This window comes from Solea senegalensis, linkage group LG2 (assembly GCF_019176455.1).
Source record: "Solea senegalensis isolate Sse05_10M linkage group LG2, IFAPA_SoseM_1, whole genome shotgun sequence".
In the NCBI taxonomy this organism is placed as follows: Eukaryota; Metazoa; Chordata; class Actinopteri; order Pleuronectiformes; family Soleidae; genus Solea; species Solea senegalensis.
The window spans coordinates 30,347,694-30,491,872 of record NC_058022.1 but is presented as its reverse complement, the minus strand read 5'-3'; the positions used below and the strand labels follow the sequence as shown (position 1 = coordinate 30,491,872).

Below are 144,179 nucleotides of genomic sequence, written 5' to 3'. Positions count from 1 at the left end.
GCCTTTCAGTTTTGTAAATATTGACATAGTGTGTGAAGTCCTATTTTAGGTTAAAATTTGAGAATTAGGCCATCCAGTTAAGATAAATGTTATGTTGTTGGTTGATAAAATCTGGATGAAGGATGTTTTATTTTATTTTATTTTATTTTATTAATTTATTTTATTTTTATTTTTCAGTTTCCTCCCCTGAGAGATTGCCACCTTATTGTGGTCAGGGGGTTTGCGTGCCTCAGTGACCTTAAGAGCTATACCAGGACAGGAGCTTAGTCTTCAGGTGGGACACCCAAGTTGGACAGGTCTGAAAGTAGAGACTTGACAAAGTGCAATCCACTTCTCCAGGTTGGGGTTGGACACATAGACCCCTTTCAATGAAGAAAGCATCGTTACTATAAGCTTAGAAAAAAAAGTGCTGGAGCATGATGTGTACACATGATGCCCCCTTCACATTTCTGACTGCCCCCTCATACATGCCTGCCTAGAACCGGCCCTGTTGATGGTGCCACAGTATTTAACCCTTAAGAGTTCCTCGGGACATTTTGTGCCATTACGAATTTTATTGCCAAGCCATTACGTCTGTGTTGAATGAATATAGCTAAAATTTGCCAGAGGATATTCATTTTTGGAAAAATTTAGAACTAATATTTAATATTTTCACAGCAGTTTTTAGGAAGGTGACATTTTCTGCCGCGAGGAAAAAAATAAAAATACATTCTCCTTGAAAAGTATTCTCTGGAAATCAATAGAAGGTTTTTTGTTGTTAACCCCAGTGGAGTTGTATAAACATACTGGCCTTTAATGGGTTAAAAACTCAAAAATATAAAGTTAATATTTGATATGAATATTTCAGGCTGGCAGAGTTTTAAAAGATTGACTCTATATTATATTAATATATAATATTTTTACAGCAGTTTTTAGGAAGGTGACATTTTTTTACACACAATCATTTCTGGCGTTTAAAGAGAAATGATCCTTCTCTGGTGAGTGATGCCAGAGGTCAGATGGGCTACAGCAGCAGAAGAACACACCTGAATTTATTCAGTGTTCTTTGTACCTAATAAAGTGGCACTTAAGTGTAGTTAGGTCTGCATGTGCTGTACACGACCCCTGGCATGTGAAGAACATGTAAAATCCACACACAATGGCCAAAACACTCATCACAAAGCTATACAAAATAAATACACTGCAAATGCCTGCAACAAAAACTGCCTCGGTGAAGTTTTGTAAAGCCGCAGAGTGCGGAGCGCTCGGGGCCACAGTGAGAAACCGGAGTAAATATGTGGACGGTGTCTGGGACAGTGCCAAAGCAAAGACCCGACGGCTGCATGTCCTCGTAAATGTGAGACATCTGCATCACGCGCACACACACACACGTCTTGGCTGAAATGAGGTGAGCACTTTTTCGGCTCCCGGTGGCCACGAGCCAGCACAAACTGCTGCAGCACCTGTTCGGTTCACTTTTTAATACAGTAACCGACCGCGCTACATAACAACAGGTATAACACGGCACTAATGAGCTCAGGATACAATAAGACAGTTGCTCTGACAGCATGTCGTGGCTCGGCTGAGTAATAAGCAGACCTGGCGCTCTATGGCTTTGAATAAAGGGATGGTTCTGGGGGTTTCTTGAGGTGTGGTTGCATGAGATATGACGCTGAGAACTAGCTACAAAAACACCGGTGCCAGCGGGGGAATAAAATCAACCGCAGCATAAGGGCGTGCACATAAAAGAACGAGTTTAGGAGAAGCCACAGAGGTTTTATATCGTATCAGCTTTTTATCCACACAGAACGGGTGTTTTGGGAATCCTAAAACACTATTTTTGGAAAGAAAAAATGTCAATATGCCACCCTTGCGTTTTCGTGTACACAACCACGACATCATTTTGGGAAAATGATAATATCATAGCCCGACCTCGCTAACCCTTATCCCCACTAGATGCCATTCTTCTTATATTTGGAGTTTGTACTCGGCATGCAAGCTTTATGCACATGCTCCAAGTGTTCTTCTCCAATATTTGTGTATTTCTGTGGCTGCTATACAGCACCACATACAGGCCTGGCATATACTGTATACTACAGAATTTTAAGTCGTTTTGGGGGGTTTGGTGTGTATGTGTAAGTTTTTCTTGAAACAAACCTGTGGTAAGAACTTTAAGAATGGGTTTGTCACTCACTGCAAGAGTATCCCAAATAAAAAATGGCTACATAAATAAACCCAGCCGCCACCAACTCTTTCTCGTGAGAATAATGACTCAACTGTGAACGACACTCTATGTCACGACAAAAACCATTGGACAAAATGTCACAAACATTTTTATCCCGCATGGAGCAAATGTAACTTTGTTTTCAGCTACCATGAGCACACAAAAAAAAGAAAGAGAGACATCCATCTTCACAGTAATACTTTGCCTTCACTCAACCCATCAGCCCCCGACAGACAACCAATCTAAATAAATCTATCCCCTGCCCTTCTGTCCTCACTAACACAAGCAGTATCCCTCTTAAAGATCATCTCCATAATGAAGAACTTTTATGGTTGTAGTGGGAGAATGACAGCAGGCACTGTGCCCTTGGTCCTTGCACCAGGAGAGGCGTCTCCCCATCTGTGAATTCTCCAGCTTGGTTTTAATATGAAGGCAATAAAAAAAAAACAAGATTACCATTTCAAATTGAAGCAGGTTAAAGACCTAACTGTACTGAAGGACATGCGTCGGCCTGTACGGAGGTGGGAAGTTAGACTTTTTGTGAGAGCGTTGCTGTTTTCTTGACCACATGATTGATTGTTTAAGCCATATTCAATTTGATTGATTAGAGAGATCGATGATTGCCTTCCTCCCATTCCTTGAAAACTCCATTTCACCACGAGGCTCACTGTGTCGGACAGTTAGCTTTCCACTGTGCTGTTCCCAAACTGTCTTATCAAAATCCAGAATGGTGGTATTTGCAAATGGGCAACATTAATGATGTATGCAGGACTGCAATTACTGGACATAATAGGAGTAGGATCCATTTCATGGTCATTTTCCTCTGCTCATGTGGCCCCAGTGAGTCATTAGAAAAGATTTCTGCCGAGTCACAATTGAGTTATCCTCAGGAGAGCACTTACAACACCCACAAAGACTCATTACCAAAGGACTCAACAAAAGAGTCAGGAAGGAGAAGCCAAACCGTTTCCTTTCGTTTTAAACTGAATGAGAATTAACTTTAATCAAGATTTATAAAAACGGAGAGAGAGAGCAAAGTCCCTGTGCTGTCTTTAGTTGTTTCTCTGTCAGGTCAGACAGAAAACATGTGAGGGAAGGAGACCGAGAAACAGAGGAATCTACATTTAACGTCACTGGGATTGATATTAAAGTTATTGATCTACCACATAATGAATTTCCTTTTGCGTATAAGGAGATTTACCCCACAGGAAGATGAATAACGACTAACTGTGAAACAATTTATCACAGTTATTTGATATTATACATTAGGGATAATATCTCTACAAAATAAAACTACACATACACATATATATATGTATGTATATATATATATATATATACACACACACACATACACATACATATATATATATACACACACATACACATATATACACACCCACACTATATATATATATATATATGATAGAAATATAATATCTCTACAAAATATAATATACACATATATATACACACATACATATACATATATATACATACATACATACATACATACACACATACACATACAGTATATATATAAAAAAACAGATGTTAAAACATCTGGTTTATAAATGTCTAGATTCTTACACAGAGTCTAAACAATCTGTTAATTTCAGCTAAATGAGTCATAGTATACTGTGAAAATAAACATTAATTCAAAATGCAGAGTATATTCAATGACTTATTTGATCCAAACATTCGGGAAAAAAAGAAGAAATCCAGTCCAGAAGGACATTTTGAGGCTTAGGTGCCAATTTAAATTGTATAAGTATACTCTTACAATGCCTAATATTGTATATTCTAATATTTTAAAGTGATTCTGTGCATAATATAAAGAAATTAATTGCGGACAATATTTATAGTTTACACTGCTGTAGAAACCAGTGCAGAAATATTATTGCATGTTCATATATCGAATCAATCTTAGCGTAAAGTATTCAAATATTGATAAATCTGCTGGCTGAAAACAATTAGCAGTTAAATGTCACGGCCTATAGTCACGGTTTCGATTCCTCGACTTTGGCTTTTACGATATGGAGAGACGTAATGCGACCATGAAGACGATTTCTCTCTGATCTGGAAATTGAAACAAGCACAATTTCAAGCAACTAGTTGCACTTGGCAAATAAATAAATCTTTTTGGCACACACACAGTTTTCAAAATACTGAGTGCTTAGTGTTTGTCTGGACTGGACCACTTCTCATAGCTCAGGCATTTTATTTGTTTTTTAATCATCAGTTCATTTGCCTTAGGATGGAAGAAGGGGATGAAAAGAGGGATGGGGGACTGGAGGAAAGACCCTGTATCTATAGGAAACAAACAGTCAGCACATTTTGCAAGATAGATGAGGAGCAGAGGGACTAAGTATTGCCCGTTAACTGGATTTCAGCTTGTATTTATCCTGTGCATAGCTCCACGGTGCTGAGGGAAATACAACTAGTTCAAAAACCTCACTGCTTCATTTACTGTGCTTGTGTGGCATAAAATTAGCATGACGATTCCACTGTACTTTTTTCAGCTGTCAATGAGGAGCAATAAAATCGCCGCCAAACGTCAAATAGGATCAAAATAAATATTTCGGAATATGATTGTTATTCATTGTTGTATCACAAAGAAATTACACTTTTGTCAGTAAGGCATAATAATCTATGCCGACTGATGACAGAAGAAACCCTAAAATAGAGAAAGGCAGCAAAGATAAAGCTGTAGGTACTTACTTCCTGTAGGTGCCACAGAGGGAAAACATCCCAAGGCTCTTTCAGATTGAGAGTAGCTTACACTAGATAAAAGGAGAGTCCAAACAAAATGAAGACGGTAAACATGTTTGTTAACCATAAATTAAAATTGTACTCGCGTCCTGATCAAAATCTGGGCCGCACGTTGTGCGTTAATGACGCAATTTGCACTGTGTGCCGAAGTATACCAGGGACTTAACTCTCTACGATCTTATAAGTTTCATCTCACTTGTGCAGCTTTTCCCAACTGGAAAGTGAAGTTCTGCTCTTTTGCACCAAAATCTCCGTAAGTAAGGTTGGTTATTTGGTAATCGGTGTTTGAAATCCACCTCAGTGACACCAACGGGGCAGGAGAAGACCTGCAGTTCCAGTGCTGTGTACCCACACACTCAAAACGACGATTATCTTGATGGACATTGGTGCAAAAGAGGCTGTGTATTTGTGAGATATAGTGATAAATATTAGACGAGAAAGAAAACAGGCAAGAAATACAAATACAAGACCAGGTTTTGTTTTGGTCTGACATGTATGCTCAACTCCAATGACTACTGCTGCTCAAGTATTGCATTCTGGACCTTTAATTCCATTCTGTGATATTGAAGGTGATGCGGTAACAAGGACCCTCCTCCTCCTCCTCCCTCTGCACACCCATCTACCACCCAAATTATAGCCATTCAGTCACCCTTGTGTCTCATGAAGCTCAAAGTGAATGACAGTGTCCTGCTTTAGTCTTTGATGGCATTTCTCGCTCTTGTGCCGGCTGCCCCTTTGGTGGGCTCAATTCATCAAGCTCTCCTGGCAAACAACAAAGCTCACACACAGGCTGCAGCCACAATGATGTGGCCTTTCAAGTGATTGCATCGATAGACGGGAGAGCACAATTTTCACTCCTCACTCCTGCGGCACAAAATGAAACTATTATTGCCATTGTTAGCCCTTTGCCCAGAGCCGCTATCTGGAGGACATAATGTGCTGATATAGTGATGTGTCTACAGCATTCTTCACCTGACCCAAACTCATTTAAGACTCAATGGCTTAAAATTAAGATGAAAGTGGGAGCTATTACAGATTGTCATAGCCCGTCATGTGCTCTCGGAGTGGAAAAGGAGTCAGATGTGTCTGTGAAATGGAAAAGTATAGACATATAGTGTGTGTGCAGCCGCTGGTTACTTGAGATAGTGACTCCTGTCTACTGAAAGCAGAATGAGACAAATGAGGACACAGAAACAGATTTTAGCCACAAAACACAAGGCTCAACTAAAAATAGTTATATACACACCCGCCTAAGTCAATCGATTTATCTCTATGTCTGAAACTTTATATCTTATAATCAGTATACTACCCTCAGCAAAGACATTTTTAGTATGTCGGGGCACAGCAGCTGCTGGTCAATTGCTTGCATCAAAGTAAAACACCTGGACATGGTATACTTAACTAGATACAGTCCTAAAAAAAATATGTTTTTAGCTTGCAGTGACACAGCCGCTGGTCTCCTGCTGCCTCTTTTGAAAAATGTGTCACTGAGGTAAATCCAAGCAAATAACTTCAAACACTGATATCATGAAACACACAAAACACCTCTTATATGGTGTGTATGAAAACATTTTGGAAATGGTCATCCTTCTCCTTATTTCCTTCAAAAGCAAGTGATAAACACACTATCATGTTGTACTGTAAATAAGTTGCCTGTGTTTTTTTCAGAAATGTAAAAAGGCATCCGTGTTGAGAGCAACAACAACATAGGCAGCGGAGTGTGTGAGGAGGTGAGTTACAGTGAAATGGTGCCAGCTGAGGGTCAGGGCAGACCACTGCTGAACGAGTGACCACATGTCTGGTATGTTCCACCTCATGATAGTCATGTCTGCGAGGAGGATCCCTGTGTGTACTGAGCCGAGCCCACGTCAAAACAACACAGCACCCAGGACCCCATTACTGCCGCCGGCTCTGACCAATGATCCGCATCATTCCTTTGCCATGTCTTCTGAGTGAATCCAAGTAAATGTGCTGTGAACAATGTCCAGCAACTTAACTACTCCACTGCAACCCCCACAAACACACACACACACACAAACCTGCAGACCTTTATGTCTCATTTGATTCCTTTTATAATTTAGAGTCACTGTGGTATGAACAAAATAATAAAAGCACCCTATTTAGATCACATTTCTACCACCATTTTATCATTTGTTTTGCAGGAGATCTAAGGACTTATGGGAGTTTTAAGGCAATTATGAAACCTTGAATGAACACACTTGAGTTATTAAGAGTTCCATTACTGTTGCTACGTTACAAAAGGCGCGATATCATCTGCATTTAAAAAGCTCACGTTAAATAAATAAAAATCTGGCTTACAGTATCATCTTCAGCAAATTAGCTTCTCTATTTTATATGAATTAATTATGTATTATTTGAGTGTGCAGCAGAGTAAATTTAAAAAAAGGACAAGACAACCAAGACCAGTTATTCATTATGTTTTGTTGTGCAAATGACACAAAAATCCATAGAGAAAATCTGAGATTTTACATCAAGGAACAAAATGAGCTGATGATCAACTGCTGCCTCCATCAGTAAATTCAAACGGGTTTATTCTGGCGTTTCCACTGGCAGCCTAACCTGACTCCAACATGAATACAGTAAAGAACATTGCATACTATGACATAGTTTAATTAATATTATGTATGTACTCTTCATGATTCTAGGTTGTTCTGTGACTTTCTTTCCCCCCATTTTGGTAATATTAAGAAAAGATAGAAAGAATGGTTTATACATGTATATTAATGAGAATATATCAGTTGTTCACATCTGTACGGTCTGATTAGCGCAGGAATTTTCAGAATGTCGCGATATCCTGAAGCGCAAAAACAAAAAGCAGAGATTTCATATAGCACACGACGATACTGATACTGAGTTTGTTTCCCTGTGTGGGAAAAGTGAAAGTAAAGAAAAGAAAAATCGATGGGCAAAATCACTCTTCTAGACTTTTCAGCCACATGTCCAATAGTGTTTCTGTAAAGAAAGTAAGTAGCCTCCAGAGTAAAAAAACAAAAACAACCCTGTGTTATTCAGTATGTAAATGCAGAATAATACCTTCGCCCTAACATCATCTAGCCTTTCAGTGCAATGATCAAAACAGCCCATGTGTCACCTGCAGGGTAGGAGGTTCACACAGCACTCAGTCAAACGTGACTTTAATGTTTCTATACAACTAAATGGCAACAGCACACTCAATAACTGGCCATATTATGTTCACAGGCAACATTACTTATGAATGAAAGTGCACATTGATTAAAAGCAGCGACCAAGGACGGCTTTACCTGTAGTTACAACAAACGCCCTATATGCACACAATAGCCTCTAATTTACAATTTATGGTTTTACAATTTATAGGTTTGGCTAATTGATTTTCTTGACCAGGAGAGCCCCATCAGATTATGGTTGTTTTCACATATAGTCATTGTTAAATTATCATAATCTTGCTGTTAATGTATACCAATGTAACTTATATTTAATGCCAATACGTGTAGCTCAATGTACAATATACAAGTACAATAAGTGATTTTAAATGTGTTATCACGTGAGCAGCACACACAAGTTGCTCTAGTGTGGCTAACCAAACTGTTGCAGTAATTTTATATATATATATATATATATATATATATATATATATATATATATATATATATATATATATATATATACATACACATACACATATATGTGTATATGTGTATATATATATATGTGTATATATATATATATATATATATATATATATATATATATATATACATACACATACATATATATGTATATGTGTATATATATATATATACATATATATATATATATATATATATATATATATGGTATTCACATGAAACGCCACATTAGAGAAGTTAACACAGATCTTCAAAACCTGTCTTGTGGAATGGAACTTGAAGAGAACTTTCATTAGACATATGTATATATACACAGTACATACATGTTGTTGGCGTTATCATCCATAGACGGCCGTGATCAATTGCATTAATGTATTAAGTGTCCTATTAACCCGGAAAAGACGGCGCGTAGCCTTCCATAATAATATAATATAATAATAATGATGATGATATCCATCCACTTTATCCTCCACATGAGGATTTCTAAAGCGCCTTTCACGAAACCCAAGGTCGCTGTACAAGGAACAGTAAGTAGCAAAAAAGCCAAACAAAAACAATCAGGTGTCAAAACAACCTGCAGGAACAAGTGTCGCTTCAACAACGATTTAAAATACTCCAGAGTTGGTGTCTGGCGAAAATAGCCAGCAGGACTGAGTTCCAGAAGGGTTGGAGCAGCGACACTGAAGGCCCTGAAGTTTTGCCTGCAGGCGCTGGGGGTGGAGAGGAGACCGAGGTCAGCAGACCAGACGGAGGAGGTCTAAAAGATAATGACGAGTAAGTGAATGCAGAGACTTGTAGCAGAGGAGGAGAAGCTTGAAGATGATCCGGAGTGAGAACCCTGGCGACAGAGTTCTGAACATGTTGGAGCCAATTTCTTGGGCACCCCATACAGGACAGCCGTAGTCCAGGCGTGATGTTATGATGAAAAAAAAGAGGTTTCCATGGAAACAAGTGGGCAGAGTTTTGCGTGGCAGCCATTTTAACAGGTCACAGTCCAACAATCACGGGTGTAAATAATTGAATTTATGACGGGCAAGGTCCCATTTAGCTTCCTCAGCTTCAGTGTGCATGGCTCACTGTCACGCTCTCCTGACTAACATGAATTAAACACGGTCATCGCTAATGTGATCACAAACACCTGCGTTTCTCCTCCGAAAACACGTCAAAAGTGTTAAAAAAAGGCCCGACAGGTGAACAGAGTCATCCTCCACCATACGAACACCTGACAGAGGAAAAAGCAGGTCCAGTGTCTGACAGCAGGTCGCACGCTGCAGTGCGCTGGCTGAACCTGTTGTGTTTTATTGTTCCGTAGCGTCACAAATAACTGACTGTGAAGATTAACGGTGGAGCGGTAAAAGCGGACCACATCCATCATAAATAAAAGATGAAAAAAAGGTAGGACAAAGAAGGTCATGTGTAGATTGGTTTCCTAACACTTCATGATCAGTCGACGCATGTGATGGCAGTTTTGCCGTAAATGATCCGAAAACACGGTTGAAGACATTGATAAAGCCCCTTTTTGGAGCCCAGAGTGGTTTAACCCACACAATATTAGGTGTAACTTGTATTAACTATCTCTTCTTGACTATTCTATTCTCTGTATGATTTGTCTTTGTGCTTTGGCTTTCAGAAATGCTTCCAAAATAAAATTGAAAATACTGAAACCTGCAGTGTCATTGAGCCTCAACCTCTTTTCTCTCCGCTGACAATTCATTCTCATTTTTAAACTAACACGGTTATAAAACACTCAAAAGAGTGTTTCGGTTTCATTTCGTGATTACAACTTTGTGTAGCGGTTAGACGAGGAATATGGATGAGGCTGTGATGCCCACAAACCCTGCACCAGAGCCCAGAGGAGCGGTGACCTTGAATGACCTTGACGCCGGACGCTGCCTCTATTCTGAGGAAGGTAAACAAGGCGACGCTTATAGAATCCAAACGTCCCACTGTAGCGACTGATAACGCTGTTTACATAATTAATCACATTGCAAAATTAATCTCCCACCATGTGAATGCCTGATACATCATCTCCTACATTATTTGCCAGATATCTGGGCACTCCAGCATTTTGAAAATAACAATAAAAATAATAATAAAATCTCTAGAGCTCTTGTTCTTTTTTGCCTTTAAGACATTTCTGTGCTTCGATCCTGATTTCAGGCTCCGCTGGGTCAGACGATCATTAATCTTCATTTCAGCACTTTGGGATTTGTTGTGACAGTCGCCTCTGATTTTGCTCCCCCAGCCTCTGTCACAAATGCAGCCAGCAAAACATCCCGCTGTAAACTTAAAGGGATAGTTCATGTGGTTTTAAGTATGGTTGTACACTCTGACACTAAACACATTGACTGCCTAAATCAAAATTGTTGCCACTTAATTAAACGCTCACCTACTAAAATCTATGCTTGCATGAATAATGGTTGTTGCTCTACCTCAATGTCAGACAGCATTTTCAAACTGGAAATTGAAGCTGGTTTTCTGCACCTTTCATAGAGAAAATTAGTGTTTTTAGCTCACAAGGACACAAGAGCTGCTGGTCTACTGCTGCCTCATTTGGTAATTGAGTCACTTTCAGAACAAATGATTTTGGACTCCTAAGATGATAAAATAACACATTTGAACTTACATTTGAAGGCTGGAGCAGGTCAACAACTCCTGTATACTATGTAGTAAAATTGCAGATTTTCTCTATGGGCTTTGGTGTGGCCACGTGAGTAGTTTATAAAGCGACACAAACTGTAGTTTCCTGTGAGAAAATGCTGTGTAACATGAGCTAACATCTCTTTCACAGACATGTTTTCAGTGAGAGTGAGTGTCCATTGGTTGCTTCCACTGACTCAGCACAGCACGGTTAAGGTTCCACTAGCATAGTACCTGGGACCAGGTAGCTGAGGTGATGCTATGCCTGAAGTCGTCAGACTGCCGGCCACTGATTGGTCAGAGTGTGTCAAGTCGATTCTCAGCACAGTCAGCGCCAACTATCCCTTTAATGGCAAAAAGAGAGAGGGAAACAACCCTATAGGCAAAAAGCGTGTAAAGGTATAGGGGGGAAATGAGATGTGGGAGTTCCAAAGGGGCCTTCGACTCTTTGAATTAGAAAATGGATGAGCCAAATATTCACAACACTTAAGATGCTCATATTGCTCCGAGCCTATTTCCTCTGTGGATTCATGGATAATTACATGCCCACTGGAGATGTAAAAGGGCTTATATGAGAGGGAATGTAATGAAGGGAGATATAAAAGAAGTCATCAAAAGGAATACCTCAAATGAGACCTATAGGAATCAAAAAGACTTGCTGGGTAAAAGACTGCAGCTACTGAAACGTCCCTCAGGTTGTACTGTTCTCACTTAAAGTCTTTCTCTTACCTCGGTGCATGTGTCGGTTTTACGAGCTCACCAGGTGGGTGAGCACATTTGCAATATGACTTCAGGGGGCGCAATCATTTCATATAATCCATTAAATTGGCTCTGCAACAAATATATCCTTTGTGAAGCTTTTAATGTGCTTTTTTTTCTTCTTCTTTGACAATGTGCCACAGAGGTAGCGATTCAGCTCTGCTTTAGGTTCTGAGGCCGAGTTTGTGACGGGCTCTTTGGATTCTAAACACATACTTTACTTTTAATAACAGAATCATTTACTGTATATTTTATTTATATTAAAGCTGATGTCAGCAATGTCTTCTTTTGGTTTAACTTCCCATATATGACGCAGACCATCTTGGAATCCTGCGTTTGGGTTGATGAACCTCCCGAGCAAAGTCAACGCCCCCCTTTGACGAGTTCTGGCTCCTGATTGGATAAAGTCTTATTTCATTACTTTAATTAATTTACCAACGCTGCAATTTATTCATACTAGTTTCCCCCATTTCCCTTTTTCAGTGACAAATACAGACAACTGTCACCTGCTGGTGAGGAAAGTAACTTCCTCTCATGCAGGCACAGAATCATGACAACAAATCTTCAGTGGATCTTTAAATTTTAATGTAACCCATCTGTAAAATAAACAAAGCCATGTGTGCCACAAATCAGCAATAAACTTTGTTTACATTGTAACTTTTTTTTAAGTGGCAGTTGGTAAAATGTCAAGCTTTGTTTGTAATGTAAACGTGCAAAAGAGGGAACTGCGACATAACATTTGGTCACAGCGCCGCAGTCAGTCGTCGTTCTCATGCTCGTTTTTTTAACACAGATTTGATCTAAAGTGTTTCACTGACAGCGGATTTAAATCTCAAAGAAAAATATCTGCCTCTGCCACCGCTGTCAGAGTTTGATATGAGACGAACAGCTGCTAAATGATTTGTGAGAGCAGGTCACTTATTCCACGCATTTTAAAGCATGATAAAAAAGAAAAAAGAAAAAAGAAACCTCTTTAACTTGTGCTTTTAAATCCGACATTTAAAAAACAGCTCCGAAAATAAAAACTTAATGCTCCCATCATTATAATGACTTCATGCATACATTAGAACAATGAGTCACTCACTCACACAATAGCTGCAGACGTTCTCTAATGCTTCATAATAGGAACCAGTAGAATTCCTTCATTTTGTTTTATACAGTATTTAATGGATTTAATGTCCCTTTTGTCCATATACTAGAAATGCAGAGAGGTGCGTGTTGGATGCTGCGCCCTGTGTTTGTGTTTTCTATGCATGCGGCGTCCAGGACTGTCTGTGGTATTGATGTATCGAGCTGTGTGTCCTGACCTGGGCTGGGCCACCAAATTGAGCCATCATCAGTTTAAAGTATCTCCGAGGCCTCTCCAATGAGGCCCATCCTGCCCAGTCATCAATAACTTATGTGGATGGCACAATGATTTTACAGAACAAGTGGTGTACGGATAAACATGTCTCAGGGTTTGTGTGGGGGGGATGTCAAACACTCATCTCTGCTGCTGTTTCAAGGAGAAAAGCTTATACAGAATACCGCCGGACACACCGAGCGTCAATGAGATCCACCAAAATGGTTTACGAATAAAGCTGCCCTCATAAGTGTAACGTATGTATTAATAATAGATCCGCCGACTGTGTGCAATGTGAAAAGCATCACTTGGAATTACAAAATGTCCACTTACTCATTTGGCAGCCGGAAAAGCCAAAGATTTCCCCGAGGACTTGGCGGAAACCAAAAACAGAGCTGAAAGAAATTAGAGAGAGAGAATAGCTAGACGCGTTTGCTTACATGTTCACTTGCATGTAACTGTAACTCAAAGGCAGACTGTTCCAGCAGTGCAAGGACTAAGATATTATTATCATTATTATTATTATTATGAGTGGTAGAGAGTGGGATTTGAAAAGCGTTATGTAATAACATCCATTATATTTCATGGAGGTCATGTTTGTTTCTTTGAGTGTGAGCAGCATAACTCCAAAATATTTACTCAGTAAGTGCATTTCGACACGACACTCTGACAACGAAGTTTACGGCCCAAGGACGAAACAGTTAGATTTTGATGAAAACCTGGATTCAAAGAGATTAGAGAGTCTATTGACACTGTTTAAAACAGAGCAGAGAAATTCGGCATTCTGAGAGCTTTCTACTATTTTCATTCAAAGGCTTCCATGTTGAGTTTTCTTGCAAAATATTATATCATTACTGTAACGACAAACCATATTTCATATGTACTTGCGATACAATGAATAGGATGAACACAGTAGTAGTGAACTCTTAACCTATGTGTAATTTTACAATATTTTCAAGCATGTTTGGAAGCTCATCATCTTCTCTGCTCTGGGGAACGTTGATCAGTGTTCGTCAAACCTGGACATGACGATGCGCTCAAATGTGATTCAGTTTAAATGATTTCTTTGCTTAAAGGAGCAAAGAAACCAGAAAAATATTCACATTTAAGAAGCTGAAACAATCGCAAATCTTGCTTTAATAATGAGAAAACCCTCAAACTAGTTGACAATTTAGTAATCGATTAATTTGTTTCAGCTCTACATTACAGAGGAGTTGAATGGTTGAAACACTCATGGTGTTTGAAATATCCAGTGTTGATAAAAAACTGACTTTTTTCTTCCTAAAATTGCTGCTATGGGTTTTCTTGGTGCTTGTGAATTTATACAAATAAGCATATTAATATATGAGTCGAAAATTTTTCTTCCATTCACGTTACGAATGACCAAACTCACAGATTATGACGACCGTGTAGATCAGCCTCGTCTACCTTAAAATAACATTCCCACTGATCTTAACTAAATTACGAGCGCCAACATCCACGTCTCAGGCTGGATTCCGGCACAGAGGTGGAGTCAGTGCTGACTGCTCATCAAAATCCACACATCAAAAAACAGACTCCCACTTTTAGAATTGGGAGGAAAATTGATGGGAATGTGTCTACAGAAGAACCCCAGTGCCTTCAAAGACAAAATGTCTATAAGTGAATCTTCCCCCCCCCCGAGACCTCACCACAAAGTGCTCCAGAGTCTATAGACAATCGCAGTGGCGTTTTAATTTGTCCCCTCGATATCTTATTTGCCAAGGAGGGACCCTGGAGGGGGCCTCTGCCCAAAAGAGTGCACAGCCTTATTGAACCAGACAAGGATCACATAAAGGGCCGAGTATTGATGCAGACAGGGAAGAGGGGTGACAGAGAAGAAACCGGAGGGGAGGGGTGAGAGAAGGATCTCAAGTACGAGGTGTGCTGTTAGGAAGGATGAGAGGCGCTCTACAAAAAAAAGAAGCAGGTGAAGAAAGAGCGGTGGCGGCTTGTTAAGCAGCAGGAAACAGTTCAGTGAAAACATGGCCACCAAGTAAAGTGATTTTGGCCACTTAACAAGTCTCACCAGATAAAATCCATACCCTAGAAACTGTTCACTACACTAATTCCATTGAGAAATCAACAATTTTACCACCTGACACACAGCAGGTGTTATGCCATTGCTGCCTTTTTTCATTATGTTATTTTTCTTTGTTCAAATGTACCTTATGGACACACATTTACCACATGAGGCAGCAGATGACCAGCAGCTCCTGGGTCCCCACAAGCTAAAAAAAGACTGTTTTTCTTCATGGAGTTTGGTTGAGGAGTGCTTTACAAACTGCTTATACTGAGGGATTAGGGCCTGACTTTTCATAAACTTGGGTTTCCGGTCAGAAAAAGGATGTGTAACAGTGGGATAAAGCATACAAATGTTCTTAAGATACTAAAGACTTAAATCTGCATAGTTTGGATTTGGCAAGCCTTTTCTTTTATTCACTTTCCTCACCGTTGGACAGCCTTTTTCTGACCGGAAACCCAAGTTTGTGGAAAGTCAGGCCCTTATCCCTCAGTATAAGCCATACACTACAGCTGAAAGTCATTAGGGTGGACAGGTTGCTGACTCAATGCCCGCTTAAATCACCCAGGTAAAGCTCGGGCTGCCTGTTTCATTTGATAGGACAGATACATCAGTTTAAGGAGGTAGAGCCGATCCAAGTCCTGACAGATGAACCAAAGGAGCCAAAGTGCTGGCTGCAGCTTGACAGGAGAAGATACCTGATCATGAGCTGAGATTTAACACCAAATCCCTACTTGTCCCCCTCTGATTATCCATCCCCAAACTTTATCTGCAAACTTGTTCACACGGATCAGCGGGCAGAGCAGACAAAGCAGATAATTGTGCAATTTAAGATGATTAATCTTTTTCAGAAATGCTATTTTTCTTTTCACGTTAATTATCTCTCATTCATAGCGCTCGCAGTATCAAACTACTGTGTGGGAAAGAAACACAATTTCAGATGTAATTTTAAATTATTGAGTATGGCACTCTAACCCCTCCAAAGAAATTCAATGAAAGCTTATTCAAACAGCCCAGTGAAATTACTATTATACAAGAGCATCTATTTCAGAGGGCATCAACAAAAACTCAAATGGAACAATGTAGAATTGTCTAACATTCAGTGTTTTTCCCCTGGCAGTGTTTGCTCGGCCTGAACACCACCAACATGTGAATTTATGTCAATTTATCTGTTGGACGAACCATCACTGGACCATGCAGGTGGTTATATCGGCAGGTGGTTATATCGCTTACATTATCCGGTGTTTGCTGCGATGGTGGTTATATCGCTTGTTGTTATCCGGCGTTTGCTGCTGCGATGGCGAGTGGTTATATCACGCTTGTTATCCGGCGTTGCTCGCGATGCGAGTGGTGCTCTCGCTTATTATCGGTGTTTGCTGCGGTGGTGGTTATATGCGGCTATCCAGCGTTTGCTGCATGATGGCGGGTGGTTAAATATACACTAGTTATCCGATGTGCTGCATGATGGCAGGTGGTTATATAAACTTATTATCGGAGTTTGCTACCGCGATAGCAAATTAGTTGCCTTATTATCGGAGTTTACTACCTGACTGGCGGGTGGTTATATAAACGCCGGCGTTTGCTGCTTACGATTTAGTTATATAAACATTATCAGCGTTGCTGCATGATGGCGGGTGAAGTTCAAATATGCGCTGGTTAGTGTTAGCTGCATGATAGCGAGTGGTTATATAAACATTATCCGGTGTTTGCTTTCTTAGCGATAAGCGGGTAGTTATATCACGCTTATCCGGCGTTTGCTGCACATGGCATGAGGTGGTTATATACGCTTTTGCCATCCGCTATGCGCTTATTATCCGGCGTTTTGCCTATAGCGATGGCGGTTATCGGTGATAGCGGGTATATACGCTTGTTATCCAGCGTTTGCTGCACATGATGGCGGGTGGTTAAATATACGCTAGTTATCCGATGTTAGCTGCATGATAGCAGGTGGTTATATACGCTTGTTATCCGGAGTTTGCTGCACGATGGCAGGTGGTTGTATCGCTTGTTATCCGGACGTTTGCTGCCAGCCGCTTGCTGCATGGCAAGTGGTCATCGGCGGTATCCGGCGTTTGCTGGTTATATACTACGATGGTAGGTTGGTTATATCGCGCTTGTTATCCGTGTGGTGCTTGGCGGGTGTATCCGATGGCTCAGATGGTGGTGTGGTTGCATATATAAGAATCCGCATGGCAGTATCGCTTGTTATCCGGGCGCTTGCTGCGATGGCCGCGATGGCGGGTGGTTATATAAAGCTTGTTATCTGGTGGTAGCTGTATGATGGCAGGTGGTTATATCGCTTACGGTAACTCTGTTATGTATGATGGCAGGTATATACGGCGTTATCCGGTTTGCTGCGCTGCGATGGCGGGTGGTTATATGAAGCTTGTTATCTGGTGTTCGCTGTATGATGGCAGGTGGTTATATACGTTATCTGGTGTTAGCTGTATGATGGCAGGTGGTTATATGCGGCTTGTTATCCGGCGTTTGCTGCCGCGATGGCGGTGGTTATATACGCTGTTATCTGGTGTTAGCTGTATGATGGTAGGTGCACGCTTTGTCTGGGGTGGCTGTATGATGGCAGGTCCCTTGTTATCCGGGCGCTTGCCTGGCGGTGGTTATATACGCTTTTGTTGGCTGTACAATCTAGCTGTATGATGGCAGGTGGTTATATACGCTTGTTATCTGGTGTTAGCTGTATGATGGCAGGTGGTTATATACGCTTGTTATCCGGCGTTTGCTGCACGATGGCGGGTGGTTATATACGCTTGTTGGCTGCACGATCGTGGGGGTTCCCTCACCTCTCTCCATCTTCAGCTACTATCTCTGTCTCTCCATCTGACTGCAAGCAAGTTTTGCACGGATAATTTACGGCTTTGATGTCGGAGGTCAGCGCACACCAGAAGTAAACAAACTTGCGTTAACTGCGTGAAAATGATTTTACCGCATTAATCTTGGCTGCATTAATCGCAACGATTAACATGTTAACTTTGACAATAGGAGCAAACTGATAATGAGCAACAAATGAGCACATTATGTTATCTTACAGAATTTGATTTGTTTTAATCACTTGATAAGAAAAATTAAAAAAAAAAAACCTCATAGCCCATATTTTCAGGCAGGCTTGAGCCCACCCAATGATATTGTCATAAGGAATGCTCCCATGACGTGAGATGATTAATCCAGTTTAAGATTGGCAGCCGGCACTCCGGTGTAAACTCAATTCTCACCAACATCACACAAATCTAATTGAAAAGTTGACTCATTCATTTTTGGCTGACACTTCTGTATTACACGAGGAAATTAAAGTTACTCAAATGACTTTGATTCCACACCCAGTCATCGAGGCCGCTGTAATCTCTGCAGTCAGATCAAATCTCCATACATATTTTCCCATTTGTCTATGATCATAAACATAATTAAAAACTTATTGGCATCCAGTGTGGTTATTTAAAACATCCTACAAAAGCATGCAGAGAGCTTAGTGCAATGAAATGTAAAGGTTTGTCTCAAGGACAACAAAAACTATGACTCCATTGTAACCCAATTACCAGTTTTCCTTTCTTTCCATTAGAGATAAGTAATCGTTCCCTGTGTGTTGTAGCAATCTCACACCTGTATGAAGATATTACACTTTAGTCCTAACAAGATGCATTCAGACTTTTATGCATTACCTTCTCTCTGGGAGGACGGCACTAGTTTGAAATACTCATCGACAAAGCAAATCAATATCTAATTACAAGCCACACATTACGTTTCTTGGGCCGGGGAATGGGGAGAGGCCTTCCCTTCCTCCTTAAACCAAGGGCTCAATAACACCTTGTAGATTATTTCTTTGCCCGTCATTTGCATGCTGCCCCAGTAATGGCCCCCTCACTTTGAGAATCTATTACTTTTTTTTTTTTGCTTTAAAGTCAGCACTTTTCAGAGGACAGAGATTTGTCTTGCTGCGGTCCATCACTCAGCCTAAGCTGCATTCGATTTACACCACGAAAAGGTAATAACGTGGCCACTGAAGACGTGTTTGTCTTGCAGAAATTTAAGTGCCATTCTCTGGCTCCTGTTGTTTAAGAGGGAGGAAGGATTTTTTTTTGTAAGAATGAAGTGGATCACAATGGCCTGCCTGCACTTACACTCAACGTGAAGAATCCATATGTAATAGTCCGCGGAGGAGTGCCAGAGGCGTGAAAATGATTCACTTCTGCATTTGCAATGTCATTAAGAGATAAAACTCAGGGAGGAGTGGAGGACATTGTAATTAACGCAATATAAAGAATTTGTGATTTATCCCATAATTTACACTTCTCTATCAAATCTTAATGTGAGTGGAAATGACTGCAGCTGTAAGCATTTCCCTTAAACCCAGCTTGAGGTGATGAGGTCAAGAGAAATAACAGTGCCTCCAGAGGAGCCGGAGCAGATGGCGATCAGTATACTCCCACTGGGTGATCGCTGTCGGTCCATAGGGATCACTGCCGCATCTGCTGTTCTAATTAAACGCTTGGGGAGGCAGTGACACCTGATCTAATGGAGTTCGCTAAGTACTTCTTAGCACATTGGTCCAGCTGTGCGGAGCATGACTCTTTAAAACCACATCACTCTGATTGATTCAGTGCTGCTCAGCTAAAGGGCAAATGGGCCGGTCGCCACCAAATGACACCAAAAGAAAAGTAAAAAAAAATGTATCACTTTCATATCATATTGTTTCTAAAGTGGGGGAGTGTAAGTCATGAGAATGTGTCACCAAATAATTGTCACAGTCAGCTCTCTGCAATAATTCCATTCAAACAATTCTGTCCCACTGCACTTTCTCCTGTTTCGTTTACCCCACACGTGTATACTATATATATATATATATATATATATATATATATATATATATATATATATATATATATATATATATATATATATATATATATATATATCAATATTTTTACTTTATTGAATACATTTATAATTATGTTCCATTTTCTTTTTCTACTGCTAACATTTCTATTTAGTATTTTTGTACCTTATCTTTTTCTGTATTGCTTATGTCATATCCTATTCACGTAGTATTTGCTCATGTTTCCTGTGCATGAGGAAATATGAGGCAGCGTCTGACAGATAAAACACCCTACGATTGACCATTCATCACACCCAATCAATATTACATGACTAACCGATCTACTACAAGTTATCACTTTAAATACAACGTAATTACACGCAGAATTGAAAGAAACAAACGAAGAGTAATTGTGACATATGTGTATCTGCCGCGAATGTGAGTCTCATAAATCCTCGGCACACGATCGAGCAGCAGCCAAAGGTCATTGTAAGCGTCTGCTGAGCAGCACCAGGAGAAGCAGAGGGGACAGAGATGTTTTCGACGTTTCCAATAAGTCACAACTGTCAACAGCGAAGGTATATAAAGTTCACACAGTCTGTGCTGAGGATTAAGCTGGGTACAGTCATGTTTGGACGGCTCCATCTATCAAGCACTAAAAGTGAGGCAGATATGCATTGGGTCATCCCTCTCCTTGTCACACCATAAGAGTAGGCGAGTATGTACATAAATCTTCCCCCTGTTTGCCGCTGAGAATTAGCTTAACGATTTGCAACGATCCCACAGCAACAGACGCTTCTTTTGATATTTATAAATCGATGATTATCCATGCATCATCTGATTATGCATGCCAACTGTTGCTCTCCCAAACGTTGGCAGAACTCAAGCAGGGAAAAAATGTTTATCTGGGTAAATGTCAAACCCTGACTGTATAGAAATGATACAGTCTGTGCATGTAGACTTCATATGAGTAAATCGAGACTTAGATTTCAGGTTATAACCTATACATTAGGCAACTGATCGTGTGGAAGTGGAACCAAATAATATACAATGATGAGATAGTCGCGCACCACAGCCTTGAGCAGGAGCAGGGAATACTGTAACTCAACATGGACATCCAAGATTGCACCAGTTCAATTTAACATGGAGACAACTCATAAATACAAAACATTTTATCCCTATAACCTAAAGACATTTACATTTGCTTATGTCGACAATGTCGTGTGGATATTTCTGCCAATTTGTGTCCGTCTGACAGCATTTTGTGACTGGAAATTGAGGTCTGTAAACTGCGCGCCCTCCTGCACCAAACTCCATGGTGATTTTTTGTCTCTTGGGTAGAACTGAATAAAGAATTTCAAACACAGAATAACAAATTTGAACTTAGTGATGGAAGCAGCAGGGGATCAACAACTCCTGTGTGCCATGATGTAAAATTGCTGATTTTCTCTATGGACTTATGCATAATGTTGCTGCAAACATATTCTTAAGATATTGTTGACCTAAGCACACTGCTAATTAATAACGGAGTCTTTTCTTAAGCGGCGAACATAGCTTTCTCTTTGTGTCCTTGTGTATAGCCTTCATGTCCGCACAGCACGTATAAGCACACTTTAGAAAAGAAAAAAAAAAAAACCTCAGCTATCCCTTTAGTATTTTATCTGTTATATACACAGACAGAGGCTCTGTGTGTGTGTGTGCGCGCAACTCCTGTTACAGAGATCTAGGTTACCTTCTGCCCTTCGGCCATGCTGGGTTTCAGCCCGCTGCTTAATGCTACACCTAATAAAACCAGTGAACAGTGACATCACTGGGTAAAAAGTGGCACTGGCAGCTGCTGCCGTGTTGCTCTAACATGATTTAGCATTAGCAAGTGCAGCAAACACAATATTAGAGCCCATAAAAGCCCGCTGCCCCTGGCATGATGATGACCGACCTTGTCTTCAACAGCTGTTTGTGGTTTTCCCCCAGCAAGCCCACAGATTTCTCCATGTCAGCACTTCTCACTACAAACACAGTCCATTCACTGTTTCCTTGGTGACCAAAAGAGCCCGGGTCTTGTTTGGTAATTCAATAGTCACCCATGGATATGAGCACAGTCAGACTTTTTTGTGCCCAGAGTGAATTTGGCCATTTGTATCCACCTATGAGATACCTCCACAAATTAAAGGAACAGTTCAGGTTGTGCCCAATATGTTGCATAGCAAATCACAGCAGGTTTATAAATAAAATCCATTTCAGGTTGAGGCTACTATACCTTATTATTCAGAAACTGAAATTTGTGTTTGTTTGTGAGCTGCTCACTCCCCACACCGAAGTCCATTGACAAAATCATTGATTTTACACCATAGCACAGGTGGGGTTGATTGCTGCCTCAGTCTGTAAGCTAAAATGTGTTTTTTTTTTTTACTTGGTGTTTAAAATGCTTTGTTTAGATTTACCTCAGTGACACAAATTCACCGAATAACAAGCAGTGAACCAGTAGCTACCGTATGTCCCTACAAGCTAAAAAATGCTGATCTTCTCTATGGAATTTTGTTCAGCTTTCAGTTTACAAAGTAACACAAACAGTCAGAGAAAAGGCTGTCTAAATAAAAGTGGACCTCTGTCTCAGGCTGGTTCTCTGCTCAGGCACTGACTGGCTCGATAACCACTAGCGGTAAATTGCTTTTAGAAAAAAAACGTAACTAAAAGAATTTCAAAATTAATTCATTCAAAACTACACGTGATCTAATTTATAAAGGACAACAATCCTTCTGCCTTCTCTCTCAACATATGAAGTACCAAAAAAGAATTGTGATTCACATTTTTCCTTAGAGTCGTGCAACTTTTAAAACCTGAACTATCCCTTTAAACATCCCAAAAACTTGATTAAGACCATTAGAATGAAAATCTTAGCATTACCATGCTAATTGTCCACTGATAAACACCGCATAGGATGCTTTTCTCTTGACAGTTTTTACAGTGTAAAAATGTACCTGACTTATAAATAAGGTATTCAAAATACCTGACAACTGAATTATTCATGTTACAGAATGTAATTTAGGCATCACAGGCACTGAAGAATTCAGTTGCATCTTTGCAACGCAGGACTCACAGGATATATTTCGAATGCGGCGGCGGCGGTCAGAGCGACTGATGCAGAAATGATTAATGTGCAACAGTGGAAGGTGCCACACGCCGTGGCACCATGGAAGTTGATTACAGCGAGGCAGAGGATTATAAACATGATAGAGTCGAAAGAAAATGTGTCACTAACCTAAATTAGATGGCTTCGGGGACAGAAAGTGACTGAAGTCACGTTTAAAGCAGACCAACACTTAAGTCACTACAAAATCTGTTGCTGTTTCCATGGGAATACAACTCAGCCGGTGTTATCTGGCATGAGGTACGAGCAGGTAAATAGTCGTCGGAGCTTTATTTTTCATATTGCTAGAATTCACATTCTTTTCAATCGGGGATGAAGTGGGATTCTGCTGCTGCTGCTGGAGGCATCCAAACTCCATATGCAGAGGGGTCACTAACCAAAGAGGGGGGAAAAAAAAGAAAAGCTCTGTTCAATCTTTCCAAATAAATTACCTTGGCAGATATCAAACAGAGTCCTTCACTCCTGCTGAATGATAATTGTAGCTGGCCGCCATGGCCAATACTCAGGGGGTCATCTGTGGCAGAGAGGCTGGATGCTGTGAAGAAATTACAGCTGCCACCCCACCCCCCCAAACCTCCCCACCACCCTCTTTTTTTTTCCCTTTTTCCTTTCGTCCAACTTTCCTCCTTTGCTTTTAAAACAAGCAGCCGGGGAGGCAGCTCAATAACAATCACACACCCGCCAGTTAAGGAGATAATGGCTCACAGGTGTGAAATGAAAATGATCAATGGGTTCATGTTTATCAAGCATGTCAGAGATGGAAATGAGCCATAATGTATTCTCAATTCTCATCATGCCACGTACAGTTCTGTAGCGCTGTTAACCATTGAGGTTAACTGTATTCATGTGCCAACATTTGCCTATTGGCAAAAAAACGAAACGTTCAGCTGAGGCTGATGGGAAAAGAGGTGGGACAATGTTATCGCACATTACGATAAAAAAAAATCAAAAAAAAATCTGATCATTGTGAATTTCCATTATAAGGATAATCATAAATGTGGGTCAGAGCTTTTTCTGTTGCTGCACCGAGATTGTGGAACAATCTTCCACAGCAAATTAGACACGCCCCTTCACTGTCCAGTTTTAAAATGCATTTTTTTCTCTTTAGCTTTCAACTTAGTATGAGAAGTTGTTTATAGTTTATTGTATGACTCGTTCATTTGTGTTGTTTTTTTACTTTCTGTTGTTCTTAGGTCTATTATTTTTGTTTGTTTTTTTATTAAAGTGCTTTATAAATAAAGTTGGATTGAATTGGATATGAATGTACTGAAAATGTCTCAGGCAGTTTGCTTTCCCACACCAAAGTCCATAGAGAAAATCAGCATTTTTAGGTTGCAAGGACACAGCAACTGCTGTTCAACTGCTGCATCGACTGGTAAGTTTGAAGCAGTTCGGTAAAGCAAATTTCAAGCACTGTATTCACAAGATAACACATTTGAAATTACTGACGGAGGCAGCAGTGGATCAGCAACTCCTGTGTGCTGTGATTTAAAATAGCCGATTTTCTCAATGGAATTTAGTGCAGGTTTTAAAAGGCTGGCTAACAGCATGATTTTGGAAGAATTGAGCACTTTTTTTTCATTTCATTACGTGACCCTTCTTTTACTGGAGCTGGGCCGTGAGCATCTATTCAGCAGAGACATCAACTTTCAACTGTAATATGATTATAGAGGATAATAACGTGGACATTTGGTATAAACAGTATATTTGGCCTTTTGCTCATAAAAGCTCCAGAGTCAATCTGAGGAAAGTTACTGCCTCACTGGGAGAAACCTACAGGGGTCAAGAGTGACAATGACTTGCAAGCTATATTAAACCCATTAATAGACTGCCAGCTTAATGAACTCCGTGCCAGCTTCCACAATGACTCATATGGCCTGATGAAATGAGCAAACCAAAGCTGCTCCTGTGGGGAGCAACACAGGCGAGGGGCTGGAGACATCACGCTTTCAGTTAGGCGACCGTTTATCCATCCCATTCTTGTTAACGTCTTGACTGGTTCCTTTCAAATTTGGCACAAACAGTCACTTGGATTTAAATATGGAGTGATTTGATTTCCGTGCCTGGTGGACATGATAGCTCACCAACGCCATGAGGGAATGAGTTTTAAATTTGGTTTTTAATGTGGAGAAGAATCATGTTGACGCGATGACCAATCAGCGTTGAGCTTCTGTAACAATTAATCGATTACTAAATGAATCGACAACTATTTTGATAATCGATTAATCGTTTTGAAGCTTTTCTCATGATTAAAACAAGATTTCAGATTGTGAGTATTTTCTTTATCTCTTTGCTATGGATAACAAAGAAATCATTAAAAGTTAATCATTTTGCTTTGTGGACAAAACAAGACATTTGAGAACACCGATCAACATTTTTAAAGGTTTTCTGATATTTTATGGACCAAATGATTAATCGATTAATAGAGAAAATAATCGACAACTTGGCGAGTTTTACAGTTTACTTCGGGAGCTCTTCTCGGCAGACATATCCACAACAAAGAGTGCAACAATGCTTAGCCATGGTTGATGATGAAAATAAATGCTTGTTAGTTCGGTCTTTAGGCAAAAATATGCCGATCTCCGAAACATCTACGCACTACAGTGATCCCGCGGCACAATAGATATCGCACATCATAAGCGCTTTAACAAAAATACATACTTTTGATTGAAGTCTTTCATTTTTGTGTGTTAAATGTCTCCTTAGTTCACATAGGAAGTTTCATAAATACCCAAATTTAATTTTCATCCCTGTTCCTTAGATGGTTCCCAACTGGACGCAAGTGAATATGAGCATAAAAGAGCTAAAGAAAGAGTCACATTGTTAGAACAAAAGTGACCAGTGGTGAGAAGTCATCAAGACAGTCGCTGATGGTTTTTTTTAAAGTACCTCTGAGACTTAAATGATCGCACAAAGCTTCTCAGAGCATCACAGGAACAGCATTTTTGTCCTTGAAATCCATCTTGATTTGCTCCCCACTACCTTTTAGATTTCACTTTGGCCCACATTTAGCCAACTGAAAGTTGAGCTGACAGAATGAAAAGGGACTCTCATTTCAAATGTATAATAGGAAGAGACCCTTTTCTAAATGGTGAAATGAATCAGCGATAGGCCAGCCGCATATTAGCGAGCACATATCCAGTCCCTTAATCGGGCCTGAGACCAAATGTCCATACCTGTTATAGAAGCAATTTATACACATCAGTTCACTTCAGCTGACTGTTCAATAGAGAGCTCAGGATCACCTTGTGACTTGTAAATGAGGGTCCTTTCATGTCCCGAGACATGCGGGATTAAATGAGCCTCACGATTTTCCTCCCTGCTTGTTTCTTACATTTCATACAGAAACTAAACTACTGATCTAACATTATACACAGCAGTTCTGCCTGAATGTTAGTAATATACTCTTCCTCTGTTTTCCTGTGCAAGCATAAATCTATTCAAGTGGCCAATTTAACCAATAAGTCTAAGATAATAAGCCAATCAAATGGCAGCAACTCTATGCATGAATGAAGAAGACGGGTTAATGATAAAAGTGACCTTGAACGTGGTTGTTGGTCCGGGTATTTCAGAAACTGCTGATTTACTGGCATTTTTATGTGCAACCATCAAAACCCGAAATGACTGGTTTGAAATGATAGAAAGGCAACAGTAAATCAAATGACTACTCTGTTACAATCAGCATGCAAGAGGACTCATCTCTGAACCCAGAGCATGTTGAACTTTAGGCCCAAAAGTCCCCCAATTGGGCAACCCAGAGAGGTTCCGGGGAAAAATATTGTGGAATACTACACTCAACACGAAAGAATATAGTGATGTTGCACAATTAAACAGCAGATTTGGGGCCACGAGACTGTACAAACTTATTTTACATGTGACACTAAAAGCACCACAGAGATAAAAGACAAAGAATAAAGACAACCGAAATCGCTTCGCCAAAAGACTGCTGGAAAAAGTGCTTTTCTGATTGGTTGACAGCACTGTCAATCTCATGTTGACGATGATAGCTTCATCCTGTTGGCTAATGATTCAATAATGAGGCGTCAAATACTCAAATCGGCCAATCCCTTGTGGAGAGGCAGGGCTGCGTACTTGGATCACAGCTCAGTCCTGCCACCTTGTGTTCATTTTTGGAATGGAAACTTGGATGTTTGCGTGAACTTTGAAAAAAAGCCATAAACTGTTTTATTGAACACTAATATGGATGTAAACATTAAATAAGTACATTTATACATCAGAAAAAAACGATGGCGCCAAAAATGTGCCAAATGAGACCTTGTCTGTACTTTCTGTAACTAAAACCTCTCTAATTTTGTTTTGCTCCACTTGATCAAAGTCAACCTTTGCAGAGATGTTCACAAATTGTACTTCGATTTGAGTGAAGTTTAGAGCTGCAGCTGCATCATTCCAATGAGATACTCATCCTGAAAGTGCTTACTTTTTTTTTTAGACGAGCCTGATATTTTTCATTTACTCTTCACCAGTAACACATGCGCTGACATTTACACATCTCACAAGTGTTCCCTTTACTATGACACCCAAACTATTCAAATAGAGTATGCAGATATATTAAATATTCATTGGTAATGGATTGGTCCTCAACATCAGCAGAAATAAACAGGTTTCAGTGTCAGTATTAAGACTGAAAGAGTTGATAAAACTGGTACCTCCCAACTACTGATGGGACCATAACTTCAGTGTCAACACAGCATCCACACTGTGACATTTCCCATATTGCCAGAGTCTTCATATATCATAATCATCTCCAGTTGGAGCAGATGGGAACAGTATCATGTGACTGGATGTCATTTAATTCCGTGCTTCACAGAATAGACGACATTTCAAGTGCTTCAGCGCAAGCTGTCCGAACCCATCTGCTGAAACAGCAGCACGGTGACTGATCGCTCCCTCCGACTCTGCCACACTAAATAGTAAAAGAGTCTGTGTCTGTTTGAGCGTAGGTGTTTAACAGCAGCTCAAAAGTACCCCGAACAAACCTCACCCACCTCGTGTCCATCGAAATAATCCCCAAAAACAAACACAAACAGTCGTGCACAGAAAGTGTGTGCAATTAAAAGGAGGAAGTGGATTAGTGGGAACCTGTGACGGAGAGTGAAAAACCCAACAAATAAGCAGTCAAATACTGTGTCCGTTCAGATTACCTGCAGCCGGAGCAACACATCTGCTCCAGATCCAATCAGTTTGATATCTAATTAAATTTGGAGGTGAGGATCTGCAGGACTACATGCTGATAAATCTCTCAACACCTGGCCAATATCAAGTGACACGACCGGAGACGGAGCCAAACAAGGTGAAAGGAAACACTTTATTCCTTCAGACTGGAAACACGTTGGCTTTTCACACTCGGGGGACACAACAGCTGGTGCTGAGCATTCATTCACTATACCTTTGATTATGATTTTCTTTTATTTAAACACCATCATGTGACATTCGACCGGATAATGATTATTATTGTGGTTTTTACACACGTTTTGTGACTTAATGTGCTCTCTAATGTTCTTTTCGTTCATTTTATCCATTTAGTAAGATTAGTACTGGTTGTTTTTACAAACTTCACAAAGAAACCTACTCAATTCTACTATTTACAACGATGATATCATTCATCCACTGCTTTTTTTTTGAGAATGAATGGGGGGGAAAACTTGGCCGCAGCTGAAATCATAATTGACACTTCTGACTCAGAGACATTTGAGGATCTTGAATTCAAACACAGAACACATCTCAGTTCTCTGCCTTGTAGTGAAACTAAGAAGCGTCTGATTTGCTTCTAAGTCGCTATTTGCCTTTCATCCACACTTTCCAACTATTTCCCTCTGGCCTCCCTCTCTCTTTCACATCCATAAAATATTGATTTTCAAATATTTATCCAGCAAACATCCACCGGACCTGACCTGTATTCCCAGTATGTCTGAAATATTCACCTTTTTTTGCTAAATAATTGATAGCAGCATCCGCGTCCCGGCACCTTTGCAAACCTTTTAGTCTGGGCCTCGGCGAGGCTGTTTGAGCATGTTTTATTGGAAGGATCAAGCCTCGGAGCATTGAGAGTTTCTCAACAGCGACAGAGCATGGCGAGCATTTTAATTGGGGCCCTGGGTTGTGAGGCTGTGATGGGAGTTGAAGAGTCACAGATAAAGGTGCAAAGAGGTTAGCGCAGCGGTGACCCGCAGGATGCTGATTGAGTTGTTTTTTTTGATGGGTAAGACAGTGCGGTAATAGGATGGGGATGTGGCCAGAGGTGGGAGTGGGTAAGGACGGTGGTGTGCTAATTTGTGACCCTTGTCCTTCCCTCCTCAGTGGATGTCACAGTGATCCACTTGCTGCTAGTCATGACAGGATAATCCCACCCCCCCCCGAGCTTCAGGGTCACAGTAAAGGTCACAGTCCCAGCAAATCCTGGTCAAGTCGGGGAACCCACAGGATTCCTGCTATCTGTTCTGCTTCCTCCTGAGTGGAACACCATTGTGTTGTGTGAATTATTGACGTGAGCCACGGGAAGTAGTTCTGAGGTCCAACTCAAGAACAAGAGTCTCTTAAACTTCTAAACACTGCTTCAGTGCAATGGTATTGGCTGGGGTTTTCAATTGAAAATGGAAAAAAAAGATTATTCTGTGACAACAACAATTTCTCCAGAATAACTTTAAATATCTGGCAGTTATTTAGAATTTACTGCATGTTAAAAATTAAGAAAAATAAAAAGTTTTATGTAGTAGTAGTTGTACACGAACACCAGTGTTTTATATGTTAAATTTGAACAGTATAAAACATATTTAAAATAACATTTTGAGTCTTTGTCTCAATGTCCAAAAACAGGCCAAAAAATTGAAACTACTGTATGTGCAGGCGTTTTTCTAACTCTCTTCTCTCTGGTGACAAAGATGCTGATCCGCCGGCTTCCTACAACAGTGCGAGTGAAATTACAGTAATAACCACTTATTGGCTTTGATGTGCAACTTCTCAGCTTTCACAAACCGTTGGGATTTATCCGATAGCACAAATCGGCGCATAATTGCACTAATGCAAAATGTGCTCGCGCACACGCTCGTTGTTAAAGGGTTTAATTACTTTACTTTAATTATTTTCTAATAACGAATAAATAAATTAAAATAAAATAAAAAATAATGAATTATTTGATTTCTTCTATCAAATTTGTTAGTATGCATGTATTAAGATGAGCCAATATGATATTTAGTTTCAGTTTCAGTCTGATACTGGTCAAAATCACTGCAATACAATCAAAAACCCTTAGTATATACAATAAATGCAAGCGTTGTCTGCCTGTTGGTCACACAACTGTTCAACACGTCGCTTCAAACTTGGCAGGTGACTTACTATAAGGGCACTTCCACCCCGTCTCATATTGCACAATCTGTCATTATTTGTCATGGTTATCATTACGTCATTTGCACAAAACGGTTCATTAAGCACAGGCTTTGAGGAGAGCTGTACGTGGCGCCATAATAACACTGTTCCGAATGAAGTGTGCAGTAACAATTCTATCAACATTTTCCAGTTAAGTCTTCTAGTATGCATTCTCTGCTGCGACAACAAATATTTTACCCAGAAAGTGGCCTCTCTTTGTTTAAATTACTGTTATATTTCATAATCAACAGCGTTATAGTTAGAAATGGGCTGATCATGTAGTGGCATAAATCAAGTGGTGAATTATGAAAGGTTTAATCAGAATTTATTGTGCCGACGATATAACGAAGCCAGAAAAAAAAGTGTACAATATGAATATGTTAATAGCTTTAATGAAACCAAAATATAAGCACTTTAATTCCCTTGAATCATTTTGACTTTGAGCTGCTACTTTTAAGGTCAAGAGGTGTGAAAGTGAAGTCTTATCTTTGCACAGACTCCCAAGCAGACTTACCCCACATGCATATTACTGCTTATTTATAGCCCCTCTCAGAGCCACTGGAGTGTGGACAACGGATCTATTCCATTATAGGTGCCTGTGCTGAGCGGCATGCCTCCTCTCCATTATGTGCCCTCATGTGTGCCTGTACACCTTACTTTATGAATGTAAAAGGCAGTTTATGGATGTGCGGGGACTACCGAGGCCGGCATGGTACATGTTGTCACCCTCAGGCTCCTGAAGGGCAAAAGCACACCAGTTCAGTTACATACGGTGGCTGCTAAGAGACGAAGCCCCTCCCCCCCGTGGCCGGGATCCACAGTCATCCCAGTCTCTTTATCATATGGGCTGATGTTGAACAGTGTAGATCTGTTATATTTTAAGAATAAATAGAGTCAATTTAACCTTTTAGCTCACAGGGACACATGAGCTGCTGGTTTACTGCTTTACATTACATCACATTACATACTGCTGCCTTCTTTGATAAGTTTGTGTCACTTAGGTAAATCCGAACAAAGGATTTCAAACACAGAATTCCCAAAATAACACAGACCTTGATTTTGAGGGAGGCAGCAGTGGATAAACAACTCCTGTGTGCTGTGATGTAAAATTGCTGATTTTCTCAATGGACTTTGGTGCAGAGAGGAAAGCTTCCGTTATAAAAAGGATGTCTAATGGTGTAGAATGTAGATTTTGGTGTGTGATGGAAGAAGGGGACCGAGCTTGGGTAGATCATGTTGGCTCCCGAATGTCCTGAAAAAGCTAACTACATGGAATGAAATCTTTGGTAAATATGAAACACAGAAACATTACAAATTTATTTTCAAATAAGGACAGAGAAAAGGGGCGCAGAGGACACTCATACCGCCTCATGCAAGTCCAAGCTTGACGAACAGGTGATGGCGCACCTATACACCTGTCAGCTCTCGTCACGTCAAACTCAAACCGTGGGACTGAATGACAAGCGAGCGCAGCTGTGTCACAATTTCTGACAGCGGAATTATTTTTGTCCGATTAGTCCTGATCAGTCACCTGAGCGGCACATCATCCGCAACCTCTGCGGTAACGGTGATGCAGATGTCACATTTGGCAAAGTCAAGGGCAGGACGGCATGCCACCGTGCGTCATTTAAAATAATGAGCGGGTGACACCGCTCATTATTGCCGCACTCTGACAGTCACCACATCTGACACTTCTGTGAGTGCAGTCGGATGAAGTGGGTGTAGGGCCGAGTGTGGGGGGGGCAGAGGTGGTGCTGAGGAACAGCATCCAACAGAAAGGTCAAGGGATGATGAATAAGATCAAACGAGCGAGGAGAAATAAAGACAAGGTGGTGGAGGATATCATCTTTCCATCCTTCATCCTTCCATCACCACATACACACAGTCTCTTACTCCCCCCTTTTGACAATTGCCAATTATCAGATATGCTGACCTGGTTCTGTTCACTTAAAGCTGTCAGTCACTGCAAATTTGTGGTTAACTGGTCCATTTATCCCAGTGCTGTCAGTCCTGTAGGTGATGGAGGAGTTTCTGTCATGACCAGTGGAAGATAATAGCACACTGTACAACTACACCACTACAGAATTGACATGTAAACAAAAAAAAGAAGACAAAACATGGTGATTGTGGAGACAGCTCGCATAATATGGCTGTTACAAAAACTTCACAGCAGAAAAACCATAGATATTTTAAATCACTCACTCTCCTGCACCAAGGTCCACAGAGACTGGGGAGACATGTTTCTATACTCAAAATTTCTATTTCATTCTTGAAAAATCATGTCAATTTTATTCTTAATGTTTTCACTATATTCTCAGAATTCACCTTTATCCTCAATATTTTGATTTAATTAGTATCATTTCAACTTCACAGTAGACATTTTCCCTTCATTCTCAATTTAATGTTAACTTCATTCTTGACAGTTTTACTTTGTTCAGAACATTTCAACTTTATTTTAGACAAAATGACATTAAATAAACCCAATCTCATATTTAAAAGAGATGGGAATTGGTACTGGCCAGTATCGGTATCGTTCCGATATTGGTCAAAATCACTGGATCTGGTATTGGACAGATGAAACATGTAAAATACGATACAATCCAAAAACAATTTAAAAAAACAGCTTCATACGTTCATAAATGGTCTAAAATGACAGTATCAAACTGATAGCGGTATCAGATCGGACACAAAAAAGTGGTATCGTCCCATCCCTGATATTGAATTTCGATATCTGGCCTCAACACGTGTCTGTACTTCTTTAATCATAGGATTTCCATCTGTAAACACAGTTTAACTACAGTTACATTGACTGACTTTGAAACAACCACTGTTTTCCAGAGCCGGCTGGAAACTCAGAGTTACTTTACAATGATTCAGAGGCTAATGTTAACAAATGAGCTGCCAACAATCACTAAGACGTTGGACCTGACACACAGCAGGAAAACACATAAGTCATTATCAATAACTGCAGCGATCAATCATCGATGCAGACGGCGCATACACTCGCCCCATCATAAGATCATCAGTGTAGGCTTTTACACTGTCTGGGGCTGGCTGGGTGGGTGGGGAGGGCTTGTTAATGACGCAGGGGTAAATTAGTCCCACTGGGACGCCGGTGGAGTGGGCTGTGTATTTGCCCAGAGAGATTACTAGGCCTGAAGTCATTATGCAGCTATTCCGCGGCACTGACAGGTGGAGCTGAGTGAAACACAGTCGCCACAATTACTCCACCTGTCATCCTGCCTCAAAGCCCTGTGTGTCTAATAGCCTTTGCCATGTATGCAGAATATTAATATTAAATATGAGGAGGTGTAATTATAGTGTGTGGGGGCCAGAGCGCAGGAATAATTGTGATCGGGGTGGTGTCGTCATGTACTGTATACGTTGTCCGTGTCACTTAGTTAAATCGTGATTATCACAGCGTGGCGCCACAGTCAGTGACTCAAGCACAATTAACAGTGTGTGGCATCTGTTGTTTGATCAATTACTTTTGGTTCACCATATGCCAAAAAATATTAAAGAGAGTTCAGAAAGACAGGAAGCAGTTCTTTTGAAGCTGAGAACTGTGTTAAAGGGGAGTGATTGTTTTGAATTATCTTTTTAAAGTGACGGTTCTGCAAGGAAACACAACTTTACACCTGCTAAAGTCTGTGATATTGTCAGCATGCGCTCGCCAACATTGCTCACTCTTCCACACCAAGGTCTACAGAGAAAACCACAGAGCCACTAGTGTACTGCTGCCTCGCCTATGTCATTTAGGGAAATCTATGCTATGATGTAAAAATACACATTTTCTCTATGGACTTTGGTACAGAACATAAATAAATTAAATGTGATACAAAACTTAAAGGTCTTAAAGATGCCTTAAGCCCCTTTTCCAATAGCTATACTCGACTTGCCTCGGCACGGCAAGTTGCTTTTCCATTAGCGATAGTACCTGGTACTTTTTAAGCGAGCTGAGGCGATACTATTCATGGCCGTCACAGGAAGAGTCATGAGCAAGAAGTCCGTTAAAAAGACTCAACAATCCTGAAAACGTGGGTTCATCACCAACATTTAGCAAGGCAATGTCTAAAATCTCAGTATTTAACAGTGTATTTAGCGACAGCACTGCTGAAAGCAGTCTATGCTCTGTTCATGCAGGAAGTACTGAACTAATCTTTTTAATGAACTCCGTCTCATGATTCAGTTACACTGAAAACAACTGCTTTACGAGTCACTAGTTTGTTTGTGTCGTGTATAAAACGTAGTCACGGCCGTTTCATGCAGCCGTGCTGTGGCCATGTTTTCAGCAAGAGCAAGTGTCTCAACCTGGCTCTCCGCACCGGATTCACTACTTCATATACAACCATATGCATGTTTTATAACCTGCAGTAGAGGGCATTTCTGCAGGAGGCCTGTGTCAACATGCACCTGCAGCAGCAGGCGGCCAACATCATCATCTCTCCAGCGAACAATATTTAAAGAAGAGCAAGTGTTTGTATGTGTCGGTGGCTGCAAGCGTCTCAGTTGACATGCACAAGTATGTGCAGTGGTTTGTATGCAAATTGTTGTTTTGTTTGTTGCCCTGACAACACCGCAGGCGTCGAGTAGAAAAGTGGCAGATAATCAGATCTGTCATGTTGTTGTCAAGCAGCCACAAACGGGAACACTGCACATTTGAGTGGTACATACAAACGCGTGTGAGAGAGGATTAAAACACAGTAAACGCACGGTGGTAAAAAAAAAAAAAAAACACAAAATCCAAACCAATGCCACTTATAATGAACAACTCTCCACTCGCTCAAGAGATACTGTGGTGAACTTATGATACAACACACATTTCTTATTATGTGCAGCAAGGATCAGTCTCTAAAAGGAGGCTTTATAAAAAGATTCTAATCATGTGATACAAGGTCATGTTTATTAGGATTTACAGTTACTGAATAACATGAGCCTTCCAGTTGCAGGCCAATTACAATTCAAAAATACAGTGTGGTTTGAAGTGTGGTTGTATGAGAATAAAGCGAAGACATTTCTAAAATGTAAAGCCAAAAATCAAGAAATCATTTGGCATTCAGTTTCAAAATACATTTGAAATGCCACGGAAAAGAAGGTTGAAGCGTCTGTATTAAAGTTGATGTTGAAAGGAACAGTCCTGCTGAGCTTTTCATTCACTCCTGATTTCAAATTTAAATGACAAAAGACAACTACTTTGCAATTTTGCTGCAGAATAATAATTAAAGAAAAAAGTTTTTGATTGCCAAGCCATTAGCACTGTGAATACACTTGACTCTGTTTGATGGCGTCAGTCATGGGCGGGTCTTTTTGGGTCCATGTAGTTAGTGCACATTAAGTTAAACAGACACAGGACCAGTGGTAATGGAATAGGACCTTGCTGACTAAATAATACATGGGCAGGGAGGTAACACAAAATGTATGCATGTCTTGTTTTCTCTTCGTTTAATGCCTCTGCTTTTTTATAATGGTAAATGGTCTGTATTTATATAGTACTTTTCTTTGTGCAATTCACTCTCACTTTTACACTCTCATCTCATCCTCTGTCACTCATCAACGTGGGGTTAAGTGTCTTGTCCAAGGACACATCGACATGTAAGACTAGCGGGGCGGGGTTTTGTTTTATCTTACGTTGCTTTTAAATTGTGGAGGTTAAAGGGGTAGAATATGGATGGATGGATAAATTAGTTAGAAAAAAATGAAGAAAATACAACATACACAAATGTCCCCCACGCAAGTCTGGGAGTGCAGCAGTTCCCTGACCACACTCCCTCACTTCAGTTTTACCAAATTGGCGTGTTTTTTTATGTTGGTACTACAAACACGCTCAGACGAGTTTGCTCATTTGCGTAGGGTGCAAATCGCCAAAATGGACAGCACAATTCAAAATGGGTAGAGGCCATGGTTATGGTCGACTTTTTTTGTTCGTTTTGGTCTATAACATCTTTCCACCAAGTTTTGGAAAATTCGGTGGAACTCAATGTATGCCGAAGTTATGGGGCACTTCATGTTTCGTGGCGAATGCTTGAGATTCACCAAAACGCGGAGGGTTGCCGTGGCCACACCATTTTGAATCCGCAAAAAAAAATGCACCTTTGAAGTGTCGGGCACGTTTTTTTTATGTCAACAAACACGTTCAGACGTTTGCAAATCGCCAAAATTCAAAATGGCCAACTTCCTGTTGAGTTGAGGCCATGGTTAATGTCGACTTTTTTGTTTGTCTTGGTCTATAACATCTTCCCATGAAATTTTGGGAAATTGTTTCACTTTCAAAATGAATTTTGCCTCCTTTTTCACCTTCGGCGGCGCTATAGAGCCCTTGAGCAACACACAAGTTTTTATGCACGTTAACCTCCTCAAAAATGACCGGAAAGCCACAGATATAATAATAATCTGAAGGATAACAATAGGTTCCTCGTAGAAGTTTGTGCCAGGAGCCGCTTCTACCTCTGCCATTCGTGGCTTGGCCTAATAAATAATTAAAGTACAAGTAGGTACCTCCACTCAATTTGTTTCTGGAAAATAAGGGTTAGGTTTAGGTTACGGGTGAATGGGTATGAAAGATGATTGAATGGGTGAATGGCAAAACTGTAGTGTGAAGCAGCATTGAGTGGTCATCAAGACTTGAAAAGTGCTATATAAATACAGACCATATTTATCACATTTTCATGGTCGCAAACACATTGACGCTGATCTCATGGTTTTTTCTTGGTTCTTAAAATTTCCTCCCACAAAAGACCAAGACGAGGCCTTCTGAAATACTGCTCCCAGCTATGGAAACAGTGCCAAATTCACCATAATTTGAGGATTACACAAACAGCAGATTCATTGAAATAGAGCAGGCCAGGGGATGTGAGCTGCCGGACTTGGATTAGAAACCTGTGATCGTTGCAGACGGCGATAATGTCTCACTGGGCCGTTGACGCCGACATCTAGCACCCTGATATCTGACCTTTCAAGCCCTCTGCATCACCATCACTTTAATTGTTGGAGTGAACTTTGAGCACATCCATTATTCCACCGCCCTCACCCACGTGGAGCAATGCAGCCTCTCCAACACCTTTGTCACTTTTAACCATGCTTATTATCCCTCAGAACTTACACAAAATACAAAAACGCCCACTTATTGAGAGTCACCTTTAGTACAATCTTTTAAGAATATGTTTGCCGCCTTATCTCACTGTAAGACAGCCCCTTCTGATTGGAAACTGAAGCTTGCAAACCACTCACACACCAAAGTCCATAGAGATAATCTGCATTTTAAGCTGTCAGGGACACAGCATGGTAAAGCACATGTAAAGCAATATAAGAATACACATGCCTCTTTATCTTACTATGAGATAGCCTACATGCCCAGATCATTTCAATATCCTTTTCTTTTTGAGTTATCCTGCACACAAAGAAACAGACAGACACATGTGGCCAAAAACATGACCTCCTCAGTGGAGTTAATAAAATTAGCTGCAGCTAATAACAATTACAGCGTCTGCATCAGATAAACAGACCAAACATGCCCAAATAAATGTCCATCTCAATGAATGGAAGGAAACAAAAGCCTTGTCCGTATTATCAGACGAGTTATATCCTGCTTCGGGGCCAAATATTGTTTGGATTTCTCATGTAAAGCCTCGTTAGAGGCTGATAAACAGAGAACGCATGTTTGTCCACGCGGTGATCGGACTGTGAGCCGCAGAGAAACATCGTTTTTGTATTTATGGCTTGGTTGGGTAAATGTTGTCTCGTGAGATCAATAAACAATCAGCAGTATCTAACGTTAGATGTGAGCTCCGTTTGACGAAATGCTCTGCATTAACTCAATAACATATTTATGAATGATATATTTTCAAAACTTAATTATTTACAATTCATAATTTACTTGCTTTGAACAAATCAATGAAATTAAGGTTCATATGAACCCATTACTCTTGTGGTTGAAGTATAGGCTGAGGGTAAATCATGCACTCATATTCATGTGGTCCATTGCTCATTTATTATTGTCAATAGTTTTCTTATCGCGCGATAAGAGTCTCGCGTTAACGCAGCACGTTAACGCCGTTAACGGCCCAGCACTAATATATATATATATATACACACACATATATACACCCATACATATATACACACACACACATATATATATATATACACACACACATATATATATACACACACACATATATACACATATACACACATATATATATATATACATATATATATATGCGCTCTAGTCACAATAGGTGACCCACAACCAATGAAAAACCAGAACAAATCACAAAAGCAAAAACACTGTAGTCGACTACGCAAGCGAACACCAACCTGCAGGAGTGAAAAAAGCAGGCACTAATGTGCATTAATGGAATATGGATGTGTGTAACTCCACAATGACAAAGTAATCATATTCACTTTTCAGGAGGAGGACAGAGTCATTTTTCACCTGCTAGTTTGCATGAACCACTATGAAGTGGACGACATCACCATGCAGGTGCTGATGCCACGGGAAGCCTCCAAGCTTCTAATCAGCACTGCAACAAGAGCAGAGGAGCGCCGCGCTCATCTGTCAGGCGAGACGAGGACGCTCCGCAGTGACAACGGCGAGAGATTGCATTGATTCCCACCTCGCCACCTCCACAGCACAGTTAATGTATACAGAGCAGTATGTATTATGCATCAGGCATAAAAAAAAGCAGCAGGGAGGACACGTATGACCTCTTAAGTCTGTATACCAGTACTCCAGAAAATTATTTGTATAATATTTTACCATAGACAGTCTGAAATACCTCAATATATGAAAAAGATTTAGAATTTCTAAAGCGTGGTGGGAAGAGCATGTGCCTAGAACCAGCATTAAACAGGCATTGTTGTTCTCAGTGAAAATATTGCTGCTTACAGGGACACAAAATAGATTTCAGGCACAAAAGTCTCACGCAATAAAGTATTCACCTATTTAAACCTTTAGGAGACAACACATTTGCACAAGCGCATTTTGCATACCCATAATTACGCGATGGTTTGCGCAAGCCAACATGTGGTTATTGCGGTAATTTCACTCACGCTGTTGCAGGAAGCCGGAGAATGAACGTCTTTGTCGCCAGAGGAGAGAGCTGGAAAAACACCTGGACATAGTTTCCATTTTTTGGTCCGTTTTTGCACATCGAGACAAAAACTCAAACAAATGTTATTTTAAATACATTTTATACAGTTCAAATTTCATATTTAACACGCAAAATCTGGTGTTCACGTACGACAGCATTTTTTCTCTTGTTCTGCTTGTTCATACACTACTTTAACGTGCAGTAAATTGTAAATAATTGCCAGATTCTGGAAAAATGGGCAAATGCACTTACTCTTTGTCGCTCCTACATTTTCTGTCTCGTCATGGTTAAAATAAGCATAAAAAAAGTCCAGGCGGACATTTTAAGGCTTAGGTGTTAAGACATTAATATCTCAAAAATATGTTGTGTAATCACGCCATTAGGCAGCATCATGTGACTAGAAATGGAAATGTACAAATCCCACTCTCTGGCACCAAAGTCCATTGAGAAAATGAAAGTTTTTAGCTCATACAGGACAGACACCGGAGCTGCTGGTCTACTGCTGCCTGATTTGCTCGGTTTATGTTACTTGGCTCAGTCTGGCCAGAGGATTTCAAACACCCAAGTCACAAAACAGGACATTTGAACTTAGTGATAGAGGCAGCAGTGGCTCAACAACTCAATGATGTAAAATCAATGTCGTTTTTTTTGGTGTGGGAGAGTGAAAGCCAAGTCAGTGCTTACAAAACACGTACTATTCCTTTAAAGTGAACAGTACATGGGGTATTGAACTCTTAATTCCCCATCCCATGTCTCCGTCAATGTGAAATGTATTGGATTCGCTGTACAAATAAAGTTTGGCTGTTTGATTTCCCCCCCACACTTTTCAGATGTTAACTGGAAACTCTTAATCGTGGTGCAAATGTGGAGCAGTTAACCAAGACAGGATGCAGCTCAGACGGGGTCAGAAGCCGAAGTCATTACCAGTTCTACTCGTACTAATTGCTACACTGCAGCACAACATGTGTCCTAATCAACGCCAGAGCAACACCACCAACACAAGCATGGCAAATATAGAAATAATCAAACGCCTCTTTGCTTCCATCTGCCTTTAGTTCGGTTTTATTTTCCTGAGGTTTCCATTTTGTCACACTTCACTGCCTCTAATGTTTTATTTTGTTATTGTATCATGTTCTAAACAATATATATATATATATATATATATATATATATATATATATATATATATATATATATATATATATATATATATATATATCACAATATATACTGTAGTATATAGTACTGTGTTCTCTGCATCTGAACTCACTCAGTGAGTGTGTCTTTTCCTATTTGAATTGCCGTGGGAATAATACACAACTCCTTATATGGACATCCTGGGGGAGTGTGTTTATATGTCACATATTAAGGCTTTAATACACATTTTTCTTGTGATAAAAAGTAGCAGTAATTGTGCAGAAGTCAAGTCTGAACTCAAGTCTTACGTATGTCCAAATTTTCACAAATTCATTACGATTTTATACTTTTTTAGTACTTTTTGCTCAGGTGTGATTATATAGTAGGTGAAAATTAATTTTGTATGCTGAAAAAAAGGATACTCTATATTGTACATTCTTAAAAGCCTTGTATATACTGTACGTTTTGACATAGTAATGGGAAAAGCAGCCAAAATGCTGTAAAGAATTAAATATCTGTAATTGTTATACAAACCTAACCATTTTTAAAATAAGAGCAGGACTGAACAGAAGCAGGACATGAACAGTAAACAGAACAATAACATGACACTATTGTGTCTAGTATTTACTGCAGCTTTTTTTTTTTTTTAAATCCAGACACTAAATATAATAGCTTAATGTTTCTTACAGAAACACACTGAAACAGGTGTTTGGTTGATGTGCTACCGAAGATGCCGTTTGTATTGATTTTGCCTTCCATGTCTTGAAGTCCCCTCCGTGTTTCTCTGCCGCTTAATGTTGCCCCCGTGGGCATTGGAGAGCGCAGCACCGCGCGGGAATCGCCCTGTAAATCGGAGCGTCAAGGTCATCGGAAGCGGTGAGAAATGTGTACTAATAAAGCTCCTGCAGCTGGAGCAGTGGATCTCGCCTTGTAAAGCCGCGCAGCCGAGAGGATCTGCTGTTTTATTGCTCTCTTCTGTAAATAATGACGGCGTGAATTAAGCCTTTCGTATGTAGGGGAAAAATTAAATATAACGTCTCAACAATTACGTGACTGAAATCAATATGCTATTAAAAGAACCAGTGGCATTTTCAGGGGGAGATGAAACTGCTAATCCATGACTGAAAAAAGCCCAAAAGAAAGTTAACTGTATCACACAAATATGCAAGACTTGCAGGCCTGTTCTCTAACCAACACTGAACACACTTCTTTCTCACACATTAACACTTACATGTGTAATTTATGTAACCTCATCCTTAAATGCAAGAGTGCTTTTTACAGCAATTCTGGACACATGATGTATATGTAAAGATTAGATAAATCAAGACTACAGTTGGTTCAAAATGCCACTGCGAGAGCACATTACGCCAGTTTTAGCAGCACTTTACTGGCTCCTAGTTCGTTTATATGAATTGATTTTGAAATTTTTTATTTGTTTTTAAACATCTTCATGGTCTCGCCCCACAGTATCTGTTCGACCTGCTTCAGTCGTACCCTCCCTCACGCTCTTATTCAGGTCGGCAGATCAGTCACTGTTAGTCGTCTGTGGAATGAGTTGCCTTTGCACATCAGGCAGGACATCTCACTTCCTGTTTTTAAGTACTCTCTTAAAACACTTAAAACTCAGTTTGAAAAGCTGGCTTTTAGTACTTTATATTCTGTTTTTTTACATTTTATTTGTCACTTTGGCCATCGGTGTTGTCTTTAAAGTGCTTTATAAATAAAGTTGTATTGGAAAAGATTTGAATACCACACTGTGTGCTTGACGTGCACCCACTAGCCAACATCATGCACCAGTCGGCATCAAAAAACAGTTAACATATTCCAGAAGAAACAGTAATCACCTCCTTCACGTGTGATATTACTTAAACCATCAGATTAATTTGCTAACAAAAGCTCATCATGTCCATGATACATACTGTATATGTCCTGAGCACAAACAATGTTTAACTCCAGGCAAGGGTTTGAGTTAAGCAGTAATTTCAAAGTGGAACCTAATAGCTTCAGTTTTAAGTTTTAGACCAAATATATTAAGAATTTCTCAATTCTGATCTTGAGCTTTTACTCCACGTAGTCTTTATCCAACCACTGAAATTACAGTTCCACAGTGGAAAGTGATAAGATACATCAGAATCCATATTTGAGAAGTCTCACTTACCACCTGACCAGCACCGTCCAGCTTATTCTGGTCTTCCGCATCGGTGCATGCCTTAACTCGACCGTGCAGGGACAGAGGGCGACAGAGGTCCTACTCCGCACAATTTCATCCGTTTATTGACATCGCTGAATACAGTACGTAAAGGCTGAAAACCTAGAAAGAAACACAATTAAGTGAGTTAATCAAATAAATTACTGCATTCAGGATATCATTTAATTATACAGTGTATTGTCTATTGGCAAAATATATCCATCAATGGGGTTAAAGATGTATTAGTTGCTCTAATTTTAGCCATCAATTTCATGTTATGTCAACTATATAGGAAGATTAGATATATTAATATAAATTCCCCATTATGATAAACTATTGTTAAGCAGACTATTTATTAAATGATCTAAACAAGTAATGAAATTACACCTTTTAATATTTAGCACATTTACTGCATTAAATGAATTTACCTCCCTCACGTTTACTTCCATATTTACAAACAAAGAAAATGAATATAATCAGATTCAAATCAAATCTATGATTAATTATTAATACACACCAGCCACTCCAACTCAAGCAAACACGAGATCCCAGAATATTTTCCCAACTGAAATGAACAACAATCTCATCACATTGCCAATCCAGTTTCAATACCATCATTTCAATAGTTAGTAATCCCCGCAAATCACTACGGAAGAGTATTAGGGCCACATATGAAAAAAAAAGAAGAAAACCCAGCATGAATTCTGAGATTAAAGTCAGAATTCTGAGATTAATCCTGGATTTTGAGATTAAAGTCTGAATTCTGAGATTAAACCTGAATTTTGAGATTAAAGAAAGTCCAAATTCTGAGAAAAATATTCTGTCTTTTACTATACTACACTATACTTTAATAATTAATTTAATATATTTAAACTTTAATATATATATATATATATATATATATATATATATATATATATATATATATATATATATATATATATACACATATACACATATACACATATACATACATACCGATGGCGCATCAGTTGCCATCCAAGCATTGACACATGTACACATCTCTCCAGTTTGACTCTCTGGTAGACAAAAGGGACTCACCTGCCCAAGAGCTCCTCTTAATCAAAGCTCCCTCAGGTGATCTGAATCTCCTGATTAGCCTGTCTCCCTCGCTCTCTACCTGCATGCCAGGAACCTGAGTTGCCACACCCGCCCCGTGATACTGCCCTTCTGTGCTAATAAACTAGTCTAAATGTACCCCCAAAAATAAAGAAAATAAACTGTCTGTCAACTCATGACTTAACAAGCACACAGTCTTGCTTCTCACCACAGATGATGGAGCCTGAAGAGACTCATTTAACAGCTCCAGAGTCATAGTGATGGTTAAAGTCTTGTTTAGTTCAGTTTAAAGCATTTTTACAAAACGCTGTAGAGCTTCTATTTATTTTTTTGGAAATGTATGTACTGGATAGAATTCACCTAATTAGCGTCAAAGTTATTAAATCCACAGTTACTATACAATGAATATAGCTGGGCTTGGCAAAACGGAGCAATGTTTTCACTCAACAACTTTATGCTATTGATGGGCTAACAGTTAATTTAGCAGGGCTGCAAGCTAACGTTGATATTTTGGCTAATGTTAGCTCAAGTGCTGCTACATGTACATGTACATGACTCGCCAAAAATGTATATCTAATTCTACACAAATTCAACTTAACTCACGAAGTACTTACGCTGTGGTTGTCCATCGTTCGTTGACACAAAGCGAAACAGCTGCAGCTACATCCTTCTCAAGCTAGGGGCAACACACCAGTAAACATTAAACAACAGCTTTTTTTTTCAAAATGGCAGAAGTTGATAAAAAAAAAGAGCCTGTAAAATGACCTTCACAGTTTCCTCTTGTGAAGTTTTATTCTACATGTTACCAAAATAAACCAAATAGTCAAGAGAAGCTAATGAGCTAATTAAACCCACAGCATTGAGAGAGAGTGAGAGAGAGAGAGAGCGAGAGAGAGAGAGAAATGTCAAGAAACCGTACTGTTTGTATTTTTCACAATTCTTCACTTGGTCGCTTATTTTAGACACAGAACATGTCAGCATTTATCATACATGGAATTAGCACAACCACCTGCGCGTTTAATTTCGGCTCCTTAAATGAGATGCAAACAGGACACTGGTGCACGTTTGGTGATTTGGTTGCAGGAACATGCAGCTGAGGAGACAGAATTTTTATGTTAAGGAATTTAAATTCTGCAGTTGTTCATGTTGGAGATTTAATCAGACATGTATTAAGACCAACTGCTGATACACATGCAGAAAAATGTCATTTGACAGCCTGAAATGTGTTGACAATATGAATTATGAATCGATGTTTGTTTGCTGGTGTTAACTTTTCGCTCGGATCATTGCACATGTGTACATTCTGCTATACTCACAGTAAATAATTGATGAATTGGTGTTATAATAAAAGAAAAAAGAGTGAGAATACCAATGTGTCCTTAATTGCTGTCTTTAAACGTGTGATTTATGTTCTAAGATGGTCAAATAGCGGCTCCAGCCTCCTCGGAGAATCCTGTGTGTTTGTGCATCTGCGTGTGTGAGGCAAAGGAAGACTAACTAGAGACATCGTGCAGTATTAAAACAACCTGCAGGGGGAAGTATGCCATGATTTCATTTATTAGTCTCACACAGACCTTTAACATTTTGTGAGTAACCCAATGTTGGCTGTGTCAGCCGGGCCGCTGGTGCAAACACTGCTCCCTGCACTGCTGCCTGCCATACAGCCACCATAAATCATCTGTACTGCTTCATCTGGTAACCGAGCAGCAGGGCAAAATAGCATCCAGCGCTGACCTCCGCGTCCTACATGTCATGGTTTCCATCAGAGGACTCCCTCCCCTGTCATTATCCTACACACACATTATATACTTTATGTTCCGGGGAGTGTTTCCAGCACGCCCGATTCTAATGGTCGGCTCGTCATCGGGCTCTCCAGAAGCCTGATAATGAACCATTCATTGGGAACAATGAAACGTCGAAAACACACGGGGCAGTGAGTGCTGGGGACCAGGATTGAGAAACCCTGCTGTAGATGACTGCAATAAAAAACGTTTTTGTCCCTGCACGACAATTATGCATTATAATTTGCATTCATTTAAATCATAGTTAATAATTTGGTCCAGTTGGAAATTATTAGAGTATTTAGTTTTTATAGTTTATATTGTTGATTTAGAACAGCTTAAAATGCAGAAACCCACCCTGTAAATCGAGCTTGAGACGACACATTTGCACAAGCGCACTTTGCATTACCGTAGTTATGTAGTGGTTTCTGAAAGTTGAGAAGCTAACGTGGTTATTACGGTAATTTCATTGCAACTGCAGTGCTTTTCTAAACAAACCGTTTTGTTTTTCTTCATTTTAAATTGTTAAAACAATATTTTAACATGCAGTCAATTGTAAATAATTGCCAGATATTGGAAGTTATTCTGGAAAAATGGGCAAAAGCACTCTTATGGTTAAAAGAACCTGAACCTGGTGAAAAGGTTTAATATATAATCTCACCTGCCACTTTACTAGGAACACAGGATGCCCAATAAAGCCGCTGTGTGTGAAAATCCCAGTAGATCAGCAGTTTCTGACACTTAAATCCCATTTGTTTCCCCATTCTGAGGCTCGGATTGAGCTTCAGCAGCTCATCTTCACCATGTCTACGTGTCTAAATGCATTATCCATTTGGCAGGCTGTTCAACACACACCAAACTAAGTGGCCGGTGAGCGTATATTATATTAGATTTTTTGTTAACATGGTTACAAAAACGCACATGGCACTCTCAGCCTTGTGTGCATCCTCTGCACACCAGATTGTGCATTAATACAACAAACCGATTTTAAACATGATTTTACTGACTTTTTTATTTAATATGCGAGTCTGTGGCAGACATGTCTGCTTCCCTAACATTAAATTTAATTCAGATGTCTGAAGCTGATTCTAAGATTTGGTATCTGATCTATCCAGGCATGTGTTAACCCTTAGAACACAGAGCGTTTAGGCTGCTTTTTTTATCAATTTCCCAATTCATGATAAAACGTACATACAGAGGCTATAAGAATATAGAATAGAATATAGAATGTATTATATCCCCCCTTTTTCAGCACAACCTATAGGCAAATCTGATGACATGATTTATGTTTCCATTTTCACCAACTATATAAACAGTACTCAAATCTTTAAAATTCGGATTGAATTTGTCAAATGTGGAAATGTGTCACATTTAAAAGTTTGCTTGGCTCCTTTTTTATGAACAAAAAGAGAAGAAAAAGTGTCTATTTTGTGACTTCCGCACAATTATCACGACTAAAAATATGCAATATACAATTAATCATAATTATTTTTTCAGTTTTTTAAAATTCGTATAGAATTTGTGAAGTTTGCGTGTCTATTTTGTCACTTCTGCAAGTATTTAAGAAAAATGTGTCATAAAATGAATCGTAACTTTGACTCAAGAACACAGAAAAATGCAATTTGTAAAGTCTGAGTGTGTGACCTATAAACACACACACACCCAGGATGTCCATATAAGGAGTTGTGCATTATTCCCACTGCAATTGACCAAGGGTGCACCTGTGGCACAGATCTGCACCACGAGAGCACTAAGGGTTAATGGATTGGAACACGCTAAGATGGAACCAATCAAAATGTGCTCAGCACTCTGCAGCGTGTCGTCCACCTCAGCCTGCCGAGCTCCTCAATGACAGCTGGGCTCTCCAGAATAAGCACTTCACCGCATCGATGAATGCACGATTGATTGATTCTGTTCTGACACGTGGGCTGGTGGGACAATTTGCAAAGAGCCAACAGTAATTATACCATTATCCCTCATCTGCCCGACTCATCAAAGAACCACGTGTTTAATAACAATCAAGAAATAGCTTCTCATGACGACAGAAGTTGCCCGGCGGCAGTTCACGTCCACCCTCGACAATTCCATTAATTCCATTGTAATCTATGGATGATAGGTCAAAATGAAACTGTTTGTGCAAAGTATGAAAAATAAAGACAATTAGCTTCTACTAATCACTTGATTTATAGCATCAGTTAACAATTTCAGAGGACTTTATGGTCTGAATAAAAAATGTTTTAAGTCATTTTCAATGCAACAAGACGCCCATTATGTATACTATGGTCCCTTTTAGAGAAAGATAGATAATTAAGGCATCACAACCGTGCACTCAGGACCCAGTGTGCAAGAATAAGGGACATTTGACTCACCGTAGGATTATAGGCACGTAACTCGCACTTAGTAGATACTTGGAGCAAAAAATGAGCATGAGCACAACTCTGGCAGCTATTTGTGTCCAATGTCCTTCAGATGTAAGCACAAGCGTCCTCTAAATTAAAAGTGCACGTACTGTAAAGTTTATAGTAAAAGCACTGAAACAAACCAAATGGACCAGACTGTATTATTTAAATGTCCTCTAAGGACAAGTGCTTCTTGAAAATTCTTGAAAAACGAAGAGAGATACAATGGAATGCTAATCCTTATACTTATTTATTTGCAATAACAACTTTATTATGAAAACCAGATGTAGTCCTACTGCAAGTCCCACGTATTTTCAAGGCATATAATATGTCTCTGTTAAGATTTCCTCTCCTCTGGTAAGAACTTCATAAGGGAACACTTGTCCTTAGAGGATATTAAATAATTACAGTCTGGTCAATTTAGTTCGTTTCAGTGCTTTTACCATGAATTTTACAGCATGAGTGCACTCTAAATTTAGCGGCTGGTTTGACCATGAACGTGCGAGTATTGACTGCAATAATATCGTGGACAATTACGAGATACTTTGTGGTGATAATACTATCTCATAATTATTAGAAACTTTCTTATTATTATGAGTTACTAATACATATTTGTAGTCACAAAATTATACAGCCTTCCTCCGTCTGACCACAGGGATCCTCTGCCATTTCGGCCATATCTTTGCTCTCCTGGTTCACATTGCAACAGTTAAGAGTTTTAATTGAATTGCATCTGTTTGATGTTGCATGATGAGACAATAGGAAAAGTGAAGAGAGATGAGAACATTAGTGAAGGCCAGCTGCTTCCCCCCGGCTTACAGCATTAGTCTGTCCCAGATCACCGGGATCCTGTTGGCCATTTCATTACACACAAATGAAGCCCATTCAGCAGAGCAGACCTGAGTCCAGCTTTCGTACAGCAAATTGCAAACAACATATTTTGCTTAAAGTTTTTTTTTCCTCCTCTGACTGGATGGATCATATTATTACCTTGTACCAGTTATTTGAGCATCATCACACAACACAACAGAACACCACAACCACTCCACCGTTACTTTGCACCACTTCTTCCATCCGTGCAATTATACATCTACAGTATAAAATTATACATCTGTATAATTGCAGCTGTGCATTAAACCCGTGATACTACAATTTGCATGTGCATTCTCAACCAGCCTGTAGTCAAATTTTAGATGTGCTGTGTTAAACTGAAATAGTTTTGGACCTGTTCCATTCCTGTTTTGTATTTGTTCTATTTCTCCATGTACCTCTTTGAATTTTTGCTGCTAAAATAGATGCATTTCTCCATCTGGGAGAAATAAATTGTATCCTGGTATGGGTATATGAGCGCTACCCCAATACAACCACACAAAAACTATCCCTTTACAGCAGAGGTGTCAAACCCAAATGACCTGGGGGCCAATGAGTGTCTAATCTGGTCAAGGGAAGGCCGGTCTGGAGGGAAAAATGTGGGAAAAAGCATAACTGTTCAATAGCAAGTGGACAAAATTAGCTTAAAACTACAACACAATATTCCATGCGACATCGCAATAAACATATTGATGATATTTCAAGGTAAAAGTGCACGTTTTGTTGTATACTTCACAATAAATGGTGCAAATAGAGAAATAAATCTAAAATTAAGCAAATAACAACTGTAATTAAAACACCATGCATTGATATTTAGTAAAAGATTCTGTCTATATTCTTAGTCACCTCAGTCACACGCTCTAAAGGAAGGGTTTCATGGTTACGTGATATATAAATGGTGGGCCGCATGTGGCCCACGGACCGCCAGTTTGACACCCCTGTTTTACAGCCTATAGGATAAACAGTCAATGGCCAAGAGCTCGGTTTCAGTCCGAGAGTCTTACAATGTTGGACAAATGATAAAGAGCATTTCAAAGTGTCCATGCAGCTTTATGGCAGACAATGCCACACACACACAAATGAACTTAATGTGCGATTCATCATGAATAGACACACGTGTCGTGGTGTGGGATTTAGGAGAAAACCAGTGGACGTCTGTCCCCATGATCCTTTGCTGCCATGGCCTCCGAGTCACTCTGATGCAGAACATTTTCCTCGCGCCGCGTCGTTCTGGCCTCGTGCAAATCGCGAGGGGAGAAAACACTGTTGGTGGAGGCTGAGTGTGAGTTTTTGCAAGTTTTCCTCCAATGACAGATGTTGGGCGGCCTTCGCGGAGGTCATTACTGCTTTTCTCGACACTCGACTGCATATGTATTGAATGTGGAGATTTAACATTTTGTCCACCGAGGCTCCAGCTTCAGGGAGGGGAGTGCAATCAACTGGCTTAGCTGCCGAGGTATTTACCTGCATTTTAATTCAACGTCGGGCCTGGAAAGCTGATGATTTTTCTTTTTCTGCTTTTTTTTCCCGCTGCAGCTGGTCACAGAGCGGTTTAGTATGCCGTTCACTTCCCACTCACAAACACCTCACCCTTCTTTCCCACAACCACACAAACATACGCAGTGCCCGCTCCCATTCGGTACACTACCTTGTCACCACGGCGATCGATGCGCCTCTGTAATGGCTGCCTGGAGAGCAGTGCACTTGAATGACAGTTCAGGGATGGCGGTTGAGTGATGGAACACTTGTTGCCAGCTTAATTAAATTCCATTCCAGTCTCTAGTATTCACATTTAGCAAACCCCAGCACCTCCTTTTTTCCCCCCTAATCAATCCCCCAAACCCACACCCTGCTCCAACATTACCCACAGCAAAAACAACATGCCAATTAAAAGGCGCCGCTGCTTTATTTGCACGCAAGAAATTAATATTTATCTCATTTACTGGATCGTATATTATGGATCAAACTATTTTCCGCTGATAAAGGAAAGTAGAGAATTTTTAATCATCAGCGGCTGCTTATGAAGGGGAGCTTTCCAAATGTCACTGAAGATTGTATGGAGACATCCACTGTGCCTCAGTAAGCACAGATTACCATTAAAGATTCCAATTTTCCCCCCTGTCACTTTAGTTTTCAGTCAAAAGCTAATTTGCTTGGTTTGTTGCAAAGGGGATCGATGGATTGGATTGAACGGTGAAAAGGGGAGGCGGCGTGAGGTGATTTCCAGACAGGTTTACTGAATACAACATGCTTAGAGGGTGGACGTGACTGTCAGGGGAGGCACACAGCAGCAGCAGCAGCAGCAGCAGCAGCAGCAGCAGCAGCACTATTTGCTATTCACGTCTTGTTTTCCCTAACCAAGCACAACAACAATTCACAAAGGCTGAAAGAGTCGGAGAATTGAGCTTTAGCTGACGCGGAGCAAAATGTTTTGCAGATGCAATACAGTGTCTCCCAAAGTTTTCAAGTGCGAGATTGCCGGAATTGATTGAGTCGATCTCTGCGACGAGAGTCGCCCCAGCTTCTGTTAAAAAACGCGGGCTTTCATTGATTGGAATTTAATCTCAAACGTACTTCTTTTTTCTTGCTTATTTTAACCATAAAAGAGTTAGAAAACATGCTTTTGGCAAATTTTTCCAGAATTACTTTCAATATCTGACAGTTATTTCCAATTGACTGCATGTCAAAATAGTGTCTTACCAATTTAAAATGAAGAAAAACACTGTAAGTTGTACACGACCACCAGCTTTGGTGTGCTAAATTTGAAATTATAAAACATTTGAACAGTATAAAACATATTTAAAATAACTAGGTAACAGCGTTTTTTCCCACTTTTGCTGATGCACTGTTATTTTCACTGGGAGAACTGGTTTGAAAAGATAGAAAGGCAACAGGAACTACAAGATGCACAGCATATCGAGCAGATGAGACCCACTCCCTCCCAACACGTCACCTGGTGTCCTGTGTACCTAATAAAGTGGCCAATTACAGTGCAGCACCACATATACTTCACACAAAAGGGTGGATTTACCTTTTCTACGCCGCCTCTCCTTAACAAAAGCCATTTTCTCCGCATAACTTTTAATGAATCGCTCCATGTTCCACATAACTCAACGCTCGGAGAGAAAAATGCAGCTGTTGCACTTTTTCTGCAAAACAGAAAAGCAGTATTTTACAGAATACATAAATAAATATGTGTTTTAAATTCAAGTATTGCCCCTCACTGCAGTCACCTTCATTAAGTATTCAATTTAGAGTAATGGCAAACTGACAAGCACATACATCACTCACCCACACACACACACACACTCTGGTCAAACATCCACGCGTATCCAATTAAACATTCTATATGCGTTCCTTTTTTTTTTTTTAGAAAATACTGTGATATTTTTATTAAAAATGTTGCAGAAAAAGTTCATACAGGTGTCCAGCCAGAAATATCTCTATTATCACTTAAGGCAAAAACTGCAAAGAAATATAAGACAAACTGAGGAATTTAAAACTCTACATTAAAACCTGTGATATCTTGACAGGTTTAGGGACCAAATGGCAAGAATATATCTTTTTATAGAATTTACAAATGTAGCTTAAAATCTCCTGGATGTATTTCCATCTTTTTTTTTTTGTATAGTAGGATGCAAAACAGAAAAAAAAAAGAGTTAATGGTAATTTTTGTTATAATTTTATGATAATTAATATCATTACTATTTACACATTCACTTGCTTTTTGCCCAAAATATCACAAGCGTGGCACAATACTTTACATATTGCTAGCATATGACAATTTGAAATATCTAACATATATTCCTTTACAAACATATCCAACTAATATTGATACAAAAAGAAATCTACTATTTTTATCTCTAAATAATACATTGCTGGTCACATTGTAAATGCTCAGACGGCGCTGAGATTGCAAGACAGATATATATTTCAAAAAGAAAGAAGGAAAAAGAAAGAGAAGCCCACAAAGAAAACTACGGCAAGCAGAACAGGATGATGACGGCATGAGGGCGAGGAGATCCAGTCACTTGACCCGTGTGTGAGGTTCTTTGAGTAAAGCTCTTCCTGGACATGCAATGTCTACAGAGTGGACACGAGAAGCAATGCACAAGACGGCAGACCGCATGTGATGGCCTGCAGGGGGCGCCACGGTGACTGTGAGCGACTCCTCCAGGATGGGATTGTGTTCGCATTTTGGTCGTCGTGTGAAAAAAGAACGAAACGCAGGTCGTGGCAAGAAAAAGGGCGAATGGAGAATATCGAGACCTATTTACACGCACCTTGAAAAAGAAATGCAAGCGAGGAAGTGGAAACAAATTTAAAAAAAAAGCAAGAAGATCTCAGCCAAAATGAAACCAACAGAAGAAGCGGTTTTTAATATCTCTCTTTTTTTTCTTTTAAAATCCTGGAAATTTCCAACACACAACTATATATCTTTTTTTTTTCATTTTCATTTATTTTTTTATCTTATTTGTACAAAGTTTTCATAAATACATTTCAGGCTGGGGTGTAGAATTGTGTGCCCACGTCGGGTGTCCGATGATGCATGACGGGATTCATGAGAGGACGATGTTCCGGATGATCGACTTTGTTGCTTTTTCAACAAATGTTGCCACTGTTTGTGCGTTTTTGGCACAGAAAAAAACAAAAAAAAGTCATTTATTTTGTCACACAGTCAAGACACTGTTCATGGTTGTATTGTAAGAATATTCAACTGTTATCCCCCGGTGGCCTTTTTGTTTTGGTAAAACTCCTCGAAAACTTTCCATGAAAATTAGCTCCAAATAGAGTTATTACTATATTAACATTCACTTTGAGTATTTTCATGAGTTCATGAGCGATTTCGACTTGTTGTTTTTTTTTCTTAAGAAGGCATGGTAGCAAAATAGCATCTGCTGTGCTTTACACAGTCAGTCACTCATGTTTTCCTTGTGTGGTCAGTTGCTGCTTCCGCTCCTGTCCCGTCCCAGCAAAGCTATACCCGTGTGGTGGAGTGGCCGTGGGGTAAGTTGGTACTGTTCTGGCTGCCACCAAATGTATTGAAGTTGTGCAGAGGCTGCATGCCAGCCAGTGAGTTGGGGATCATGGTGATGGTGCTGGGCGTCATCAGCGGTATGTCATCGGGCGACCGGCGCAGGGTGAGGGTGTAGTCGGGCGGGCAAGCGAGGCGCAGCGCGTCGTGCGTCTGCAGCGGCTCGCACTCGTGGTGGTGCTCGTGCTCCAGCTGCTGCTGCTTCATCTGCAGAGACATGAGCTCCTCGCTCTGCAGGTGGGCCACGTCGTTGGCCGCGGACGGGGTGTTGGCCGGCGCCGAGTTGCGCTGCGGAGTGGGCACTCGCCGGTTGGTCTCGTGCCGCCGCTTGTCTTTTTTGTAGTACAGCGCGGCAAAGGCAAGGATGTTCAGGAAGAGGAGCGAGGCCCCAACTGCGATGGTGACACTCAGCTCAGTGGAGTAGTCCCGCTTGGTCTCGATGACCACGGTGGACTCTTCAGTCAGGTCGCCGCTCTTGCGCTGGTCCGTGCTTTGCTTGGTGTTGGCGGGCGGCACTCCTGGGTGGCGGGTGGTGGACGGCCAGTTGTTTTTGCCGGGAAATCGTTTGGTGTAAGGGTACGGGGTGGTGTCCTGAGGGGGGATCTTGGTGGTAGTGGATACATACTGGAAAAATTCATTTATGTTATGTAGATGCGGCACTAGTTCCAGCCAGAACGCGACCTTGGTGGCCCGGTAGTGGTCTCTGACTCGAGGTTTGAGGCCAATATGGAGGTAGAGCTGATCTTTGGGGTTATACTTGGTCCAGGCTACCTCCTCAAACCTGTTGGGCTTTGTATGAATGAACTTTGTGTCCTGTGGAACTGGCTGATTTGGATCCCTGGGGACACAAAGAGAGGAAAGAAGAGATTTTATGACATATCTCTCCACATCAAACACACTTTAATGAACGACACTGAATATTACTTTTGCCATTCTTGACATAAGGACCATGTTAACAACGGGGTTTTATGTGACTTATGTAAATTAGCTTATCCTTCAAATTGTGTTGAAGAAGCATGATGATACAAAAGCTTGGGATGTTCACTCTCCCTGAAATCATGGCGGCCAATGGGGACAAGGAAAAACTCGTTTTAGCCATTTATCTTGATGCAGTAAAATCTAAAATCTTCACTTGCTTAAAGGAATACTTCCCTGAGTCGAGAAATATCTTTATTCTTTCTTTTTTTTTTGGTTACATGCCCACTCGTGACCTCATACCCAGAATGTAAACAGTGTCCGCCATCTTTGCTAACAGTTATGCTAACAGGACCAAGTGTCACTGGTGGGCACGTAACAAAGACAAGAATGAAGATATTTCTCAACTCAGGGGAAACTGAGGTTGGGAAGCACAATAATAGGTATCTTTAAAATGTGGTGCTGCTTTATGTCACTGCTAACAGCCTTTTCTGAAGGGAAATTGAAGTCTGAAACTCAGTTCACAGAGAAAATCTGCGATTTTTTTTAGGGGTTGTTGATCTGCTGCTGTCCCCATCTGTAAGTTAAAATATGTTATTTTGTGAGTTTAGTGTTTGAATTCCTTCATTTGAATTCACAGCAGTAGACCGGCGGCTTGCTGTCTACAAAATGCTGATTTTTCCTCTATGGAATTTGGCGAGGAAACGCCAAACATTTAAAAGGCAGAGCCTGACAAAAAAAAAAAAAAAGAATCTCATGTCCTTTAGATACCATTGACACGTTTCTGGTCTTCTGTGACATTTTTTAATATTCAGCGTTCCTCTGTGTTTTCCCCACTGTAGTCTGGAATACAGCTGCCTCTCTGCTGCCTTTGTGAAAATGATTTCATTAACTTTGTAAAGGTGAGTGGGAGTGAAGGCGAGAAAACAACCTTGGAGCTGACACTTTGTCTGTGTGTGTGTGTGTGTGTGTGTGTGTACAGGACCGATCCTGAGTCACACATGAGAGAAACAGTCAGTGAGGATATGCTGGCATCCTCGCATGTGCTTCACTGAAACGGCACAGTGTGCATTTAATCGATAATATTAATAATATTTGTGTGAAAAGATACTTACGAGTGAAAACAGGGCTGCTTGTTTTGACTAGAAGCTAAAGTCTATAGAGTAAATCAGCATACATCTGCAGACTTGTTGATCCACTGCTGCCTCTGTTATTTTGTGACAAAAGGTGATTAAAAGGGACTTTGTTTGGCTTTAACAAAGTGACACAAACTAACCAAAAGGAGGCAGCAGGAGACCAGCAGGGCCCATTTCCCACTGAGCTAAAAACACTGACTCATAATGTACATCAGAGAAGCAAGAGAAGAACATGTGAGCAGGGGTAATAAAGTGAATCTATTTTTCATAATGTCTCATAATGTAGAGTACGTTAAAACGCTTCAAATGTACGGAACTATACATAGAATAAGGTAGCTTGTTTGCTTTTTCAGCTCCTCTTAGGTTATGTTCCTATTCCAGATGAGATACACCACATTCCCAGTCTCTCTACTGCGTTGCAGGGGCCACTTATTATTTCTACATGGCCACATTAGGGAATCGTCTACACCTAACTGCCTGTCATAGTTCAAGCGTACGCTGGCACAATATGCCAGTATTCTGCCAGTGAATTTGCAGAAATAATAAAAATATGCCGTAAAGCAAAAAAGAAAATGATGCTCATCATGGCCTCCCGTGCTCATTGATCTGCAAAATACATGCTTGGCTTGCATATGTCCCTATCACACCTCCAATCTGTTGAAAATAGAACTGACAGGTGTAGGAAACTGGAAATTCACAGATGCAAAATATGTCACCAGAGTGGTGGGAACAGATGCTTCCATGTGCGTGGATTAGCTGCGACGTGTTCAGGGTTAGCGTGTACTGTCTGACACCAGCCGAGTCGTAAACGTGCATTTAAATCTAACATCTTAAAGGGCCAGTCGAGGCGTTTGGAAAGTGGTGATGACACAAAGACGTTCACATAACTGGTCAAAAGAAACAACCTGACAACAGAGTGACCATGGCTGTTGCTAGTGCATAACGAGGAATACTAAGAGAAATGCACACATACTCAGCCACAGCCAAACACTATCACATTCCGTGTGCGTCCAAAGCCCCGCATCTCTCGTCTGCGCGGCATCAGGAAAAGTTTCCAGACATCAACATGTCAAGATTCACAACGGGAGGCTTAGCGAAACTCGCCATTATGAAAGCCACTGAAAAACAGCAGCGAGGGAAAGGAGCTTTCCTGCAAATGTATATTCTATAAGGCCGCTCACTTCCCCGTTGATGAGAAATCCACTGGATGGGAGTCAAACTGCCGAACTGCCTGCAGCTTATGAAGCTGATCAAGCTGGTTTATTTTCCTACTCTAAAGTGAATTTCCAGTGTGACTGGGCTGCAAACACCGATGCCTAATCTCAAGGTGCGTGAAACAAAAACATGATCCAAATTTGCACAGCAAACAAATCCTCTCATCAAATCACTGCACAGCACTGACACAGCAGCAGCAGCAGCGGCGAGATATGATTTATTATTATTAACCTCACTTGATCCCCTCCACTCATATGTTCATCATTAAAAAAAAAAACTATCTTTTTGTTGCACTGGCTTCAAAATATGTGTTTGGACTATGAAGTATTCAAACTGGACAGAGAGTCGTTTATTTTCTTTGATAGAGAGAGAGAGAGAGAGAGAGAGATTAAAACAAGATGATAAGAGCAATTTTCCGAGAGCTCTCATTTATTTATTTTTAGAAAACCTCCGAGAATGAACCTGCGTGACTGTTTTATGGACTTGATTAGGGATTGCATGGCAGGAAAGAGCTGTTGAGCAATGAATGTGGTCTTGAGAGGAGTCACCTCCAGGAACAATGTTGCCACACAAGAAAATATGACCAAATATAGAGCTTTGTAAACAGAACTCAGTGTTTGTCGGACCTACTCCATCCCAGAACCTTAAGTCCAAAGATGTAGGTCTGCTGACTATTCGTCATACGGTGATCTATTATGTTCCATGACTGACCATCTTTAACTCTGTAAACCAACTTTAAAAGGTACAATATGACGCCACATTTTTTGAGTACTGTATTTCATGTTTTGTTTTTTTTCATTTTATGTTCCCAGAGCAACATTATCCCAGTATTATTTCATTTAAACTCATTTAAACTTTATGAGCAGATGAGGTGAACCACTGATTCATGCAAAGACAGCAAGTACTCAAATACATCATCATTATGATAACGGTCTGATATTAAGATGAGAATTTTGAATTTTTTAATTGTTTCCAAGGAGATTATGGATGATTGCGTGTGTTTGGGTCTCTGTGGTGAAAGTTTGGATTCAGATTCTCAGACAAACGAAATCAAAAAAACACACGACTGGACGGTGAGTAAGGGAAAAAAAAGGAGCACTCACCCTGTTTTTGCAAAGTTAGTCCAGTAGGTCATGACGACGGCGCTCAGCATCACGTCATTCTTGGAGAAGTTGCAGTTGAAGAGGTCCGTGGGGCCGATCATTGGGATTCCAAACACATACGGCACTTCGTCGCCGTGCGCTGAGTCGGCCCAACTGGGCTTCATGTCGCTCTGACAGTGGTGGTAGAAGGCGTAGAAGTAGGTGGGTGACCCGTACTGGGCGTGGAGGTCGGCTGTGGCCACTGCCGGCGCCACCCACTGGTGGTCTGTGAACAGAGCCACCAGCGTCTTGCGTCGGGTCTCCGGGTTCTCCTTGTCTGCCCAGTCTGTGTACATGAATTTGATGGTCTCGCGCAGAGTGTCCTTCCCCTCTGGGTATCCGTACAGATGATCCACAAAGTCTGACACCGCAAAGTCAAAATCATTGGCGGACACGCCGTCCTCGCTGTCCACGATGCCGTCGACGAACTTAAAACCCTCGCCCTGGTTGACCCCCAGCATGATGTCATAGTTGAGGAACTCCCCTTGCTCCATGAGGATCTGCGGGTCATCTGGGATCACGTCGCCGTCGATGACGGGCCCGAAGGCGATGTGGTACTTGGCGGGTGTGATGTACTGCTCGATCAGCTCCTTGTAGTTTTTGTTCTGCAAACACTCCACCAGGTCGATGGTGTCCAGCATGTTGCAGCCCACCTTCTCAGCCAGAGCTCGAGTGTACTTGGCAGGCTGGTAGTTCACCGCCCAGCTGGACAGCGCTGTGCCGCTCTGGATGATGGCTTTCTGGAACAGATCTGAGATGGGAGCTGGTGTTAGAGCTCGCACACACGGAATACTGACAGCAGAAACTCAAGTGTTTAATGTGCAGTGGAAAACGGCAAAAGAGATTTTGGTTAAATGCAAAAAAAGTGAACAATGAGAACCTTTATTTCTTTCTGCCTGAACAGACTGAGCTCCGACACGGTAGACGGCACGCAAACCTGAGGATGTACTGACAGCAGTATTATAAAGTATAAAGACAAAGAAAAGGAGTTGAGTTGTTTAACGAAAGAAAGCGGATGGAGGTTTACGCCAAGCAGAAATCACATTTTAGCCACTAAAGAAAAGGTTCATCTGATGAAATCTCTGATAAAGCTGGAGAAAATCAGTGTTTTTAGATCATGGGGACACGGAAGCTTGTCCACTGCTGCCTCGTTTGGTAAGTTTGTGTCACAAAAAAAAGCTTTTCTCAAAAATAACACATTTGAAGGAAAAGGCCGTCGAGATTCTTAGGATATTGAAGACTTAAGCTGGCGTGAATTTTTAAGTGGCTAACAACCTGAATGGTATTTCCGGGTTGAAATATCATTCGTTTTTAATCATTCTTCACTGTCCTCACCTTTCATAAGTGCATAAGAAGTGCACCAAGCTAAGAGTTTAAGGACTTGTGCGTTAGTTTCTTTCTAATCTTTCTAATGATGTCTGCCCATCTGAGCATTATCTAATTGTATAGTGAGCCATTTCTTCCCCCCTTGTACAAGATGAAGAAAAACAACACAGACCTAATAACTGCGACACAAGACCAAAGGGGGAATAAGTGCAGACAAGATAATAAAGTAGATTTTAGTGGGAAGGTGCATTTTGTATTTGTCCCACACAAAGAGAAAAATAGCCCAACAACTGCAGGAGGCCTTTTTATTTTAGAATTCAGTCCACCACATCCAACACTTTTTTTTTTCTTTTCTCTCAGACAAATGGGTCAGGCAGTTTCCCTTTACCTGTTGTATGCCTTTTGATTTGCAAAGAGCTATTTGTCTGTGAAAAGCAGGAGCCCAGCGAGAGGCAGAAAATACCACAAGAATCGTTTTTTTGGCTGGTCTTTTTTAAAAAAAAAAGATCCTCCGTTAATAATGTACGTCAATAAATGCGGCATGATAACCCACAGTCTGTTCACATCTGCTTTTTCTACTCCTTTAAAGCAGACGGGGAAAGAAATGTGTAGAGAGTGAAACACGCAGACTTGAATAAATACATAAATTGGTTTACGATTCCGCGTGTGTTGATCAAAATGATGTAATAATTGATCTGATAAGTAGCAGCAATAAATGTGGTGAAATTAAACTTTTGATTTATCGCTTGCCAAATAGTGTGCCCACACGCATCTGCACTGTGAAGTATGAAGTACTTTGTCTGACATTTTTACTCTTTGGCTTTCGACCCAGTATGAGACATCGTTTTTTTATCTTTTTATCGTTTTATTGTATGACTTGTTTATTTGTGTTGTTTTAATACTTTCTCCAGTATTTTATTGTTTTATTGTTAGTTCTTAGGTCTATTAGGTCCCACGTTTTTATATTTTACTTGTTGTACAGCACTTTGTTTCAGCTGTTGTTGTTTTTAAAGTGCTTTATAAATAAAGTTGGATTGGATTGGATCTGTGTATGTTATTTATCTAGTTTTTCTTTCCCCCCGGCTAGAAACTGAAGTTAGTGTCACTTTGTAAACTACTCACTCCCTGCACCAAAGTCCATTAAGAAAACAGGCGATTTCACGTCTCGGATATTGTTAATCCAACGTTGCCTCCATTTACAAACGTGTTATTTGTGACTTTGTTGTTTGAAATCCTGAGTTTGGGTTTACCACAGTGACACGAACTTTGCACTTTGGTGTGGGAGAGCGAGCGACACAGAAAGTTTACATGGAGATGAAGGGAGAGAAACAACAACAACAACAACACATTACCAACATGTTCTTTTATGTGAAGCATGTATCAAGCACGGCCGTAAACACAGCAGACACACTGAAGTGATTAAAAGGCTCTCTTGCGTGTGAGCACATCTGGGTTTCTGAACACGTACCTTCCGAGTAATGCGAGAGTGTGAGCAGGCTGACGCACGACGCTCCAGCGCCAGAGCCAAAAATGGTCACTCTCTTCGGGTCTCCTTTGAAGGCCTGGATGTTTTCTTTGATCCACCTGAGAGCGTGAATTTGATCCAGCAGGCCGTAGTTGCCCTTGGCTGCCTGGTCGCCTGTGCTTAGAAACCCTGCGTTAACGAAAACAAACAAGACAAGAAATGATGTCAGTTTTGCTTCAGAGGGAATTTTCAACATTTATTGAATGAAGGCTTGAGGGTTAAGCTCAGTGCAGAGACTATTCTCCTGTTGTCTCAGTGTCTGGAATCCCCCTAATCTGCATTCATCAGTGTTCAAGTGGCATAAATTGGTGAAATAAAGAGGAGATCATGGCTCTCATCTGAATTAATCTGGCTGGTCTGCTGTCTTTTTTTTTTTTTTTAGGAAAACAGCAGGCAGTATAGTATATTACCATTATTACATCAGAGATGTGCTTGCATATTCAGAAATGGCATATTACTGAGCTTTATTGAGCTGATCCCAACAAATAACGTTGAGGTAATCACAGAAAATGACTGAAACACTAAGGGAGTGCATATCAAAGCCACACCACAGGAACATTATATTTGAACCTGGATTCAAAAGATGAAAGTTTAAACACGTGTAAAGATGCAAACTGAACTTTAAGCTGGGGTACACATTGTATTTTTCTCCCGACAGCAATATTTGTAAAATAACCTTTTAGCATGATGTAAATGGATTGATTTGACACGGAACTAGATTTCTAAAGCTCCCATCGACTCTGTTTCCAGCCTAAGGGGAGTTTGGCTGCTCGCTAAAGACTTTGACCAATCTCCTGTTGGCTGTCATGCACGAAAGTCCCTCTGGTGGAAAGACTACAAAGTGCAGCATCAGCAATGGCTGCCTTCACAGACAAGTGTGTCAACGGCAGGAGAGAGTCTCAGAGATGAACGGATGGCCTCAGGTCAAATGTTGTTTATGAAATGAGTGTCTCTGATGTTCTGCACCAACAGAACACACAGCATATCATATCAGAACATAAAGTGTCAGCCTTTACTTTTCCTCATCTGTTCACGTGTGCGGGCGCCAAGCATGTGCAGAAAACTCGAGCCTCTGTTTAGAAAGCAGAGCGCTTACAGAGGCCTTTATCATCTGAGCAGATCAGACTCAGCAACCAACCATGTTTCTATAATCCCGCACACAGCAGCAACGATAAGATTTTGAAATATGAACAAGCATTCAAAAAGACAGGAAATGTGGAAAAAATAAATAAATAAAAAATGAGACAGTAGATCTGATTTAACAAAACAAATGTATCTGCCAGAAACTGTATTCCCTGCCGCACTGAAAACCGCCTGAATGCATCTCCATGAGAACTCAGGACAATACCAATAATCTTGGTCCTTGCAGAGCACAAGCTCTGCAGCCTTAAGCTCCAGCACCACACAAAAAGCCAAGTGAGAGGGTCTTTTAATTTGATTTCACCCATGGCTCCGGAAATCGTCGGCCAGCAGAGACCCTTCCACTCAAGTGCCAGACCCGTCGTCAGCTCCACATCCAGAACTTGTTGACAAATTAGCAAATGCGCCTAAACCCATTAAGTGGCTTTCTGAATGATGCCACTGGGGGGTGTGGGGGGTGTATGGTGGCTCCTCCATGCCAGACTCAAGAGCTGAGCGGCCAAACCTGGAAGCAACAGCCCGTCTCTGTGAGCAGAGGAAGGCTGAGGCAGTGTAAATGACAAATAGGATGAGGGCAGCTGGGTAAGAAAGGAGGAAAAATGGGAGAAGTAGCCTGTGGCTGTTTGATAGAGAGCAGATCCAGTCTGTCATGGGGACGTGGAGGGGATGATAGAGGGCAGGGGTGGGGACTACAAGGCCCCTGGCAGCATCAGACACCCTGTAAAAATGACCAACAGGCCCTGGCACTGCTCTCTTCTTTTCACTCCACCTATCCCTCCCCTCTCCGTCTCTCTCATTCTTCATCTGCTCCCCCTCCTCCTCCTCCACGTCCCCCCCGTCTCCTCTCAAACCTGACCACAAAGCAGGCGAGGAGAGATGCGGGCCCTCCAGGTGCTCCCCGGGATGTGTGAGGATTAGTCAAAGCTTCATTTCAAAGCCCAGCATTCCAAAAATAGAGTGCATACTAAATTCTATCGCCCAGAGATGCATTGAGGACAAACACCCCGAGAACAGACGTATCTGAAACCAAAGAGACTTCAGACTAGAAATGAGTAGTGACAGTTAGTTAGTGATGGAAAAGCCACTTCTTTTTGGTGAACTGAATCATCAGAATTTGCTCCTTTTGTTGACGTGTTCACCGTAACGTTCAGTGCTTCCTGTGTGACCGCCGAATATCACTCAGGGCACACGTTCAGTGTACAAGTAGGCTACGTTCACTGAGTCATATCGGTGAATGAATCACCTAATGCACCAGTTGTGTTTTCGGGGCTGTTTTAACGGCATTGTTCTTGGACTTGCTGAGGCTGATACTGGCCGTTTACGTTCATGTGTACTCGTATGGGCCGATTCGTTCACGGTACATTCGGCGAACGAATGGCTTCATGTAGTCGCCGGGCTTTCAGAAGTGCTGAAGTTAAATACACCAGATCCCTCTGTTAAATATTGAGATTTTAGAAATGTCCTCGCTAAATGCTGGAGATTAGCGCACGTCTTCCGGATTTTTAACTGCTCTACACTTATTTCGCTGTCGTTTCCGTATTTTCTGAGGCCGATTCTGACAGTTTAAGCTGCTGAATGTCACTCAGTGTGGGACGAGTAGGCTCCGTTCACTGATTCACTCACAGTATATCCAGTGATTGCACCAGTGCACACGTCGTTCCCTCGCAGCGAGAGGACCTGAGGGGTCTCGGTCCGCTGTATTTGTCACATTGTAGGTTTCACCATGCAGTGGAAACTATGCTACTTTACTCCATTTATTTCTTAGTTCCCGAGTTATCCGGATTATTTAAAAGTGTCCATTCTCGTCCTCCTCATCACACTCTCGACACTGTCCTCTTATTACGGGCCAGCCTAACATTTTAAGCCTGTGCTTACAGGGAAATGCTTGACTACGTTAGCCGTTAGCTCGGGGAGTCACAACAGAGCCACTAGTTTTAGTTGCCTGTCGCTGTTAGCATAACTGTGTAAAGATGTACTACTACTACTAGTTCCATTCGTGACAAACAGAGAGGTACGTCTGATGGAATCTCCTTCAGTCTTTGAATCGACTTTGGATCATTCGTGTTTACTCAAGCCCACGCTAACTCCATAACTCGGAGTGTTCGATATTTAAGGTTAGCATTACGAGTTAAAACAGCTGCACGACTGAAATCCAGTGGACCTTTGTTTGCCGATGCGGTTTAATATGATTTAGGAGTGAATAAATAATGACAGCCATTTATTTTATCCATTTTAATTTCATTTCAGGGACCGTTTGGTTTCTCTACGTAAAAGATTGCTGGACAGTATCAAATTAGTAAATAAATGACGGGTTACCGTCTTAACACTGCGTTTTCTTGAGATAAGCAGTTTGCAGTTCATTGGTGGAGCGTAAAAAAAAATGATTGATACCAAATAAAGTGAATAAAGAAAGATTACAGATGAAATACAGGCAGTTCATGTACATCCACACCTCGTGAAAAAACATCCCTATCAAATGAGCAACAAGCCTCTGAAATTAGACTCACTCTTCTTGAAGACGAAGATGTAAAATCATGACATATAAATGTGCTAAATGTTAAATTGCTTTGATTTCTTATTGATATTCAGAGAGGCGGTCTGTGACGCAGTGTGGCTCGAGCTGGTGCTCTGACGACAATTCATTCTACTGACAAGGTCATTATTTCAAAAGACTGACAAAGCCAGAAAAACACTCTTAATGGTTCACATTTAAAACTCATTTGATGAAAATGATGTCTGCCCTTCAAAGTAACGTTTTAATGAAATGGTTTTCACAGGTTCACTTTACATCGACATACTACCGCTTGCATAATGTACTGCAGTAATAACACTTGGACTTGCTTTGCTTTCAAAGAGATCTTGAAATGAAACTCTTTGTGCTGTCCCAGAGAAAGGACTTTGTCATTTGTATTTTGGTGAAAGGATGCAAATCGAGCCTCGTATACAAAAAACAAGTTCACTTAAGGACGCGCCCGCTTTCTATTCTTTTTCAGAGAGGACATCAGTTACCTCTAACGTTCAATGTCTTCCTCTTTCAGCTTGGATTCATAAGTAAATATGAATTCTGCATCCAATTCGCTTACATTTCAAAGTCGTCTCCAATCTAAACACTGACAAATACCGTTTACGATCCGTATCTGTATATTATAGTATAGAGGTATTGCAATATTTTTTAATATAATTCTATACAAGCAAACCTCACACGGAATAGTTGAAACGGCAAAAACAAATCAATCCAAATACGTTGCTCATGACAACTGTGTTTTTTCTTGACTGACCTACATTAAGCTCTCAGTCCCTGTCAAGGCAGCATTAATACACAGGTAGGTGTACGGGTGCAGAGCGGGGATTATTATTGCTTTCCTCCCAGAGCAGTGGGAGCACTGCTGATGATGGAGCGCTTCCTCTGGGCTCAGTGAGAGATCACAATGTCACCAACAACACGGCAAAAACCCTTATCTGTGAACAACAATGAGATCCTCTCTCAGATAGTGAACCGAATTATTATGGCTGTGTCACATCTTCTGTGTCCCCCCCCACCCGTCGGACACTTTATCCGTCACGCAGACAAAACACAGCAAACTGATCGGTCGACTTTCTCTGACAAATTAGAATACGGGACACAAATGTGTATACGGGGTATTAAAATTCATCGGGGTATTGTAATAATACAAGATACAGACGTTTACCACAGTCCTGAGATATATGCCCGAAGCTTGGCGGGAATATATGCAACGTTTATAAACGAGGTTGACATGTATATGTTCGGTATATAGAGGAGATCTTCTCTATAATGCACTGCTATATCCACCACCATACAGTAGCACAACAATGTACAACAGCACAACAATGTACCACTAACTGTAGCTGTTGTTTTGCTGCAGCACAGCCTGGCAAATTAATGAAACATGTTGAAATCATTCCAGTTTTGAAATTGGCAGTGACCCTTTAATGTGATTAATTCCCAGCATCCGAACCCACACACCTCGCTGACTGTCGCTCCAGAGACACACAGCGGATTTCCACCCGACAACACCAGAGTCAAATGAACTGACGTAATCGGCGGCGAGGATCTGAGTTGAAATTTAAAGTCCTACAAAATAACACCGGTGTTATCTACAGCAAATGTCAGGGTTTTATTGTACACGGTTTCATGCTCAAAGAGACGCGGCATCGGGTGACAGCGGAGCAGTGGATGTGACACGCATGACACGGGGAAAATGGCAAAGTTTGCTCTGTAGATAGACAACGATCCAGCAGGATTACAAGCACCTCAATGCATGTGTTTAGGGAAATAAAATCTAAGATCATATCATATTCTTTGAAAAGAAACAGACAAAAATGTGAGTTTCTATTATGGCACTCATGTTTACAACACTCACGCCACTTAATCATCACAACTGCCTTCATTTTTCATTGACTCTGCTGGAACTGTCAATATGTCACATAGAGCACAATTTGATCTCAAGTGGGCCAGACCAGCAATTTCAACAATATTATGCCTACATTTACCATTAACACTGTGTCGTAAACTGGATCTATAAAAGGCACAAACATTTATTTACAGGTATCTGGAAGTGAAAAATATTGTATTTGACATTACTATTAGATTGTAATCGTAATGTGGAATTTAAACAAATTCATCCTGTGGGCCGGATTGGACCCTCTGGCGGGCTAGTTCTGGCCCCTGGCCTGTACATTTGACGCCCCTGCTTTGGAGATTTTGGTACATATTGTGATAATAGTGTCACACAAAGTGTTTTCACCCCAAAAACTGCAGCTCCCTGGAGATGTTTTCTATTTCAAACCATTCTCTGTAAAACCCTAGAGATTGTGGTGCGTAAAATAAAAATCCAAGTTGATCAGCAGTTTCTGAAATACTCCGACCAGATGCTCAGTTTGAACTCCAGCAAGTCGTTTTCACCACCAATGAGTTGCTGTCATATGATTGGCTGATTAGATATTTGCATTAACGGGCAGGAAGTAAATGGCTATAGTCTTACAAATTGAGTGACACAAGGAAATAATCTGTACGTTACTTCATAGAAAAAAACATACAGGTCCTTTATCTTCCTAGTCTATGGAGAGAGAGAGAGGCAGAGCAGACTCACAACGTGATGGTAATAGTAGTTAATTGTGTTCCCTGTCCAGGAGATTATCTCTCCTGCAGCTACCACATGAAATGTTAATTATCTTCGGGAAGGGAAACGGTTTGGGATAAGCAGAGCAAGGTCAACTCAGCTCACGTGGGAAAGTGTCACACGCCAAGTTGCTCACGGGGTTTAGACCGACTTCAGCGGCGAGGGAAGGTGAAAAAGAAGAAAGTCAAAGTCGAGCATGTTCTCGTGACTGTGATCGGGGACGAGGCGAGACGCAGACGCGCGGGCACATCTGGAGTTTAACATAACCTCCCCTGACTGACAGCGAGGCAGCCAGACAAACACACCACAGCTGTCGGAGCCAAACCGTGGTCACGTCATGTGGCAGAGCGAGGGTGACAGCGGAGCAGCCAGTCACACTCGGCGACACGTTATGATAAAGAGTGAAAAAGACAAACGTGGACGTTCCTTGACTTGAGCTGCAGATTAGCCGCGGTTGGCTACGTTGCGTTGCATAATTTTGGGGGGATTTCAGAGAATAGCACCAGTGTCATTTCCTCCCTCCATCAGCAGCAACACATTTAATTTACCATAAAAATACTACAGCAGGTTCCTCTTAGAGATCCTTTATGAAGAGCTGGCAAAGACGGAGCACTGCCTCGAGTAACGCCATCCATCATGTTTAACAACAAACTGCACTTTTGTCTCGCTGTGACTTTTTTACACAGCTAATTACCACGTTAATGGGACGGCTTCAACTTTTTTCCCCTCCATTACTGTGCGCTGTTAGTTACTTCTGGTGGCGGAAACGCTGGAAAAGCTGGAGGATGAGGAGGGGAGGCGAAAAATGGAGTCCTCTCCTGCAGAAATGCCAAGTCTGTGGCCTCGTCACGTAAACTTCGGAGAAGAGAAACAACACGCGGACGAAAAAACAAACAAGTATTGAGCTTTTCTTTACACCTTGATTCATCATGTCTTTGTGGAACTCTTTTCCTGGGGTTTAATATTGTTGTAAGATTTGTTTCTCTCTTCTCTTCCTGGATCAATGACTTCACAGCAAATTTTCAAGATAATGTTCATCAGACAAAACTTCACCCAAAAAATATACAGTTTGTTACTCATTTCCAGGGATAAATGTGTTAATTGATCATTGGGATTGAATAAAAATTCAAAGAAAACAAAAGCCCTGCACTGCTCTTTGCTGTCAAGATACTGTCGACTTTTACGAGAAAAAATAAAATAAATAAATAGTAAATATAACATGACGATTTATATAACATAAATAATAAAGAACCCTGGTCCAAAGTGTATCCTTCATTTGCCCAAGTGGAGAAAAACAGTTTCTTCCTGACTTTTCAAAAGAAAGAAGTGTACAGCGCCATCACACGTCACTCACGCGCTGTCGTCACCGCCGCCAGGAACAATTTGTGCTGAGTTGTCTCGTCCGGGGACATATAGACTAGAGCAGGGAGCCAGAGAGCGCGACCCACAGCTTCTCAAATGTGTAAAGCACTGTATCTCACGGTGACAATATGGATATAAACAGTGACTTGATACGTGGTAGGAATAAAGCAGTCACATGCTTTGCCTTGCAGCTATTTCATTGGCTCCCGCCGTTTCTTGTTGGACACGTTCAGAACAAATGTGGAAAATGAAATGTTTTCAGGCGGAAAAACAATAAATAAGGTGACATTTTTAGTGAAGCCGTTCTGGAAGAAACACATTAAAGCTAAATCTATATTACAGTGATTGATTATGTCTCACGCAGCAGATTCATGGTCGGATTAAGGTTTTCCATAAAGCAAAAATGATCCGTAAGGTCATCCCGAGTCACTTTTTTTTACGAGCGTAATAAACAAGCAACTAACAATAGATGCGAGGAATAAATAAGTCACAATCAAGGCTGCTTCACCGCTCATATAAATTCTCCCCTTAATGTGTCACACAACACCAGCCGAACATGGACGCCGATCTGATCTATTTATTTGGGGCATGTTTTTGGATTCGCGCGGAAACAGTGGTTTTTTTTTCTTCGGCTCTCTCTCCCCGTCACACTGGTTGTTTACTCTGACGAGGAGAGATGTCATTTTCTCAGCGTCAAAGGGAATGAAGAGTGAGTTCTTCTTGTGATCTCTGTGAGGCTTGAGCTTTGAGCACAAACACACACACACACACATCTACAGTACGTGCGCAGTGTGCCCTTCTGTGTCTGGTATGATCAAAACGAAAGGGTGCAGTATTAGCCCTTTTTGTTAATGTCAGTTTGTTCATATCACGTTCCATGCCTTTATTTAAGCAGGTAAGTCGGTCGAGAACCGATTCCCATTTACAATGACGACGTGGGAAAGAGGCAGGACAAAGGAAGCCGGAGAATCAGCGTCAAATTTAACACACAACACTCAATAAATATGTTGGTTTTCCTTCATTTTAAATTGTCACTACACTATTTTAACATGCAGGTAATTCTAAATAACTGCCAGATATTGAAAGTTATTCTACAGGACATTTTCTGGCCCTTTTATGGTTAAAATAAGCAGATGGTCATTTTGAAAGTGGAATGAATGAACTGAGTTTTAGTGTCTGTTGCAGATGATTCTGGTCATATGCAGCAGAGAACTGTAATGATGAACAACGAGCATGCACGACTGGTGTTATATACATATATATGTTGGATATTGAGTAATGAGCGTAGAGAAGACGGAGGCTAATTAAACAAATACTAAAAACACGTGAGTCCATGGTATCTTTAGAATATCTTTGCCGCTTTTAGGCGACTCTTTTCAACTGTCATTTTGTAAGCTGCTTACTCACAGTCCATAGAAGAAAAGAGGACACAGTTGTTGATCCATTTTTAACCCCACCCAGGTTCAAATCCATATTTGGTGACTTCTCCTCCATCCATCGTCTACCTGGTGCAGGAGTTTGAGCAATAAACAAACAAGAAAAGGTCTGTTGTCGTCAGTGAGGACAAGTCTCCATCAAGCTGGTTCTCGGTGCTGATTATTTTGTCAGCCACAATAAAAAAAAACCCTGAACTATCCCTTTAAAACACACCTTGGATCTGGATCAATGTGCAGGACTCGCGTATATTACATTGATATCGATCTCCTGCTCTGACACTGGATACAACAAGTGTATCTGGACAAATGTCAGACTGTTCTATTAAAAGTGAAATCTGATTTCTTAGTGTGTACCACGGCTGCATGTTAACAGCAGCTATAATATAATCACGCTCCACTGAGCCCTTTTTGTTTGGAAAATCTGGAAGATCTTCACGGTGATTTTGGGAGCACAAAGACATGGATTTGATGCTTTTCTACGTGATTAAAAATCGAATCACCAGGGACACGAGGTGACTGCAGGTGTCGGAGGTGTGGGTTAGCGTGTCCACTGGTCTGTGACATTTGGCTGCGGGAGCTGAAAATGGCTTTGACGGCGGTAAATGAATGTGGAAATCAAGGATATGAAAAAGGAACAGAAGAGGAAAAAAGAAAATTCACTCTCTTCCAAAACTCTACCTTTGAATGTTTGGAGCTGGAGTCAGTTGAATGAGACACTATAATAATAACAATAATAATTGTGTACTTGTGTGGTAAAATTAAACATTTAAGAAGGTAATCAACTGAGAAATGAGCTGTTTTAAGCATTTAATTTAAAATGGGGTTGAAACTAAATCTTTTTACACGGACTAAAGCCAATTTCTGACACAAACTCTGGCAAATATTCACTGAAAATTAGACAGAGAGGTTCAGGGAAGTCAGTAGGTGGGAGAAAGGGAGGAAACCAATGGATTTTTGTTTTTAACCCTTAACACCAAAGCCTCAAAATGTTATTTTAACCAGAAAATGTCCTGCCCATTTTTGCAGAATAACTTTCAATATCTGACAGTTATTTATTATTATTTATTTATGTGCTGCATGTTGAAATAGTGTATTAACAAAAACAAAGATTGCATTTAAATAAAACATTGTAGTTAAACATGAAGACCAGATTTTTTTCGTGATAATTTTGACATTTGAACAGTATAAAACAAATTTACAACAAACAATTTGGTGTCCAAGGGTTAAAATCCTTCAGGCTCCATGTTTAAGGTTGTAAATGAACATATTTATTGTCAAAATTCTTACATTAAAATGTATTTTCAATTTAATTTAATAATTTCCTTCACTTTAACTACCAGCAAGGCCACTTTCTGGTGAGGTACTTCTGTCACTTCATTAAGTTTTTTCAGTATTCCATAAACCAGTGGAGAAAACGTGAAAACCCCAAAGAGGCAAGCCGTGGTGAAACCAGTATTCAAACCAGCAACCTTCCTCCCTCTGATCCACCAGCGCGCTACCAACTGCACACAATAGATACAGAATAGCCAATGTTGAAGTGAGTTAAAGCCCGTTTCTGCCCTCAGCAAAACGCTTCATGGTCTGCATGAGCACAGTGAAAGTCGTCGACATACAGGGAGAGGGGAAAAAAAGGGAGGTGGGAACGTGCCAGAGAGATTCTGCTGCAGCGAGCTCCTCTCAACTGTGGAAAAGTGGGATTGGTTACACATCTATTCAGCCGGGGCGCTACCCCAGTGATCCACCGGCGTATGTTCATTAAATTCTGCAGAGCTAATTAGAATCTATTTGACATCCGTGGGGAGACATTTGCACAGCTTGCAGAAGTGCACAAACAATTCACGGGCACAAGCAGCCGTGCACACTGTAAGGCGTTTTAAGGAGGGGGAAAGATGCCGTCACAGCACGCGAGGTATTGTGCGGTAAGTAAATAAAGAGAGTGACTTTGCTCTCCACTTGAAATGTCTCATTAGCCGCTGCTCCGGATGTGATGGAAGCGCTCGCGGCTCAAAGTCCACCTCACACAGCGCTCGCATGCACCGCTGTTCATTTGTATTCTCTGGATACACCTGGACGTTGAAGGACAATCAAAATGTCAAACCCACAACTTAATATGTTACAAAGCCGGTTAGCTTGTTAATATATAAACTTTAAAGGCTCAATAGGTGAACGTTAAGGAACTGAGGAATTTCGCAATACACCTAATTATTACAAACGAGCACATCGATTGTTCACTTAGAATCACCGTGACCTTGGCGACTGAGAACATTGAGTGCAAAAAAAAAACGCTCATAGTCCAAACCAAAGTCCGTGGAGAAAATCAGCAGTTTCACAACCTGGCAACACAAGAGTGGTTGATTCTCTGCTGACTCCGTCAGTAAGTTCAAGTGTGTTACTTTGCGACTTCAGTGTTGTACCAACCGAGATAGTCGATTAAAATCGATTAGTTAGGTCTACGTTATTACACGCACAGTTGCTACCCCCTAATGTGGGCCAGTGAACGCCGGCCGCCGTAAAAGAAGAAGAAGAAGACGAAGAAGAAGAGAACCCATGCCACGCCTCGTGTCGCTCACGCGCCGTGGATTCTGGAAGAAACGTTTGAAAAATGGCGAACAACATTACAACATCAAGAAAAATGCGCAACCCAAGTCGTCAAAAGGTAGCTCAACATCGCTGCATGAGCCATGTGTGAAGGAGTTAATTTCATCTGATTCATAATCAATCATCAAAAATAAATCGTTAGTTGCAGCCCTAAAAGTGGCTAAACTCTGTTTTCCTTTGGCAGCCATATGTTGTCAGTGACATACGTGCTTTCTAATATACTCATTCCTGTCTCTTCTCATTAGAAGCTTAATTTACTTATATATTTTCTTTAGAGACAATGGGAGACGCCGGCGGCTACGGACTAAAAACAGCACTGCTTGTGCAGACACAAGCTGATTTACACACACCAGTGTGACACAACGTGTTTGATAGTTGCATGTCAGCGAGCACTGCTCCTGCAGCGGGGACCGTGGATAAAGGCAAACACTTTCAGTATCAGAACAAGGTGCACAAATCACCTTCAAATCATAAACCGCAAACGTTGTTTAGTGAGTGAGGGGCGCGCGCGTCCGTCCGTCCGTCCGTGACTGTCTGTCACTTCATAAATGTCAGCACTGAGTTGTCGGACTCTGATCGTGTGTCGCTCTGAGTCACACGGCTACTTCCTTTTTTTCGTTCCTCTTCGACTCAACTACCGCTGCCTGACAGCGTGCCCGGGGCAGGGTCTGTGCTGCTCCTACACCCACATCATTAAAGCATCATCAGCATCATCATCATCATCACGAGAGAATGCAAGAGACTGACAGGTCTGATGTTTGATGTGGAGTCTTTGAATACAACAACCATCAGAGTGGCCACCGTGTGTCTGCCTGGTGCAGCTAGAAGTGCAGACCTGCAGGGTTCTTTTTCTCTGCCTTTGCCCCCTCCAACACTCACCCACTCTCACCACCTCCCATGAGTTGAGTGGAGATGTCAGCCCCACCCCCACTTTCTTTTTTAAAATTGCTCCCAAAACCTAGCCAGCCATGGTGGAGCTGCGTTCCACAGAGGACGGAATGAGGGCACACAGAGAGGAATAAATTTCTCAAATGAAACATGTAGATGTTTCTGTGCTTGATGGCTCCGGGGAAACAGGCTTTTTAAAAAAAAAAAAAAAAAAAGGGTGAAGGAGTCATTCAGTCATACTGGCGGATAAAAGCTAACCTTCAGGATACTTCTGGAGGGATGAGGAGGCCGTTTCCAGTTATTTCATTTCTACTGTGCCAGTGCATGTGGGCATTTTAATGTGACAGAGTGTCTCTGATGAGGTTGCAAATAACCAAACAACAAAAACCAGACATCCAATTAAATCTAAGTGCACAGGAAGGTGGGGAGTAAGCAGTACTAGCCTTTGCTGTAGTCACTGAACACTGGGCGACAACAATGTTGGATAGTACTGCACTGACTAGTACCTGAAGGTGCATCCAAGTGAAGAGAGTAAAGTGAACTCCGGGTTAGGTTTTAGCAGCTGTTATAATGTACTGTATATTTAAGACAATTTAAAAACACAATTGTGTCGTAAACAATAGCCATAGTCGTATTTTTGGCGCACCGCAGTGGAACAGCTTGTTGTGGCCGACCAATTATTGTTTGCAGGGACCTTTAAGTTCAACCTTAAAGTTTTTTTTTTTATTTTAAAATGCTTTTTAATGTAATAAAATAGCAATGCCCAACTCCATAAAATACATATCCTACGTGTTTTTCCTTGTTGTTTGTCTCCCATCCAAAGAGCTTTCCCATGCCATGCTTTACGGTGTATTTGACTCTAAATGGGAAGATAATTAACTAAGTGGACGCCACGTTACGTTGTAGAAGATGTGACGCGAGTGAAGGAGACGTTAACTCCTCGAGGGAAATGTCGACTGACGTTACAGATCAAGTATAAGAAACACACTCATGTTCTCACAAACTTGCATACAAACAATCGATCTGACACTCAAATACATGCTAATATGATTTGATGATGACAATAAAGAATGTTTATAAGGATATAACACAGGAACAGACCAGGAAGAGAATCCCAGTTTCTCTTTCTTCATTTTAATGATTCACCATCTCCCTTCAATATCATCCTTTTTTTTCTACATGACTGCAGAAGAAAGGAATGGAAAAGAAACTAGGATGGGATTTCCTCACTTCCCTCTCTCTATAATATCTTCTCAATCCCCGTGTCTTTAAAAATTTAACCCCCCATTGAAGCAAACTCCGGCGCTCCACTTTATATTGACCACTTTGACTTTCCATCCCGCAGTAAAGATTTGATGCAGGGTTTTTACTTGTCATACACTTATCTCTCACAGTGTTATTGATTCTTTATCTTGAATAAAGCATGAGAATTTCCCTTTCCACAACAGCACTCCAGAGATGTGAGTGAGGTGCAGACCCGCTGTCATCTCCACACTTTATACTTGTCATTTTGGGGAAACCGCTGGGAGACGGCAAAGAGGAAAATTGGCGGAAAGTTTAGGCTGCGGCGGCGACGGGCGGACCTTGCGGAGAGGCTTAACAAGCGCTCCGTTCTGACCCCAGCTGTGCCTCGGCTCCTCCTCGGACTCCTCTGCCCGGCGATTGGCATACACATCGCAGGGGGTGTATGATGTGTGACAGAGCTGTCACAGGTATCAAGCGCGCGTGCCGCAAATCCACCGACTGTGGCGAGGAGAGCCGCGGTGGACAGGCGAGATGGAGGGAGGTAATGGCGGGCTGGAGGAGGTAGAGGAGAGACGACAAGGACCTCCGTCAGAGTGACAGCTCTTCCAGGTAGAGGACGGCTGCGTGACAGTGATGGAGGGGGAGTAGCTCCAATACACACCGACATCCCGTCCCTACAGTTACAAATATTATTTGCTGTCTTGCAGACCTTTTTATAGCATTAAAACCCCAGGAGGGTTTAAGCAATAAAAGCACATATAATACAGTGTGTATGCACAAGGGATGGGAGTATACTGTGTACATATATATGATTTTTATCATGCATCAAGATGAAAACCTCTCACAATAAGTTGTTATTGGTAAATTTTCATTTTGTAGATAACGTTGAATGGGGATAATTAATAATTCATGAGTGACTTCAAAATTCTGTTGAGCACAGCAACATACAGTCCTGATGATTTATTTCAGTCAGCATCTTTCCAGGACCCCGTAATCGTATAATTTAAACGTAGAGATTTGATTGTTTTCTACTGTTTTTTTGTTCCTTACCACATTGCGAGATCACTTTCAATCCGTCGGTGGTTTTAATTCTCACGATGACATCATGAATCACAATTATGTTGTGGGTGGGATCATTCTAATATGAAATGTTCGTAAAAACCCATTATTAGCATTAGCAACTACAAAAACCCCAAGATATATAGCTTACCCCCTCTGGTGCTGTGGTTTTTATATCATTTTTGGTAACATAACATCAGTTTCTTCCGTATATGAAGATTTACACACGTGAGTACAGGCAATAGGCTCCACCCACTTCCATCTATGAAGCTAAAATCAACATTATTTTCCTACAAAAATGTAAGGTAGAGTGATTACCGTGTGTTTTAGCGATAGTTTAAATGTGTAATATCATCATCATATCATGAATCATAGAATTCATGTGTAACCCTGTATTATATGCGAGTGCTACACATGTAAACACCTCCGCAGTGAAAGCCAACAACAACAGCAGTAAACACTGAACACACACACACACACACACACACACACACACACACACACACACACACACACACACACACACACACACACACACACACACACACACACACACACACACACACACACACACACACACACACACACACACACACACACACACCACTGCTCAGGCTGGATCTGGGTCACAAGGCTTTAAATCCCCTTGTTCGTCTGCTGCCCTCGCACACAGACGCACGGCGGTCCACTAACTGTCACCTCACCGCATACCATCTGTCCTCCAAGCGCTTGCCCATCAAATCCATCAGGGTCTGACAGGTCAACCTCCGCTGAGCCAGACTCGCATCAGCTGTCCAGCTGACAAAGCACACGTCCGTGCACAACACAACACAACACAACACAACAAGCAGGAGACTATTCATCCATTTATATGTATAGCTGTGTGTACAGTGTTTAGACTTGATTCTGCTTTATTCTGACATTGTTCTGCTGTTAACGGTTTTAAAACACTGTTGTAACGTCGCAGCAAGAATAGACAGCTTCTTACAGTGCATTCACAAATAACACAATAAAATCAGCTTTTTATTGTGTGCCGTGATGTCATTTGTTTTGAATGCAATTTGGCGCAGAGAGTGAAAGCAACATAAACTTGGGAGAGGCTGCGTAATGGCGAGACAAAATTAGGATCATATTCTCCATTGGATTCTCCGTGGATTTTAATAGGCAAGTCTAAATTCTGTATTCATCACAAGCCTCTAAACTGTTTCAACTCTTCGTGATTAGCCCCGGGTCATCCAAGCCACTGCTTACAAATATATGTTCACTCAAACATTTCATCATTCTTCTGATAACAAATGCACCGTGAGCCTTTGAAACTATTTTGTATTGCGTTCTCTTTCCTCCCAGAAATGTTGCTTGAAGGTAGCGGGGACAGAAAAACTCTCCAGTTTCATCATTCCCACGGTGCATCTTTTGAATCTAAATGCTAAAATAGCATCAGCATTCATGTTATTTTTTGGTGATATGAATGATATTCCTCAGTGGATTGCGGCCTTACCATACTTGGTCAGACTGCTTGTCAGGCAGACAGTCGAGCCAGCCCGATGGAAGTGACCATAAAAAGAGCAAACAGTCTGAGAGACAGAGATGGGGGAGAGACAGGAAAAAGAAAATAAAGACTGTCTGGTGGAGCAGAGGAAGATCAGCAGAGATCAGGAGGGGAGAAGAAGAAAACAGCCACATTAGCTGATTTCTCAAAGAAAACTTCAGCCAGTCAGACTCCACCATAAAATGCCTCAGTTATCCCGCTGTTCCATCTAACGTCAGGAAAATCAATCAAGGGAGATGAGAAAACTGACTTCCACTGCAAAACACAGAGGTTAAGACGAGTGCCAATAGACATTGTGTTCTGCCAAGCATGAGCTTGCATTTTATTGGTTATGTCGAGCCACAGAGCAGCTGGAACGCCACCTGAACCAGGGATGGAGTGCACAAATCAAACTGTGGCGTCCAAGCACAGAGTCTGACAGGTTTAAGGATGGATGGACAGACAGACTTATAGATTTACTTTGGTAATCACCAAACTGGGGAAATGTGTTACAGCTGCACAGTTTCAGGCACTGCACAACCAACGAAAATGTAAAATATTAAAAGACATTCAAGGTGAAATGCCATAGAAATGAATGCAGATGAATGTCAATTACATAAAATCTTCACATATAAACAAAGACCATTTGTTTTTGTGTTTCAATCTATGTTTGACGTGTTAAATGTGTTCAAGATGGAGCTGCCAGGCAGGAGGAAAAGAAGCAGACCACAGAGAAGGTTCATGGATGTTGTGAAGGAGGACATGAGGACAGTTGGTGAAGCAGAAGAGGACACAAGAGAGAGGACAACATAAGGGTATAATCTTGTATCTCAATGGGACCTTCCTGGCTAAATAAAGGATAAATAAATACAATAAAATAATGTAATAATGACTCTCCATAAAAGTCAATCACTATAAACAGTGTTGGGTCACAAAGCAGGAAAAGATTACATCATGTAATCAATACCAAGCAAATGCTGCAAAGATGTCAACTCAAGAAGCTAAACTGCAGTTCCATGCAGCAGCAGCAGCAGCAGCAGCAGCAGCAGCAGCAGCAGCAGCAGCAGCAGCCAGAGATCTAAACCTACTCAGGAAAACAAAGTGTGAAATCAATGCAATGAGTAAAACATGGTGAATGACTTGCTATAGTGCACAGACTGTAGTTACACAGACCTCGCTTTGCCTCGGGAAGGCTGTAAAAGGTGATTGAGTGAACTCTTAAATAATGATTGTAATTATCAGAGTGGTGAGCACCCGCCTCCTTTTAAACCGAGGACATTTAACAACAGACAAATTCACTTCATGAGTGGTTTTTTTTTTCCACATGAACAACTGTCTTCAGCACACAGACCTGCGTTTTTGTTAAGAACTCGTTTCATCAGAGTCCAAGTGACACGGAGAGAACTAAACATGAAGTAAAGTAGATGACTTCATATGACAAGTGTTGTGACAATGAGCGTGAGCGGGAAAAAGTCAAAACATCAGCTCTGTCAGGAATTCTGCCACGAAACTGATTAATACCGCTCTATAATATTTGATTTATCCTATATTTAGTTTGGGTGATAAACTGTTAAAGCTGGGGGTTTATTTTTAAAAGAGAGTGGGCACGTTGAAAGTCCAGAACAGTAAAAACATTCATTTTTTTTATTACTCACTTTACCATAAAACCAATGGTCTGTGTCAGAATGATCGTCTGCTGCCGCTCAGTTCACGTAAAGACAACGCTGGACTCACTGTACATTTGTTTGCCAACTACAGTATTAACAATTGCTTTTGTATTACCTGAGCGCACAGTTTCTTCACCGGCCTCCATTTAAGCCCCAATCGCACTCTGCTGTCAGCTTTAGGGTTCAAGCATGTTTGCTTCTGATTAATTTTCAAAAACACTGTTGTGTAACCTGACGTAAGCGAGCCTCTTCAGGAGACCTGAGCTGATTTGTAGTCAGAGGATGAAATGAAAGGCTCTATAAAAGTTATATATATATATATATATACTTGTGTGAAAGGAAATGAGCCTAATTAGACGCATTAGCATAGCTATAATTACCATTATACAACACAACATATAGTTTTTCGGTAGCATCTTTTGTCCTTGTTCCAGCCGTTTGTAGCTTAGACGGCTAAAACACATTATCACTGACCTCTGAGGCCACTTTTATATAATTATCACACATGGACAACAAAGTGTATCATCCTGGTCGTCCCAGAACATTAAACATCTCATGCAGACGATGATATTGACAAACTGGGCGATTTGCATGTTTTGTATTCTGCCATAAAAGCGCTATTATTAAAAGGACATGTGACACACGCACACATACATACTGTGTGTATATATATATATATACACACACACACAATAAGTATATATATGATTTTGTGATGAATTAAAAGTCTTTCCATTATTTTAACTTATTTAAGCTTCTTGTTTTTCCTAGCTACTTCCTGTCAAAACAATTTACAGCTGTTTCAGGCAATTTAAAAATAAAGTATTTCATTTTTGTAGTTATTCTTAGCAGTTGGGATAAAAGTTTCTTCTTTCCTTTCAGGGTGGCAGCAAATCAGGTTTCCTTTAAGGATCAGGTAGCAACAATAACTGGCCTTCTGGTCAACACTCCACCCCCCAAAAATACTGCATGGAACTTGAGATTTTTTGGTTTGAATGTTTATCCATTTCCTCTGCATCCATAAGTGCACACATTTGATCCATGCACACCTTCACATCCAGATCTAATGTCGAACCAAGTGGCTCCGGTTGAAAAACTCCAGAATTCCATGTTGAGGTCGTGCAACCAGAAATTCACAGACGTCACCTGCAGTCTTATTGGATGATACCAGCACATACGTTTCAAGAAGATTCTGAAATAATGACACATCACGCACTAGAGGATGTTATCCAAGTGTGTGACGCACCACCTGCACGGCGTGGACAGAAAACAAACATTAAGGCGGCTGCGTGGTGCGCACTTCACTTCAACCGAGCAGCTACTGCAGTGGCTCGTTTCAAGGTCGGTATTTTCAAAAGCCTGACTCATCTGACATTGGTTCTGCTCAAGAAGCACTAAATCATCCTGATTATGTTTTAGCATATTTTCTTTGGCTTTAATTGAAGGGACAGATTAAGAGAGAAAATGGTTCACACACACACACACAGCAAAGGGCCACCCGGGGGAACTGAACCCTGGTCGCTGCAGAAGGCCATAGTCTCAGGGGCACCGGCTCCATATGGTGAGATATCTGCCGCCCATAAATCATCCTGATTTAAATCCTAAATATCAAGCATGTTTCATAATTATTGGGGCAGCCTTGTCCTCATGGGTCCCGACCACCAGCTCCGCCTGCTTCATCTAGCGCAGTGAAACACAATCACAAACACAGAACAAGGAACACCGACTATTACCAAATATAATCAAACAGCAATTAGCCTCCACGCGGCGCTGCTTGACCTCGACTGGGTTCACAGCTGATGAATAAAATTCCCTCCACACACGCAGCGGAGGCCGACGGCTTCAGATGAGTGATGATGTGTTATATCCCGATGCCCGGCGGAGCTCACCTGTCACGCCGCTGCAGTTCACCGCACTCAGCTGTGATAATTGCAGAGGCAGCCATTGGAAATCCGCAGGAACGCATATCAATCAGCTCGGCTGAAGGCTTTCAAGGAGAGGATGCAGTTCGGCCCAAATGTTTGCCAATAGTTACGACAGTCAGGATGGATATGTTCTATGTCTCTTTTTTCACTGGAAACTGTAGTTTTCAACGAATACTCGTACTCATCGAACAAATGTATTTACATCCATCTTAACGTCCTTTTCACGAAAAGCTGACTTTCTATTGACAGCTGGTGACTGCGCTATATTAACATTTAACAGTTTCCCCTGAGTCGAGAAATATCTTCGTCTTCTTTTTTTGTTACATGCCCACCAGTGACACTTGGTCCGAAGCTTGAAAGTGCTAACTCCTGCTAACTTTGCTAACAGTTACGCGAACAGGACCAAGTGTCACTGGTGGGAACGTGATGTTAGACCCACAAAAGGGATCGTGACAACTAATGATGCTCACCTCTTATGCACATGATGCAGATCAACATGGGCGACATATCTCTCTGCAATCACTCCCATTTTAAAAGAGAGTTTGGTACCCGGTTGGCGTGTGGAGGTCAGCCGGGCCGCGGTCACCGTACAGGGGTTAGAGGTTAGAGCTTTGAGCTTTCAGGGGTTTCGGCAGATTGAGGGGTGAAGCACGCCTCTAGGTGCAGACTTTCACCTTTCATCACAGAAATGCCAGAACAATCCAAGAACTTCTTCTTTTTTTACCCCCCCAGAGATTCACCTTCATCTGCACATTCTGAACAATTTCCCGCCGTCTTGCTTTCACTACCGTTCCTCAACTGCGTGCCGCGAGCAGCACATTACGACCACTTCTTCCTTTTGCTTTATACATATCGGACATCCTGACCTCTCATTAACACGTCGTTGTTTCATCGTAGAGGGCCTGGCATTTCCAGCATGTCCTCAAACGCACCTGCTGAACCAGCTACACACAGAAAGGGAGTGTGTGATTTGTATCTTGGTGCAGATCTTTCTTATAGGAGTACAATCACTTTATTATTCTAACAGATTCTGGTCGGCGTCCTTAGTATTCATAGTAAGAGGAGTTCTTTGCCTGCTTTTCAGAAGAAATTAAGTGATTCTGCCCTCCAGCCTGCCCTCCTGGGTTAATGTGAGTGTAGGAGTTTATATTCATGCACATTCATTAGGATTCAGACAGGTTAATTAGGAGGAGAAGCAGCAGCCGCTGTGTCCACGCCTGTGTCTTCAGAACATCAAAGCGGCGCTGGCCCACTTGGTGGACAGCCATCTTACTCTTCACTTTCTTTGCCCACAAGTTGTTGAGCGACATCACTCTTTAATCAGCTTTGCATCTGGGGAACGTTCTGCCCCACAGACATCAAATGCAAATGAGCCCGCTCGTCTTTGATGGAGGCCTGATGCATTCTGGTGGTCCAGCGCTCCACACTTGGCACTGGAGTGCTCCATCATTATATAAGATTGAATTTGTGCAGGCCTGAGCCAAGGCAGCGCTTGCTTTTCCTGCAGACTCACAGGAACACACACACACACACACACAAAAAAAAAAAGTTTACCTCTTAACCCTCAATTCCGTTCTGGCGAGAATCGAGTTGTTTACGTGGGCTTCCAGATGGTTGGAGCTGGAAAGTGATCTTTCCTTTTGGCTCATGAGAGCTGTGGGTGTGCACCTGGGTCACTGAATGCATCTCTGCTGGCTACACTCGCCACAGACTCTTCAATAAAGTCCTGGTGGTCGATAGGAGCAAATCCCAGGTGAATATGGGAGTTCTTAACCTCTGCTGGCCATGTTTCCAGACTCTATATGTGAGGCTGTAATTGCTTAACAACACAATTGATTTAAATTTAAAAAAACAAAACAAAACAGTGTTACCAAACTGCTTTATTGCCACCTTTAAGGGTTCAACTGCGTCTGGAATCAATCGTGAAGTTTAAGCACCGCACTATTCAGTGCATGGTGGCAGTGATGATGCCATAATGATGGAGATAAGTGCCTCAATTTTGATTGAAGATGACAGTCAACCATGATGTAATTAAGTCAATAAATTATGGATCAAAAAATGTCTGAAGAAGCCTCTCGGATGAGAAGTGAAAAAAGCTGGACATTTGTTATATGTAAAGCATCTTCGACCTTTAAAAGTGCATATAAATAAGATGAATCATTATTACTGTTAGATTTATTTCCTATTTCTAAAACGTTTCTGGACTGACACGCCCCCTTCGACCCAGCTGAGGGAATTTGGAGCATAATCCTGACCCGCTGCCCAAAGTTTTTTGGGATAGGTTTGCTACATCCAGCAGCTGGACACAGACGCAGCATTGCATCCATCAAATGAAGAGGCAAACGCCACCAGGAAGCATATTCCTATTCAGAAAGCAGCTCAGCAGCCACAGCCTCAAAGAGTGTGATCCAAAGAGACAACAGGCCGACTCAGTGCAGGGCTGACTGACAGCTTCGGGGCTTGGACAGGCGGCTCCAGCTTCCTGACATTATTACACCAACATGAGGCCTGATGTGGTCCTACTGGCTGTTCCCTGAGAAGATAAAGAGGCTGCGTTCTCTGCGGGACACACACACACACACACACGCAGATGCCAGGGGATCACAGGCTGCTCACACAGCCTCCAGACAGAAGGTCACAAGGCAATGCAGTCGTCAGGACCATGTGCTGCACAATGTATGGTTCTGCAAACCACAGATAAGTGTGAGCCCAGAAGTTCAATAGTGCTACTTATTTACTTCGACAGAGGTAGAGGATTTGAACAGCTTTTGGTTGAGTGAGCGACATTACATTAGAAAAGGCAAACATTACCAAATGTTATACTTTTTTAAAAAAAATACCCTGAAATAAATGCAACCAAATCTTGCAACCTTTGGTCTCAAACTGTGGTTTGCTTGTTGTGGTCAGCTGCTCGACAGGCATTTCACAAACTAATGTTTTAGCCTCAAATACTTACGAACTACATCCCTTAACTCTGACTATGTTTTTTTCCAGTGCAAAAATGTAAAGTTACCCATCGTGTAATAGCACATTTTCTTCTGGGAGAGATCAGCAGGGAAAGAACCTCAGCACTTTAAGGAATACTTCATCGATTTGTATTTAGCTTTGTTTTACTAGAATATGGAGTAGTATTTTTGAAAAATTGTGCTTCCCAACCCCAGTTTCCCCTGAGTTGAGAAACATTGTCATTCTTTTTCTTTTTTATTACGTTATGTCCTGAACAAATATTTTTAATGGTATTTCAGTATGTGATTTGTGGCAATGCATATTTAACCTTAGCAACACCTCCACCATAATACTTAAAAGAGATTTATTTAAAAGAGATTTATTTACCTTCATTATCTTTTATTAATATAAAGAGTGCAACATATCCCTGTGCCTTGAATAGTGGTGAATTAATTATTTCAATTTTTCTATTTAAATGTTTCCCTTTATATGAAGCAGAAGCAAAGAGATTATCTATTTTAAAACATTTCCAATTATTGATTTATTTTTGGCATCAATTCACAAAGGTTTCTATGAAAATGATGTTGCATCCCAGAATAAATATTCCCCTCCTTTAATAATGACAGTTCGAGTAGTTTATATATATATACACACAGCTTTTACCTACTGTAAACGCAAGGGAAGTGGCATCTCTGAAGCTCTATGTGCAGACATCCTGCTCTTCAGCCACAGCACAGTAAAAAAACCTGGCATATTCACAGAAACCTGTGCGTCATGTTAAACAAGGCTGTCGTCTCTGTCTTCAGTGCTGTTTACATTCATATTATGGCTTACACCTCAGTCGTCACTCACATGCCAGGCCACAGAATAAGTGACATCTTTGAGACACATAAACACCAACTGTGATGTTGGGAAAAGCTTCACACAGCACTGACTGAGCCTTCACACACAGTTGTCCCTGATATGCCATTCATTTTAATAAAAAAAGCCTACAGTTCCTTTTAAAACATGGACATTAGTGTTGCCAGTAGGTGGCACTATGAGTATTTGGGTTAAAGTAATACTTCATTAAGTAGCATTTAGCTTTGTATTACTAGAATAGGGGTAGCATTTTTGCAAAACTGTGCTTCCCAACCTCAGTTTCCCCTAAGTCGTGAAATGTCTTCATTATTTTTTTTGTTACGTGCTTACGGCTTGAAACTGCAACGCTAATTCCGCACACGTAGGAGGACGGGCCCTCATTCCCAGAATGTAAACAGTGTCCGCCATCTTTGCTAACAGCTACGCTAACAGGACCACGGGTCACTGGTGGGTACGTAACAAAGAAAAGAATGGAAATATTTCTCGACCCAGGGCAAACTGAGGTATGGAAGCACAATTTTTCAAAAATACTAGCCCTATTCTCGTAATATAAAGCTAAATGAAGTATTCCTTTAAGTTTGGACCAGATCAGAATATAACGGATATACAGTAACGTCAAAAACAACAGCTTTCTAACTCATCTTCTAGGAAATGCACTTTGATTCCAAATATTGTTCCGTGTTTTAAAATGAACAAACATACATATTTTTTTGCGGTATATAAGAAACATCATGTAGGTTTCAGGACAAAGCTAAACACGGTTTGTCTCTGTGGGGTGATTTCCAGTAATTACCAGTAGGTGGTGGTGAATGTTGAACTAGAAAACAGCTTCCTGTGCCGTCACACATTTCTAAAACCTGTTTGCCTTCTCTGATTGAGGTTAAGCAGCACAGCATCACATTTGCATGACTGTGATACTAGTTTCTCGGGGCATGTTCAACACATCATAAGAATATTTTTTTTAAGCCAGGGAATTGACTTATTTTGGCTTACAACACAGAATAATTATATTGAAAGAAGTGCGATAATAACCAAGTATTAGAATACAAGAGTATTAAAGGGAGAATTCTTCCCATCTGCCTCCATCTTGTCCTCTCCTCTTCTCTTACTGTCCTCCTTCACAACATGTGGTCTCCTCCTCTTTTCCTCCTGCCTGGCAACTCCAACGTCAACATCCCTTGTCCAATATAATCACTTTCCCTCCTCTGCATGTGACCCAACCATCTCAACGTCGCCGCTCTTACTTTGGTTTGGCAAACGGTTCAACCTGAGCTGTTTCTTGAATATGCTCGTTTCTAATCCTGTCCATGGATCCTGTTCACTCCCAATGGAAAATGTTGACATTTCCAGCTCCTCCTCCTCCTGTCTTTTGGGCAGTGCCACTGTCTCCAAGCCATACATCACAGCAGGTCTCACTGCCATGTTGTAGACCTTCCCTTTCCACTTTTGCTGCCATCCTTGTGTCACACATCAGCCCTGCCTGCACTCTCTTCTGTTAAATAATATGGTAACTATAAAGGGATCTGTGGTGTTTGAGTTGCCTCATCTTAACACTTTAACACGAGCGTATCGAAGACCACACTTTGCATTACTGTAATTACACAGCGGTTTGTTCTATCAGAAAAATGACATTATTTTCTGAAAGCTGAGAAGTTTGAAGTCAAATTCGACGTTTGGTTATTACGGTAATTTCACTCACGCTGCTGCAGAATCCGTGTATTTGTCACCCGAGAAGAGAGATTTGGAAAAAAGCCTGTGCATAGTTTTCATTATTTGGACATTAAGACAAAGATTCAATGTCATTATGAATACGTGTTATACTCAAATTTTAAATTTACACATTTGTACATTTATTCATTTAAAATCACTTTAAATGTGCTAGAGGTAAGAATTGTTCCAAGTTCTGTCATCATGTATGTGAGGAGTTGACTCTTTCCTGCGGATTTCATCCATGCAGACCCGCAGTCACTTTCCACGGCGTCATTCATGTCCCATTATGAAAACAAACACACAGCGTGCCATTTTGATGAAATTATGGACAGCTGTATGACATTTTTTAGACTTTCCGGCGTTGGAGCGATGACTGCAACAATGAAATGTGGCAGGGTCGCACAAGTGACTCATTCGTTCCCAGGAGGCGGCGGAGAAATGGTACCGTACTGATATCCAGTGAGTGGCTAGAACTGCTCATCCAACAGAGCTCCGTCAGCTGCACAATAACAAATCAACTCTGTGACACGCGCTCGTCAGAGATTAAAAGCTAACGCAACTGTCTTTGCTGTAATTACGCTCCACTCCCGCCATCTCTGATGTAGATGTTTCCTGAATATTACATTCACGCGCGCGTCTGTGTGTCCTTTGTTTTGTTGAAGTAACCATCTGAATGAGCGATTCGCCGTTCCCCTCTCATTATCCTCCAGACGTGCTGTGCTATTTAGAAAAAATAAATCATCTCCACATCTGTAATTGCTGCAAAATAATTTGCAATACGCAAATTATCTTCACTATTCTTGGCTGACAACAAGAACAGTAAAACGGTAAATACAGAGATTATAAGAATGTGAAATATAGAGTGTTTTATAATCCTCTTTTTCAGGACTACCCAGGCAATCTGATGGCTTTTTTTAACAAAAAGTACTCAGAAATGTTTAAAAAAATATGGAAATACGTCACAGTTCCAAGTTTCATTTCTATGAACCATAAGAAAAGAAACAGGACAGGGTGTGATTTTGTGACTTCTGCACAATTATTGCCACTTTATATCACAACTAAAAATGCAATATAAAATGAATCAGAAATTTGACTAAACAACACATAAGAAGACAAAAAAATAAACAATAAACAGCTGAACACACATGCCCAGTGTACCTTAACGGTCATATGACATCATAGACGCATGGACGTAGCCTGTATGTCAACACCTCGCTCAGTTGTTCCAGCAGAGAAGGCAGAGAATACACAACTTCAACATGAATATCAATAAACTTTGTTTTACAATGAACGCTGAGCACAGAGCTGTGACAACGCTGACCTTTAAAAGCCAGGTTTGCTCAGAAAACACGGAGGGCCAGGTTTATATAAGAAGAAACTTTCCAACGAGTTACGAAAGCAAACAGCGTCGAGTAAGAGAATGACACCACAGTGAGACCTCTGGGCAACATTTTTTGGCAGATTTTCACCAGAAAATGTTCTCTAAACCAAATTCATGGAAATCATGACCACCTGTGGTGCTTTTGGCATTTTGAGGAAATGATGTTGGAGGATAAACATTTATACAACATAAATTATGTTAGAGGAGGAAAAGGTCATGGTTTTTTTTGGTTTTTTTTCCTACAATGTCAAAATATCTTCACATTAGCATGTCCTCACATGACTGTCTTTCTCTAACTTGTCAAAACATCACATTTTAACCCTTTAACACTGAGCGTATCGCAGACGACACAGAAGGTTATTGTGGTTATTACGGTAATTTAACTCATGCTGTTGCAGGAAGCAGGCGAATTAGCATCTTTGTCACCAGAGAGAGTTGGAAAAAACAGTAGTTTCCTTTTTTTGGGCCTGTTTTTGGACATTGAGACAAAGACTCAAACCAATGTTCCTTTAAATCTGTTTTATACTGTTCAAATTTCAAATTTAACACAAAATCTGGTGTTTATGTACAACTACAGTGTTTTTTCTTCATTTTAAATAGTTAACACTATTTTAACCTGCAGTACACTGTAAAGATTGACAGATATTGAAAGTTATTCTGGAAAATGGGCAAAATCACTTAACTCACAGGACATTTTCTGGCCCTTTAATGGTTAAAATAAGTCTAAAAGTCCAGATGGACATTTTGAGGTGTTTCTAAGACTTCAGAAACGCTGATAATGCAACTTGGGAGATTATAAACGTGTAATATTCCCCATACTTTGAATAACAGGTTGCATGTGTGTCAATAACAGATCACGTATGTTACCATAGTACTCACACGGAAGTTTTACAGTATATCTTGTTCATAGTTTTACTCATGTCGTCATATGATTGAATCAGTGTTTTAACTTGGTTAATTTAATCCTTAGACCATGTTGTTTACTCTTCCAGATTGACATGATTCCATTCTGTTGTACATTATGGATTCTAGCTTGTTAGTGGTCTCTGTAGTCGCTGGAGGGCAGCCACTCCACCTCCCCCACCTCCTCCTCTTCCTCCGTCCTCATGGGCTGTACGTGCGTGCAAGGTCAGCTGTGGCTACGAGGACCAACAATCAGCGGCCCGTGACCAGCAAGAGGGATGTGTGTCATTGCCGCGGCCGTGGCACAACGATATCGGCGGAGGCAGATATCCACCCCGGCCGTGAGTCAGAGAATGAGGTGATGACTTCTGACGTGACACAGAAAGGTAGAGGGCAGCAGCTGCAGCTCAGACTCTGCCACACGAAGAATAAACAGGGAAAAGATGTTCAAGTGACGCTTTTCGATTTGGCCGGCATACGCGACGTGGGCAAGCGGAGAAGGAGGGCGAGCACGGTCATCTGTCCCTTTGGCAGGACACTCAGTGAAATGACAAGTGGTGCTTTTGACAATGTTTGCCACCATCGCCGTGCGCACTAATAAAAAAATCAGAATTCTGAGATTAAAGTCAGAATTTGTAACTTTTTCTTCAATCTCAGAATTCTGATTTTTTTTTCCTCAGCATTCCGAGATTCTGAGAAATTTTGATTCTGAGATTAAAGAAAAAGTCATCATTCTGAGAAAGATTGAGGACTTTAATCTCAGAATTCTGACTTTTTCTCAGAATGATGACTTTTTTCCTCAGAATTATGACTTTAATCTCAGAATTATGACTTTAATTTCAGAATTCATGCTTTTATTTATTTCTTTTTTCCTCACACCTGGATATGGACATAATCTAATTCATGGGACGGCTGTGCTTGTGTTCACAGGATGAATTTAAGCTGCCTGAAGAATCCAATGCACTTGACCTGCTCAGCAACACAGATGAAGAGCACCATTTTTCAAATCCACAAAAGGTTGAACGCGTGTAATTTGGGACGAAAACTTTGCATTAAACAAGATGCAATTCATGAAAAACATGCACTTATCATAATAAAGTGAAATGGCTGGCGTGCTGAGCTGAGGCCATTTCCTTTTCTTTGCTCCGAAAGCAAAAGCAGCAACACAATTCCAAGAGGAAGCCATCATTAGTCATCTCACGTCTGGCCACAATGGGCAGCAGAGGGGGGTTAGGAGAGAAAATGGAGGGAGGCATGTGCCTCTGACAGATCCCAGCGCGGCGTAATGAAGCTCACCGTGACTCTGGCTCATGGAACAGCCACCTAAAGCCAAATGGCACGCAGTCGTTATCCATGAGACCTCATCCTGGCACCTCCAGTATCACTGCTGGAACCAGAATCTGTACATACTGACTGCCCAGTGCAGGCTACAACCTGTGGGCCCCAAAGAGAGTAACCTAGATCATGGTCTAGTTGATGTATGATGCTGCAAATCTTAATGACTGCCCCAGCATGTGTTGGCCTTGAAGGGTCGTACTTGTGACTCCTCGTGCCCTGAGATTTGCGCAGCATCGTCCATCTACAATAGGAGTAATCACGGATGATGCATCATGTTTTCCCTCTGCTAAGATTCTTTCTGCTTGCAGCTACTGTACCTTGAAAAGCAGCACCTGGGCTCGGAGGGGAACCCCACGAATACGAACACTTGATATGACTGTCACTGATATTAAGAGCTGCTTTGTCTCGCCATTGGACTGTTTTTTACTGTTAGGAAAAATCAGTGATTTTGAGATTCATGGCACAAAGGAGTTGTTGATCCACTGCTGCCTCCATCAGTAAGTTCAAATGTCTTGTTTTATGCCTTCAGTGTTTTAAATCCTTCATTCGGCTTTACCCATGTGACCACACAAGCATAATAGCAGCAGCTGCTCAGAAAGACTTTGGAGCAGCACAGAGAGCGATTGAATGGCCGACTCATGATTAGATAAATCAGTAAATATATTCTTAAAATATCAAGATTACCACAGAGTATTAGAGCCACGTGTAAAGAAAATAAATAAAACAGCATGAATTCTGAAATAAGTCAGAATTCCAAGAAAAAAGTCAAAATTGAATCTGACTTAGTTCAGTCATAGATCGGAATTTTTTTTTCTCTTTCCAAATTCTGAGATTTTCAGACATTTTGATACTGAGATTAAATATACAATTCTGAGACTAAAGAGGAAAAAAGATATCAGGACTTCAGAATCTCAGAATTCATTCTGTTTTATTTCGTTTTCTTTTCACATGAGGCCCTAATACTCTTCCGTGCCAAGTGTGTAAATAATGACGGAAACGAGGAGGAAACTTTAGCCGCATCACTCTATAGTGTACGTGTAATGTCACTGTAGTACAGTCACGCTCTGGAGGAATCTGAGCAGAGAGAAACAGTGTAAGTAATACACCCACAGTCATCCAACACGGTGTGTGAGGTTGAAGCCTCTCACACGCCTCCTCCTCCTCCTCCTCCTCCTCCTCCTCCTCCTCCTCCTCCTGCCTGCACAAACGTTAGTGAGAGCACCTCCCCTCACACAAGATGTCTGCTTCAGCCCAGCGTCACGTTAGCACCTTAGCGTCAGCAGCTGTTTGAATCACTTCAACTGCAGCGCCCGAGCCAGTTTGTAAGGTGAGGCGACTGCTCTGTCTGTTTTATGGACACTTAGCAGATGTTCAGCGGTGTCCTCACTCCACTGTCAGCGAAATGCCGTCTAAATGTCAAACCTTAAAGCGGCCGTTTAATTGCGGAATAAAACTAAATCTACAAGAAAAAAATGTAAAACACAGTAGTTTTTAAATTTGAGAGAATAAAAGGAGATGCGGAGTTCTTCACCATTCATGCATTCTTTCTATTTAGATGCTGGAATATTGTATTAGCTGTTACCATAAATATGCAGGTGGCAAGACAAGACACTACAGATTACAAGTGTAGTCGTGGACTAATTTAATCCAAAGACAAGGCAATTACAAAATCAGCCTCCTACCAACGTTAAAACACAGCAGAGCAGGAGGATGCGAGTTTAAATATGACACAGAGCAGCGTTCGTTCACTTTCAATCGGCGCCGCTATAAAAGTGTCTTCACTGCTCCAGTGAAAAATAAATCAGACGGAGCCAGAGTCTTCACCAACAAACCAAGAAAGTGAAGCACATTACAATGGGCCTTAAATCACTAAATAGTGTCTTTGTTTGTTTTTTAAATCCCATTACTTGTCTATAAAGACCTAAATGGTCTTGGGCTTCAATATGGTCATTCAGGTCATTTAGGTTTGCTTCGTGCTCCCAAATAAAAACCAAGCAGATTCTATTTCCTTCACTTCACAGTAAACTAATAACCGTGTGTATCAAAGCCATTGCACGTGTCTGCTATTCAATACCTTAGTTTTTACATGACTTGTGTTCTTGTTTTTTTTAATAATTCTGTTTCTTTGACGAGCTCTGTAGATAAACCTGCTTCCCTTCTGTACTTTCTATTGATTCTTCTTTCTTTCATCTAAATTCCCTTTCATTTGTGTTAATGGAAACGGCATTTCCTGCAGCTACTGCTTCACATTAAAAGCTCGCCACGAGGGGACCAGCAGGGGGCTTTTATTGTCAAGCAGCTGCGGCGCAGGATATAGAAGAGTGTGCGTTTGTGGCCAAGTTCACAGAGCTCAGTTGGCTGTGCTGTTGTTTCAAAAACATATGGTCACACTCGGCTCTGTTTATTCAGTTTATCGCTTTTCAACCTTGCTGGCATTGTGTAATTGATGTTTTATGGAGCCCCGGGGCAAGAATTCACTCCGAGTCCCCTTCTCACTCATCTGCTTACAACTATTTAGAAAATATATACTCAGAAGGAACCATAGTGGAAAAACAGAGCGTCGGAGTTCTGTTCCAAATGTGTAAAAATAAATCACAATAAATCAGTCGGTAGAGCCCACAACTCTGCACTTCAAGCACTAACCCAGGTTCCATTCCACCTGTGGTCCATTGCTGTCCAATAAATGCAAAAGTTTGTCGCTGTCGCCATGGTAACCAACCACACACTATCCTCCAGCCAGCTTTTCCTGATCAGTTTAACCATCTGTCCACTTTTTATTTGTATCTACGTCGACATCATTGTTCACATGACGATGAAAGCACCAAAAAAATGGTAGGTAACAGAGAGATGGTTTGGTCCGACGGTTGAGCGCCGTACACACGCACGAGGAGAGTGCCGACCAATCACACGCGCGCCAAAATATGACCATGACATAAGAACGTTCTACAGGTGTGTGACAGTGTCGAGTCGGGCTTCAGTCTAGCTTTAAATAGCTACTGAGACAGCAGTGGATCTGTGGGTGCAATATTCTAATAAGGTATCTGGTCGACTGCAGAGACACACTAACCCTTTAACACCTAACTGTCAAAATGTCCGCCTGGCCTTTTTTTTTGGCTTAATTTCACCATAAAAAGGACCTGAATAAAAATTTCCCAGGATAACTTTCAATATCTGGCAGTTATTTGCAATTTAAAATACTGTTTTAACAATTTAAAATGGAGACAAACAATAAGGTTTATTTAAAAAAAACACTGCAGTAAAGGAACAACAGATTGTGCGTGTTAAATTTGAAATTGGAGCAGTATGAAACATATTTACAATGACATTTTTTTGGGTCTCTCAATGTTTTTTTGTCTTTCAATGTGCAAAAACAGGCCAAAGAATGTGAAGTATGGACAGGTATTCTTCCCACTCTCTCCTCTCTGGCGATATAATAACCACATGTTGGCAACTTCTTGGCTTTCAGAAAGCATTGGATTTTTTCCCGATAGCACAAAGCGCCGCGCGACTACGGTAAAGCGCTCGGTGTTAAAAGAGTTAATACTGCTTTTTACACAATTTCATTGCAAGAAACTCATCATTTTATCAGTTCACAGCGCAGCCATGGGCGGGACCAGGCTCAGAGTTACTGGGGCACTGGTCTCTGTTGGACCTCCCCCGCAGAAGCGCTCCAGATGCCGACAGACAAGCATCTGTGGTTATTTCTCAAGGGAAGCAGCTGCAAGGTCAATGCATCTTATCGTATATATATATGTGCTTTTAACATCTTTTGGCCCAAGACTGAAAGAAAACGATGGAATAGTTAAAGTGACTTGCTGCGTTGGTCATGGTGAAGTTGTGCCACACTGCAGTGTGATTTGGGGAAGGGTGTGTTTTCACATCCACACACGCATCCTAAAAAGATTTCCCCCGTCCTCCCTCCTCCGCTCATCTCCCTCTGTTGTCTCCATCTGTATTCTCATCTATATTCCCTCTCTCTCTCCTCGTCTGTCTTTTATTTTCCTCTCCGCAGTGCACACGTTTCCAGAACACCTTCTCCCTGCGGCTCTCAGGCAACTAAATATAGGGACTGGTGCAGACAGCTCGGCCTCATAACAAATGGTAAGCAGAGCAGAGCAGAGCAGCGGTGGCGGCAGCGGCGGCGGCGGTTACGATGAACTGTGGCTTCACTTCAACACACAATGAGCAACATGCAACGGCGGCGGAGAGACCACATTAAATTCCTCACTGCAAACAATAAAAAAGGGGAACAGAAATTTGTCTGCTGTAGCAAGATAAGTGTGGCATCGCCATGCTGCTATTAATCAGGGCTAAATCTGTTCAAGTACCTTTTCAGTGAAATATGACCACATGAGTGTACTCGGTATCTAAGTGGTATCGAGACAAATATCATTTGCTTATAACTGAATATTGTGGGAACTCTGTTTTCCATACAAAGCAGCAGATTTATTGTAACGCACGCAGAGCAGGAAGCAGTGTGTCGAGTTGGCTTAGTTTCAAAGGCAGACAAAGTTTTGTATGGACTATTCCATAATCTTATAAAGTATGCATGTGTATGAGTATAAAATAACTGGGCCTTCATTTTATTGCCATAATTGGTATTTTTGTTTGAGCCAAGTCTACAATATCTTAAACAAAACATGTTTTCCACTTTATCTCATCACTAGACAGCCTTTTCTGACTGGAAACTGAAGTTAATAAACCACTTACTCTCTCGTACCAAAGTCCATATAGGGAAATTCTGCATTTTTATCTCACAGGAACAAAAGGAGCCGCTCGTCTACTACTCATTTGGTACGTTTTTGTGACTTGGCTAAATCCAAACAAATGATTTCCAAACACATTTTAACTTCCTGATGAAGGGAGCAGTGGATCAACAGTTCCTGTGTGCCACGATATAAAATTGCTGATTTCCTCTGTGGACTTTGGTGTGTGAGTGAAACACAACAAAACAATCTGACCCTGCAGTACTTGTTTTACTGACTCTTACAGAACATTGGATAAGGTCAGAGAGAGTGTTTAACAAAGTTCTCAGTGACCCCGAACACCAAAACCACCATCTTTGGCCAAAATGAATACTTCAGCAATTAGCATTTAGCTTTGTATTACTAGAATAGGGGTAGTATTTTTGAAAACTTGTGCTTCCCAACCTCAGTTTCCCCTGAGTCGAGAAATCTCTTCATTCTTTTTTTTGTTACGTGGTTACGGCTCGAAACTGCAGCGCTAATTCCGCACTTTTTAGACCCAGAATGTAAACAGTGTCCGCCATCTTTGCTAACAGTTATGCTAACAGGACCAAGTAACAAAGAAAAGAATGAAGATATTTCTCAACTCAGGGGAAACTGAGGTTGGGAAGCACAACTTTTCAAAAATACTAGCCCTATGCTAGTAATACAAAGCTAAATGTGAATCGGTGAAGTATTTCCTTAAGTTAATCAGCCACCTTATACTCGACTTCTGGTGATTCTGCTGCAGCAAACAAAAGGAGGCACAAAAAATGTGTTTTTCTCTGAACAGGATTGAGCTAAAAGCTACAAAATCTATTTGCTGTTGCAGTTTAGTTCCACCAAACAACTAGCCTGAATTGCAAATACAATATTCTAAATATTGTCAGGCACTGGCACCAAATACACACAAATATTACAACACATGTCACACTAAAGCAGCTTTCGTTTTCGCATAATGCAATTGGGTTAAATCAATCCACATGTATCACCTGGAAATGTAAGATATTGCATTAGACTGCTCATATCTGAAGATGTGGAGGTGTAAAATCTGTGCCGTTGCCATGATGGCTGCGGAGGATATTTGAAAAAGTAGAAGCGTGGTTCTAAATGACAAAAGTGGAGCTGACATTGTTATCACAGAACATCAGTTCTGACAAACATTTGATCGTTTCTTCAAGAAGAATTTTTACACTTGGCAACTGAGGATTCCCGATGTCTTTACACTTCCCCTCAAAGAGCCTGACAGCACATCCAAAACAAACTCAAACTGCGTCATCCGTTACATCACACGTGCGGCTTTAAATGCCATGATGATGCAAAATTATGCAGCTATGAGTCAGGCTTTGTAAATCCGTTCCTGTGGGAGGAATGTCTCCTAAGGTCACGAGGGAGGTGAGACTCCACAGAGCGATACTGCGTGTTTACGGCAGAGGAAAGTCAGAGAAGGCTACAGCCTTGAAGAGAGGGGTTTCAATGCAAACTTTTCCCATCAAAACATTTGATATCATCAGCCACCTCTTAGACTCAAAGATAGTCTCGGGGAAACAGACATTCAAAACCCAAACGTATAATGTCAAAGATGCAAGATAAAGTATCTGTGCGAGCCAGAAAAACGACTTTCATCCTAAAGACGGGGACAAAGTGAGATGCACGTCGCTGTGGAGATACCAGCTCTGATACCAACGGATCACTTTTCTCCTGCACTGAATGTTCGGGGGCTGATTGATGTTTGCCGCAGAATGAGCCAAGTCACGGGAAAAGGGCACGGATGTAAGACGGCGGGAACGTGTAGGTACCTCACGACTCCGTTCAATTAAACAACGGCTATCGATGCGTCAGAATCTCTCTTAGTCGTCTTTTCCTGAGGAAACCAAGGAAATACTTCAACAGCTAACTGCCAAACTGAAGAAAAAATGTTTTAATCTTTCGAGAATAAACTTGTAATATTATGACTTTTTTCTCATCAGTTTGGCCCTAATACTGTGTTGTACTTTAAACATAGGCATAAGAAAATATTGAGATAAATCACTGACTCTGCTCGTTCTGTATTCCTCTGTTAGTTCTCTAATTAAGAGGCATGTAATTCTTCGATATTTGCTGTTTTTTTCCATTTATTAATTTTCCCGCAAATTCATAATAGTTCAAGAGAGCATTACACTGCGTCGGAGAATCTTTTTTTTCCCCCCCGACCCCTTTGGTGAGAGTATTTGTTTAATTTGCATGCACTTATCTCACGCTGTGTGGGCCACTCGAGGCTGAAGTGAAATATTTGAACCGTCTGTGGAAAAATGCAGAAAAAAAAGCACCTCCTCCACTACATTTACTAGCTGATTGGCACTGGGAAAACTAAGCACATAATAGCTGGAGGTGATGAAATCCAACAAACCAGACACGCAATCAGGGCCGAGAATGATGCATCACACGTCGTCTCCGCTCAAGTGTGAATCAACTTACTTGATTTTAAATACGTCTTACGTAAGAATGATATCAGAGAGTCATTAGAACATTCATGCCGTGTGTCGTGTCGGCCTAATTAAGCGAATTAAAGACTTAAAAAGGTATTTAAGAAATATAAGCTCAGGAGGATTTTGACTGCCCAACCCCGCAATTGTCAATGCAAATGTTGTAGCTTTCCACAAGCAGCCAGCTGGTGAAACAGTGGGAGCCAATTAGTCCTTAAGTCAATCACTGAATCAATAATTCACTTTTCAGATTCAATTAGCCTCCTCCAAACTAATTAAAGCCCCAGATAGGTGGACTCACCCAGAACCCCGAGTCGGTAGTTGATTGTGATGACGATGACGTTCCCGTAGCTCGCCAGGATGCTGCCGTCGATCATGTTCCCAGTCCCTTCCATGTAGGAGCCTCCGTGGATGTAAACCATGACTGGCTTCAGCCCATTCTCATCGTGGATATCTGCAAGGAACAACAAAATACAAGAATTAAACTTTACATTTCATTTTGAGATCAAAACTGAAAACATGCTTTGTCCATTATGCAAAAACATGGCGGTCCAGAATGGCGGCCTCCTGAGAGCTAAGTATAATTATTTTATCTTCAATTTCTTCCAAATCACAACAAATTTTGTAATAAAAGTTAATCTTGACCTTTGCCCACCAGAATCACCAATTCCTACTCACACATAAGTGTGGATTTAATTAATCTTGTTGCTTAAGTGATGGCGATATGGTGTCGGCTGCTGCTAAGAAAACAGCCAAGTGAAGAATAGCCTTGTCCTTGTTAGAGCTAAAAAGAATAAATGTGATTTGATTGGCAAACATCTGTGTTTGGAACACTGAATGATATGTGATCATATTGATTGGCTGGTGTTTGGAAAGCAGCACATTTCTCACCTTCTGCCACACACACACAAACGCAAAGTGAATTAATGAGCCACATTTCAGCAGAAGCCTCCACCATGTACGTGTGACTGCAGCATAAGTGGATGAATTAGCAAAGTAAACTAAATGCAAAGCAACTACCCGAGATCATCAAGGGCCCCAAAGGCCCTATAGGTTTACAGAGTGGCAATTCAATTAACTGCACTTGTTTGGCATAGTGCACTGCATCAAAGTCAAAGACCTTACAGCCACACCTTCATTTTAATGATATATAATGACCCAGTGTCCAAATCTACTTTAATGACTAAAATATTTCACTCAGCATTTTACGTCTGTGGTGCATTTTCTTTCATCCAATCACATTAACTTTGTGAGCTCGGAGGGAGTCTGAAGCAAATGGGTGAGTTTCTCTACTTTTTTTCACGAGTGAGTTCATCATCTTTACATCTATATACAGTATATATACACATATACATATACACACATATATATATATATATACATATATATACACATATACATATATCCATATATATACACACATACATATATATACATGGGCGGGCCGCATGTAATCGATTGGAGGGCCACATGTGGACCCCGGGCCACCAGTTTGACACATGTGAGCTAGATGAAGCAGAGGCTAGGCCATTAGCGACTGAAAACTCCACTGCAGCACACAAGTGGAGGATACTGGAAGTGGAGAAGCAGGTCATCGCCCTGATGGAGAGTTTGGATATACCAAGAACTACAGCAGGCGCCTAAATATCCGTGTGGTTGGCGTGGCAGAAGACACAGAGACGGGGCAACTCTGGATATAAGAGTCATCTCAAAATCATATCCTGATGACTATAATCCAATGCTTCATCTTCATTTCCCCAGTGTATGAGACCAGGATTCTTGTTGCACTCGACTACAATGTGCACTGGAAAAGACCAATGCTGAAAACCAAAGAAGGCAAAGAGGGGCGTGTCCACTATATAGATAATTGTTTTCTAGGCAAGTAATATTTGTTGACTTTTTCACTCAGCACCGTTATGTCATAATGATATTAAATTAATTCAAAACACTTCATTTGTCCCAGAGTGGGGGAATTAATCAAGGCACAGAAAAACACCAGCAGATCCAGCTGAAAGAGACGACCTACACCTTCATCCCTGAGCTACAAACAAGGATGATTCCCGCCTTTACGGCAGCATATCAACAACAATCATACACTGAGTTGACCCTATTATGTAACGTCAGTCTCTTCAACAGGACGTAGCTTCTAGACTGATGCTGATGTGGACTGAACACAGCTGGAGTTCACCACACTTTTGATTCACGCAACAATAAAACACGGAATCATGTGCCTCTCAGGATCGTTCACGACAACCCACACCTCTTGTCACGTGACTCTGTTTCTTCTTCTGAAACTCTGTTCACCTTTGGTCTATGTAAACGACAAAAAACAGGGCCGAATTCAATAGAACATTATTTTAGATTATTACATAGAAGAGCACTCAAGGATTGTTGATGTTAAGAGTTGTGCTTTGTCCGTGATGAGAATTTACCACGGCACAATGGCACTTGGTACAATGGTACTCTGCATATTGCTCAGGGGATGCTGTATTTAGACCAGATGAATAGAGCACCTTGTTTACAAGGCTCTCCAGCAGTGATTATAGCTGGATGATTAGTACATGTGTAGGTGGTGATTATAAATTAAGAGTAGGTCCTTCGCCTGAGATGAGATGGAAGGAGACACTTACAATCTTCAGCACAAGCCGAGGTAGCCTTAAATCATCCAGCAGCGTCTTCTTTGGCAGCTGACTCCTCTGGGCTCTCAAAACAGACTATAATGTTTGTGAACACATGTTTTGGTTTTGTTTTTTTCCACTTCACCCCTTTAACCCCAGGAAAAAAATAAATCAAGTAAAAAGAAGACAAAAGTAGTGAGTAGGAGTGTTGTTGTCCTCACACACTGGCCAGCATGCCTCAGCTCTCCTGTGCTACAGTAAGCCTGGAACCAACAGCTGAATGAACCCATTATCACCGGCCCAGTCACCCAGGCTGCTTGGAAGTTTCTCAAATGTCATTCAGGATGAGCGCAGCCGCTGAGGAAAATAACACACTGAGAAGAGAGCTGGCCAGCGAGAGAGATTCAAATGATTCATGATATTGTGCTGACTGTGAGTTCCCAAATAATAGCTTTTATCCACCTCAACTGTGGAGAAGAGGCCCTTTATTTGAAACTGGTTTATATTAAAGACAGGATGTTATTGTTAATGTATCCGTTTTATGATCTCTTCCTGAGGAGCCCGTCTATTTTCCAATACAAACTAGACATAAACACTATTGTCCTAAGTCACCGACACCGAGCTTCCATTTTCCGGTGAAAAATACAACATAATGTCAGTGATCAACACTTGAGTCGCATATTTAAAAGGGACAGCTCAGCTTCTTTTGTGAAGTGTGGATGTGTGTGACGCACGGACGTCAGTGGCTCACATTAGCAAAGGGCTTACTAAATCAAATCACCTGCTTAAGTCTACAAAATATATGGTATGGTACGGTTGCCACTTTATATCTGTGAACCTGGAATCACTCATTCCCTGCACCAAAACCCATCAACAGGCTGCAGGAAGATGCTGCAGCACCCCCTACTGACAAGGGGTGGAACAAACAGTGTGTAGTTTGTTTTTCACTCTTTAAAATAAAATAAAATGAAATAATTTGTTTGTTTGGTAATATATGGTAAATGGTTTGTATTTATATGGAGCTTTTCTAGTCTTGATGACCACACTACAGTTTTGTTATTCACCCATTCATTCACTATCAAGCCAGGGAATCAAACCCACAACCTACACATTGAAGGACAACTCGCTCTACCTTTTGATAATGGTGTCGTAGCTCCTGACATGTGCTTCTTGCACGCTGTATGCTATACAGAAAGTCCCGTGCACACGCCCATAGATAAAATCAGTAATTTTACATCACTGTACACAGTTGTTGATCCACCGCTGCCTCTATCAGCAATTTCAAACAAGCTGTTGTGTGACTTCAGGGTTCAGGTGTGACTTCAGGGTGTCATTGCTGGCTAATTCCTGAGTGAACACCCTTTATCTGTTCAATTAGATATTTGTTTTTATTTCTAAATGATATCTAGTGTTAGTTGGGGAACATGTCTTTCAGAGACAGCTTAACACTATGTGGTTTGGTTTTAAAGAGGACGCCTGCTGCTCACACCAATTATTGTCTCTCTTCCAGTTGCTGCAGGCCATGACAAATGGAAAACTAGCTGTACTGTGTGCTGTGAATGTTGTACCTAAGCAGGCTTGGCAAGAGGCAACACAACCAGCCAGGCAGGCAGGCAGGCAGGCATGGGGCAGGTGGAGTGTATCATTCTCCACTGGCATGAAGGAAAACAGCGGTGGAAGTCAAAACAAAGTCTTGGGGGCAGGTTATTAATCACCACTGTCCTCTGAAAATGGTGCCTTGGCTTTTTGCTAATGCCCCTGCATCTATTCTGCAACTCCTCACCTGCAACCAAGCGTCGGCATGAGGGGGTAAACGGTAAGTGTGAGGAGGATATGACCACCCTAGACCTACCCCTGTCAAATCTATTCTAGTTAAAAATCCAAAGCTGTTAATTACAGAGCGGGACGTGGAAGGTTTCTGTCTGTGTTCATGGACGTCAGGTGCAGGGAAGACGGAAAAACAACCTTGAAGAGGCAGATGCACATAGGAGCATGACCGCTGCCATTAAGTTGTCATCGTTTCTAACGGCTACACATCTAATGACACACACACACACGCTCGGTTGGCTCTCCATCAAACAAACAGCCCAATTGACTGTTACTACCCATTTCTTAGTTAGAATTGAGGAGAGGAGGGAGAGAGGGACTCTCTGATCCGGTCGAAGGATCCCCTGCAGATTCCAAGCTATGCTTTATAGGCGCAGGAGGAGAGGGTGGTCTCCAGGCGTAGTGTTCCAATCCTGTCAGCAAGGAGTGCACTTAAAACTAAAGAAATCTAACGACTTCAAGTGCTCTTACTACCGGAGTGTCTCGCTCTCTGTGCTCTCTGGGGCCTGCGGAGCTGCCTGGGTGACTGTGCGGCAAGTTTGTCCCAGACATTCATCACTGACACCCGAGCCAAAGGGATAATATATTCCTCCACTGGCAGCGTGGTGTTGCATGCATTACTCATCTTTACTTGGGTGAGGGGGTGGGATGGAATGGTGCAATAGTTGTGAGGGGGGAAGTGTGGGGAGGGGGGCGCCTATGTGAATTTTCCATTGCCTCAAGTGTCGTCTACTGTTAACGGGACAAATACAAATGGCAGTTAATCAAGGCGATGTAGAACAAGCACCCCGCCACCACCGCCGTCTGTCCCATCATGCTCTACCACTCAATGCACTCTACTTCCTGTTCAATACAGTTCCACTCACGTGCCAAAACACAGCCGGCCTCTTCCCTCCAGAGTCACAGAAAGTCGTTATTTGGCACAAAAATCTGTCACAAACGGCTGAAGAGCGAGCGAAAGACGGCGCGAGGATCGCCGCGCGTCGTAAAAAGTACCAAATAAATAAAAATGAGTGGTCATACGAGAGCATACGCATATGAATATTTAAGAGTGGCAGCAACGTAATTCCTGTGTCAATCACCAACATTGTTTTATGCCCAGAACAAGCCTCAGACATGGATATTTACTCTTACTGAAAACATGGCTGCCAGAGGGTAGAAGGAAAAACAGATTTTAGCATTTCAATAAAAAAGCTCACATTGTAAGTCTTTCATATCTTAAGAATTTTATTTATTTAACAGCCTGCTCCTACTGCGAATGGACAATTGTGAACCGTTCTCTCTGTCAATGTTTTTTCACTTTGTGCCACTTCATATGAATGAAGGATTGTATATTTAGTGGATTGACAACTGCTGTGTGCCCTGATGTAAAATTGCTGCTTCTATCATGGGTATCATGAGTGAAGGGTTTCTACAACACAAACCTCAGTTTCCAGTGAGAGACATAAGAGTGGAGAGCACATTAAGTGTGAGTTAAGCCGTCGACAGTGCAGCCAGATTTCTCTGCAGCAGTCGCTGAGGTATAGGTGGAACCACAGGGGAGCCGCGGAAGTAATTCATTGCCACTGCAGATGTTCAAACAGTCAGAGTACATAGATTCTGCACACTCTCCTAAAATCTCCGGCAGTGCCTGAGGACATGCTCTGCCAAGATCTCTCTCCATATACAGATGTTTTCTCTGGGTGCACACCTTTTTGAGTATAGTTGCAGAAACTAGGAACCTAAAAAGCCAACACTTGTGCTTTTACTACTTCTAACTCTTCTATTTTCGCTTGCATCTCCATCTCTGTTACACTAAAAGCAGGCTGGGAACATCTCAGTGGGATCACTAATGCCAACATGATCAAAGGCCTTGGATGTTATGTCACAATTCCAGTGTGGATGTTGAATTTTTCGCCCACACCTGCTGTAGAAAGATGTTTTTTTCTCTTATATCCATTAAACAACACAGTCTCCCTGGGATCTGGATCTTTTCGATGCTAATTCAACATACAGTATATGGTAGTTAGGGAAAGGTTTATATGGGATTTTGTTAATATTAATGCAAACAGCTGCGCTGCTTCTAGTCCATGTTTGTTTCAATAAAAAAAAGTTGATTGTGGTGAATTTCTGTTACTGGCATAATCTATAAAAAACACACTATTGTATGACATCACAACAACATTTCCGTGTTTGGTTTTGAACGGTGTTTTGGTGCTTTCCAGGTATTTTGCCCGGAGACCATGCTGTTTAATGATTGGCTCCAAGTCTGTAACAGGTAATGGCAGAATTAAATGCTCTAAACAGGTTTAGAGTCCCATGGGTCCCCAGGAGGTTTAGATGGGCCAAGCCAAAGAGGAAAACCTTGCCGGGTCAGTGGTAGGCCAGACTGTGCTGTGACGAGTAATGGAAGTACGATGAAGAATGCACGATGAAAATTACATCCAATATTCCCCTCTGGAGGAACATCGATAAAAAACAAAAAAAAACTGCCCATAAGAATGTGTTTCAGAAATGTCACTGCTTCTTCTGGCACTTGAGTGTCTGCGTTCCCCAGAAGACAAACGTCGTCTAATAACTAAGAATGTCTCCTGTGGCAGGTTCAGCGATAGAATACCCAGCACAGAGCAAGAAGGAAACTGCACAATTTAGTTATTATCATGCAGAGGAGTGAGATGTTAATTTAAAAAAAGGGAAGAAAAGTGGCAAAAAATGTCTATGTGCCACTGACGAACAAATTTCTACTGTCAAAACTACACGGGTTACTGTTCATGCTTCACCGAGCGATGAAGGAAGCGTAGAAAAGGAAAAAAGGGGACCAAAAATGAATTCATAAGAGGAGGCAAAAGAACATGCAGAGCACAATTCAGATCACATTTGAGTTAGTAAAAAAAAAGAAAACCAGGGACCTCCTGCCTCAGAAAAGAATCCAAAGAGAAACGAGGCTGTCACAAAAACGAAGAGCTGAGTGGAGAAGTGTCAAGAAGCACTTTAAAGGAAGGGGGGAAAAATAGCAGGGGATTAAAAGGGGTCAAATGAAGTTGATTAAAAAAAGGTCTGTAAGTTTGCCGTCATGCATCAGTGCCAGGCTGGTCTTTGGTTGGTCAAAAGGGGGATAAGATAGAAAATACCTTTATTGCGGCCACCATTACTGCTGAAATCTGCGGCTTGACTGTTTGCTCCTGGTGTTGAGGAGAAAAGTAGAATAAAAGGGGAGACATTTTAAAAAAGAGAGAGAGGAAAAAAAAGTGATCTCAGCCAAAAAAAACAAAAATAACATGAAAAAGGTCAGGGTGCTACGAGAGGAACAACACAGTGAACCCGACCAAGCTGTGACATGATCAAGAACACAGCAGCAGCAGCCTGGCAGGGTCAACACAGCAATTTGTGACAGAACAATCTGCAGAAACAAATCTGCCACACTGCTGGGACACACACTCTCATTAACTGTAGTGTGTTGTGGCAAAGCAGGCGATTCAGTCACCAAGACCTTCCGCCTGTCATGGCTGTTGAATTCACGACATTCCAGTTGAAAGGCGTAAACAAACACAACAACAAGGTTTTGTTCCATCATAATCATGTGCTCATTAATGCCATGAAGGGAGCATCTGACCCGACTCACCGCAATACTTCATATACCATCATTTTAAAAGAAGTTCATTTGTACGAGGTATTAACACAGAGTCAGCGCTGACCAGACGATAGGGAAAAATCTACGCTCACTAAAGTCTAAAACATCATGGGAATATGGTTGGAAAAGCCTTAAGTGACTGGAAACTGACATCTGGAAACTGCTTGCTCTCTAACACCAAAGTCTGATTGATAAAATCTGTGATTTTAGCTCGCAGGGCCAGGAGTTGATGGTCTACTGCTGCCTCATTTTGGTATGTTTGTGTCTTTTAGGTTCATTTAAATGAATCCACAAGTCCTTAAAGTCACAAATGAACACATTTGAACTTACTGGGGGAGATAGCAGTCTGTCTCACAGTGAGATAAAGCAACAGCCATGTACAGAATTAAGATCCATGTTTTTACTAAGACTGAGCCTCTGTGCTTCAGGCTAGGTTTCTGTGTATTCTGCCTTGCATACTTGGAAGTGTGTCACTTGTTTATGTATCAAAGCGTTTGCCAAAATATCCCATTCAAACATTGGACTCTGTTGACTTGACAGACTTCAGAAGAGACGCAAACAGAATCAAACAAAACATTTCCCGTGCAGAAGAAAACCAGGAAACCAGGCAGCGATAGCGACTATGAGCTGAATCCAAGCTCACGGGACAGGTGACCTATACGGTTGTTTCTTTAGTGTTTCAGGACGGAGAACGCGTCGCTATGCCAGCTGGTGTCTTGCCAGGTAAACATTAACAGCCGCCAACAGGCTGAGCCAACAACAATATAGGAGACACAACAGACACAAGTTTAGTCTTCTGTGGTTTGGATGAAAAAGTCTCTCTTCTACCCAGACTAAGATAGACACTTTCACCTGGCCTAATGTTTAGCTTTAACGTCTTAAATAGTGGCTAAGTGGCTGATTACATGGTACACACAGCAATGAAAGTCAGCGACAACACCACGGTCAGACACACAATAGAGAGGGCGCGTTCCACTAGCTTCCAGCCAAAAGCTTCAAGGTCAATTTAAGATGCATGATTTAAAAGGTCTGGTGTATAACAGTTAAGAGTTTTATTGACCATAATTCATCACATGACCCAGACATAAAGGATAATCACTTTAAAACAAAATGGTTTAGGTTTTGTAGCCTTAACTCACAAACTAGTCAGAGGAATGACATTGTTTCTGATGTGTGAAGGCCACCGTAGTTCCTGGACATTGTCCTCCCGTTTGTTACAATCTGCAGTCTCACCACTAGATGTCACTAATTCTTACACACTGGCCCTTTAACGTCAGTTTGGTGTGCAAAAAACAAGGATGCACCACAACCCTGTGCAATCAGGTTAAATATCATAATGACAATTTTCTAAAGATGTCTGTCTTTATGGAAGTAAGAATTCAATGCTATTATCATTATTATTATTACAACAACAGTGTGATAATGATGCATATCGTTTTGTGTATTATTACTGCCTCCGTGTAATAAACTGAGAAAGAAATGTAGCCCATTATCCACAATGCAATTCTCCTCAAGTTATTACGCCGAGCAAAATCTATCATCTGTACGTCCTAATTGTACTCTCACCTCTATGATGTGTACTGCAGCATTCACTGATCAGCAAATAGTGGCCAATGGCTCTCAACAGGCACATAATGTGTTAGCACGGCCAGGGCGGTGGAGTGTTTGCACAATATAGCCGTTTAGTGAGAGAGCGAGCAGCACAAACATGGGCCAGTGCCATGTCAGTGTAACCCAGCCAAGCATGAACAGCCACATCTGCTCAGACAGGTCGCACATAAACACACAAATCTATGTACAACACACAAGCTGCAATAAACCAAAACACAAAAGTACATAGGAATCCACCTGGCCACACAGCGGAGTAGTGGCTAGCCCTGCTGCCCTGCAGCAAACACAACAGGGTTTGTGACCGGGTCTGCATGGAGTTTGCATGTTGTCCCAGTGTGTGTGTGTGTGTGGGTTTTCTCTGGGTTCACCAGTTTCCTCACACAGTCCAAAAACATGCAGAGGTTAATTGAACCCTCTAAATTGGTTCTTTGCTGCACCCCCCTCCCCTTCACTCTGTGCCAGCTGTGATTGGTTCCAACAACCTGCGACTCTCATGGGGAGGATAAAGTGGTACACGATGAAGGAATTAAACCCTGAATGTATGTGACTGATTTAAATGAGTAGTGATCAGTGGCAGTTGCCTACTCTTAAAAAGGTAGAAGGCTCATTTCAGGGCCCAGTTATTTATATTTATTTATTTATTCATATATATATATATATATATATATATATATATATATATATATATATATATATATATATATACACACATATATATATATATATATATATATATATATATATATATATATATATACACACACACATACACACACACAAACATTTACATATATATATATATATATATATATATACAATATACATTTATATATATATATATGTATATATATATATATATATATATATATATATATATATATATATATATATATATATATATACACATATTGAGAGGAAACGCGATGATGATGATTCTATAATAGTGTTTTTATTTATATCTACTTATGAAAATGGGCTATATCGCCAAGCAAATAACACAAAGCAGAGGTGTCAAACTGGTGGCCCCCCCAATCGATTATATGTGGCCCACCAATCACTATCTTGTTATAATCTTCTTTTAAACACAGTGAGGTGAAAGAGTGTAGACAGAATATAATACTGACTGTATTTGCTATAAAAGTAATAAAGACATTCATTTGTAATTTTCACATTATTAAATATATTACATTCAATATAAAATGACATAAATGTATATATATGAGCATGTTAGTTGTTTTAATTATAGTGCACATAATTATTTAGATGATTTTGGATGTTTTGGATGTTATTATTGTGAACAATACACAGATTCCATGTCAAAACAAGCACTTTTACTTTGAAATTCAGTGAAATATCATCATGAATATCTTTTTTAACAGTTGTAGACGTTTAATGGCCCCCAGGTCATTTGAGTTTGACACCCCTGGTCTACAGACTCCCATTTGCAAAATCCACAAAGGACTGTCAAAAACTGGTTCTGCCTTTCAGACAGTTCTTCCAATCATTATGCAGAAGCCCAGCGTCCATGCCCGCCCCACTGCTCCACTGACTCCGAGAGAAGCTGAGCTTCCCTGGAAGTGACGTTTTTGCTGCATCTTCCCAATCACCATTAAGCTCACCACAGTGGAAAAAAAAAACCTACTCTGTGCCATCCCATAGAGAACAGTTGAAGCTGAGCTAAGTGGTTTTAATGCGGAGGCTGCTACGGGAATACGAAAATCATGTGCGACGATCCATCATCCGTGACAAACAGCTGATTCTAAACAAACCAGTGACAGGTTCTGATCTGGTTCTAGGGCATGTTTAGTATTGAAATGTGAATACAACACAGTACATATTTAGAGGATATCATATGTAGGAGCTCATTATTCTGAACCAAAATCAAGTCACTTATTTAAAGGGTTTAACGTGATAGTTCAAGTTTTCTTTACGTGTGACAAATCACATGATAGGCTCCTGCGAGGAAAGGGCTAAGATATGTGTCATGCTTTTCAATCCGCCTCCTCTCGGTAATGAGACTATAAAGTACATCCTATACCGTTGAAAGTCATCTCAGAGCATTTTTATTTGCTTCAGTGCATTTTGAAATTTTCTTTACTGTGCCTGCTGCCAGTGACCATTAGCGACCACCGTGTACGAGTGCACTTTAGCTGTCGTTACATTAGCTCTGCACCTAATGACAAAATGTATCAACTAAAAAAGAGAAAAAAAAGAAAGGTCTGGAAGACATTAGTGTATAATAATAATATGAAAGATGGGAATACTGCACAACACAGTGCACTTAAGTAATCAAATTATTGCTGCACAGTTGCACAATTTCCTCAATGCCAGTTTTATGACACAAAGTGAAGTCAAAGTTGTTTCAGTTTCTCTCTAAAACTGCAGTCATGCACCTGGATGCTGGATTGCCGACTCATATTGAAAACAAAATAACCACAATAATATTTTTGGATACTAAAAAAAACCACCTGAAAAGTCATGTTTCTCTTTTTGTGAGATTATTATATTATTTATATAAATTATTCTTAAAACATAAAATGGTCACTGATGTTACAATGATTAATTTACAGGAAGAGAATAAGCAGTGAAGTAAAGCTGATATTTGATAAATACGGTTTTGTGACAGAAATATACAATGGAGAGTTGTACAAGTTTAAAAAAACAAATATATTAAGTGGATGTTGTTTAACTTTATTTCCTACAACACATCAGGCAGACTGTGAGTGAAGCACAGATCTGGACTCTCGGCTCCGGCAAATAAAGCGAGAGGAGAGCGGAAGTGCTGACTTTACAACCAACAAAATGACATAATCTCTTGATGTGTTTGGCATCGAGCTAGCAGGTAAATAAAAGCAAACAGCAGTGGCTTCTGGGAAAATGCAGTCTTAGAGCAATTTTATCCCTCCGTTTCCCTCAGTTTACTTCATTTCATCTGTATAAAGTGCAGCAAAGACTAGTTTAATTAAAGAAAGCAGCTTTTTCCTAACGCTGCGCAAAAAAGCTGAGAAATGTCTTGGGTTTGCAAGCTCGGAATAAATCACTGCTGCTGCTGCCGAAGCTATAAACTGCCTGTAGCGCTCGTGGAAAGGTTACGTGGTGGAAACAGACCACTTTCACACCGAGCCGCGTCTTACGGTTGAGCCGAGCATTGAGCAGCAAAACAAATTCCAAGAGATGTTGACAATTAAAAATGAAATGAGCGTTTTCTCTCCCTCATCTTCCCTCAACAGCTGCGTGTTACACCAAACCCCCAGTCAGTCAGTGTGCTGCTCCACACGTACAATCACAGGATCAACCCACAGTGGCAGTCTCATGATTCCATTATGATTATCACGTCAACTATTCAATTTGAACCCACCATCCATCGCATCTTGGGTTTTCTACACCGATGCACGCGGCGCTCCCATTTTCATCAGTCATTACAAGTAGTCAGATAAATATGAACTTGAATATTAGTTGAAATATCCTATTCCCCCAAAACAAAATGAATGCCTCTGCAGCTCCAGTATTTTGGCCAATTATCCATAAAGTGGTGATGGGTCCATCTACATCTGGAACCAATTAAACATCATCAGAAGTTACCCTGATGTATACTAGTGATGAAAACAGATTGACACGCTAAAAACCACAATATTTCATGGCACGATAGCATATTGATAGTGGTTGGCAGCCTGTCCTTAGCCACAGTTTACTGTCAGAGCTTTTCTTAAAATGGGTGGAAAAATGCAATATATCATATCAGGACCATTTTATCAGGATTATGTATCATATCCCCAGATTCTTGCCAATATAGTATACTCTGCTTTATCACCTGTTAGACTCTAAATGGGACCGTACTACATACCAATGAACATAACTGAATTGAATTCACGGTCTACCTTCATATCCCAACTTAAAACTTACTTATTCAGATTAGCCTAACTATCATGGCCAGCCCCCAGCCCCCGCTATCACCTCAGCCATCTTTTTCAGTATTCTGCATTTTAAACTCTAATCTTGTCCATTTTCTTTCATCTTAACTTTTTAACTTAATACGTAAAGCGACCTTGAGTGTTAGAAAGGCGCTCAAAGAAGACCTGAAACTAGCGATTAAAGTCATAAATGTTTACCGATGTTATGAATGAAGTCAGAAGTCGGGCTCATTTCAACAAAGACTTGCATAAAAAAACAGTGGAGTAGCCCTCTGGTGGCCATTTAGGAGACTAGCGGTTACCAACAGTTACCTCATTGGCTTCACATTGCGGGCTGAGAGAAAGTGAACGTCCACTTACAGACAGTCACATGGCACTGAAAAGGGTTGTGTGAGTGTTTGGTTCCCCCTGATGTTTGATGTCATTTTCCATGTCTACAGGAAAGAGATTAGGTCAGTTTAGGTTGTGTGGCTGATCCAAACCAGCCTCACTATCACTTCTTCCCTCTTTATGCAGACAAATGAAAAAAAGCTCTGGGGGCATTTGAGCTGCACAGGCTGCCGCAGCACCTTGTCTGCTCAGCCAGAGGATTGAGCAGGAAATCTGAAAGGCTATGACAATGCGGTCGTTTGAGCGCGCTCAGAGGAAGACATAATGGATTTCAACTTCAAATCAGATGACAAAGAATAGGCGTCACTTAATCTGTCAGCCCGCTTGAGGTGCAGTAAAAACCATAAATCTGTCCCAGATCCTTGGCCGCCAGGATATTTTGACATTACACCAGATTTGTGAAAAGGCCAACATGGAGGATATAAAGATGATGGGCAGTGAGTGGAGCTCGAACTGTCTGAGTGGAACAGACGTGTCACTCCCACTGATCTCAGGCTGTGGGGACATTTCACTGTGGCTCTTTTAGCCAGCGCTCCGTATCATTTTGTCGCAGCACCAGGAAATGATGTCAATAACATTTGAAAGCATTTGTTAGTGCTTTCACAGAACCAACACTCTGAAAAACCTATATAAAAAGAACTACATTTAATCAAAAATGCACCTACAATAAAGGTGATTTTCGTGATTTTGACTTGACAATACTGTCTAGCTCTCACACACAGTCCTAGTGATTTATTCTCAAATGCCACAAGGGGCAAGGGGTGTCTCCTCTTTGAACCAAAGGAGAAATGTATTTATTTCCAAAAATGTGAGTCATTTTAAAAGTTTAGGCGTTTAAAGCACATTATTATGCAATGATCACAATGATATTTTGCCGTTTTATTTGTATTACGTCACAGTGCAGCTGCTTTCAAAGAACTGTTGTGTTAGCTGTTTTATTAAAACTTAAAAAACTCATATAATCATAAGTAGCATAACTATAATTCATGAATATTAATAAACGATGGTAGAGGTCCCTCTGTTTGAGGGAGTATATTATTATAGGCATACCTTTTTAGATGATGTGTTAGCATGAATTCAATTGTGCTTCTTTTAAAGATTGTGTTGTACGTATTGTTTTTATTTTTCTACTGTGAGTCTGGAATAAAGGCAGAGAAGACTAGAGCAGATTCAACTCACTCAACCTATAGTCAGGGCTTTTATATGCAATGACGTCATACATCATCTCATTCCTGTTGCTATCCCTCTTAAAACCCAGCACAGGCACACATCTGTGAACCGGGGAGGAAACTACTATTAGCAGCAGCAGCACGCTATCATAATGCACACAGTCTTCATCTGCTTCTAGGCTGTAAAGGAAATGTATGTAATCGCAGCACACCTTGGCATGGATGCTTAAAAGGAAATAATGCAGGTCCGTAGAAAATCCCATTACAGGCTGCAACGACTATTGGTTATTGTTTAAGAAAAAAAAAAAAGGCCACTAAACAGGCAGAAAAAACAAATTGCATTATAGCGTAAGGATTGTTACGCACCGATTTACCGCTCCCACTGAAGAACAATAACTCTGCAGGGGTTTTTTCTTTTTTTTTTTTTTAGGAGATACTAAATCATTTGAGAAAAAGCCCCTGACCGTGCACCGACGCAGGATTGTGAGATTATCCCTCTCCGGCACTTTTTAATCTACCATGTACTCAAGAGCTCCAACTAAATTTAGCACGGAGCTGTCAAAGATCTCTGCCAGACACGCACGTTAATGTGCTCCACTATCCTTCCAGAGGCCGTCCGCGCCGACACGCCGCTCCACCTGACCTCCAAACACTTACTCACACACACACACACACACACACACACACGCAGCTTGTTATAGGACGCACACATGACCTAAGACAAGCCGGAGACACGAGGAGGATTTTCAACTCTGAACAAAAGTCCACAACATCAGAAGAATATGACCTCCACGTGTTTTCTGCATTAAAAGCGCAGCGCAGGCCTCATTTTCCGAGTGTGTTGATTTGTTTACTCTTCCTTCGCATTAACCGCACGCTAGTTTCGACTCACACCTTTGCACTTACACGCACCTGAGTGTTGTTTTCAAAGACTGTAGTCTCCGAGCAGCAGACACGGTAATTAAGGCACGCCAGGGACAACAATGTGATATTTCCATCTGTTTCAAAGATCCTTTAATAACTGCAGGGAAGCATTCCGAGACAATTCTACAGCTATCAACAGTTTAAGTCAAGATGGACAGCTGCTGTACTTAACCGTGAGGGCTTTGTGTTTGTTTATTGGTTTTTAATTCTGGAACTTTTTTTATTTATTTTTATTTATGCCTTCAATTCAGCTTGGATTTCTATCTGTTTTCAAATGTACTTACAGCAGTAAGAGCGACGACTGCTCTGCGCCATGATGTAAAATCACTGACTTTCTCAAAGGACTTTGGTGTGGCAGAGTGAGTACACGACGCAAAGTGACCCAAACTTTGTAGTCCAATTGAAAAAAAGGCTGTGTAACAGTCAGATAAAGCAATACTTGTCATATATTATTTAGATATTGTGGATTAACGTTTAGTTTAGAGTGATTATTAAATCTCTCAGGACGGTTCTCGGCACAGGGGGCTCACAGTGCCGTCAAAGCTGACTTTGTGTCGGTCACACACTTAGAAATGAAATGTGATCTTTCTTTAAGTGTGAAATATAACATGCGTATTTGCCTTGTAAAGCTCCTCATTGCACATCTTTCTCTTTCATATTCAGGCTCTTCCGTTTTGACATTGCTTTCTTTTTTGGAATATATAATGAGGTTGATTGTGTATAAACTCAAGCCAATGCATAACGTTAGGTTACTCTTTGATAGGTTATCACAAACACAAGTGACCATTCAGACAATTAAATACAAACAAAGGCCTTTTGTCTTTTGTGTTATCCTCTCGGAGAAACTGTACTGTCAAAACCTTTAACAAAAGAAATGTGTTCAAACAAGGGGTAGAATAAAAGATGAATCATGGTTCACTGATAGAATATCAGTAAATCTTTGATCAAGCAGAGATTTCAATACAATAAAATGAGGGCGAGGCTTAAATGTACTGCCTTAGAGTTTGGGGTAGGCCTGCACAAGCAAGTGCTGCAACAGCTGCAGGACAAAAGAAAGAAAGAAAGAAGACAGAGACAGGTGACCTACCGTCCTCCGTGGGGACGTAGATGTTCAGGTACAGGCAGTCCTCGCTCTGTTCCTGCACGTAGGTTACCAGTGTATCCAGGTTGGCCGTGAACCACACGGGCAGCATGTCATTGAGTAAAAAGCGATCCTCTAAGAACTGAGGACAAACTGGAGCAAACTGAGTAGCATTCCTGATGCCCGGCCAGGACATGGGCGGCTCCGGTGGCTGGAACCTGCGCTCTCCTGTTGGCGGCAACGCGTACGGGATCCCCAAATACTGCTCCACGGGTCCCAGGATCTCATTAGGTAACGTAACCTTCACGCCGCGCAATTTCCCATAATTGGTAGTGACCACCGGGTGCTGCTGGGCCTGAACTGTGGCCGCACAGATGGACGCCAGGCCTACCCACAGCAGGAGGTTGGCCTTGGCTGTGGAGTGACGCATCCATGAAGGGCCACTGAGCGGTGACATACTCCTGGCTGTGCTGAGCCCGAGCCTGGCACGGTCTTGGTTGTTGGATCCTCGGCGCGCCCTTAGACCCCCCCTGCCCCTCCACCAAGATCGTTCCCGCTGCTGCTCCTCCTCAGCCGAGCAGAAGAGCATTCTCAAAGCTCCCCATCCTGAGAGGCTGCACGGAGACGGACCGCTGCTGCACGACTCCCCGGGTCCAGAACCTGGTGTGGGCTGAGGTTACCTAGACTCCAGCTTGATGCAAAAAACCTGAAAAACACAAACAGAAAGCAAACAAAGCTGATACAAAATGGCATCATGGGTAACGACATAAACACATTTAGTGGCTGAACAGCAGTCGTCTCGCATCAGCAGAGATTAGAGTATTTGTTCACAAATGCTATCAAAGCCAGGTGTCCTTATTGATTTTAGATACACGGTCTCCGGAATGATTATGTTTGTCCACCATTTTGATTCCCCACCAAAAGAAATCTGAATAAAAACGCACCCAGGCTTTGGCATCTCTCTGCGTCAAGTCAAAACAAAGTGTTCTATCAAAATTGTGCCGAACAAACAAAGACAAACTGAAAATACTAGGAATAAAAGTAACAAGCTGTCTTCGCGGTCGCACAGTTGAGACGTAAGCGCTATAAACAAATACCTGGGACAATGTTAAACCTGCGTGGTTGATGATTTGTCCATGATTAATTCAATGGTGATGAAGAGTGTAATAATAGGCAGACCAAGAGTTCAACCTTTCTAATTTGTTTGATTTGTTATATGTTCCAGACCTTTGCTTAAGGAAATGTGATCTAATTTACACAAATAAAAACTTACAGCTTCATATGTCACCCGTGGTCAGTCGTCATTATGTTACTATAACGACAAAGACCTCCAAGTTAAAGACTCCATTAAAAGTAGTTTTTTTTCAGGCAGTTTTGAGAAAATTACAATGAAAGTGAGCAGAGATACGGTGGCACCTCTTGATTGGCTGAAACAGGTTAATCATTTTCGGGGCTAATCCTTGAGAGAGGTCCAATTTAAAAGTCTGCCTTGTGGGCTTGGAAGGAACCTCATGGACATTTGTGTCAAAACCAAATTGCACACAACCCCATAATTCAATTTCCTGTTGGAGCTCTCACCTCATTCCACTGGCCCTAGGTCTGAAGACACTTTAAATGCTTTTTATATATATATAAATACATTTTAATTTGAAATGTTGAAGTAAAATCTCACACCAGACTACATCAATTTAAAGGGTTGATGAACTGGTCCCTCAGTTAAATAAAAAATGAATATGTGGGGGAGAAAGAAACAACTGTGACACTTAAATCAAGCCCTTCTGATATCAAATATGGAAGAGCCGCATGAATCCGTCCAATCTAATCCAATGTACATCACATAAAAACAGAGAGGATATGAAACAATGTAAACTAAAAGCAATATAAAAACAAATTAACAATAAACCAAGGTCAATAAAAAATATAAAACACTAAAACTGCCAACTCGTATACATTGTCAGAGGAAGCCAAGGAGAAGTGGGTTTTTAGTCGAGATTTAAAAAACAGGGAGAGTTTATAGAGTTGATATTCTAGATAAAAATATCCTAACCCAGCTGAAGAAAGACTTTTCTGCTTTGTTCTACGACTTTATTGGACTCCCTCCTTCACAATCTGCCCCCAACACCCAAAACTACTGTAAATTGTGTGTACTGACCCTTTAAAACCTAAATGATTTTCTATCCGACCCGCGGCGGTGTTTCCATGGCAACAATCAATGCCACCTTGCTGACAACTTTGCAAAACAAAAAAACCTGAGGCAAAGAAAAGGTCTAATAATTCCTGCCTCGCTAACAATGTTGTGTCACTGGCAATGAGGAGGAGAAGAGGAGGAGAGGAGACGCTAGTAAACAAGGCCCCGGAAAATAGTCTTCAAACTCTTCATGTCTGAATTTCCTCTTGTCATAAAGGGGCGAAAGAGAAAGAGCTCGAAAAACCGAGGATACCCAGAATACACTGCAGGCTGTGTAGCTCAGAATAAGTTTGAGACACCAAAATCAGCACAAAGTGTGGGACATGTGGGCGTCATCATGATGACACGACGCGGTCAGTGGTTAAAAGACTCATCCGACAGTGTTTTAGACAGAGCTGCAACTTGCGATTCTTTTCATAATCGATTCATCGGTTGATTATTTTTTCGATGTCAGAAAACGTCAAACCTGGAGACGATGACGTTCTCGAACGCCTTGTTTTGGTCCCCAAACCAAAATGATTCACTTTTAATGATTTCTCTGTTATGTGGAGCAAAGAAATGACGAAAATATTCACATTTAAGAAGGTGATAATTCGATAATCAAAATAGTTGACAATTAATCGAGTAATTGTTTCAGCTCTAGTAGATTATTTTTGTAAGATTAGTGAAATTAGTTCACCTGTTAGATGTAAACGAGTGAGTCATCTGTGTTTGTTCACGTCTTCTAAAAGCAGAAAACCAGCTTCCATTTTAGCAAAAATCTCAACATAATCCAAAAACACTCTTTCCATTTTCCTAAAATGCATCCATCCATCCATCTTCTACTCCTCGTTTGGCGGGGGACACCCTGGACAGATCGCCAGTCCATCGCAGGGACACATAGAGAGACAAACAACCATCCACTCTCACACCTATGGTCAATTTAGAACATCCAGGTTCTGACCGGTGTACCAACCTGGGTCTTCTTGCTGCAAAGGTAAGATTGCTAACCACTGCACCAACCGTGAGGCCCACCAAAATGCATGGTCAAGTTAGGAGTTGTTTTTAGTGTAAAATGAAAAAAAAAATCCCGCGTTGCTTCAACTCGAGCGAACACGGCGCGAGTCCAACAAGTCGCGGTCGAGGACACGGTTAATGGAACGGCTCCACGAAGAGTCACTGGAGCTGCGAGACAGACTTGTTCACGTATTGATTTAAGTGACTGTGACGTGACGGTCAATATCCCTGCTGATGATTTCTTTCTTTGTCTTTCCCCAGGAAAACACAGTCACTGTTGACATGTGAAACTCTAGGTGACAATATGTCACCGCACTGATGATCTGTAACAAGACCTCCAATCACTCTCCCTGTGATGGATCTGTTTATCATTCACTCGTCATGTGATCAGTGCGTCTGTACGTCCAGCTCCATGATATTTCACAAACAAAAAGTTTGGTGGAAGCAGTAACTTGATGATATAAAATGGGGATAGTTCAGTTTATTTGGAAGTGTGTATTCAAGAGGTGGAACCACAGTCACATCTCTTCTCTTGTTCCACTACATAAAAGGTACATTTATTTAACTGCTTGTCAATGCAAATCATAAATAAGCCAATCACAGCGACATAAAAACATGTCGACTTAGGTTCAAACCAAGCATCAGAACAGTATTTTCTTTTAAAAATGTCCTTGTGAGAGATATGAACCAACAGGTGGGGATTATTAAACGTGCAGTGAGTCAAATTTAGGTGAAACTATATTCATTTGGCAGAAATTGAAGATAAAATATTAACACCTAAGCCTCAAAATGTCCGGCCTGGACTTTGTCCATTTTTCCAGAATAACTTCCAATATCTATTCACAATTTACTGCATGTTAAAATACAACAATTTTAACTATTTAAAATGATGGAAAAACAAAAAGTTTTATATAAAAAAATACTGCAGTTGTACACGAACATTATATTTGAAATATGAACAGAATAAAACATATTAAAAATAAAAAAAGTTTGCCTTAATACATAAAAACACAAACTGTCGCGTAATTACGATAATTCGACATAAAGGGTTAATGTGTACAATCACTGTAACTGTATGAATTGTTGTTTTTTCGTTGCCACAGAATAAGCCGGGTCAGCTCCACTGAGGCCGCCATTTTGATGCTAACATCGGGTTCTCCGGCACATTTGGAAGGGAAGGGTGAGGTGAAGGAAGTCCAAGAAATGTTGCACACTGTGTCTTTAAAGTATGCGGTTGTTTTCCTTGTCTGGCTCCATTATTGACGGGAAGAGAGGAGGCAAATTAGACCTCATTACTAACACAACAATGACCAGACTTCCCTCCACTTCTACTCTAATGAAGCCGTGGTTACTTGACATTTGTGGGGATCACAGGTGAACACAGTCACCCAACAGTAACACGGTAAGCCAAGAATCGAGACAACTGGGAATCTTCATGTTCACCCCACAGCTTTTCCTCTCTCTACTTATTACATTTGCATATTAATAAAGAAGAATGAGTTTAACTTGAGCTCATTAATACTGGGAGTAAGACAGGGAGGTGTTAATTCATCCTTCAATATTATATTACTATAGCATTATGTAGCCTCTGTAATTGACTATATGAAAGGAAATACAAGTATTTCTGTATACACATATACATATACATATATATATATATATATATATATCCTGGCAACACAAGTGCATTGTGCTCTGTTCATTATGGGCTGTGAGTGAATTAATAAACTACAGTGGCTGCAGTAACATAAACGAAATATTGTATTAAGAAGAAATCAGGTGTTCATATTGTGTTTTATGGGCATAAAGAAGTTCACTGTAAAACTGCAGTCAGAGGACATTAGCGATCTTTAGTGGACAGATTTGTGTTCACACGTGTTGAAGAACCTGGTTATAGACACACGCTCTCACACAGAGCGAGGCTGACACGACAAACATCCCCCTCACTAACCACACCTCCCACGCTCACCTCATCCCTTCCCACCGACACCCCACCTTCACTCAAGGGCTGTGCAGAACGAGCACGTCAGCTTTCCCGGAGACAGACGAGCGGAGAAGGAGGAGCAGAAGCACCAGGCGCAGGCGGCGTTTCACCCTGCTGTCTCAAAGTCTGCTCTGACCAGCTGGCCTCCATCTTTGCTCAGATCTACAACAGAGCTCTGGAGCCGCGTGAAGTCCCACCCTCACGCTTCAAATTCTCCTTGTCCCCCCAGTCACTGAGAAACCTTCCATCACAGAGACTTTTGTCAAACAGGTTCCCCACTTTAGCCTTTACTGACTGCAAAAATGACTTCTTTAAACACTCCTTAATTTCAAACGTGTTATTTTGTGACTTCAGTGTATAAGATATTTAATCCAGATTTACTCAAGTGACACAAGTTTACCAACTGTGGCAGCAGTGGACCAGCAGCTCCAGAGAGAGCAGTTTTAAACTTCAGCTGCAACTAACGATTACTTTTAGAATCTATTAACACGTCAATTATTTTCTCGATTAATCGAGTAAAAGCATTAGAAAAACGTTGATACTGGAAATGATGAGGTTTTACAAACGTCCCCTTTTAACGATTTCTTAAAAAAGCTTCAGACCGATGAATGGATAATCAAAATAGATGATAATCGATTCATCGAGTAACTGTTTCAGCTCCAATAATAGCTTTTATATCGTTTATTCAGGGAGAGCATGTAACAAGGACAGTTTAGACTATTTATCAGTTATTCAATGAAATGCAAAGAAAGGCCCGGCAGTTATGTGCTGAAAGTTTAATGAATCTAAACGTTCGAATGATCAATCTTTTAAGGAAAGAGAGTGAGTGCGGTGTTAAAAAATAAACACAACAAAACGTTTATGCTTTATATACATATATATATATGTATATATACATATACATATATATATATATATATATATATATATATATATATATGCATTATGTATATGTAGCTCATTATGAGCTGCAGTGGTTCAGTGTGTGTGACATTTTGTCGTTAAGAGGACAGGCTGCCTGTGACAGGATCATTTTATATTGATTGAAATGCAAATGTTCGGTGGGCTCCTTCATTGGTATTCATGGCCGTTTGTATCCTATAATCATTAAGAGCCAGAACAATGTTGGCAATCTTCCGCGCGCACACGGCAGCGTGCGTGCGAGCGGGGGACAGTTTGTCATGAAACGCCACGTTAGGACATAATAATGTGTTGCTTTATTGCGGAAAGTGCATCACCTTCGTGGACGGCGTGCAACTCTTTCGCCTGGGCAAAGAATTGCATCCTCTTTACGGTTTGTTTCTGTTCCGCGGTCGTGTGAGGTAACTGCATCCTCTGTCTTTAATGTACTCTGTTGTGACACACGCTGAAGCAACACTTAAAAGCAAGTAAAATGAATTTGCCCAAAGCTTATAGATTATAATCTCATATCCTGTTAACGGCACCTAAATTTGCTGATGTGGTCTTATCTATAAAGTATTTAAGGTTGAGTGTGTTACATTTAGGCGGATTTACTGGCTGCAGTGTGTTTGTATAAGTGTATAATCCCTTTAAGATACAAATAGTCCAGTTTTTTGTATGAAGTTTAGGTCCACCAGGCACTGCCGTGAGCCAGAGAGATATCATTCTTGCTATGCCAAGGCCACCGTAGTTCCCTGAAGTGCTCTGGGGAAGCGAGGGATGAGCGAAGCAGTCGACTATTGCCAACAATTCCAGTATCACGGTAAAGTTTCCAATCAGTCGATAGCAATACAACCTGTGGGCTGAACAATATCTACATGCGATTATTTTGATTTGCGATATCAAAGGGAATGGTCGTTTTTGCGCCATTATTCTCATTTTCACTGGAAAAAAACGCATTTAAAATGACAACTCAGTGTTATATTTGTGCAGATCTGTGAGAAACAAGATTAAGTAATTACCGTAATTAATCCAAAATTGGATTTTGACACATTTTGGCTTCAACAAATATTGCAAAAATTGCATTAGGCTGTATTGCGCTTTAGCGAAATGTTGATTGCTTGTTGTAATTGCAGTATAGATTGTGATTGAATTATTACCCAGCCCTTTAAACTGCTGTGTCCCCGCAGCATTCACCTCTTGGGAATCACTGGTTTTACCTACTCCAAAAACAGTGATACAGAAACGTTCAGGCGGGCGACTCGAGCCGACACACCTCGCTCACCACAGGCCACATCAAAACACACCCTTCCAATTTGGCGGTCTATTTAAACTGCAACACTTCCCATCCATCTCGCTCTCCTTCCTCCTCTCTCTCTCCCTCTCCCTCTCTCTCTGCCTGTCATTTCCATTCGCCGCCTCATTCCAGCGTCGGTGCTCATGCGTCAGCTCCACCACCAACCACCCAGCCTGCACCTGTAGGCTCCAACATGACGGGTACTCGCTCAGACATTTGCATCATGTGACTGACGGGGAGTGAGCCGAGACGCCGAAACGCAAATATGTCCCCCCCCTCCACCACCCCCCTGCAATAAATATTTTAAATGTGAGATGTCTGACTGAAATGGCAGTAAAATAGCCATAAACGTGAAATTGTGCACACATCTGCTTTTATTACAACTGTTGTTTTGATCCTCACTGGAGTAATGTATGTCTGGGATTCAGATGTATGTGTGTGTGTGTGTGTGTGTGCATATGGTGTGGACAGATCAGCTGCTCAGCACAAGCATGTCTTCACTTCACTGACCTGTCAGATGAACGTGTTCATCTACTACAGTATCATACGACGAGGCCTGAGTTAAAGAGGGGAAATCTGCGCGCGACATCTCACTCACATTCATACCCGGTATCAGGGGGGTGTCAGCGTTACGTGAACGTCCATGGAATAAAGAATTACATCTAAAAAAAGAATCAAAACCAATTTCCTGCGTTTGTCCCCTGACATGTTTCTAGGAGTCTGTAATATTTGGAACACGCAGGAGGAGTGGATTACGGAGGGGACGCACGCTGTTAGTGTTTGACTTTCATTTTCATGGACACAGGAAGTGAGGTCCAGGAGGCTGGAGGAGAGTGTTGCAGGACAATCCCAAACACTGTGATTATAACAGGACGTTTGATTTATTGATTGGACGGAGGGCCGCGGTGCACGAGTCGGACATGTCCACTCCTCTTAGGATCACGTTAGTTCGAATCCGATTTGTTTTCTCTCAAATAAGATTAATTGCCGGGAATCAAATCGCATCCGTGCTTCCAGATGTGACCAACCGATCCGAACGGGCTAATGTAGGTGAGGAAAAACTTGGCGTGGAGAGTGACTTTTTGGAGTTTTGATGCAAAAGACAATCTGAAATAAGATTAAAGCAGCTTGAGCCTTCAGCCTCTGTAGAAATCTGTTAAAAATCACATTTCAAGCCACTTCCAAGTGTGGTTTAAGTCAAATTTTCAAAATGTTAGATGTCATTATGAAATCTGTTGTTTTCTGGCAGCCTGAACAAGGCCTCAGTCACAGGATTAACTATGATACTTAAATGCTTCACACAGCCACTGCCCCAAAGTCAACGTATACCCATGTGGCCACTCACTGTTCACACTCCCTGCACCAAAGTCCATAGAAAGAATCAGCGATTTACCATCACGGCACACAGGAGTTACTGATGCATTGATGTTTTCAGAGAGAGGAGCCTCTGCGTCTCAGGCTGCTTCTCAGAAGGAGAACGCAGGAGGCGTGCACGGAGCATGTCAGTGCCTAACTGATCACTGAAAGACTTTAAAGAATAGATACTCTGGTTACGAGTTGTTACCAAACAGCAGTGCACACCACAAACACCCACACACGCATCATCAGTATGAACAGATCTTGAATCTTCGTATTGTGTGTCCCTAAAGTTCAGGAGCCTCGAATAACCAGAGTGGACAACACAACTTCATCTTCACCAGATACAAGGTCATCTTGTGTTAAAGCAGACGCCTGTGTGTGTGTGTGTAGCTGCAGTGTGACAGAATGCCACCCAGTGTGAACACAAGCTTCAAAAATCACAGCAGCAGCAACGATGATAAAAAAATAAAATAAAATAAAAAAAATCATGCCAGGCACCAAAAACCCACTCAACCACCCCCACTCTCCTCTTTCTTCCCCCTCAAAATTCCACATCCAGATATCCACACCACCATCTTGTGGCTGCCTGGATAGAGATGTGCGCACAGAGAGACACAGACAGAGAAGAGAGAGAGAGAGAGAGAGATGCAGGAAGACGCTGAGTCTCAGACACACAAGAGTTGCAGGTGTGAAATGGTTTTTAAACGCTTTTGGTATCTGGAGGGAGGAAAGTGCTTTTGTGCTGTTGAGATCGGGAGAACGCGGCTCTCTTTCCTGTCATTCCGCCCTGTTGCGTTAAAGTAAAAGAGGAGGGGGGAGAGAGGGGGAGAGAAAGAGCTGTTGCTTTTGGCACAGTTTGGTTCAAGACGCGTCACAATCACTGATTTACATAAACAATGAAAGGCGTGATGTGAGATTTGACTCTCTCTCCCTCTGTGTGTGTGTGTGTGTGATCAGCATCTCCACTGTAGTACCTTTAAATATATATATATATATAGATCATCAATATTTAGAAAATGAAGTGCGCGAGGATGATTTAAGGCTACTGCGTCTTTTGAAAAAATAAAAATAAACTCCACATTGCGCCCGTTTGACGACAAATAAAAACATGCACAATGAGGAGGTTCACACAGTGTGCACGTTCATGGGTGATATTCCCACAGGAGGATTCATCCAGCGCGACCGGACAAGACGAGGACAGACGTGGAGGCGGCGGGAGGAAGAAGGAAAAAGAAGAAGAACAAGAACAAGAAGAAGAACAAGAAGAGGGGGATGAGGAGGAGGAGGAGGAGAGGGGCGCACACACAGGAATTGTTTAGACATGATGGAAAAGCATCATACGCACTTACCGCTCAGACTGAATCCTCCTCTGTGCGACACTTTGATGTAAGTCCGCACTTCAGGCAAAAAAAACGCGCACCACATGTGGGGAGAGGGAAAGGGGGCAATAAAGTCCACGGTCCAGACTGCTGCTGCTGCTGCTCCGCAAATCCAAACTCCCGATGCGCTGAAAACTGAAAGGCAGCTCCAAACTATCCGTGTGTGTCTGTGTGTGTGTGTGATTGTGTACGTGTGTGTCTGTGTGTGTGTGTGTGTGTGTGGTGAGGCAGAATAAAGATGCGGCTTTATCAGCGCAGAAGATGTTTCAATGAGTCATTGCAGAGGCTCCACAAACGCAGCTGAATCTAATTGCTCTCATAGAAGGAGAGTGTTGCGAGGACAAGATTAGTGATAGAGAAACCAGGTCTCTCTCTCTCTCTCTCCCTCTCCCCCTGTCTCCCTCCCTCCCTCTCTCTCTCACCATTGGACTACACAGACTGAAATTTACTAAGCCTGCAGCCAATGGATTGCCGCATTCTCTCCATCACCCTTAAGCAGCCTCTGTTGTGGCAGCTGTGGAGCGTGGCACCGGCTGCTTTTTCCAAACCGAGGTCGCACCAGTTTACTTCCACACACCACGTGACTCCACCACATCATATAAAGTGGGACATTTTTTTTTTGTATATAACTGTTACAATAGTTTTGCTTGATGAGCTGGTCATCCAGGGCCGGACTGAATAAATGGTCCCAGGGCCATCTGTGGTGGGACCCCTGTGACTTTGGTCTTATCCACAAAAAAACTTTCTTTTACGCTGTTAAAAAAGTTTCCCAAACACAAGAGGAAGTAGATGATCACGACAAATATCGTGACAGCTAGTGCCAGAGTGACAGAGGGGTGGGGCTATTTCCCAGTTTTCCCAAAAGTAGTTTTTTAGAGCTCCCAAAAAGTGTTTTTTTTGTTTAACTAGTTGTGACAACGCCTTGAGATTCACAATTTGGCGGGTCATGTTTGTCAAAATGACATTTTTTCAAATGTAACTTCGGAGGTGTCACCTGCAACCTATTGGATACCAGCTGTCAATCACACTGCTGGTCAACACATCTCAGTATTAGACAAAGAAAATGCAGCAAATGCAGTTCTTATGTGATGATTTTATTTATTAAGGGTCTAAACCTACATGGCCCTGTGTGGAAAAAGTAATTACCCCCTTAACCTAATAACTGGTTGTGCCACGGTTAGTGGCGACAACTGTAGTTAAGTGTTTGCGATAACTGGCAATGAGTCTTTCACATCGCTGTTCACTTGGGTTATCTTTGTCTAATATTTAAACATGTCTGTCTATCTGACTCCGCCTTTGTGGCATTTCAAAATCAATCACTAGGACTGTATGCCAGGGAGCTAAACACGATTTTACGAAGTCACAAAATATGCACAATCAATTCCCATTGATGATTATTGTGATGAAGAACATTTCTTGCAATGCATGTTATTGTTCCATCCTCATCCTCATCGGTATATGATGCTGCAAGAGAATCCTAATAAATAGCAAGTAACAGGGCTATACAGTAAGTTAGTTTCCTAGCTCAAGCCATTTTTGTCTTCACTTCAAACCAAACTATACATTTCTAACCAGAAACAGTGGAATCACATTGTTAAAGGCAGTCAAAAGAAGCACAGTGTCCAGTTTTCGCTTTTCACCGCGACCCTTTTAATTAAAGCTGTTGGGACGCTTTAACAAGATCACACTCTTCTTTATGACAAATGGGTGCATCCAACACCATTATAGTGCATGCATTTTAATTTAATAGAGGATATTAGGATGCTCAGTGAAGCAAGTAGACACCGGAAGTTGTTAATAATGCTTTTTTATGCCCGTCCTTAAAGGAATACTTCCGATTTTTCACGACGGACACAAAGTCAACACTGACTGCCAACGTGTGCCACTGAACCACTCACCTCTTTATCTCACTGCTCACCCCCGGCACCAAACTCCTTAGAGAAAATCAGCAGTTTTAGATGACAGCACATTGGAATTGTTGATCCACTGCTGCCTCCACCTGTGATTGAAAAACTTAGTTTAGAATTTACCCAAGTGACAAAAAAAATGGCTGAATAAGCCCGCAGTAAAACCGCAGCTCCTGTTTCTCATGATGATAAAAACACTGATTTTTTCGGTTTACAAACTTCCCTAGAATACTCAGTTTTCCCATGACATCATACAGATTAGCAGATGTAGGGTTTTCTCCCCTTAAGCTTTGAAATAACTACAGTTATCGAACTGATAAAGTCCTATGTAGCAAAGGAGGAGACCGACTTCAACACATGACTTATATTATTTATAAATTAGGATTAAAGGCTGTGAATTCATTGAAGTCGCAGAAGGATTCCCTGATCTTGAAATCAGCACGAATAAAGACAATGATTGCCGTCATCGTGATGTCAGTGAAAGCAAGTTTACAGCAGTGGAGTGCGAGTGTGAGACCGAGGGCTGCACATGAAGCCAGGTCTCTCTTTGATGCCATCATCATTTATTCCCTCTCCCCACATCACAGCCCTCAGTAGTCGGGGGTTTCCTCCACACCTCTGAAGTATCGGCTGCAGTTGACAGCTCGGCCCAGATTGACTTGAGCGACTTTAATGAGAGTGATGAAGGACTGTGACTGCTGCCTGGGTGAGGCCAAATCAAATGTTTAGCGGGGGGTTTACAAATGCACCTGTGACCTGTGTGCGGCAAAGCCTCTGAATGTGCCGCATTTGACCTTTCTCCAAGTGCATTAGCAGGCGCGCTGCATGATGGGACTGTCAGCGGCAATTTCATCAAACTAACCGCAGCCTCGGTGGATGTTTTTCATACAAATAGAGGGTAGAACGTGAGATTGTGCCGCGATAAAAAGCACTTACAATAAGTTAATTGTGATGAATTTGGCCAGTATTGAGAAAACTGGGAATGGGGGAAAAAATGGCTCATGCCACAAGCAGGACTTACTCACGATACATCGCGAGCGTATGCAACGAGAGAACTCGCTCATCTGTTGGTTCATGCAGGACAACTTTGGTTTCCTGCACAAAATCAAAACAGGGAACTGGACCCTTTACCCACAATCCACAATGCCCTGCGTTGTAGTCCGCTTCCTTCATTTGGTTTTAGTCTGCACAGACTTACAATATAAGGCGTATTAGTTTCAGGTTCTGATTGAATATACTGGTTTAACACGCACTAAAGAGACATTAACCCTCCCCTCCATCATGTGACTTTCTTTAAATAAGAGAAGAGAGATCTGTGAGGAATTATTGTTCTGATCTGCTGGAGGCAGCACTTTTTTTAAATGACAACACTGACATTTCTAAATGAACAGTAATCGTAAATGAATTAAAACGAGGCTAATTCACAGGCATTTTTCCGAGCATAAATAAGATCGTGGTTTGAAGCCACACGGAATGTCTGTTTTGTTGTGCTGTGTTATTTGAGGCAAAGGTTTGGTTTTTTCAGAGATTCAAAATATCTCTTTTTATTACTCCATGAATCAGGAAATGTTGTCGACATAAGAAGGATCCATTGTCACAATGTTTTTCAAAACTGTTCAATAAATCACACGGTGGATGGTGAATGTAGTGAAGCTTCATCCCAGTTGCCATAGGATCATGTATCACTTATATATGTTGCCATGCATTATGTTTCCGAACCCTAAGCCCCATTATTTACCATTAGTATGTTTAAATGTACAGTATATACGGAGGGTATAAGAGTGTGCAACATAGAGTGTCTTATATCCTTTACTTCAGCACAACCTAGGCCATCTGATGACCAGCTATATAAACACACCTGAGCAAAAAGTATTCAAAATGATTTAATTTGTGAAAATACTTGTTTTTATAAAGATACATTTTTTAAAAAATGCTCTATTTTTCGCATAGTTATTGCTACTTTATATCACTACTAAACAGTTTAAAGCCTGCATATGTGACCTTTAAACATACATCCACAGGATGTTCATATAAGGAGTATTGTATATTATTCCCCACAGCAAATTATCATGGGTGCACCTGTGGCACAAAGAGTTAAAGCTAAGAAAAGTTGTTTTTCTCATAGCGTCACCTTAGAAATGTTGATATAACACACATAAAATGCTAAAACATGACATTCAAGCATTTGATGCAGTATCAGGCTCAGACTATTTAAAATTCCATATCATTTTCACACAGAATTGAATAGATTATTTTGCACAATCAGACTTCTACTTCTGTAATTATGATCGTTCTCCAGTATTATAAGAAGAAGAAGAAGAAGAATAATGCATGATGTGTTCACTGCTCTGTCAGATGAAACCATGATTGTTTCATCGAGTAAAAATGTGCTCAAAGATCAAAGGTCACAGAGCCTCTGTTAATCAGGCAACAATAACAACATACTATGAGGGGCTAACAACAATATGCATCTAAATATCTATTGTGTGTGTTCTTTTCTCTCGCCTGAACAAACAAATACTCCAGAAGCACAAATGCACAAAACTGACCAGTGCATGAAAACATCACACATCACACATCACACTGTGGTCTGCTGCTTGGGTTTCACACCACCACCACCACCACCACCATCAACCTCCTCCTTCTTCTCCAGGTGACAATTTTGCCTCAAACACTTGTTTACACCGTCACTGTAGACATGTTGATATGACACGTACACCACAGACGTCAGGAATATTGATGTGCCACGCGGGGGGTCGTGCAAATGTAATGTTTTCCATGTTTTGTTTTTTGTTTATTTCCACAGAGCCGCAGGCCGATTTCTGCCATTATGCAACTCAATGGGATATTTTCATTAGATGTGCTTAACACCCACATACCATTAAACACTCTTCATATACAGTATGTATATATGTGTAATACAGGATGTAGTAGGTGAAGCCAAAGAAAGATATTATACGGTTTTAATATTTAGTTTTACGCAGTAAAAAAAAAAGTACTTTGAAGCCTTTAAAGCACAATTAAATTACTCTAATATTTATCCTCCATTTTAGTAAACTTTGTTATTGTTCAGATTCATCAATTGAAAAGGGGAGGAGCTAGGAAACAGATGATGAACAAATGTGGCTAATGTCATAGAAACATTACCTTTATTTTGGGGGAGGAGCTTTGACCTGAGGGCTGAGAAGAGGGTGGGATCTATCTAATGTATTGTATCTATTGTATTTTGAGATCCTGGAATGACTGGAAAGACGCAGGCGCCCCCTTGTGGCATTTTAAAAGCATTCACCATGTATCATTGGACTTGACAGCATTTTCAAGTCGCTCACATGAAATATTGGTGATTTTATCACAATTTTTTATTTTATTATTATTTTATTTTATTGGGTTAGGGTTAGGCACGTGACAATTGTCCCTCTGAATAAAAACCTGCTGACTTACAGCAGCATCTTGAGACGGGGGCAGGAACTGTGTCGTTCCCGTACTTCACAGAGGACAAGCTTGCCTGTGATGATTTTCGACAAACAGTGGCAGTAACCGCACGCGGGGAGACGGAGACAGAGGAAGATCTGAGACAACAAGGACTCCTCTCTTCCTCTGTGTTTAAGCACAGACGATTCCTGTCGCCTCGGGGTAGCAAACAGATACATAAAGGCGGTAAGGAGGCCACCGAGGCACGATGACGGGATTCTTCAGCAGCAGCCGGCTTTGCTGGTGTTGACATGTGAAGACGGTGACGAGGTCTCTTCAGTGAATACTTAGCAACAAGTGCAGCTTGGATTTTTGACATGGACTCGTCTCTGTGCCGACGATGTAGAGCAGAAATCAGTGAGATTCCTCACAGTGAGCCGGTGTGTTTACTTGATGCTCTCAGGACATCGGGGCCAAGGTAAGAGTTAACACTGCACAACCGTCTGATCAAACTCAACCAATCTTATCCTGTTAAAGGAAAAATCCGCCCTTGGACGCTTGTGTGAGCAGCCTGGCCTCTGTGAACAATGTTTATCTCTTACTCACCATGAGTCGACGTTTCCTTTTGTGCATTCTGTTCAAAAGGAAGTGTTTGAATGTGAGGTTTCGGCAACAGAAGTGACGTCGTTCACAAGCATTTGAGGCAAAATCATCACCAGGAGGAGGAAAAATAAAGTGTCAGAATTTTCTCCTGGATTTCTATTTGACAAGTTGAAATCGAAAAGTTAAAGGCATCTACTTCGGCTTCAACTTCACCAGTAACCATGGAGATAGCTTTGGTGGGGGTGTGCGGTTTTGGACACTGCCCTCACCTGAAACGGCCTCCGTTGACGTCGCTGCATCATTGCCGTCCCCTGTTTATCTCTCAGGCGCAGAGGAAGTCACATGATTCAGGAAGCGTAGTGTCTTTTTTACGAGGTGAAGGCACAGAGGTCGTCGGTCGGCTGGTGGATTAGTGAGCGTCGCGTCCAGCGTCTGTGTTTTTATCATTTCATGGGCTGACATTAAGTGTCTGTTACCAGGTGCAGATGTAATAAAACACTGTTATTAAACACCAGGGTTTTACAGGCGTGTCCAATATAAAACATCCTTGTCTGGTGGAAGGGTTGTGCTTAGTTAGTGTCTTCCTCTCACACTGGAGACCACTGGGTAATGTCTCAGCATCTCACTTCTACTGAGCGCGGCGAGTCTTTCTTGCTGTATTTTTAGCCGACTGTCCCACAAGACCCGGTGTGAATTAGTGAGGCAATAAACTTGCCCAATTTTAACGACAGTTATACGCGTTGTTTTTAGAAAATTATCCGGCAATAGGTTATTTTTATGATTTAATCGACTGCTCCTATGTCACAGCTTAAACCGGCATTAAGACTAAAGAGTGCATATAAATATAGACGCAGTCTTTCAGTTTTCCACAAAGTGAAGCCAATTTCTTTCATTTCTTTCACAGCCATGAGGGGGGCGACTCCACTGGTTTGTAATTTTCCTGAAGAGTTTATGCTCTCATCCGTCAGTTTCACGTCTACTTTAACAAAACATGACATCCATTTTGCAAACGACTGTTACATTTAAAAAGCCCGGCACGTATTTGGGCATGGACAGTTATAATTGTCCAATAGGTGGACAAGCTTTTCCAAATATGGTTCCTTTTGGAACAATTAACATGACAGGAAGTTCAAAACAGGGGTTCACTTTTTTGTTTTTTTTGTTAAAGGTCTTTAAGTTCCCAGAGGAACATAGGCCATCGACGAAGATCTGCCATCCTCTCCGGTCTTGGGGACTTCGCTCCAGATGTTGCCACGACAGCACTTGGTCCTTCATGTCCTGTTCTGTGCTTCTTCTCCAGGTGGTTCTTGGTTCTCTGCCCTGTGGGTTCCACGTCAGTGCCTGCTTAGTGTTTGACTGCTTTCCTCTGAGTGTGTGTGCCTATCCACTTCCATTTCCTCCTCCGGATTTGAGTTTCTATTGTGTCTTGTTTGGTGAGTTCCCACAGGTTGGTAGTAGAGATATTCCAGGTTTCTGAACCATAAAGTAGAACAGTCTTTACGTTTGAGTTGAAGATTTGTAGTTTGGTCTTGAGTGACAGATTTCTTTGGCCTTCCAGATGTTGTTTAGCCTGTTGAATGTTGTCCTTGCCTTTCCGATCCTTGGACATCATCCTCCGTTCCACCTTCAACAGAAATGATGCTACCGAGGTAAGTGAAGCTGCTTACATCCTCTAGTGGGTTTTGATCCATGGTGATGGGTGTGTTGTTTTTGCCGTTGCCGTTTATTTTTGACGTGTTTATTTGGATGATGTTGATTTGGGAAAATGATCTCGTTATCACAAATGTATGCATGTATGCCCCTTTAGGGCTTCCATAGTTCACAAACCAATCGGTGACGATACTTGATTCACACTGACACTTACAAGGCAAAATAGTTTTGTTTTGTTTTAAACATAGCCCCCGCAAGAGTTACGATGACAAGTCGAGAGATGGCACCAGTCCAGGACGTCGTAAATGATACAGTAAAACACTGACGGTCTGTAGTTCTCTGCTTGCTCGTGTTACTTCACTGTGCAGTTATAAAACAAACGACATAAATGTTGTGTTTACTCGCGAGCAGTCCGCTCCACACACTCTTCCTGTCAAACCAGCGCGGGGTGTCAGAGCCTCGTGATTTCACCTGTCAGCGTCCCGTCTGATTGAGCGCCGCACAAAGAGAAGACGGCAGATCAATTCACGACCAGAAGCAAATGTGTCCTGTCCTCTTCCACATTCGTAAATAAATCCAGTCCAGTCAGACGGAGCCATAAAATACTCTCACACTGCAAATTTTGGGGATATTACAACCGAGGGTTGACTGACGCTCAGGGTTAGAACACTCACACTAGCCATTGAGTTCAATGTCTGTTTGAACTAATGTTTACGTTCGAGAACGGCACATTTTTTTTTACGAGCAGCTGGAAATCATATCCTTGAGAGAAAATGGAGGGAAAAAAATCACCCAATACAAAATAATACATGTGTATTACCAGACCCCACAAAGACTCAGTGGAGGAGTGGCATGGGTTCAGTAAGTAGAGCTGTGTTGGAAAAAGTCAAGAAAATGATGGCACATTGATTCCCTTTCTACATCCAAGACTTGCTATTTCATTTATTCATTTATTTCTAATTAATTATTACAGAGAATTTAATGTTTTGTATCCTATGTTTGAATCAGGCCTCCCCTGAGTCATATTTCCCTACATTTTACTTGTTAGATGTTTTTATTTAGTTGATTTTAGATTTATTTCTCAGTTTTTTTGCATCATAAATATGTTACAACAAGCACTTTTACTTTGAAATTCAGTGAAATATCATCATGAATATATGTATTGAGGTCATTTTTCCCACCCACTACTGAACAGTTGTTTTATTCCCTCACTTTGTTTCTGTAGTCTGGCCCCATCTTGACCAGACTGGACGCTATAGTCTCGCTTGTTGTTTACAGCATGTGATTAAATGCTTTTAGTGGGCTTCAGAGGGTATTTTATTCAAAATTGGGGCTACAACCATCCTAAATGTGGGAATGGCTGACATTAGGCCCACTGATGGGCCCAGGTTGACACAGGGATTTCATTTTGTTTTTCCATTTATCAAAATTATGGCAACATACAGAATATGCCTTGCTCTGGAGGAAAATGTTAAAAATAAAATCTATTTATTTACATTTTAATGATATGTGACCAGCCACGAGAAAACAAAATTAATAATTTTAGTTTTTTGCAGAATATGCAGGTTGAAATCACGAAGTAGCCACGCCACACTTCAAATAACAGCATTGGGGGTCTTAAAACCATGAATGTTGTATTTTAATTTGGGTTGTTTTATCGCCGTGAACCGATTCCAAGTTGGGGGTGTGGTGATACCACAGTAAATTAGCATACTCTCATAGTTTCTTTGGCTATACGAGTGCTTTTGTTGGGTTGTATTCAGACCACTACATTCTTGCTCATGTGCAACTCTGCAAGTAGAAAAAGAAAAATGTATGCGCCTCAAACATCTGCAGTTTGACGACTGACTGTCTGTGGACATGCTGAAGAAATGTCAGGTGAATGTGATGCAATGGCAACGGGGAAAAGGAAGCAAAGTAAAAGAATGAATGACAACAAGGATTATATGATGAGACGGAAAAGCCGGTGAGAAAGGGATCCCTGCAGGTCAGCTTGTGAGAGGGTGAATCCTGACTAACAGTGTCACAATAAAACCAAATTTACGTCTGCTGTATACTCAAACACACGCATTATACTGATTACACACTTTACTACGACTTTAGACGTACAATAAACACCAGCTGCAGCAATGAAACACGCACTTCACCGCACACTCTTCGATCACCTGTACACATTGTGCTCCGTGACACCTCCGTCTGTCTGTCCGTACGTTCACAACAGCAGCTGCCATTTATGATTTGGATCAAAAGCCCAGCTGGTCAGTGAATGGCACGGACATTTTCGGCAGTTCTAAGGTCGGGGACAAAACTGCGGGCGGCATCAATCCGAATCCGCGGCAATCTCGGGTGACACAAGACGGCTGCGAGGGGCACTTCTCCGTTTTTGGAAAAGCACGGATCACTGACGGGTCAAGGAGAGGAAAGATGCGACATATCACTCCAAAACAGAGGGAGTGGAAAAATAAAAGAAATGTAAAAGGTGAAGGTAAAAACATGAAGCATGATGGTCAAAGCACCAGAAACATGGAATAATTCAAATTGCTGTTTTACCCATGGTAAATTGCCGTGGGAATAATTCACAACTCCTTATATGGACATCCATGTGTTTATAGGTCACATGTTCAGGAAAAAAGTTATGATTCATTTTATATTGCATTTTTAGTTGTGACATAAAGTAGCAATAATTGTGCCGAAGTCACAAAATCAGACCGTTTTTCTTTTCTTTTTGCTCATAAAAACGAGCCAAGTGAACTTTGAACTAAATGACTGCCGAGGTTGTGCTGAAAAAAAGGATATAAGACACTGTTTAGTGCATATTCTTATAGCCTCTGTATATACTGTACGATTAAACATAGTAATGGAAAAAAGCAGCCGAAATAGATAGCGCACAGTACACATAGATTTTATCAAGTGACCCTCAAATGTCAAATGTTTTCAGTGAATGAGAGCCTCCGTGTCTCAAGCTACAGGGGGAGCGAGGTGTAGTCAGCACTGACTATGTGTTAACTTTGGCTTTACCATTCATTTGGGATTCCCTTCTGCAAAGTTCCATCCATGTGGATTGTAAAGGAAGATGGTGGAGGTTAAACACAGCTCCCCTGCTGCAGAAGAAGCCTATATAATCTCAAACGTGGCCCAGTCCTCGATCAGTCAGGTTAATTGGGGTGTAGTTTTAAGGGGTTAGTGGTTTTAGGTCGAATCCGAATGTTTTATCATCGAATACTCTGCTTTGATTTTGCTTCCTCCAGAAAATAGTTTCCTCTCCGTGGCCTTTATGGCGGCTCTCTATTTTATGTCTGTAATTTCCTCTGTTATTTCCGAGACGCTTGCCTGGAAATAACTATTCCCAGTGTAAGCCATAAAATGTTAAACTTTTCGGCTAACACTAACATTTCCGAGTGCTCTAATTTCCTTATAAGTGGGATCAAAACATACAGCGCTTACCATGAGCGTTATATTTACTTATCACTTTGTCTTTAGTGTAAAATACAGGGAAATTTAGGTTGTTTCCTGCAACTGAGGACGGGAAAGGCTTTCTTTTAAATTCTGTTTTTAAGAAAAACTGTTGTCTTCACCTGCAGCAGCAACACATACATGCTGCTCACACAGTAATGATTTAATATCATGATAATCCAAAGATGTCATATATAATTAAAGCTGCAAGCAGTGCTGTCTGGGCCCCGTGGCCACGCCCCTTTTGTATCTGCAAAACACCTCAATAACTTTTGAACTTGGATGGCTCTATTGCCGCATTTTTTCACGTTGCTGCGTTTTTTCGCAATTCCATTATTTTATAAATTGTTCCGCCAGTTCTGATTTCGGCGTCAATTTTCGGCCGTTTTGACGCACGTTTAGGTCGTCACATTTGAGATCTAATAACGTAAGGACAAAAAAATACACCGTTCACCTGCTAAATTACACAAAAGATTTGTAAGTTTGTCTAATTCATCATTTTTTTCACCACATTTTAGGAAAGTGTATGTGTATTTTATTTTTTAAGCTGTGAAAAAAAAAGATTTGATTTGATTTGATTTCAGAATTATAAACTGGGCTGCAGTGTTCAGAAATTAAACAATAAATGAACTTATGAACTAAAGGATAATAACGTTCATGCTTTCCTCTCTCTTCTGGGACTCGTCCCTTTATGGGATTGTGACAAAAGAAAACCTAAATCTGTGAGCAGAATCGTTTCCTCTCACCTTTCACAAATTGAAATTTAATCATCGAGTTTTGTAAGTAGATGATAGTGAAGCATTTGTGCTTCATTTTGGCACCAAAATGCGTTGGTGACCTCGACCCTTGACCCCATCATTCATTCGCAAACCGTGCATGCGGCAGTGCTCACTGCCTACTTTTTTGCATTGTGTTTAATCTCATAAAATCATAATCTGGCGGGCATTAGTCTGTGCAATCCCGCACGCTTCTGGAGCTGCGTGAGTCAGGCAGGAAGGCGATGAACCCCAGTGTGTCAGGAATGTTCATTAGTGGCAGGAGAGGAGGGGAAGCAGCAGACACACAGATGCCATGTCAGATTAAGACGGATTATTTGTTTGGCAGTGATGTAATCCTGTGTGACTGCTGATTGGCCAGAATACACGAGTGCCGTCTTTGGAGTTTGCACTGAAAAAGGTACAATTTTCTCCGACTAACAGCTACACGTTTGTTTCTACGTGGGACTCGTTTAACTCTCGACGCCTCCTCTTTACTTAAAGGTTTATCAATTGTGACATCAGCGGATTTCTTTCCAAATTCTTCCTCATTTAGAGATGGAGATCGCGTGTGACTGACGTTGTCTCTGGGATTATTTAGCACGTCAACCGTCCTCAAATAAATTCTTGAAATTGATGGGAAGGGCGTTTGGAGAGAGCAGGTGCACATTAAATCATAAAAGCTACTGTTTGTGGACTTTCTATCAGAATATCTGGAGTCAGCTGGCGGCGGCTTTATCATCATTAGAGAACGGTTGGACAGTAGAAAATAACGCTTCTTTCACATATGCACTTTTTTCTGACATTAAGAATTGTAAACTATTTCCACCGTTGATGCTGGAGAGTAAACAGCACAGTGAAATGTCAGCTCCAATCATGTGACGTCAGTAGTTCTGTGAACACTTGGTGATGGTTGGAAAAAAAAAAAAAAACCTAATGAACCGAGCAGCATTTTCTGATTCCCAACTCTTTTAAACCTTAGAGAATTACTATGTTAAAACATATATATACAGAGGCTGTAAGAATGTGTAATATAAAGTGTCTTATATCCTTTTTTTTTTTTCATTTTCACCAACTATATAAACACACCTGAGCAAAAAGTACTCAAATTCTTTTAAATGAGATTGAATTTGTGAAATTTGGAAATATGTCACAGAGCAAAGTTTGCTTGGCTCATTTTTTTTGTGAGTTCTGCACAATCATCGCTAATCCCGATGTAAAATGAATCATATCTTCACAACGCATAAAAATACAGAAAAACTCATGACACGGATTCATGCCACGTGAGCACTAAAGGCCACTGGTATACCTCCGTGCACATGCCGCGCGTCGCATTGCGCAGACCCGGGTATACTCGCGTGTCTGGGTCCTGCAGTATCTGACTTCACCATCGGGTGGCGGTGCAAGTCAACGCAAGTATAGCAGGGCCTTGAGAGTTAACGCAAAGCAAAGTCTGAACAAAGTTGCCTTATGTTGACAGTCATCATGACCCATCTCGACTTGGAAGTACGGCCTTGACAATCATGATTTCTGACAGGAAACAAGTGAATTGGCCGTGTGCAGGCGCTGTATTCCATTCAATCACAGTCCAGTAGACGGAGGACAATAGAAAAATAAATGTGAAAAAGGTTTGAGAGGAAGAAAAACATTTCATTTCAGCTTTAACGACGACGCTCTCGGAGAGGTTCAAACCTCTGGGTGTGTTTTCGGGGTCAAGAGGACCAATTAAGAGAAATCCAAGAGAGAAATAATGCTTCTGGGTGGAACTCCAGTTTAAGAAATATTTTTGGCTCCTATGGAGGATTGCACTGTGAGTGCATTCTCATTAGCATGAGTGATGGAAAATCCTTCTGATGGTTCAGTTGGCCTTGAATTCATTCTCACAGCCTCTCCGTGTAAATTGTGTTCTCCACCCCTGTGGAACTGCTCGCAGAGGCTTTTTTTGTTTCTTTTCTTTTTTTTTCTCCACTCATTTGTTAAAAAGCAGGAAGGGGTCTGCTGCAGGAGGACGATGAAGAGTTTACAGCTCTGCACTGATGACCCCCGCCACTAAACCACAACACACACACACACACACAAACAAATGACTCAGATTCACAACAGAGACAACAGCAGTCGCCTGCTGAGCAGCTCTGCATCTTTGCCTCCTATGCTTGCATTAGTCTAAAAGGTAATGTGGAATTTGCCCTGCTCTCTAGTTCCTTAATATTTTTTTTTTTACAGAAAGTTCCTAGAAATAACTTTGGCTAAATAATTACAGAGAAGATTTAGATGCTATTTAAAAAGGTGTGCTTTCAATTAATCCATTATTTTTAATTAAACGGCCTCTGTTCCCCAAGAAAGTCTTTTAATCAGTTCAACATCACGGAAATTAAATGAAAAATTAATAAATATTTACACAAGTGATGTGAAGACTTTTTTAGTGTCAAATAGAATTACCAGAAGCACCAATTTCTGGGAAGTATTCAATAATAATGGAGCCATTGAATAGAAAGTTAAAGTTATAGTTCAGACAGAGCAACACCTGAGGTGAAAGTAAAAAGAAAACAACAATGAAAGACTTCATTCAAGGAATTTGACTTCTATTTTATGTTGTTTCTGTGCGTCAAAAAGTCATCACTAATAAAACCTAACTGGATCTTCTTGCATTCATCCGATTACATGAGGTTCTTGTCTGTTTTGTAACGCCAACGTCGAGGTCGGTCATTCCCTCTATTGCTATTTATTTTTACTTTGCTGTCGCGATGAACTGTCAGTAATAAAAGGAAAGTGGCCGTGACGTGGCCGTGAATGCGAGGTTCAGACTCTTCCTCAAATACACAGCTGCCAGTGAGGACACAAAGGGACAACAAATAACAAAGGGATTCTGCTTTTCCATCCTTCCATAGGTCGTGAATGTATAATATCAAAGAGACAAACGCTCAACAAGAAAAATGCCTGCACGGAGAAAGAGTAGCATTTTCTTGGAATGGGTCCTTTATTGCTTTGGCTCTGTGATATTCTCACCGGGTTTATGACCACTCTGCTCAACTGGAGTGGACTAACAAGCAAGCAGACCACGCAGCAGCTAGACTCAGGAGTTTTGGGGGCCTTCAATAAACATTTATTTATATTGGCCAAAATGATGCTGCTGAAAAATACATGGCAGAGGGAAAAACATCTCAGTGGGCCTGAGTGAATACTAAACACTCCGTCTCCAGTCTGTGCATTTCCTCTACAGAAAGTGATGGATCCCCTTTTACCAGCTTTAACAACCAGGTATATCCCACCTAGGCTCACATCAGCAACCGAATCCCCCCACGGTAGATTCCGTGCACTGTAAACACATCTTGCTTCTAAGTTCTAGTGGGCACATTATCCGGAGATCGCGGCTTAATTAACACATTATGCAGACATAACAGATGGTGTTCAAATCAAGTCATTTGAGGGTTTAAATACTGTTTTCCTCCCCCCTTTTTCTGCAGCATTCAATTATGATGTCTCGATCAGCCAGTGGTTAGAGTTTCCTCATCATAGAAACATCAATGTTCAATTTTTAGCATTCGTTAATTCACAGTGAATGAGGATAAAGAGAGACGAGGCAGTCTGCAGACAGCATTGATTTAAATAATGATATAAGTTAAATAGGTTGACTTTTTTTAGCATAGGCATATGATTAGGTGTATACAAATTTGTATGAATACTGATGTTAATGTTTGAGACTTACAGTAATGAGACAAGGACACACACAACCTTATATATAAACTCTATAGCTGCTTCACTTCTGCCTTCATAATTAAGTATAAATGTGTTATTTAAGTATTTTGTTTGAAACAACTTTTTCAGATTTACCTCAGTGACATAAACTCACCAAAGAAAGCAATAGGGAAGCATTTATCTCGATGGACTTTGGTGTGTGAGAGTGAGCAGGCCGTCTACAAGCAAGATAAAGTGGCACATTTTCAGAAGGTCCAGCGTGTAAGAATGAGGCCATGACCAGACGGAAACAATCATTTTCTTTGCCGTTCTCAAAAAGTTCGGCATCGTTTCAGGAAATGTTCGTATGACAGCACCGTAACTTGCACCGCAACGTTTCACCGGAAAACAGAGAAAACGACGTATTACACATGACCGAGTCAGAGGAAAGGAAGGAAAATAATGTCTGTTTAAGTTTGCGTTTCGCGCCGTTTCCGTGTGCATATTAATCAGCAGCTTTTTGTTTCCGTTAAAAAAGCGAGAAAAATACAGAAGCGATGTGTGAGCGCGCGCACACACACACACACACACAGCGTACACCGACGAGCTGTGGATGTGCAGTGCTTATTCTATGGCTACGAAAGCCATTACATTTGTATTAAGTGACCAAGAGACTCAGTGAGAATCAGCGGAAACATGAGATCCTTTTCCTCATGCTGAGCACACCCGTAGCATAAATAAAGTGCAGCGATGTTAATGAATACAAACGAAGGGGCAGTACATTACAGTAATGCCCGAGACCTCCCCAGAGGGAGAGACACACTGATGTTTCTGCTCTTTTATTTCTCTCCCTGCACTGAGCAATCTACGGCTAACTTGTCCGTCGAAGACAGTTTTTGGGGGGGTGGAGCGTCTAGAAACCACTGGCATGGCCACATTAACTCACGCACACACACACACACACACACACACACACACACACACATTCGATCGTTTCGTTATCCTGAACACCAGACAGCAAACAATCAGTGAGGACAAATAACAGTGGAGTCCATAGCTGGAGTTGCATGTGCTGAATATGCTGCCGTCAGTTCTTCAGTTCAATCTAATGGTACCGTCGTTTGAGAGCTAAACACACTGCGAGCAAGGAAATAAATGCAAAAACATAACAACAACACACAAACAGATGATAATAATGTAGTGAACACGACTCGGCTCTCTGTCTGTAGCCTGGAAAAACCTCTGTTGTCCATCTTACTTGCAGCATTTGGTTATTTTAGGAGCAAGGATTGGCTCGAGGTAACTGCTGCATCCTAAATCACACACTTTTGCTGTTGCTTTGTAAATCACTCACTCTCCCTGCACCAAAGTCCACTGAGAAAACCAGTGATTTTTACATCACATGTACAGGCCATGATTTTTTTGGCCTGTGTTTGCACATTGAGACAAAATGTGTTTTATACCGTTTGCAAAATCTGGCCTTCACGTACAACTGCAGTGTGTTTTCTCAAAAGAACTTTTCGTTTTTCCTTCATTTTAAATTGTTAATACACTGTTTTGACAAATGGGCAAAAGCGATTACTCACAGGACGTTTTCTGGTCCTTTTATGCTTAGGTGTTAAAAGGTTAAATTTCCAAAAAGAAAAGGCTGTCCACGGTGAGATTAATAGGCAAACACATTCTTCTTCTTCTTCTTCTCTTCTTCTATTATAGACACAAAGTGTGTGCACCCCATACAAACACTTAAAAAACCTTAATTATCACTTTAACTGGACTACAAAGGACACAAAAACACCCTCAAGAAGCCTCACTTTGTTTGTTGGGTCCGAACAAGTTCTGCTTTCACACGAGCCAAAAGAAACCCAACTGAACTGACAACCAAGCACCGTTGGTCGGGTATAAAAAGGAATCTGAGCTTCGATAACGCGTTCATAATAAATGGCCACAGAGTGTTGCCTGTTGTGTTTTACGATCGTCCTCGAGCAAAAAAAAAAAAGTACTTCGAAGAATATGTTTTATCTTCTTCTCCACTCATGGATTCATTCGTGACATTTCAGTTCCCAGAACCAAGCAGTTGCTGAGTGCACGACCCGTGCAATCACTGTTTTACAGCCAGATTCTCCGAGTCGGAGAGAGCACTGTGGGAGAGTATATTAAGAGAGTGAATGTAGTGGGGGCCGGGAGGGGGGGTGCTGGGGGAACGTCAAGGGTTAATCAGACACAGCAAACAGGGCTCAGGGCAAACCGTCAATGGCTTCCGGCAGCCCTCGCGCCTCCCATGTGAGTGGCATGCAGCGGCACTGGCCCACATCTTCCGCTGAGAGGACCATTTATGGGCCACGCGGCGGGGAGAGAGGACATGCATAAAATAAGGCTGCGCCCCTGGGGCTAGTGTGCGGGGACGGGAACCATGGGTGCAGAAAATCCACTGACAGAAAAAGCCTCTTATGAAAGCAACAGAGGCAAAGCACACTGCCAGACACATGGAAGGGGAGGACGGATTCACCAGTGGGGCGTTCAAACCCCGGGTTTAGGGACATCCACAAGTTCAAGAGGTTCTGATTAGGCCTCAGCAAATGATCTCTGTGCTATAATTAATATGAAAAGAATATTGTCAAATCAGAAAATCACTACTTTAATTGCAGTCTCCACAATAACAGACACTTATTATACACACTCCTGTAATTTAATGTTTTATGTATTAATCGGATGTTTCGCCTCCATTTCAATGCAGTAATGACTCAATTTAATTTCAAATCTTGACGGTAACGATTCAGGGATGAAATCAATAATAATTAAAAACCAAAAAAAACATTTACTCAAAAGCTACAGTGCGATCAGTCCTACTTTGTCAAATTAAATTGCTTTCCCTGTTTAGGACGAATGCGAGCGTCTCACAGCGCTCCACTCGATCAGGGTGGACTTGGTCTCAGCCCTGACATCGGTGACCAGGAGTCTCTGTCCAGACACAAAAGTATTTATTGATATTGAGGTTAAATCTCATTATCCAGCTACTCAAAAGATTAGAAATACAGGGAAATGAAGACAGATGCTGGAAGAGACGCATGGACAAAACCTTAGGGTCAAGGCGAGGTTCAAGAACCTTCCCTCTGGGGAAAGTCAACAAAAATCATCCCAGGTGTAAAGACACAGTTTCTTCAACTGTAAAAAAAAGCAGTTCTGACAGAGTACACTGGCAGCTTCTGGTGTTTTTAAATGTGACTCTGTGACGTACGAGAGTTTCTGGCCAGAAACCGAGGTCTTGAATCACTTTTCCACACAGAAAATCCATGAAGCAAATCAGCGATTTTCACATCCCAGGATACAGGACTTCCTGATCCACCGCTGCATCCATCAGTAAGTTTAAATGTGGTGTGAGGAGTTCTCGGTCCACACACAAAAGTATTCATTGATATTGAGGTTAAATACTTATTATCCAGCTACTGCAAAGATAAGAAATACAGGGAATAAAGACAGATGCAGGAAGCGACACTGGGGGTCAAGGCGAGGTTCAAGAACATCTGCGAGTGCGAGTTAGCCATTAGCACCACGCTAGCTCATCTTGAGGCGAGCTGCGCCAC

The 144,179-nt window shown here is 41.2% G+C and overlaps 1 protein-coding gene across 3 annotated transcripts; it reads right to left on the bottom strand.

Moving 5' to 3' along the window:
• Positions 1 to 53,618: 53,618 nt before the first annotated feature.
• nlgn4xa (neuroligin 4 X-linked a) lies at positions 53,619 to 127,120 on the bottom strand. 3 transcript variants are annotated; one of them, XM_044019649.1, is made up of 7 exons: positions 127,043 to 127,120; positions 115,048 to 115,747; positions 105,456 to 105,506; positions 98,202 to 98,354; positions 61,527 to 61,712; positions 58,694 to 59,483; positions 53,619 to 55,162 (listed from the first exon to the last, which is right to left on the bottom strand). In XM_044019649.1, the coding sequence occupies exons 2-7, from the start codon at positions 115,628 to 115,630 to the stop codon at positions 54,268 to 54,270; spliced, it is 2,658 nt and encodes an 885-aa protein (XP_043875584.1). In that variant the 5' UTR covers positions 115,631 to 115,747; positions 127,043 to 127,120; the 3' UTR covers positions 53,619 to 54,267. The 3 variants fall into 3 exon arrangements, with proteins under 3 accessions (XP_043875584.1, XP_043875583.1, XP_043875585.1); XM_044019648.1 differs by lacking the exon at positions 127,043 to 127,120 and adding an exon at positions 125,115 to 125,498; XM_044019650.1 differs by lacking the exons at positions 105,456 to 105,506; positions 127,043 to 127,120 and adding an exon at positions 125,115 to 125,498.
• Positions 127,121 to 144,179: the final 17,059 nt, after the last annotated feature.

Bases quoted from the DNA above. Each gene is read 5' to 3' on its own strand.
- nlgn4xa (XM_044019649.1), bottom strand. From the start codon at position 115,630: ATGCTCTTCTGCTCGGCTGAGGAGGAGCAGCAGCGGGAACGATCTTGG. The intron at 105,507-115,047 runs GTAGGTCACCTG...CCTCAACACCAG, and splicing joins CTACGTCCCCACGGAGGACG to GAGCAAACAGTCAAGCCGCA. The intron at 98,355-105,455 runs GTATTTTCTATC...TGTTCCTTGCAG, and splicing joins TAATGGTGGCCGCAATAAAG to ATATCCACGATGAGAATGGG.